Genomic DNA, 101,803 nt, shown 5'->3' with positions numbered 1-101,803 from the left:
AAAATATAGCATATCTCTACAAATAGCATATCCGTTCTTAAGATACAATAAAAGGTCATTGTGTCATTCCTTTCTAGTACACTATAATTACTTTTGTTAAGTATTTACATACTAACACTTAAGAAACATAATAACAATGTTAATCTTACAGAGAGTAATTGTTACATATTCTGAAGAAAACAGCAAATACTGTTTGTTCAAAAATAGCTAAAACAAGGAGTGTAAGACCGGATCATAAAAATCTAAGAAAAGGCTGTTATAATTATTAAATATATAGCTTAAAACACTTATCATCTCATATCAGATATGAGAAGAACTGATTAACATTGTTTTTATGCATTTACCTAAGATATTTTCTAACCTTTAAAAAATATTATATTACATAAAATATACAAGACATTATTTATATATAAATTCATTCCTTCTTCTCAGAATAAAAAAGCAGGTTTTGGCCGTAAAATATGTCATTTCTCTACTGGTAAAAATAAATATGAACTGATCATTTTCTGACATATCCAAAAAATTCTCATTTATATCTTTAGCTTTTCTATACAAATTATCTCGAATGTCACTATATAACTCGCATTTCATAATAACATGTTTTTCATTTTCTATTTGATCCTTACAGAAGGGACATAATCTTTCATTAACTGGTAATCTTTCATACCTTACGGTCTCAATTCGTAATGGTGCCACACCACACCTAAATCTAGCTAAAGCAGATCTATGTAATCGGGACAGTATAGTTTTACAATAATTTTCTGGTTCATATTCTGCTTTAAACAATTTATAGGTCCGTAATTTATTGCCTCCTCGTTTACTAACTCCGGTAGGTGAATTAACAATATTATTCCATTTTCTTATAAATTATTCATACCAGCTTTTGTTATTCTACCAACAAATTCATTTTTTGACATTGGCAGTATAATGTTAAATAAATCTTCACATTCTATTGACCTTAAATTTTGTCTAACTCTATAGCACCAATTCCTACATCTGTTTTCACTTTGACCATAACAATAGAGAAATACAACATGATTTATTCTTTCTCTAGGCATCTTACACAATCTAAACCAGTAATTGGACACTACATCCATTTGTCTCACTGATGAGGGTTTCCATCCCATTTCCTCAGACACTGCAGCAGAAGGGGCAAACTTTGATACTTCAAGAAATAGACACATAGCCCTCTGTTGAATAGAATCTATACATGAAAATGATTGGGTGTCCCAGACTGCCGCCCCATATGCTATAACCGACCACACCAGTGAGTCATATAGATGAGTAAATACATCATATGGCATGAAACAATAATGTATAAATTTGCCAGTTGTATTTGCTGTCACGTAAGCCGAATCTGTTGGCTGTAAAAAGAATGTTCACAGTAATGACAAACCTAGTTCACACTGCACTTCGGGCTTTTTTGACAGTGAATACCTAACTTTACATATTGATATCTTGAAAACCGATTTTTGTGCTCGTCCCCTTCCCCAACTCCATCCACCCCATTGTTTTTGACAGGGTGCATTTTTAGTTGTCCTTGTTCGTCTCTTCTTCAATCCTTCCGTTCGTCCGGCCCAGTTTGTATCGTTTATACCTCAAAACGTTTTTGACCCATTATTATGAAACATTACAGGAATTAGATTGTGCATCTGGGGTTTTGTTAGAGATATCAATCTGTCAGACCAGAATTATGGCCCTTGACTAAGTAAATGAATATGCATGAAACGGCATAAAAGTTTCGTCGCACATATTCAAAAAAGGTATACAGGGCAATGAAAACTTATAGGATCATTGTGCTGCATGTATGTCAAAATGTACTTGACCTATAGTAATAAAACATTAGAGGATGGTTTTATAGCCTTTAAAGTTTTGCAATGAGATTTTACTCAGCTAGGCATGGATTATATTTCTTCAGTAAGTGTAAAATAAACATATAGCTCTTAGAAGTTTCTGTTGCAGACATCCTAAAAGTATTAAACCTTGAGTCATTAAACCATGTACAGTGGCAGGAGTAGGGGCACCTGTGTCCCGTGGAAACACCTCTAGTTTATCATTTTAAGTCATATAACTGCCTTGCCCGACTCGAAGCAATTGTTTTATGCCTTGATACAAGCAACGATGACAATACGTGGAAAACATTTATACATATTATTGTATTTTGAAATGAATATCTGTACTTCTTGCGTTTGCAAAATAACCAAAAACATACAATGTTCAACTTCCATTTAGATTCCAAGAAGACAAGCTTCAGGCTTTTAAAGGTGGCTTTGAGAACTCTAAATACGTTGATAACTGGTATGTAAAAGCCGGTTCGAAGCAAGAGGTTAAGATGTCTTGGCTTGCTCGGAATGATTCAGTTGCGGTAAGTTCAATAACCCCTATAAAAACATCACGAATATCATTTTGATAATACAGTAACACTACAAGTTAGCAGTTGGACAGGGTTTTCCTGCAATAATTTGTTTTTCACAACTTCATACATGCAAATGAACAGAACTGAAACGAGTATAGGAAACAGTATTTTATATGAAAATTGAACAGCAAATAAAACATTTTGATTATGTGTTATTGACACAGTAGGAAGGAATACGTTCAATAATTTATTGTTTAAATACAATACTATTGTATAAGAAGTGTAAAATTTACACATTTGTTTTGTTTTGTGAGTTTTTGTCGTTGTTACCGTCCAGAGGTCATTGAGCGTTCTTCCAGCTTTTAGTGGTGATGGAAGACCTTAGATGCCACTTCGAGCATTATTTCACACACGAGCAGGCACCAGTCTAGAACCATCTACCTTCAAAAAGACACCTAGATAGGTTCTTCAAATGCACGAATTTTACACCTCAAGCGTAGTTTCGAGCCCACATTTATATGCAGCTAGTAAATGATTTGAAAACAGCAACCTTAATCACTTAGCCAGGGAAGCCCCTCAGGTCAGATGTTAATATCCTATAAACATGCTGGAAAGTATTTATAGCATGCACTTTAGTTATATGTAAATCTTAAACAACCTGTAACGGCCAGAAGAGAGACATTATGCTCAACATTGAAAAGTCATTTGAATAAATAAAAAGGAACGTCTTTTGACTTTTACGTTTTCTGTGCAATTACTTCAAATCGGAAGTACACATAATTTCTTAATTTCAGAAAAATTCATATAAATTCTAAAGCGCATCTCTTCAGACACAAATTGAGTAATGACTTGGCACTGTGCATGGCAAAACGTTTAGAACTGCAATGTCAATGATACTTTACATCGCACATGTCAGTAAAACTTGAAATGTATGTATTTTATCTGTGTTTTAGGTATATGCTAACGACGTAGAGTTGCTTACGTACCGTCTCAATGTTCGCTTTGATGTAATGAAGCAGATCTATTTCTTTGGAGATCATGGACTACCTCCAATCAAATTAAGCCGTCTCCAGTTCTCTGCATAGTACACAAGGCATATATATAATCGGACACTTTATACAACGAAATACAGATTTGACGTCGGTCGTGTTTTAGGTTCATTTGATATTCTGCCTCTTTTTATCTCTTTCAGAGTTCACCAGAGTGCTTAGGGATAGCTATTATGATATCTTACAATCCATTGTATGTGCGTCCGTCATCCGTCTGACAACATTTCTGTAAATTCCATCGTCTCCAGCTTCTCAAAGGGTCTCTTTCATAGTTGTTCAACAAAATCAATTCCGTACAGAGCCCTTGTTTACATGACAGCGTAAATTGAAAACATAAAAAATCATTCCCTCAGAAAATGCGGGTCTGAGTTAAGGATGACTTCCCATAGATTCTAGAAATGATTCTTGGTTGACTGACTCACTACCTAGTTTATTAATTTTAAACCGTTTCGTCAAAACTATTTACAAATATACTAGTAAGAAACGGGTGGGCATTTTTAAAATTATTTAAAACAATATCTTTTGTTTCACTTTACTACAATATTCAAATAACTGTCTTGCAAGTTTTTAAAGTCATTATTTCCGAAATGAGCCTTGTAAAAAGTGCTTGAGTTTTAAAAATCTGGTGAGCGATATATGACCATGATAACCCTCGCATTGAAAATTTTGGTTCATTATAGTTTTGTATACCCAAAACTGTTTTGGTTTTTTTTTTCTAGTCGGGAAACTAAGATTTGATTTTGTCCGTACTCCTGTCTGAGCTTACATTTGCATACTTAAGAGGCTATATGAACAATAGTTAACTGTACACTTTCTTTGATATCATTAATTCCATAAGCTTTTAATGACTATTTCTTTTACGTGGCTAATAGAATAATTGAGAGAACAAAAGATTTGCCACATAAATACCCGTATGTAAGAACGTCCGTCCGTCATTTTGTACGTGCGTCCGTCCGAATTTGAGTCGAACATGTCTTAAAAAATATTTGGCCTGAATTCATCAAACGTTATGGAATAATTACTCAGTAAGATCAGAGTTATTACTATTGACTGTATATAAACGGCCTACATTTCTGCATCGCACCCATCCCAAAAGGTATTTAGCCTTGAGTCGCGGAACCAAATAGGAATAGAATTTTGCATGTGAAGTGGCGCTCCTTTGGTTATATTTTGTACGTGTTACCGCCATTAGCTCAGTCAAAAAGGATTTAAAAATTGTATCGCACGTTTCAAAGAAGGATTTGACAAAGAGTTATGGAATTTATAGGAATATTGAACTTTATAGGAATGTTTTTTTTCAGTATGTGAAGTCATGTAGTTGAGATTCTTATGTTATCCTATACTCATCCCAATTCCATACATTTTTCACCTTTTCAGTTACTTTTTTCTTGTGTTGTGACGATTTGTAGGGGTTAGTATGCTTATCCCCTTCCTCACACCCGACAATTCCTCTCCACAACCAGACGGCACCCTCTCACCGGACGGTGCCCTCTCACCCGGACGGCACCCTCTCACCCGGACGGCGCCCTCTCATCCGGACAGTGCCCTCTCACCCGGACGGTGCACTCTCACCCGGACGGTGTCCTCTTACTCCCGGACGGTGCCCTCTCACTCAGACGGCGCCCTCTCACCCGTACAGTGCCCTCACTCAAAGATAATATGAAATGCATTATCAGCAAGCACAATTTCAACTGCATAGCAAACAATACATACTTGATAAAATACCTGGTTTTGGTAAGGGCTTTTGAAGATTGTTACTGATACCAAGCTTTGAACACGATTTAAAAACTTAGTTATTTCTTAAAGTAATGTTACAGGTGCATAACCTAAATTAATCAATCGAAGCAGGCTATAGTCATTTTACATTTGCGCTACTAGATATTGTCATACCTTGTTGCAAAAGAGTTGAAATTATATCTTGGACGTTCGAAACCAATGACAGCCATGTTATATACACTTTATAGGTACACGTAGAGGAATCTATCTTAAAGTTTTAACAAAAAGGAATTTACTTATTTTTACACATTTGATAACATCTGGAGGATATTTCTTTTTTTTCAATACTTGTCTTAACTTTCATCTATGTGCGACTTTTTCAACATAAGAGTGCCTTTTTTGTTCGTAGGGCGTGTAAGCTTCACATCATACCACATTGTTTTTAATAGGTTCTGCACGTGTTTAGATTTAACGAGGCCAAAGAATTCTTTGTTTCCGATAACATGCTAAAAATAGGGTAGATAGGTCGGAAATTTATTTTTGGATATTTTTTTATTAAATGAGACTTTTCGGAAATTATTTTTGTGTGAAAAAAAGAATACAAATAGAGCATCAGTTAGTTGATTTCTAACATAACTGACCGAGTTTAAAGCATAAAATGTGCAGTTTTGCAGTTGAATAAGGTCTCCAAGGCTATAAAAGCATTTAGGTCCGGGCCAAAAATTTAGAATAGGTCAGGATACCGGAAACAAATAATATTTTACGCCTAATGGAAACTTGATCAGATGTAAACTTGCAAGTTCATAGACATATATATATTTTTTATAAACTAGAGGGATTGATAGCTCATAGTGTATGTTACGATATGAACGAATTTGAGATTTTGCTGTGAATGAGTGCACGAGTCGTTTTAAAGTTTTCCCCGTATAGCTGTGCCATACAAAGCAAACGTAGTTTATAAGCAGTTCCCGTTGTCTGAACTTTTTATATACTTAACAGATGCTTTATGTTTGATGCAGGTGATATAGACAGAATAGCAATGCTGTAAAGCAAGAGCAGCCAATTTGGAAGTTATATAAAACACTGTCATATGTTGTGACTGACCTTAGCATTGGCAACTATGTAAATATACTTGTCAATAACTTTCTCCTTTTACAGGAAAGAAATTATTATGATAAATCCATGCATCATTATCGAATATTTTTATAATGAAAAGTAAGAAATTAATATGAGCCGTGCCATGAGAAAGTCAACACAGTGGGTTTGCGACCAGCATGGATCCAGACCAGCCTGCGCATCCGCGCAGTCTGGTCAGGATCCATCCTGTTCGCTAATGGCTTCTCTAATTGCAGTAGGCTTTAAAAACGAACAGCATGGATCCTGACCAGACTGCGCGGATGCGCAGGCTGGTCTGGATCCATGCTGGTCGCACACTCATTATGTTGGTTTTCTCATGGCGCGGCTCATATGTTTGTAATGCAGGTCTTAATGTACTTATGATGTTTCAACTTCTTTTCGAAGTTTAATGTTGTCATATAAGAAACTAGAATATTATTGTTGAACAATATTGCCTTTACCCTAAATTTTATATTCACGACTACGGTTTGACTCCCCAATTGGTATTTTCCCAGATTGAACGTCTGTCTGTCAGTCAGTCCGTCACAGCATATGAAGTTGACGAAAACGCGTAAAGCTCTTGAAATATGGCACCTAGATAAGGGAAACATATGCATGATTTTCTTTTTATTTTGTTGTAAAATTCTACTTTATTCACAAAGTAAAGCTTCTCTGAAAATGTAGATGTGTTACTTTTACATGCATCCAGTTTCCCTGTTTTAAAACCAGTATATGTGTATTATGCTACAGTGCCTTTAGTCGGTTATACTAAAATAAAATACATTCACTTCTCCGACAGACCGTTGTTGAGTCTGTTAGTGGCATTTTGTATAAAATAAGCAAATACGCATATTAATACATGCAAAGTTTTATACTCAACATATTACAAAAATTATAATTTCCTCATTTCAACGCATATTCCCATCTTGAGAAAATACTGGCATGAAAGCAAAGGAAAGTCAATAAATAAATACAGGCAATATGTCCTCCACAGAATATGTTCCACATGCTTTTTAAGCCGAATCGCTCACAGTTTGATAATTTGAAAACAATAAGGTCATAAAATATGTAACAAAAGAGGGCAACCAAGCATGATAATATCAGACTCTAACACTAGGTTTGATTGAGTCTGTTCATGAGAGGTAATGGAAAGTGCAACATCACTCACGCCACCTAGAAGCGGCTTAACTTGACTTTATTTGGACTACATGCTCCCAAAGGACCAGAAAATATAACACTGATATAAACGCTGAATCCAACTACAGGGAGACATCTTCAGTCACCGAATGCTGTTACATGCATGTATATGTAAACCAAGCACACAAACTTTGATTCAGGGTATGTTATCAAAATGTGTGTGACGATTCGAACTTGCAAGAGTATATTCCCTTACCTATGTTACTTGCTTTTTAGAAGGTTGCAATTTAAAACTCATATTACGTAAAAATGTAAAATAATGTAACAAAAGCACTTATCACTTTATCACTATGAAGATAGACGTAAACATTTAAAACTGATTATAAATCAAATACTTCAAAGTAATATGAAGTACATGCCTCGCATATTATATGCTTTTGGCGAATATTGGTGCTTGGATATAATGTTGGGCTTTTTGTCTGGAGGTTACTGGCTCGCATCTCAGCAAGAGCGGATTTTGACCGTTGTCCCCCCAATCCCTTCCCATGGTCAGGGTATTAATAAGAAACTAGTAATGAAAATAAAAACGTTTCAAAGTAGCATGCATCTCGCAATCTTAGTTAACATAATTCGACAAAAGAAGTTGTAATGATCAATTTTACCTGCAGATAATATATCATTTTATTTTTATTTTCTATTTTTATGTCCTTATATTCCCCAAGTCGTTTCAAGGATTTTAATTTTTTCAAATGAATTTCTAATTTCAATTTGCTGAATATTCTTACGGCGTAAAATTGATGATTAACGCTGTAAGTTATACAACAGGCAAGACTCGTTTTCACTCCCGTGTTTAATATAACTCAACTGTTATAGGGGAAAGTGACTTTAACATTAACAAATGAAAAAAAAAACAATTACAAACATTCAACAAGAAAAGCAATGTTCTAAGAATGAAGCGCCATCAAAACACAGTCCACAGTAATGCGTGCATGCGTGCGCAAGAGAATGAGTACGAACAAACAAAGGAATACACCTGGACACAGCCTTGAAACGGCCAGTGGCAAACGCCACCAGGAAGTTGATGACAAAGCCTTACATTTAAAAAAAATCAAACTACATTAAATCGTAGAAAGAAATGTTTGTTTTACATGTAAATTGAATAGCATATAAAACATGTACATCACTCTTCACAGCATGTCAGTTTATTGATGTAGTCTATGCATTGAATTCTGAAAAAAGTCTGTATAAAGGGCCCACACTTCCGGACGTTTCAGCGCCTTCAAAAACTCACCATTTGGGAAAAACTTACATACCTTCGTTCCGATGCATTTACAATAATGTACCCGTTTTGAAATTTCACATAACTAGGTTGAATGAAGTTTTCAACAGCTGTTGGAGGGGTGTGGTGGGCTAGTGGATAAGGAGTCGGCTGCCCAATCTAGGGGTCGTGGGTTCGAGCCTTACTGGGGCCACGAACCTAACTTCTCATATGACACCAGTACTGTTTTTTTCTAGGAAGCGGACTCAAGAGTGGTTACAATAAGCTTGAAGCTTTCATCACAATCGAGCTAAAACAAATTTATATAAACTAAAATAACAGCTGTTTGTTTTTATTTCTTTACAAATGATATTCATTTTTAAAGGGGAACATTTTACGTATCAATCGGACGGGGCAGTATGGCACAGTGCCGTAGCCAGACAAAAATTTTAACCGAGGCAATCTACGGGGGTGCGGGGGCACCCCCACCCCGCAAGAATTGTTTTCCCTATGACGTCTGGTGCGTTCTGGGCACTCTCTAACTGTGTTACATCACAGTAAAACTCGTTCTTTTAACCCTATCTGTCTCAGTTACTTTCATATTTTAAGAAAAAAATAGATATAACTTGTAAGGATAACTGGGGCTTTATCAAAATAAAATCAGAAAGCCATCAGTAAAGACATACAACAGCATGCTATTTAACAGTTTATTAGTAGTTTATTAGTTTATGGCCCGAGAGGGGATTGGTATGGGAGTGGGGGCGGGGACAGAGGCTCTGTCCGTGTTGGGGTATGGGGGTGAGGTCAGGGGGACTCCCCCTAGAAATTTTTGAATTATAAGTATGATATGGTGGCCTCTGGTGTTTTACTATTTTTTTTAATTTTGAGATACTGAATGGGGCACAATCCTTCATTTTAGTGGGTTCTGGGGTCACTATTCCTAGGAAATTTTGAAATATAGATCAAATAATGGCATATATTGCATTTTTTGTGGTCTAAATGATGAGGTACTGTAAGGGGAACAATCTCATTTTAGGGGTTCAGGGTGCTCTCTCCCCGGAAAAGTTTGAAAAACAGGTATGAAATGTGGCCTCTGGTGCATTTTTGGTCTAAATTTTAAGGTATAGAAGGGGGTATACCCCTCAGTTTAGTGTAGTTAGTGGCTCTCTTCTTGGACAATTTTAGAATATAGATACGAAATGGTGGTCTATGGTGCAATGTTTGTCTAAGTTTTGAGATACTTTAGAGGGAACCCCCTCATTTTATCTTGAAATACAGGTATGAAATGGTGGCCTCTGGTCCATTTCTTGGTCTAGATTTTAAAGTATGGGAGGGGTTTCCCCCTCATTTTAATGGGGACAAGAGGATATCTTCCTAAAATTTTGAAATGTAGATACGAAATTGTGGCCTATGGTGCACTGTTTGGTCTAAATTTTGAGGTACCTTAGGAGAACCTTCTCATTTTAGGGGAGTCAGGAGGCTCTCGCCCTGGAAAAATTTGAAATACAGATACGAAATGGTAGACCTATGGTGTACTGTTTGGTCTAAATCATGAGGTACTGTGGGAGTTTCCCCCTCGTTTTAGTAGGGTCAGGGGCTCTCTTCCTGAAAAATTCTGAAATTCAGGTACGAAATGCTGGCCTATGGTGAACTGTTTGTTCTAAATTGTTCTACTTTAAGGGGAACTCTCTCAATTTAGGTGGGTCAGGGGGCTCTCGCCCTGGAAAAATTTGAAATACAGGTATGAAATGGTGGCCTCTGGTGCATTCTTTGAGTCAAAATTTTTGGGAGGGAGTTTTCCCCTCATTTTAGTGGGGACACGGTACTCTTTTCCTGGAAAATTGAAATAGTGGTCTCTGGTGCTTTTTTTTGGCTTAAATTTGATGATAATGATAATAAATAATTGGGTGCAATTGGTCACTTCTCAGACAACTTGTGGGGTGGGGGGGGGGGGAGCACGGGCCTCCTCGGCCCGGACCTGGCAAGGCTATCAATATGACTGCTAGGATTTCTGCCTCACCTTGCCTCAGTAATGTCATGAGGCAAATGATATTCTGATATATTCTAATGCTATTAATATACTTTTTTGAACTTTTATAACTGATTTTTTCATCAGTGTGATAGGCCTACTTTTTACTCTTTTTTGCTCCGCAAATTTTAACCGAGGCAACTGCCTCGGATTGCCTCAGTGTGGCTACGGCGCTGTGGCAGAACATGTAATGGTCAGGTAGATTGTTGGTAATTATGTTTTTCGTTATGAAATATTTCTATCTTTTGAAGATATGCTCCTAAACCTTCATCCGGTTCCTTTCAAATGAAATATACCATCTACACAAGGCTTGAACCAAGAGATTCGAGCCTTCGAGTCAATGTTTTCGTACTGTTTCGTTGTACCGCATTTTTATCTACCTGGAGCTTACAGTAGATAAGCACTCGTTTCCTGATCAAATATTTCATGAACGGGAAGGGCTAGAGACGAGACTTGTGGTTGGTCTCATTTTGTAACTGAATACATACGTGAAATAGTGATAGACAGTTTGTGTATTTTTCTACGGAAATGATTTCAAAACGGCATGGGAAGTGAAGCCATTGCTCGCAGGCTTGAATCTTTTGGTTCTCGCCTTGTATAGATGGTATATATCACTTGAAAGGGGCTTATATTTCATAGCATATTTTCATTTTTGATTGATTTAAGATAAAAACAGGGGTTTGTATCTGTTTGGTCATCTTTTTTCATCCCGGGTCCGGTACTCGGCCTGTTTGTCAAATACTTAACGTGAGTAGATATCATATTGTTAAGTGTTTAATTAACAATCTGATGTAGAACAGATGATGTAGAATACCTTTAAACTTCAGATTAATGATAAATACCCGTAGTTACGTTCGTAAGATGTGCCAGCATATCTAACAGCACAATTTGGTGAGGACAGCATATGTATTTGTCACAATCGTGTAACAAATAGCATGCTTGAAGAAGGAAATGTTTCAAACAACTGTCATTATATTCCTTTGAAGTACTACTTACTATCAATTGATCGTCACTTAAAACATTTATTGTCAATCAAATGTTTAGTAGGCCTACGATTGCCAGATGCATGTTATTTTAAACCTTATTAACTTTGCTCAGTTGTACAAATACTTCGTTATCTTGCCGCTTCCTTCCCGTATCATTGGAAGACATTGTGGAGACACCGGTCAAATCCGCTCTGACTGAGATGTGAGCTAGCAACCTCTGGATAAAGAACCCGACGTTATATTCACAGCATATATTAACATACAAGGCATGCTATGCATATTATTTTAACAAAACTTCAAATTACAAAAGTATCAATGTTTAATTTGTAATCAGTTTTAAATGTTTACGTCTTTCTTCATAGTGACAAAGTGATAAGCGCTTTTGTAAATATATTTTTTATTATCTACATAATATGAGTTCTAAATTGCAGCCTTCTAGTTAAACAAGTAACATAGCTAGGGGAATATACTCTTGGAAGTTCAAATCGTTACAAATATTTTGATAACATCCCCTGATTCAACTCGTAATATATTGTTATACACTTATATAGGAAAAACATCAGTACAAAATGTATTTTAGAAATAATTTATAACAAAAGAGTGTTTTAACACTATTTATGCACGATGGGCGGTTATACGTCGGGCGTAATAATTTGACGAGGGCGCAGCCCGAGTAAAATTATTTGTACGACATAGTATCGCCCGAGTTGCCGCATTAAATAATAATAAATTTTTATTCGAATACAAGTTTCACAAGTGGTAGACATGCTTTAGTCAGTTGGCAATGAAAAAGAAGTATTTCTAAGCAATTACAGTGAAACGCCGCTGGCTCGAGGTCGCATGGGGATGAGCAAAATGCTCGAGTTATCCATGGTTTCGAGCGACCAGAACATTGACTAACAAACGAAGAAAATATGATGTATGATAATTATACAGATAAATAAAATCTTTTTCATGATTAGAACAGACCCATATCAGACATGTTCTCTCAACTGTATTGGGGCTGTTACTGTTGGTAATAAAGAGTCCTTAAACTATGTGCCTTCTAATGAAACATTGGAAACAGGAAGGAACCTTTACTTTGAAAAGTATGTAGGGAAACATGGTCCAGAATCTGTTTTACAGTTTATTTACAAGGATGGACCAGAAGAAAGAAAAATTACGTTTATCTTGTTCCAGCTTGTAAAATTATTTTAGATGATAATAACATTGACTGTGAAATTGTCAGCTGAACATTTTTTAAGGGTTCATAGAATTATATCATTTACTGAAACTGAGGTATATTTTATGAAAAATGTTTTATCACAGAAACATGTTAAAGTATATCGGATATTAAAGTTTCTTATTAATTGACATGGTGACGGTGAAACACTGCAAATATATCTAAATACCTTAAAGTACTCTCATAAAACAGTTGAAACAGGCTTCTCATCTTACCAGATAAAAACCATGATGATTTATCACCATGATGCGTGCACAACCCCTGACACAAAAGACATAGGATCTTGTGTATTACATGTACTGGGGGCAATGAGCACATACGAAAACACTGAAAGGTTCCCCAAATTGTATGAATTTGACTTAATTGGTGTTCGGCCTAATAAAAGGTTCAGTCTATTGCCGTATATTCTATCTCTAACTGAGATATTAAGAGCAATACAAACTTCAGAAGACGGTTATGGATACGAGAAAGTCAGAGCGAAGTCTGTATCAAGTCAGTATGTAGATGTTTTAGACAGATATGACCCAGAAAATGCTTTGTGGTTTAAGGTTTCGATGGAGGCCTTGGGAAACAAAAATCAAACAACACCAAATCATAGAAAGAAAGAGTTGTTTGACATGAAAATTGAACAGCATGTAAAACATATATATTACTTTACGAAACAAGTGTCAGTATACTGATATAAACATTGAATTCCGGAAAAGGGCTGCCTAAAGGGGCTCCACTTCCGGACAGTTAAACGCCTTTAAAAACTCACCATTTTCAAAGAACAGTTACACATGTTCGTTTTGATGCATTTGCAATAGCGTGCGAGTGATGAAATTTCGCATAACAAGGTGGAACACAGTTTTCAGCAATTGTTTATCATTATTTCTTTACATATGGCATTTATTTTCAAAGGGAGACAACTGTTCCCGATTATTTTATGTACAAATGGCATTCATTTTCAAAGGGAAACAACTTTTTCCGATTATTTTAAGTAATATTTGAGAAAAAGTTGTCTCCCTTTGAAAATGAATGCCATTTGTAAAGAAAAAAGATAAACAATTGCTGAAAACTATGTTCCACATTGTTACGTGAAATTTCACCACTCGCACGCTATTGCAAATGCATCAAAACAAACATGTGTAACAGTTCTTTGAAAATGGTGAGTTTTTAAAGGCGTTTAACTGTCCGGAAGTGGAGCCCCTTTAGGCAGCCCTTTTCCGGAATTCAATGTTTATATCAGTATACTGACACTTGTTTCGTAAAGTAATATACATGTTTTACATGCTGTTCAATTTTCATGTCAAATAACTCTTTCTTTCTATGATTTGGTGTTGTTTGATTTTTGTTTCTCAAGGCCTCCATCGAAACCTTAAATATAAAGATAGCTTAGGTGATGATAATCCAAGTTATGAAACCTGGGACAAATTCGAATACTGAAATGAATAAAAGCCACACGTGCATAAAATTGGAGTAGTTAAAAAGTCACCGCAAATATATATTGTACAAAAGACCTTTGATTTAAACTTTTCATATGTGAATATCAAATCATCAACACAAATTTTAGGCAAAATGCTAAAGGAGTACAAAATCTAAGCGATACACATACAGTAGCATGCATTAAATAAGTTTTTATTATTGGACACACATCTAGAAGCTTGTACCAAATATGGCTTCGATTATTGAACGCACATATACAGTTATGTATCAAATATGTCTTCGATTTTTGGACATATAAACATAGTTCCTTTTTATAATCAAACAAACATAACATGAAAATAATTATTTGTATGCGATAATCGAAAAAATATGAACAATCAAACGGTTTGTAAAATTTTTGTTTAGGTCATTTTCACTAAAATCAAGCGAAACCAACACTGATTAATTTGATCAAACTATTATTTCTATACACTGACATATTCAATGGCGTTTTACATTTAATGGGCGATATCGGTCAGTTAATTCCCCTGATTAAACAGGTGCGTGTATAGATGGCGCTACATGCGAATAGGTCCTAGAAATGTTTGTTTACATTATTTACATTATTATTCAGTCGCTGTCACTTCAAACTATATTAGTAGATTTGGAAAGTATCCGATAATGTCATCAAAATTCAGCTGTTTATCCCTTGAGCAATTGAGGAAAGAGCTTTATTCTATGCCTTGAAAACTATGAGACCAGCTGTAAGGACTGTTCTAAACATTTTCTGTGTGTCAGTTTTTTTATGGACTGTATGATTCTTATGTTGTTTTTTTTTTTTTTAATTGTGATTTTCAATATTGAAATGCCCTCCTTGGAAAATCCTTTCATCATTGTGCAAGTATTCAGACTATATTCTTAAAATAAGAATCAATATAGAGAGTATATATTCCTAAAGTTACAATTTAATCGGGAAGATCTGTATACACAGCTTAATGCAATGAGGTCTTGAATAATATAGAAATTATAATAATAATTACTGTAAAATGTCAGAATGTATGCCCTTGTGATAAGATGTCCCTTCAATTTTCCATCAGCCCAATTAATTATTATAGCTGTTTCTCATATATTTCATGAAAATATCATCCAAGAGGCGTAAATGATCCCTATTGACAAGTTGACATAATTCTATGGTGCTCCCTCTTTAATTTTCAGTCAATTAAAATTCAAAGCAACTTGCCCACATAAATGAAAATAAAGATCTTTACATTTAATAAAAACGCCCTTACGATTTTAAAAACACAGACCACAGATTTGTAAAGCTTTGAAAATAAAAATAATTAAGAAACCTATTAGACATTATTTCAAATTGTTAAAAGTATTAAGAAAACTTATTATACACATTACATTAACATCAGACTGACTGGTATTTAACACCTAAGTGGGAGCAGAAGTGTTAAGTCTGCTTCAATGACGTATTCTTGAACCCCCTAGTGTTAACAGGACACATGACATGCACATTTTTATGATAACAATCAGTATGCAGCCAGTGGATAGGAAATATTATGCAAGCTTAATGTATCCAGTTGTAACCATGTGTCTATTTGAAACAAAGCTTCCACTGAGGGTTAAAATTTAGCAATATTTTCAACTAGCTACATTAGCTAGCCCCTTTTTGCTTATAAACTAAACGGAAATGTGACTCGCTTAAATTAATGCTACAACAAAAATTTTAGTTATATGTTACTAGCCAACATTTTGAAATGACGAAAATTTTACAAAGCCGTAAATTTGATGCTAAAAGCATTAGAAACAGCTATCCTAATAGATGATATTGATAAATTTCATGATTGGAATTATTTTTTTTTAAATACTTTAATTACTTTTTTAAGGAAAGAGTTTAACACTATGATAAAAGCCGAGAGTACACCGCATGATAGGACCTATTCGCTCGTAGCGACACCTGTAAAATCATTTGGGAAGATAACTCAGCGAATGCTGCTATTTAACAAACCTTAAAAGTAAAATTAATGAAATTAAAAAAAAAGCCAACAAAATTTTTAAAACTATCACTTGCTATCATCGCATATAAAACAATTCTAAAACAATTAAAACAATGCCATAAAGTCTCTGAAATACAGTGACGACATTATTTAGTATACTGATAAAAACTGAACATTTTTCTTTGAAAACGTATATATGTTCAACAATTTTACAACTTCGTAATACAAAGTAGTTGTAAGAATGTAAATCACATGCTAAATAAGATATTTATTGTAGTATTATGTAGACAAGACTTTGTAGGTTAATATTTTTAATACACAACCACATTCACTGATGACTGATATACAACAAACATCAGCATTAAGCCTGCATACCTATTACTACAAAAGAGTCCCGCCAGTAAATAACCACGTGTATACCGTATATACTCTACATATATTATGCTATTAAAGTAATGCGTTTGCGACCATCCGCGCAGTCTGGTTAGGATCCATGCTGTTCGCTTTCAAACCCTATTGCAATTAGAGAAACTGTTAGGATCAGCAGACTTGTCTAGATCCATGCTGGTCTCAAACGCACTATGTTGGTTTTCTCATGGCGCGGCTCAAATCCATTAAGGTAAAAAACCAATCTGACTAAAGTACTTGATCTTCTAAACGAAGATGTGAGAATGACCCATTCGCATTCGTCTTATGTACATTTTGAAAAACCCAGGCTAAATGTAGATTTGCAAAATGTTGTAAAGTAAACTCTGATTGGCTAGCGGAAGGGTTGTCAGAACGCATAGCGTAATAGGAGATGTACTTTAGTCAGATTGGGTAAAAAGCAAAGGAGATAGTGTGCTCTACTATTTCGATACCCGGTAGGGACATTGGGTACACCTGAGAAAGCTGGAGCTGTCTGTGGAGTTTTTAATGACTCAAATGTGGATGAAGATATTGGGCAAAAGCTTAAGTCTAAAAAAAATAAATATAAAAGTAACATAATTCGTGGAAAACTTCTGCAAAAGAAATGCACCACGTGACATATCATATAGCTTATAATTCGGAACAGTTATTTCAGTTTTAATCAAATCCAGGAAATTTTGGCGCCAGAGTTATGTCTCTTGTGCCATAATTATGATGTGGGTGATGATGAGGAACAACTATTTTAAGTTTGAAGCAAATCTATCAAGTAATAACAAAGATAAAGAGAAAGTGCATCAAAAGTTTAACCTAAGTGCGGACGCGGAAGGACGCCGGCGTCGAGTAGGATAGCTGTTCATACTTCGTATAGCCAAGCTAAAAATGAGTAACGTATCTATTTTAAACAAAATATTTATTAAAGACGTCTTGCTTTCAACCTAAATACCAACATTATCTACTAAGGCTAAGAAAATCTAGGATTTAGTCAGTATAAAACAAGTATTAAACCTCAAAATAATTCAGTTATTTTATGCAAAGTCCACTTTTAAGCTTTCAAATATTTTTAAACATTTGTATGTTTAGAAGAGAATAAATGCTAAATGATCCATGGCAAAGTTTTTTTCTGAGAATGGTGTCCAGACTGGCACCCTGGACCGGTATTATTCACACAGGAAAAGTTTTGACCAAAGATAATATTCAAACAGTCAGAACCTTAATTGGATGAAACTAACAGGTGAGAAAGATGACTGTTCAATACCTACTACATTGCTCAAATTAGATAATCAAAACATCAGGAGACCAATTACATAATGCGGACATGCGATTGGGAGACTCTCCTACAGTGTAGAAATACATTTCATGACGATATATGTTTGAAAACCGGACATGCGCAGTGTAACATTCTACATGTGCAGTGTATCAGTATTTCTGGTAAGTTGTTTCTGTGCAAAGTTTTCAAACTGACCGATACGTTTTTAAATGGTACGGAATATCAAAAGAATAACTACAGTGGCAGACAAATGACACTGAAATGGGTTGCAACATGTTTTTGAACATATTCTTCACAAGTAAAGGAAATATTGCAAATATCACATCTGTACTCCCCTTTCTCCGTGTGAGCAGCATAATGATTACGTAACAACCGCTTGATTTCAAATCTTCTTTCGCAAAGCGGACAGACATACCTTCGTCCACGGTAATGCGGTTTTCTATGTTCCTTTAAAAGTATTTTAGTTGTAAAATTTATGTTACATGTCTTGCAAATATTACTCTCCGCAGACATATGGCCTTTTCTGTGGTATTGTAAACTAGGCCAATTGACGAAAGAAATTCCGCAAATTTTGCATACAAACTGCATGTTTTTGTCCTGTCTTTTATGCTCAAGAATATGTTGGTCTAGACGAAGGCGTGATTTTAATCCTTTGTTACACATTCCACATCGGAACTCGTCCGTGTGTGTTTTCATGTGTTGTTCCATGTGCTTCCGGAAATGAAATGCCACGTGACATATGGAGCAGACATTGTCCTTGGCACAATGAAAAGTTATGTGACGTTTCATATTTTTCAATACCCCAAATACTTTTCCACATAAAGGACATGGGTAATTAGCATTCTCGTGTATAGATTTATGAATATTCAAATTTCCTTTAGTTCCAAACAGGACATGGTTTTAAGGCATCACCTGTATGGACGCGCATGTGATGTTTAAATACAATTCATGCATGAACGATTTGTCGCATACATCACATTTATATTTCTTTTTACCATTTACCATATGTTTTTCTATGTGTATTTTTAAGTAGTCTTGTTTGAATGTCTTCTTGCATATATTGCATGTGCCTTTCTTTTCCCCTGTATGCGTTTTTATATGTTCCGTTAAATTCGAACGCCTAGCCCACGCTTTACCACAAACATCACATTTGTGTTCCTTTTCTTTATGAATTAACATATTTTTTTTAAGACGCATTACAATTCTTTTACAATTAGGACATACTCCTCCAATGTTTTCATGCGTCTCCATGTGTTTATTTAGCCCAAATTTATGCTTAAAAGCATTCTCACATTCGCCACATTTATATGGTTTTGTATCTGTATGTACGTCCATATGTCGATTAAGGTGCTCTTTTCTTTTAAATGCTAAATTGCAAACCTGACATTTAAATTTCCGCTTTCCAGAATGATACCGTCGGTGCATTTCAAGGAGTTGATCGGATGGAAAACTAGCTTTACATACACTGCAACTGTATTTCATTATTTCAGAATCCTCTCTTCGAACTGCTTCAAGATCTGATTGGGTTTTACATGACATCATTGCCCGAAAGTATCTTAAACTGAAAAATAAAAGATCACATACCATTACTTACTTATCTGTCGAGTTTTCGTTATTTAACCGCAGTAGATTTGCCTTTCAAAAGCTCAGCTTAAAAAAAAACATCCATTACTTTATATTTTAAAACATTTAAATGAGTAAAGAAAGATAATTACTAAACAGAGAACTCTAGCAGCGACACCAAGTTTGTGGGGGCTAAATTTTGAAAAAAGAAAAGATAAATATCTATCAAGGAAAGCCACGTTCCAAAAATGCAGCCTCCCTATGAGTTAATCTAGCACCCGGACGTGCACACGACCAACACACACAGTCTCACACAAAGAAAACTCCCCGAATTATTACCCCCACTATTCGTGTTCCACTATTCGGCGATTTGACAGTAAAATGAATTTATGTCTACCAAAGTTATGTCCATAAAACGAAGTTTATCAAAGAAAAAGGATGAAAGGGGCATAATTCCGTCAAAAATACAATCAGAGTTATGGAGATTGTAACCACACATGCAGATGATGATTATAAAGAAATAGTTTCAACTTCAAGTCATTATCTTTTAAAGTACCAAAGATATATCTATAAACGAAGCTTTCGAAATAATTCAAAATAAAAATGTTTATGTGAAGTTACAGTAAAATATAAGCAATAGTGACAAAGATTGACAGAAAAACAAAGGTTATCAAAATTTTTTAACTTTACAATTAACCAACGTATATCACCTTGGTAACCTTGACCTTATGTATAATGGGCCTAGTCCCTGCACATATTTGGTTTGTATGCTGGACAATGTTTATGTGAAGTTACAGTAAGATATAAGCAATAGTAACAAAGATATGACAGAAAAACAAAGGTTGTCAAAAAACTTTAACTTTAAAAATAACCTACGTATAACACCTTGGTGACCTTGACCTTGGATATAATGGATCAAGTCCCTTAACATACTTTGTTTGAATGCTGAACAATGTTAATGTTAAGTTACAGTAAGATATAAGCAATAGTAACAAAGAAAAACAAAGGTTACTGAAAAACTTTAACCAAGAAAGCTCACACACACGCCGACACCGATGCGAATAGAATAGCACCCCTATTGTCAGAATATGGGAGCTAAAAAAAGAATTTGTCGATCCACAATCTGTGCAACTGACCAATCTTTAGTTCAATGGGCTAATGTCAAAATTCAATGAAAATATTAACCTGTCATTAACAATGTCAAAATAACAGGCCCCTTTGATCTCGGACAATAGTTCTGACTACTGACCGGCAATAAGTTCGAACCACAGGTGGCAGTAACGTACCTAGGATACAGTATGGATCCATGAACCATATGCAATTAAATTTACTACAATTATAATGTTTTCTTAGGGAAAAAATGACAAAAAGCCATTTTAAAAAAAAATTACTCCTGTGACAATGAGCCATGAGAAAGGTAGATATGAACAGTTTGACATGTGCATTGCTTCCAGATCCGTATTTTTTTTCAAAACAATATTTTCTTATCAATGGTTGGCCGCCTTTTCGGCAAAAGATTAATCTTTCAGAAAAATCTTACTTCAAAACCCAGTTCCAAACCGTTTACGCATCACGAGCGAGCAACGGCATACGAAACGATGAGTTTGGCATGTTTCAGTTTAAAACTGTATTATCTTCTATTGACAATAATTGTATTTTATGTCCTACCAGCTGTATTGAGGTCAATTTCCTCCTGCAAAAATTAAAAAAAACCTTTAATCTGTTAAATTGTAACGCTAATTAATTTTCCAGTGCAAATCGATATGGAATATCAATGTCTGAAAAGGCAGCTATCGAGTGACCACGTGGTCAAACTTGTATCAATACATCCAATAACATGGACTACTAAATTACGAATGTGACATTTACGTTAGATCCTTGAAGTAAGTACGTTGTCTCAATCCATTGGATGCTAAATCATGAATAGGGTGACAGTGATGTTAGCATTCTTCAAGTTAGTATATCGCTTCAACCCAAGATAGGTCATTGGCTGCTAAATTATGAAAATGTGACAGTGGTGTTAGCATCCTTCTTGTAAGTACGATCGTCTCAACCCAGGATAGATCAATTACAAGACCAATTCTGTTAGAGATAATTTACTTTCAAATGGTGTTTTAACTTCCCTAACTGAAACATGGATTTGTTTAAATACGCTCCACCTGTACCGACAGATGCTTATTGAAATAAATAATACACTCCCCTTCTTACCTGTACATAAACGGATTCCTCCCCAAATAATTTGTTTCATATCTTAAATCTTACATTTACAGACACACGCACGATATTTCGAAGTGCTTTCTCAGTAAAACAGATCATAGGAGACAGTACCGGCGGCTGAAAGTTTTCCTGCATGAATATCTTCTTCGCATAGTCATATCCACTTTCCATTATTTCGTCTTTTCCCCCAGGAATATGGTAAGCTCTCGCACTGACCTGTCAACTTAGATCTACGCACAGCAACACATTCATTCTGCGTAAAATAAAAGATGTACATGTTTTTAAAAAATTTACGAAATATTGGGACATCAGACAAAGAAAGATTGTTCATAAGATTTACGCTCATTATTTTTTCAGAAAAACATACATTCCTGCACTCGCACCATAGAAACAAAATTTGGCCACAACTTATTGGTGCGCTACATGTTACAGACATAACAGTGTACAAAAGATTGTAATTCCAGTCCCAGAGTTTTAAAATGGACACCAGTATCGAAAGTTAGTACGTGCACACATAAGCTTTAATGTACCACAATGCTTATATTTAGTTGCATGAAAATTATTTCAATTTATGCAACTACACCATTCCCTCATATTTTTACCAAAAATAAATTGTAAGAATAATTTATTAATAAGACTTATTATTCGGCGTTAGCTGTATAAGATGGATTTTGACCTAGATTCTGTAGTAATCGGGACACGGAACAGGTGCGCGTTGAGAAGATAAACCATTTATTAAGTCTTAAATGACATTGAATACAGGTTCAAGTAAATGGGCAACATAGCTGACTTTGCCCTAAGGGCAAGAACCGGATAATGCAAGATAAAAGATGTTACACTCATCGTCGTATGAAACAAACTGTATATTAGTAAGCCACGAGGATAAGTCATGACTGTAAGTTTCTAAGACAACTTAAATTAGGCTTGTTGTAGTAGTCATTAGAATGTTGGGGGAATAAATTTTTCAAATTTATTGTGGCGGACAATTCTATTGACTGGGCGAGCAGGCAGGCGCATGTGCTTGTAGGATATAAGTCAGATTTAATGTTACAATCTTTCTATGGTTGTATGTTGTTGTTATAGTGATGTATTCCGCTAGGTCGGTTGACAGTATATCGAACCATTGGTTGCTTGTCTGTTGTTAAAGTGATGTTAACCGCTAGGTCAGTTAAACTGTGTTAACCGCTAGTTCGGTTAAAGGATGTTAACCGCTAGGTCGATTTAAAGTGTGTTAACAGCTAGGTCGGTTAAAGTGTGTTAACTGCTATGTCGATTTAAAGTCTGGTAACCTCTAGGTCGTCTGTTAACAGCTAGGTCAGTTTTCAGTGTGTTACCGCTAGGTCGGTTAAAGGATAGGTCCGTTTACAGTGTGAACTAGGTAGCGTAATTCCTCAGTCTGCAGTTGCTATTTTAGTCAATTTATTGACGAAAACATGCGCTTGCTTGCTCGTCAGTCAGTGGGCCTGATATCATGCGGCCTTTTCTGCCACTTCTTTTTGTTCGATACCCTTTGGCGGAACTTGTTTGTATGTTGAAGTGTTGAGCTGGAATAAAGTGCTATTGCTTATATGCTGTTTTGTGTTATTGCCTTGAGAAGTCTTAAAATAAATCATTCAAATACGAATAAATAAACATTCTTAATAATTTGATATCACCAATCAACGATATTTTGATAAGGGATAATACATTTGAACGCGTCTCTTTTCTCTGTTTATGTTTTTTATGTGAATAATATCAGAGTTTTAATACGGAAGAGAGTGGTACGGAGGTCAGACTATTTTTGCAAGTATTTTGATACATAAGTGGCATATTTGGAGCTCTGGAAAGAAGGAATAAAATGCAAATTTCATCAAATTCTGACCATGCATGAAAATATCGTGGCCTTTTAATCTTTTCAGAATTATGACCCTTACAGTACCGCTGTGAGCTAAAATATCTACATTTGAAAAGTATTGACTTGAATAAGCTTTCGGTGCAAACTCTTATTTTGATCTTACAGTCTGTACACATTAACTGGATTTTCTTAGATAATATATATTTTAGCAACGTAACTGGCATTTGAAAATGTCTATAATTTACATGGAGTTAGGTTGTAAATAATAAAAAAAGGATTCATACGTTGACCTCGCTTTCACCGTATAGTTCAACAAAATTAATCCATAAAAAGGTTCAAAGTTGGAAAAAAATGCTAAATTTTACAGCCGTTTATTGTTTTATGGTTTAAAGTATATTATGTACAGTTGAATGCCAATACCTCGAACTCGCCTATTTCAAACTTCCGGCTATCTCGGATACTTTTTCCCATCCCGAAAATACGTGCATACAATATTATTTAAAGTTGAATTGGTTATCTCGAAGTAAAACGTTCAGTTCGTGATACCAAATTTCAACTGAATTTTTAATAACATTTTCAAACACAAACATTATCTTATATAACTATTGGCCAATGTTATTACATCCTTTCCATTCACTCTGTCTTACTCAAACCAATATATTGTATCCCCGGTTCTCTCAATCCCTTGTGAAATATTGTCAAATAAATATTAAAGGTTATACTTTCTATTCAAGGTCATAGCAAAAGGAAAAAAAATGTATTTCTTTGCTCTCTCCTGGCTTTTATTTTCCTTAAAAATAAACTTTCTCTTTGCTCCCGACTCGGTTAGTTTAAGAAAAATATCCAATGAGCAACATATCAATGAAGGATGGCCTTAACAAGCACAATAAAATGTTTTAGTATTTAAGCATTTTTTACCTTATCCTGGCAATAAAATCTTTTAAAGGAGTATTCGACTGGTTTCTGGAGCTAAATAAAATTCTCACAAAACTTGTCATCACCTCTTGTATTTAAATTGCCCTGTATTTTGTGTACTTTTATCGACACATTTAATGTTAAAGAAGACTAAAATCAGTTTACGAATTAAAGGTGCATTTTGTAGTAGCTTGTAAAATTATAAACGTAACAAGTATGCTTGAAGAGGTTTTACAAATAGAATTTTGCTATTCTCAGTGCCAGATATGTATTATATATCTCCAATATTATAACAGCATGCACTCAAGCAATAAAGAAACATTCAAGTTGCTGTTTCCTCGAATTAATATACGTGTAAACACAGCCTTGTTACCGACAGATTGAATAAGGCCCAGAAGAGGCTCTGTTTGAAATGTATGCTTCATCATTGCATGGTTTTTATGAATAAAAAATTGAAAAGCTTTATGTTACATGTGTATGTTATGATGCAAGGTTGTCGTAGATCCGAAAGAAAATTATTCCTAAGGCTTATAATACGAAAAAGACATTCAGTACGGCTCTTCAACCTGTCGGTACGAATTTATTCGAAAAGCACTTGCCATAATATTGAATTTAAAACCAATGTAAAGTTATAGATCGAACAGGAGTATACACATTCAAGCACAAAAAGCGACCTATCCAAAACAGTATGGACTTCTCAGCTGAACTAACTTTAATTCTGAAATCAATTAGTATTGGAATAAGGAAAGATGTGTATGAAATATTTTCCTTTTGTCATATTTTACCTCCTGCAACATGCCATCTGCACACTCCTTTAGCTCCGGATGTTTCTGAACCATATGAAAACGCCCGATAACGGTGTCAACGCCAGATACTTCAGACAAAAATGTGCTTAAAACAAATATTATTCCAAGTATCCCATACACAAATGTAGCGACCGCGATGAGGACTTTCAAGGAATACTGCGACTTTCCGAATACAGTTGAAGAATATCAAGTTCCATTTATTGACGTATGAAAACCACTTAAAACTTTTGTCTCTGATATTTTGTCTTAGAAAAAAGGACTAATACTGTATTATTCATTATGTCTAGTACGCTTAAGTGCCGTTGAAAACATTTTAAGAAGTTTACAATATAGGCTCTTAATGAGACTATTTCCAACATGTAAGTGCCTTAGTGTGGTATCTGTTGTTGCCTGGTAGAGTAGCGATTATATAGTTCCAGTTCAAAAAATTCATTTAACATGTTAATTCATTTACATTCAGCAGTTACAGCTTCAACGCAATTAGCTTTTTTTTTATAGAAGAACTGGCTAACTTTTTCTGTTTTCCTTTTCTTCATTGGCACTCTATCCTTGCTTTTGCGCTATAATTTCTTTGATCATTGATTCTTTGGGTTAGATATTCTATACGTAAGCTTTGCATTATCTTAAAGTAGTTTAGGTATAGGTTTTCATTGGAAGAATAATGTTTCTTTTCAAAAAAAAGTCATACAGATGATCCATAAACTTAATTCCATTGTTAAACCAGACTTTAACAAATATGGTTTTACCTTCAGCCTTTACATAAGAATTGTTCCAAATGATATGCTTACTAGTAGGCATCATATGTTTTTCCTATATCCGTCTGATGTTGAACCATGAAGTTTAAATATCATTTCAGAACTGGTTATTTTTTTTTTATAAATTATCAATATCAGTCTGACTTAGATTTAATACATTAAAACATGAATTCAACTCCGAAACTGCCGAGGTATTTGTCATAAAAGCATTTGCATGATCCGTGGTTATTTGTATCTAATATTCTTGTAATCCAACTACATGTAGCTTTTATTATGCCTCCACATTTATGTTGGGCATAATGCGTTGCTGCTGTCCGTACATTCATGCGTCTGTACGTCCGTGCGTCCCGAAATCTTGTGTGTCCAACTCCTCCCACACTATTAGATTGATTTGATTCAGATGACCATAAAGGAAGGATTTTTTTCTGTGATTGTTTTTACCGCAGTTATGTCATTTTGATAGTTTTGCTACATAGAATATATGAAAATATTTGTGTGTCCAACTCCTCCCACAATATTAGCCTGATTTGTTTCAAACTTTCACAGATGAACAAGTTTGATGTACAGATGACCATAAAGGAAACAATTTTGCTGTGACTATTTTTACCACATTTATGGCCCTTTGATAATTTTGCTACAAAAAATATAGAGAAAAAATCTTGTGTGTCAAACTCCTCAAACACTACTGAAAGGATATGCTTGAAAGTTTCACGATGAAGGACCTTCGTGTGAAGATGACCAGAAATTATGCACTTTTTTCTGTGGCTATTATTTCTAGAATTATGGCCCTTTCTTAATTTCCCAAAATAGGCCATAGTGAAGAAATTTGGTGTGTTGTCAAGTGGAACTACCGTATTTACTTAACAAAACAGGTAAGTTAGTTTATCAAATATCAATTGTATTAGAAAATTTGGTTACACATAAGAAAAAGCTCACGTGGCGTAGTTGCAACCGTTACTTAAATTCACCTTTTTATGCTCCCACACATTTATGTGGGGGCATATAGCGTTGCTGCTGTTCGTACGTCCGTCCGTACGTCCCGAAATCTTGTGTGTTCCCACACTATTAGCCTAATTTACCTCAAACTTTCACAGTTGAACAAACTTGATGTACAAATGACCACAGTGGAATGAATTTTTTGTGACTATTTTACCGCAGTTATGGACCTTTGATAGTTTTTGCTATATGGAATATAGAGAAAATTCTTGTGTGTCAAACTCCTCCCACATTATTTGCTTGATTTGCTTCAAACTTTCACAGATGAACAAGCTAGATGTGCAGAAGACCATAAAGAAAGGATTTCTTTCTGTGAATATTTTTCCTGCAGTTATGGCCCTTTGATAGTTTTTGCTATATAGAGGATGACACAGTCTGTGGGGGGCATCCGTGTCCTATGTAGACAATTTTAGTTGATAGAAGGTTCCAGCTATTTAATAAATGTTTGTGAGTACTGTCTCCGGGTAATATAAGGTTCCAGCTATTTGATAAATGTTTCTTACAACTATCTCAGGGTAATGGTAAGTTCCAGCTATTTAATAAATGTTTATGAACACTGTCTGAGGGTTATAGTAGGTTCCAGCTATATTATAAATGTTTATGAGTACTGTCTTAGGGCAAAAGCAGGTTCAAACTAAAACCTATATATATAAAGAGCTTTTATATCTCATTCTATTTTTGTTCTGGTATGCTTCGCCCTCTATGAATAAAGTATTTATTAGCGAAAGGAAGCATAACGTAACTAAATTTTACACATATTTGTTTTTCTAACCTGACATTTATAACATAATTCTTTGTTATTGTATTTATATACATGTATTTGCACCAGAGACATTTTATCGAGGATTTTAATAATTTATGTTTAATATTACAAGAAAGTTGTTGCAGCAAGATAACCGCTTTCATAAATTACGGCAGATTTCCCTTGAAATTCACACATGCCGTCAGAACGCTCTGGGAAACACATCGCAAAGCTTGAATTATCGCGGTCCGCAAATAAAATACGGGGGATTTAATATTTGAGCAATAGTCTTTTGATAAAATCTTCCATAAAGTTTTTTTTTAAATGTATTTCCGTTAAACGAATTTGATTGAAAACTGTATCTGTTATTTTCTACATTAAGAACAGCCAAACAAATTAAATATTAATAATCAATTGTCTTGAAGAAGGCAATCACTGTGCCAGTTAAAATATTTTGATATTCAATACCATGTTTAAAATCCATGAAATACAAACAATGATTTATCTTGATTTTATTACCACATTATATATAGTTCGTTTTCGTAAACATTATGTTTGTAAACATTAAAGTCCACTTTTGTAACCTTAACTAAGGGTTCCGTATTTTATAGTGTCTTGTATAAGAAAAACGTGAGCTCAATCTAAAACAAAACATAATCAAAAAGTAGAAAGGTAATTTTGTAAGTAGAGAAATTTTGATTTGAAAACGAACGTGTAAACACGTATGACCTATTAATCGAACTGTACAGTCTTCGCGTTGCTTTTATCAATATTCGTTACGTTCAAATTAAATAATTAGTTTGCATAGGTAGTGCCAAAGCAAACTGATATATGATATTGTCTCTTATCATGTTAAAAGGTAAAATTGACTCTCTTGTTTGAAATTTATCTTACAAGGTTCGTTTTATGAAAAAATATTATGAACTATTACAAACGGTATATGAAGTTAAACGCTTAAATGTAATGTTTGATACGCGTTGTCTTGTCAAATGCAAATGATACCATCTGTATTGTCCAATTTATTTGACCTGTAAAAAAATGGACCCGGCTTTCATTATATTCTGTTCGAGCCTATATGAAGATTAACATGAAAGCCGGGAACATATTTTGACAGGTCAATTAAATTGGACAATATCAACAAGACCGTGTCTAATATACATGTAGCCCGAATATTCCCTGATTTTGTTTCAAGAAGTGATCTATTTTTTTGTGATACGAGTTGACATTCTAGATAATAGCATAATAAACACGAATGTACACTGAATTGTACACTCATTCCATGCAAAATTCACATTAAGGCTATAATTAAAACAATGTTGTTTTTTTTCCTCCGCTGGTTTTGAACATGGAACAAGGACGAGTTTCTATATATATAAAAAAGGATTTGATTAAATTAATAAATGGAAAAATTCTGACAAACATTTTTATGATATTTGTATTGCAACTTCTTTGACAAATTTGTTAGAAGACCGATTATACCTAGTTTAAAGGTATTCTAGAACTATCATCTTTTTAAAACTGCTGTCTATATTGGAAATATTTTCTACCTTACTGTAAGTTTTAAAAGAATGTTTAGCTGTTTGTCCTGAGACAAAACACTCAGTCAGTCACGCACATGTATTTATTCAAGCTCTTGTTCTACTAGTTATCAAAGGCGCGATCTTTATTGATTTGGAGTTATGTGAGGTTCTACAAGGAAGTCAAATGTTTTGTTGTTTTGCTTAATTTATATGAAATTTCAGGAAAGCATATTTTACGTAGCTGATTGTACATGGCAGTAACTGTTTACCTGTAGTTCTAGTATTATACTATGGAACAATATTGAAGCAAAAATTGCATTTTGCTTTGATGCGTACGCATGTCTCTGTCTGACAAGTTGACATTATGATTTTGCCATGCCCATGCCTCTATTTGGTATTCAGTTTTGTTTGATCGTGCTTGCTTCATTTTACTGAGATATATTCGTCTAGCTTTTAGAAATGCTGTAATCCGATATACTACTTTAATCATATTGACTAGCGGTTACGAACGGGACTTTTGCAGACTTCAAAACACTTGCCCCTCACCGATGTGTGTTCGAGACTCACTCGGTGCGTTGAATTGTTCATGTAAGGAAGCCATCCACCTGGCTTACGGAAGGTCGATGGTTCTACCCTGGTGCCCGCTCGTGATAAAATAATGCAAAGAGGTGCAACAGGGGTCTTCCTCCACCATCAAAGCTGGAAAGTTGTCATATGACCTAAAGCTGTGTCATTAAACCCAACAAAGTAAAAGCGGTTACTTAAATCGCACCTTCTTGGCGCGTCAATTGTGTATACTTATTGATGAAAATAACATAGGTATTTCCTTAAATGTGTGACTTCAAGGAGCTTTGATGCTTACTTATAGATTACATAAATCAATTTCGTTTTCAAATACATTCAAATGGAGATAACCCCTTTGTACTGAAACACGGAAACACACGAACTGTACCGAGAGTGTTAAGGTTACACGTCCGGTAACCGGACAAACAACATATATTCCTATCTGAATCCAACCTTTTCGGAACCGTGTTTTCAGAGGATATTTATAGCGCCCTGTAAAAAGTCTACACAACAGAATTATGTCAACATGAACTCAAGAATTTAATTAATTATAATGTGAGATCTGTTAGGCAAAAAGGTACAGTTTTTACATGCGGATGACTTTCCAACACGTTATTGGTTATTTAGATAAATGTGAGTACACTCTTTAGCTGTTATAATTTAGTCAATTTCAAATGTGAACAAACGTTATTTACCCCACCTAACCTATCAACTGGAACTCGACCCTAAGGCATTAAACTTCCTGCTGAGTACGCGCAAATATTTATTTCAATTAAAAGGGGGTGGATTCAAGGATTGGGAGTGTTGGGGATAGGGGTACGGGTTCCATGCACAATCCAGGTCTAGGCCCGAGTGTCCCGTGCTCTAATCCCATCCCAGTCGGCTGAAAAGTGACCTACACTCATCAAAGTTTCCAGGGGAAATAGGTTTTGGCAAAATATTGATACTAATTAAGATTTAGGGAGAAGCTGCGTGATTTTAAAGAAACGTGGTGAGGGAAAGGGTCCTGGAAACAGCTAAGGTTGCAAAAGTGTCTCCGAGAAATTTGTCAACATTTTCAGTTCTTTATTTAATGTAAAAAAAAACCAGATGCACAAAGTTAAGTTAGCCTTACAAGGACTATTTCACTACATGTTTAGTATATATGAAATTATTTAATCAGCACGAATAAATTGCACATGTAGAATGTCTGTGTGCACATTTTGATTAACATTTCGCTTGGGCATTCTAATCTGAAACGTATAAGGAATATTCTGTGAAATTTTGTCCGTGTCTTTGAAATTACGTGTTTGTTTTAACAGTTTTTCCGAACTTGACATGTTTTTACAGAATATTTTCCTCAGAGCACTGTGGTCAGCATTTGTCCCACGTGCACTGCGGAGTCATTTAGATAATGAACCTGAAAGTTCATCATAAGTTACTAATATTTTGATATCAACAAGGTGTGTAATTTTATATTTGAGTTTAAGCCATTAGAAAATTCTAAAAAGAGTGAACATTTTTGCGTTTGTTACGCATGCGTTTGTTAAGTATGGCTTTAATGTCTGGTGTCAGAATATTTTTCAACAGCATTTATTTTTGTGGTAGTGAAAAAAGTAAGCACGTCTATGCTGAAGGATGAATGATATCAAAATTTTATTTGTTACCGCCGTTTCGAAACGGGACGTATTATATGATTACCTACGGCGGACGGCGTCCACCATCTAACTTGAGCAGTCACTGAAGTATGTCACAGTGATTCTTGGTGTCATATCTCGGCAAAGTTTGGTAGTTAGCTGAATTGTTCCAGTGGTTCTGGAGTTACGCCACATTGATAACTAAAACCTGCAAAAACTGGGAGTGTCAGCTATTACTTAGCTACTTTTTATCCCTATGTTCACTAACCTGGTCATAATGTTTATGAGCATAATATATCTCAGACAAGTTCGATAACCACGTAGATACTTCCAGTCACTCTTGAGGTATAGTCCTTTTATAATAAAAGCAGAAAATTGGCAGTGTGCCACGTAAATAACTTATAACAAACAGATCATATCCAATCTTCTTCAAACTTAGTCATAATGTAAATTGGCATGTTATATTGAAAAATAAATGATATAAAGCTCGAAGCAAGAAACTTTTACCAGTGTTTCTGGGATCTGTACCGGTACTGCCCGCTCCTTAACTTGAACTGAATTTTCTAGGAAGAGACTGAATGCATTTTCTGAGTTTCAAAATTATTTTAAATCATGCAGGAGGCATGCAACTTTCACCAGTGTTTCTGGGATCTGTACCGGTACTTACAGTTGCCCGCTCCTTAACTTGAACTGAAGTATCTAGGATGAGGCTGAATGGCTTCATGTCAAATCATCGCTCATTAAAGAATGAAACTTTGAACGTGTTTCTTCACAGTTTTGTGATACGAATACATTTCTATGAGGTATAGAGGAATCACTTAGACTAAACATGTATTTTATCTTAAGACAATTTCACATAGTAATATTACCAGGTCTCATTTACTCTAATTATTCTTCCAATAGTTTCTATCCAGTTGAAATGAAACTTGCTATGTCATTTAAATGACAAAGCACGTCTTTAACAATCTGCAGATCCAAATATATTTTGAGAATTTTTTCATTTGATATTATTATATGATACTGTATATTCAAATATTCGATCATTTATAAAGAGAACTTAAATTTGTTTTCTTTAATTTGTTTACTATCTGTTTGTGAAGACAGAAGTAGAAGTTATGAAAATAAAGATATTGCAACTTACTGGTATTTCTTTTACTTGTTGTTACATGCTTAATCTAGAATCAGGTAGAACTAAGTAACCGAAAAGTTATTTTTAAGTATGTCTAGAGACAATTATCAATATTTTATTGTAGATGAAATCATTTCTTAATTTTGTGCATATTTCTAAAAAGAAAAAACCATTTACAGGTTTTAGTGTTAGGTAAATTTCAGGCATAACTTCACTCTGAAAATTGTTATTACTCCTGAATAATGATTGTCTCTAAACTTCTAGTTTTGTACATTTTGTCAAGATGTGATGTAAGACTTGTTATTTTACATTGTAAACAATCTCTTATAATTCAAAATATGAATGGCAGATATACTTTTAGCAGGAATTGTATAATATGTATATGCAATGTTGTACAATGACAAGACTTAAATAAACAAATAAACTAAAAATACACATGCTAAAAAGTAGGGTAAGTAGGTCGGTAATTTTTTTTATTTATTTTTTATTAAGTTATTCGAAAAATATGTTTGTGTAAAAAATGAATATAATTAAGGGGGTGATGCTTTTAGAGCTTCAGTAAGTTGATTTCTAACATCACTGGTCATTTTTAACGCATACAGTTTGCAGTTTTGTAACTTTTTGCTAAAAAGTTGAAAGAAAACCTCATCCAAGACCATAAAAACATCAAGAGCCAGGTCAAAATTTAGGGTAGGCCGGGATACTTGAAACAATTTTTTCTACGTCTAAGTCGTTTTTCTAGTTATTTAGACCATCGTATTTGAAACAGCCTAGCCCGCCGTACACAACAAAAGTGCATCACTGGGTTTATCTGGATTTCCTAAATTGATTATTTTATTTCCGCCCATATCAAATGCCTTGAACACTTTATTGTCAAATTCTTTGTATCTGAGAAGCTGTTTAAATTGTTTTATAGTGACATAATCACTTTAATCGATATCAAACTTAACTTTGCTTATACTGTCTGGTTCACTTATTTGTTTCACATCATTAAAATCTCGCATTTTATTTAATTCTTGTAAAGCTTCTTTCTTAAAAACTTCCTTGGCTTGTCAACAAATAAGAAACCATATTTTCGTTTTGTTGCATCATTAAGAGAATCACGATCTTTATTTTGCTCATTACAAATCATATCAATTTCCCTTTTACCTAGACTTTCAAATAAAATATAGTGTGAACAGTTGATATCGATGTCTTTTGGTGTTTTATAGTAAGACTGACTTAAATTAATAACAGAACAGTGTAACGTCCTTGAATAAAGTATTTTGTTATTTCATTTTGAAACTTTTTTCTTCACATATAAAATCATCAAATATTACTACTTTTGAATATCTGGTTCAAGATCATTAACATCAATTATCTCAATATTTAAATATTCAAGTATTAGTTTTGGATCTACTTTAATTCGTTTTGAAATTTCATTTAAGTGGTTTATTAAATCCTGGTAGTTAGATTGTTCTAAGTATTTGGCATGTAAGTATAATTTATCTTAATATATAAGAGGTTTTCGTAGCATATGCATAAGTGTTGTTTTTTTTGCCTGACCCGGAACATCCACATATTAACATTCTAAAACATAAATCTGGCATAAAAATATAAAACTGCTTGAAGCTATTTGATTTATCACTTTCTGTATCATAATTGGGAACAGTATCTTACAATATCTTACATTATAATATAAATGCAATCAAAACTTAATGAAATAAGAAAAAGAAACCACTTAGTTGGACAAAAGGTTAGAGCTCTTAGAGATGAAAGAATGGGAGAGAAAAAAGCTGCCAACCGAAAAATGGTTAGTGAAATTTATAAACCAATTACAGAATGAATTAAAAGTAAAAAAGAAAAAATAACCAAGTCAGTAAAAGCATTCCTCGGAATCGAAGAACAATTAAAAGTACTGCCTGAAACCGAAGAACAATTAGCGCTACTTCCGAAAAGTATATCAAAAGATTTGACACAAGGTATTACTGAATTAAGCAAAGGATGGCAAGACGCAGAAAAATCCAAAAGACAACAAGCCACAGAACCGACTGAATATATAACAGTGGATTGGGGAGAAGAATGTGTTAAATGGATACCTGATAAATAAAGAATCAGAAGAATTGGGAGCAATGTCGTTCGATACAGCGGTTTTGAATAAAGAAATTAATTTAGAACTTTTATATACAGAAAAATATAACAAACCAGAAGAAGTGTTTAACTTATTTCACAGAAAATCTAAAAATCTAGATGAAAAAATGACTAGGAAAAAAGAAGAGGATATCAAAGAAAATGCATCAGAGTGTATAAAGAAAATAACAGGAAATATACAGGGTGTGAAAAAGAGAGTAAAACATTAACAGAAGAAAAGAAAGTTCTGCACATCTTCTAGAAAGCAGATACTGAGCTCAGATTATTTTTTAGTTTTATTTTTCGTTCTTGTCTTCTAATTAGTTTTTTCCTTCATTCATTGTAAATAATCATTTTGTGTAAATAAACTTGTAAAAATTGTAATGATTGTTAAGTTTAGTGGTAGTGGTAGTTGCTGTCCCCTGTTCGTTCGTTCTGTCACAAAGCTTATTATGATAAAACCCCATATAATTTTAGATTAAAATACGAACAAATGCGTTGAAACTTTCCTTAGCTTTTAATGTCTTTCAAGTGACCAAATTTCATTTAAATATTACCATCCAGTTACAAGATATGAAATATGGCTATTACACCATGTTAATCAATCACAGATTAATCAAATTGAAAAGTCTATCAAAAATAAGAAGGGATTAGAAATTACAATTTCTTAAAAAGCAAATGGCTAGTCAAGGTCAAAGTGGGTTTTTTCATTGGCGCTTTGGCTGGTTTGTTAGGCCAAACATTACTTCCGTTAGCTGCAAAAATAGCTCCAAAAATATAAGCACCATTAGGGGTTGGGGGTTTTATTTGGTTGGTCAGTAAAGGGGGTCAGCAAACTGCTAGAAAACGGAATTGTACCCATAGCTAATGACAAAAACAACTTGTAGCACCATATCTAACACCTAGTCAGCGAAAACAATTAATAACGTCTGGTAAAAAAACAGCAAATGTAAAACTGAAACAAAAACAAAAGAAAAATGGGGTTTTATATGTCTTTCCGCTAGTCTTGGAATACCTTTGATTACATCCCTGTTAAGTGGTAAGGGTCAGGGTCGGGGTATACAGATTGATTCTCAACGAAGACCTTATAGACGAATTCCTTTGGTACCAGCAAAAAAAAAAAGTAAAATTTCAAAGTACTAAGTCAAAACCAATAGCTTTTTTTTCAAAATTAAGAAATTTCTAACTTTGAAATTGATGGGTAAAACAAATGAAAATTAAAAACTTTAGGAGAGTATTAAGTAGAAATAATTTACCAAAAGCACCAAGGGTACTGGGTCAAAAAATGAGTACGGAATAATCAATTTAGATGATTCTATCGGACCCGGAAACACTGGGTTTGTTACTTAAACAATATATATTTCGACCCATTCGGACCTCCTCCACCAAAATAATCAAATATTTACCAGGAGTCAATTATAACAACAGCCAATATCAAGACAAAACAAGTGTATTATGTGGTTATTATTGTATATTTTTCATACAAATGTTACGAGATGGTATAACAATACATGATTTATTGTTCAAAATACTGAAATTAACAATGTAAAACAAAATGAAAAAAAGAAAAAACAACAACAACAAAAACAATCATTTCCTATTTCATATATTTATAAAGCTGTTCTGATTGATCGTTTTCACTACTTGCAATAAGCAATAAAACGATACCGATGTCGCAAAACTTGAAATTGATAACTTGTTCAAGAAAACGACACCGATGTCCAATAATCATAAGTTCGTCTGGTAAACGTACTATACTAATCAATTTAACTTGTAGTGTTTACATATTTACTACGAGATATAATTATGGGTTAAGTCGGTACGTGAACGGGTAAATATCTTTTTTTCTTGTGTTTGTTTTTCGCTGTAACATATTGAGTATTTAAATTATCAGTAAATTTTCTTTCTTTCAAACAATTATATATTAAATAATGTAAACTCATTTATATGTATTCTAAAATTAGTAAAAAATGCAAAAGCCTCGTCTGTTACACATTACTTTTAACCCCGGTACCGGGCATGTATCATTATACGTGCAACCGACACCGGGGTGAACTTTCAGCCTTTCTTAAGCCACCTCACCTGATGGCTCATCCGGAATGAAGCATTGATCCTCTTAGGCCGTCCCACCTGTTAGCTCACAGCAGGATCACCTTAAACTCCTTAGTTCGTTGCCTCTCAAACATTCGAAGCAGAGACAAGAACGTGATAAGGCAAGCCGAGTGGCTTTTATATATTGTAGGAATATATATATTTTGCGTGCAACCTTCAATTTGTAATAGTCACAGCTGTTACCATAAAGCGAGTTGACAATCAATAAGGACAAAACTATTGTAAATTGGTTTTCAGTATGAGATTAAAGTTTCATTCCGGGTTTTTAATGAAATTATTTTAAAAGAAAAATATATTTTTTATTTTTGAAGCTGCAGAGTACTTTGTTAAAACCTGTGGGTTTTTTTAATTTGTCGGCATAGAATGCAACCAAGCAGAATGATAGCAGACTCGGTTTGATTGAGTCTGTTCATGAGAGGTAATAAAATACGCAACACCTCTCACGCCCTCTATCACCGGCTTAAGCGGAACTCTATTACACGGACTCCATGATCTCAAAGGACCAGAAAATATAACAACACTGAATCCAAGTAGGGGGAGACTTTTTACAGACGCAACACGGCACATAGAGATTACATATTTCCAGAAATAGAGAAAACATATTTTTCTGAAAATTGGAAAAAGGTGGAATGGAAAGATGATAAAATTTCTTGCAATGACAAATGCAGTCTTTCCATAGAGATTAACACAAACTAGAACTGATATAAAATGAATTCATACTAACTTTGAAACAGGTTAGTAAACACAACAATCTAAAAAAGTAGCGCGTATAAATATAGGCTGAATTTGTAAAATACAGGCGTGGCACCAAAGGTGGAGGTTAATTTATAATATATTTGGAAAAAAAAGTTTGGTAAGATGAACTGTACTGTAAGGATCATAAAGGGAGATAATGTAAACAATAAATTTATTTAGACGTTCTATTATGGTAATCAAATGTTCAAACCTATGACAAAAAATGAGACAACAATAACAGTTTTCAGTTTCAGTTTATTGGCAAATCAGCATTTATACAATGCCTTTGACCATGTACAAGCACATTAAATAAATATGGCCAAGAGGTTGAAAATATATACATACAATACAACAAACAAATACAGTACACATTATAACTATTACACATTTTCTAAGAAGCAGCAATAACTGCAAGTTTTTCTTTCCTAATTTTCATTGCACTATACACATATTTTGTAAGATTTCTAATGGTTCTAACATTTGAACTAGACATAACATTTGTAAATTTGGTAACAGATGCCAATAATATGAAGTGAAAAGATGTTCAGCTAGTTAATGTTTATTAAAATATGGCAGTCACATTATAACCAAAGGCATTACGACCCTTGAGAGGTTAATGTTCTTCCTTCTCAAAGAATGTCGCATGAAATTGATTTTAAATTAATATTTCATTTCAGTTGTGATGATTAGACTGACTAACAGATACTAAAGCTGGCTACCTCGTGGATTTCATTGTTTTTGAAGTGGAAGAAGTGAAAATAGATAAAACTTTTTTTTCTTATTTTCGCAATGAATCAACTCGACCTGCAGGCAAAAAGGTATTTTTCAGTTTAGTTTCCCATCCTAGGGTAAGCATTACACTTCATCTGTCATGGGATTAACACGTCACACACTGTCGCAGACCTGGGGTCAATCGCTTTAAAATGTATTTAATTATTACATTGCAAATTGTAATTAACTGCATTCAGTTACAACACCAAATGTGGTGCTTCTTTCTAGAACACTGTTGCATAGTTCTTTACTTTGTACTACATATACATGATAATTCACCGGTATAGTGATTTTTTTTGGATTTAACGTCGCACCGACACATGATAGGTCATATTGCGACTTTCCACCTTTAATGGTGGAGGAAGACCCCAGGTGCCCCTCCGTGCATTATTTCATCACGAGCGGGTACCTGGGTAGAACCACCGACCTTCCGTAAGCCAGCTGGATGGCTTCCTCACATGAAGAATTCAACGCCCCGAGTGAGGCTCGAACCCACATCGATGAGGGGCAAGTTCAGCGACCTTCATTTACTTCAAAATAGTAGAAGTAAAATGTGTGTTTGCCGAAAAACAGTAAAAAAAAGTAGCTAAAAAGTCAGCCCTAATTAAAAGTTAATGCATTGTCAAGCAGAATTCGGTTAGGGAAGATGCATGTAAAGTCGGGTATTTCTCTGAGGTCTAAATTTCTCAGAAGTTTATATGATCATGGTTCTGCAGTATGTTTCAAATTTAACTAGTATAGTTCAGTATTTACTTACTTACATTTTAAACTTATATCTAAAATTTTCATCCTTGACACTTCATGTTATCTAAAGGACCACATTGAAAATAAGTTGCAAAACATTCATCAGCCATCCTAGAATAACTATGTCACTAAAACTATAGAATACTCGTAATGTCTACAACAATAATTATATTTTCTATCTGGTTAGAATTGTGGTGTCAAATGCTATGTTGTTTGTATCATTTAATACAAAGAATTTCATCACAGATAAAAATGATTAAACTAAATGCTAAGCATTTAAATTTTTGCTCCGATAAAAAATCTTAATAATAATGATGAAAATAACAATTTCAAGTCATAATTTGATCATTTTCTCCAAAACCATAGTGGCAAACATCATCATAAATTACCAGTTGGTTGTAATAAAACAATTATAACAGAACAAAGGAGCTATGTCCAAGGGATTAACACCTACCATAATATTCTATTGCTATTTTTCACAGCTACAAAATGCAAATTAGCATGTTAATGTGAAGTTTCACTGGAAATAAACATATATATATACTATTTGTTCAACATAGTGGATAAGCATGTGCCATGTAATTGGAAAGTAATTGAAATGTAATTGTCAATTACACCCCAAACCTGCTCTGTAATTAATTAAATTACAATAACATGTAATTGATAAATGACCCAATTACAAATTACATTCAATTACTTAGGAAATGTAATTTGATTGCAATTAATTACAATTACATTTTTAATTACCACAGGTCTGCTCTCTTGTCGAATGTCACATAGTCGATCGTAGGGTTAACAATCGTAGAACTTGCATGTCACTTGGTCTATCTATGGTTACCATGTCACGTAGTATGTTGTTGGTTAGCAAGTCACATAGCATATCGCAGAGTAAGCATGTCACGTAGTATGTTGTATGGTTAGCAAGTCAAATAGCATATCGCAGAGTAAGCATGTCACGTAGTATGTTGTATGGTTAGCAAGTCACATAGCATATCGCAGAGTAAGCATGTCATGTAGTCAATTGTATGGTTAGTATTTTACATAGCGTATCGTAGAGTTTGCATGTCATTCCGTCTATTGTAGAGTGGGCATGTCACATAACCTACCGTAGGATAAGCTTGTAACGTAGACAGAAGGAGCATGAAGGATCCTTTATATTTGTTTTCTGCACAAAAGTATTGTTTTGACGTTCAGCGGAGATTTTTCTTTACATTATTAGTATAATTTTCAAATTATTACACTAAATCTGGAAACAAAATTAATCAAATATGGCTTTAAATAATAACATACATATGACACAACAAAAGCAATAACAGATTTAGTAAACTGTGTCTGTACATACCCTTTCACTTAGTTCAGAGAATCTTTTTATTGGAATTATTTTCAAGACTTACAGTTACTTGTTTCAGGTGTTAGGTGATCGTGCGTTAGCAACAATTAGTGGAATTTTTATAACAGATGGCGGCTTTATGACTTCAGTGAAGTCATAATATTTAGCTGTACCACGGGGATAAGTTGTCTCGCTATCAGACAATATACCAATCAAACCTTCGAAACTTTTGTTCTTTCTATATATGTTATGGATATTGTTTTCGTTTTATTTTATAGTTTAAGTATTTATCTACACACAGCAAAATTAATTTAAATCTAGCTTAATGCAAAACTTTTTTGAAGTTTTATTTTTAAATCTCTCTTCCAGTTCAGAATTAACTTAATCCTGGATCCATATACAAACACCATTATATTTAAGTAGTCCACCCTGTAGATAAAATAACTGAGCCTGCAATAAATTTAGGACACAAAAGGTTTTTTTCTCGAAAAAGGACATGCCTTGTGTTTATTGGCAAGAAGTTGGCTTTGCAATGGGTCATAGCATACTTTTCATCCTTTCGAACTGATAACAGCAGTAAGTTAAAGGAAATTAAATGTAATATGATACAGTTCCGCTATATTTCGATGTGAACACCGCCTCTGACAGTGTATCAGTTGTCTACAAATGACAGTATGTCGCACAAATGTTAATGCATTCATTACCTTTAACCACCATCTGAGAGTAAATTTGAATAGGGGACGAATTCATCAGATGTATTGAAATAGAAAGACTTTAAATCAACTTTAAATAAAATTGTTTCTCTCGTTCAACAGGTCGAAGAAAAGGTTAATCTGCATTCCTCCCGGATTACTTTTGGTTCTTACAATTTGCCTGATTCTACATATGGGATATATCCGTGCACCTGCACCCCCTTTAAGGCTGCCTGTAATATATGCGTAAGTATAGCTTTAGTTGTGACAAGCATCCTTTTCGACAAATTAAAGGCAATTAAATGTTGATATCTCTCAGAATTTGAAGATCTGCCCTTTTCTGACTCCAAATAGACCTTTACAACGGACACGGACAATGTAGATGTACTATGTACTATGGTCAAAAGCTGGGGGGATTTCTCAAAACATAAAAATTGAAAAACATAACCGCAGAGATGCGTTTTATTTTTTTTAAAAAATTCAAATGTTTTTAGGGTTTTTGCCTAATTATCAAGACACAGCATATTTTTATAATTCTTGGCAGTGCAGTGTTATCCTCTGCTGGGAATAAAATTTGTCTGTGCAAGGAGAACACAGACGAACATATATATCTACATATTACGAACAATTACCAGGTTCAGTTAATAAAACGTCGCATTCCTTTAATTTTACTTGTTGTCTGCCATTTGATAAAATATTCTTTTAGTTTTGTAAATTTACGACATTTAATTTTTTCAGTCTGATAACAATCAACCGAATCAGTAAAACAAATTTTGAACAGTTGATCTTTTTTCATCTTAGAAAATACACTCTTAAGGTGGGTCCTGATAAACATTATCAATACACCAAGTTTGGTGACAATGTGTCTCAATTAGAACTAAATTCATTTGCCGGTAGCTGTTTCTTTATTTAGGTACAATAAAATTGACCTGAATTCAAACAGCCCACAGCTATGTCTCTACATAATAAATAAGTTTGGTCAAACTAGGTCACTCAAATAAGTATAGTAATTCGGAGAACAATATTTATCGTTTTATCGTTTGACCCAAGCAACCTGAAATGAATCTTAAGCTGGAGTTTTTGTAAGCATGTTATATCCCAAGTTTAACCGCAAACTTTTATCTCTATTCTAAGTAACAAATAAGTTTTAATTAGCTGCAGCTTCCAATATATCCAATCCTTTCTATCTTATATACTTCCTATAAACAAAGTTTTATCGTAATATCTCATTCTTATTTACAGTTATTTGGCTCAATCAATTTAAGCGAATAAGGAGGGTTATATTGTTATCACACCGACGTCTGTGCCGATGTGGGTAAAAGTTGGTCACCTTCTAAACTCCACTATCAACTGCCCTTATGATCATCAAACCTCATATTTTGCAACAATGTTGGTTAGATATCTACATCATGCTTCTCGATACCTTCTAAATCAAAAAGCATTACTTAAGGATTGACTTTGGTTAGGGGGTAAATAGTTCATATGCTCCAATTCTTAACGCCTACACGAGTGGCAATGGCTTCCTCTCGCCTCTCAAAAATGTATATAGACAAGTCAAAACAATACAATCAGTAAACTATATGATTCATTTTGTAATGAAGTATCCTTCCTCCTTCCCAGCCTATTTCGGTACTATTTCAACTTTCGTTTTGAACAGGCTCTATTTCACTTCTCAGAAGTGCTGACTTAAGACAGTAACTGTAAATCGCTCTACATATAATGTAAGTGACAATCATTTATGACTGGAACAAATTGTCCGTCTAACTGAAATATTGCTCCAAATTGTTACAAAAAGTAGTCTTTCTTTACAACTTAGCGCCACCTCGGAAGTATCATTAGCTCTTTCTTCGACTCATCTCATTTGCCACCAAAAGCAGGTGGAGCCAGTGTATAAGGTCGTGTTACAGCTCGTTTTGTTTCTAAGTATTAATTTTCCTCCAACCCACTGACAATTACACCCTGATCACCAAAACATGAGACAACAAAATAATAAAATTTTATTTTTCAAAACACCTAGACCCTTTATCTCAGTATGCGCTTTTATTTATAATCATATATATTCTTAGTACAAGTTCCTAAAACATGTTTGAGAAAACCCCGCAAATTTGAATGAAGTACAGAGTACGTTTACATTTACATTTCCATGTCCGTGTGTTACAGATTTGGCTTTCGTGATTTGTATATATAGCGTATATATCTGTTAATGTTGTTGAAAGTTCTATCTGGGGTTTGGGTTCTTAGCTGGGCTAACGGCGAGTAATGACAACTGTAAATATATATGAAATAATATATATTTAATGTAAATAATGATGGCATGTACGTCAATGATATGTACAATATCAATCGATGGTGGCTCTGATTGATTTTTTATAATAATTGTAAACAATAACAAATATGGCGGATGGATGCTAATAATAGATTTAACAAAGACATGTAGATAGGACATATAAAGGTATTCAAATGCATTAATTACACAACATAATTACATCAAAGTATACACAATTATAGAAAAATGTAAAATAAAGACGATGCAATATATATTACCTGTAAATATATATGAAATAATATATATTTAATGTAAATAATGATGGCATGTACGTCAATGATATGTACAATATCAATCGATGGTGGCTCTGATTGATTTTACGCATATCGATTGGCCGATACAGTCCGGTAATTTACATAACAAAAGGATAAATATAAAGTGCACAGGTTAGATAAGTAAACAGAGGTATTACCTGATACGGCATCCTAGCTACAATGCTACGGCTTACAACTATAAGTACATGATGTTACTACAGCTAGCTACTCGACGTTTGGAGTTGGAACAAGTGCATTTGGTGAGAAATAAAACGAAGTCATACGATATTTTCAAGAGTTTATTTATGAATGCTATCAAGTAAAATATTAACCTGTAACACGTGTCCGTGATAAAGGTCTATTAGAAGCACTAAAGCAACAACATCAAACAAAATACAGGTTGTTGTTTTAATTTTCTTACGGCACCTTCGCCTAAGCCAGCTATGCTTCCACATCCCCAGATAACGGAAGTTTCAACATCGCATATATAGGAGACATGAACATTGCTGATATTTCAATGGGTTCGAAATTTGCATACACTACACTACTAAGTGGCTATCAATGATGAAAACCTTTGTCTCAATTACTTGTTTCATTTTCTTCCTGTAATCGCCACAGAAGACCGCCTAACAGAAGGTATTTTGCAACCTTTTTTAAATTATCCCTTAAAGGGAGGTAATTCATATGAAATACAGAAGACGGCCGTAACAATTTCATGAGAAACAACTTTGATTAAATCGTCGTGCGGATTGTTAATTGCATATCATTTAAGATGTTCATTTAGAAATACGAAGGTTAACGCGCTTTACTTATTCTGTTGTTTGAAAGGAGTTGGGGTGGTAAGCTTGGAGTGGACGAGGGGCTTGCTAAAACCAATCCCTCATGATTCTGTAGATATTGTTACACGAAGCAAAGTTGTGTTATCCCTATTCTTACAACACAACAAATGGACTTGTGGTAACATGTCAATATCTGACTATTCAACATATTTCAGCCTGGCGAGGTCGGCCGCTGCACATTGTTATGTACACATTCTTATTAATTTATTTCCACTCATTATAGGGAACATTTTTGCCAAGCAATTTTTAAATTCCCAGATAAATGGCAAAGTTATTGACCTGGCACATCGTCTCATTATGCAAAACATTTATGCCAAGTTATTTTAAAATCTCTTCATGGATGGGAGAGTTATTGGTCCTGACATGAAACAGACCCTGTTAACCTTTGACCTCTCAGTATAAACTTGACCTTGATCAAGGGGTCTTGATCTTGCACATGACACTTTGTCTCATTATGTTGAATATTTGTCACTTTGCTAGTTTTACTAAAAAGTCCTTTTTTTCCAAATAAGGAAGTAGAAATGTCAGTGGAGCTGAAGGGGTAGGTCCGTCTGTATGTCATGTGTATGAAACAAGCCGTAATACATTTATCAATTTAATATGTTGGTAAAAGAGAAACATCCTGAAAGTATATAACATTAACAAAACTTACTATCAGGTTATACACATAATAGGTACATCAGAATATCATACATACTATAATAAACACAACAGTCTCTTATTCAAATAATAATAAGGCCAAAACATATAGTTGTGTGTAGTGGCACATTGCTAATTATAAAACATATACTTAAGACATGTACTTGAAATGCATGTAAACGTTCACATGCATTAAAGATATGCAATTACTTATTACACATGTACATAACTTACACATATGCTTACCATGTTGTGGACTTAAATGCACCAACACTACTAGCTAACATCACCAGTTGCACCAAAACATACTCAGCACAACAATCTCTCTGTAATTCAGGTTAATCAGGTCTGCAAATGATTAAATTGTTAAAGATGTAATTAAAGAATGATAGTGATGTGTGAGAAGACTATCATTTATTAAACATGAACTTTACTGAAAATATACTAATCTGTCTAAATCAGAATAGTCCAAACATCATTATTTATCAATTTATAAGACCAGCAAGAACTGATAGGTACCTTACAAATGAAATCAACTATCCTCTGACTAATAAATCCCTCCATTAAAATCTTATGTTACAGATTTAAGATGACTTCCACTAAATATATTGTACACTATCAAGGCTTTCCAGGTAATTGTCACTAGATGCCTTAACCAGTCAGATTATAGACTTTTAGTGGGAACAAATTGACCTAAGGTCAATACACCTGAATGATCATAAACTACAATTATGGTCAAAGGGTAATAGATTCTAACTCAGCTTAAAAAAAATATTTAATCTATTGCATTCAAGACTGCCACACATTTATGCTAAGCTATTTCAAAATCCCTTTATGGATGACAGAGTTACAGTCTGGACAAGAATTTATACGGACGCACGCATGTACAGTAGGACGTTAATATGTCCACCTTCGAGGACATATAATGCGAAACAATGTTCAGACATATCATTATTGGTACTTTTAATATCTTGCAAAACAATATACCAATATCAATTTTAAAATGGTTGTCTACAGGCGTAATCAAATTATTTAGAAGACAATTAAGTTCGCCATATAGGTCACGTGCATTATACAGCATGTTACCAAAGTGTGTGTTCAGACGCGACGTCATAACGTTTGCTATTCCAACAGCCGCTTTTAGTTGATTCTGTTTCATTTCAGATATCTTAATATATGTGTAATATTTGATTGTCAAACCACTCGAATGAAGACAGAAAAACTTACAAATATAACAAATGAATCACAGCTAAGTAATTTACTTGTGGGTATGAAATATATGATTTCGTTTAAGATCGCTTGGATGTATTCGGACTCTGCAACATGTCGATGTCGTAAAAATGTTTAATGTACACTAAGTAATGTATGTGTATAGATAGAATTTTTGTTGAAATTCAAGTAATGTTGTAGCTCACCTGAGCACAATCTGCTTTGAGAAACCTGCTGTGATTACTCACCGTACGTACTACGTCCATTCGTTCGTCCGTTAACATTTTGCTTCAAACGATACCTTCTTAGAAATGGATGTTGATGAACTTAGCCCAAACATTCATTTACTGGTCCTCTACCAAACTTATTCTTATTCCAAATAGAGCTCTAGGTACCTTGTCAACGGAAACGAAATATTTTTCTCCGAAACCGCGAGCAGGATTTCAAACTATTTGACATATATATAAATCCCTGCATTATTCCTTCTACAAAAAATGATCACACATTTCGATGAACAAAAAAAAGAACGACAAGAAAACAAAAGACAACAAAAAAAACCAGGGCATTTTCACTATCATCTTTGTGTATATACAATGTAGTGGAAAGGTGGAAAATCTTCCTTTTTTCAGAAACATATCGCCAGATTGCATTATAATTTAACAGAAATATTCCTTGTTTGAAAGCTTACCATGATCTTTTTAGTTTTACCGTTTCGTTAATATTATAACTTCTAGGGAGCGTGGCCTCTTTTCCCTATATGAATATGGTGGGAACGTTAACAATTTTTTCATGTCAGAAACTGCAGATTCGATTTTCAAATAATTCGCGCAGTTCCTTTAGTAGTCCTATGCTTATATCGTTCAAGTTTTTATGATACGTCAAAAAGAAGTGAAGAAAGCGTGGTTACTTTGTTTAATATGTATACAATAGAAACCTCTTGTCAGGCACTGCTTACTAATATTGTTCTGCAGTATCCATGTAACGTCCTCTGCATTTTTTTCTTGGTTAAGCTTGACTGATTTTAGGGGCTGCAGAGGAAAAATAATTATCTATTTAAAAAAAATCCCAATCACTTCTCCTCTTGAACCATTAGATGGGTCATCCTTAAACTTGATCTGTAGCTTTCTTGTCAGGTTGTCATTAATATTTGTTCAATTGATTCAGCAGATACTTGGCAGATTTTAAGGGTCACCTAGGCTGAAAGTAAAATGAAAGGTTTTTTAAGACCTCATCACATTGAATGTTTGATAGGTTATGGCCAAGTTTAGTCTGTTTTATCGTAGTAAGAAATTATTTGAAGTTCTTGTCGAATGATTCCGCCTGCATGATTTAACGGGCTTTCAGGGCTTAAAATGGAAAACAATTACAGTCCCTGGCTCGCGGATTTTTCAAAGTCCGCGCTTCCCCGCGACTGGACCCTAGCGCGGACAATTTCCTGAGCCGCGGGGATGCGTGTTTTTTCATGCATCTCCGCAATACATTTAACAGCGTCCGCCGCGACCAAATGCAATAAAATCGATTGCGGTGTCCCGCGATGACGGTCGCGGCGCATCGCGATGAAGTGCCGGTGGTTTGCGGTGAATTGCGATGATTCGCCGCGATTTACAGGTAAATGCAGTAGCTTGTTGTTATGTATACAATTAATTTAAAATTTCAACACTATGATGGGATAAGAAATGGAGAAATTAAACAATGTTTTATATTTTTGAATCATTTCTTTCTTTCTACTTCTCTATTTCAGGTGTTATTTCCATTAACTTATATAATTTAATAAATGCAAGGATTATATTTTTAAAACATCAGGGTTATGAAATTTAATGTCATTATGTCTTTGAACTTGTATAATATATGTATATATACATGTACTACTGTATTATTTGTTAATTTATTTAGACAAGATGAAAATAAATAGTATTTTGTATTTTGCAAGCATTTATATATTCTAACTATTCTATTTCAAGTATAATTTCCATTAAATTCTATAATTTCATAAATGCACAAAAGACTGTCACTGCTTTTAAAATTCCGGTGTTATGTTATTTCATTGGACTCGTATACTATAATTAGCTAATTCGTTTTAACCAGATGATTTTGGTTTTGAATAATATTGCAACAATATTTAATAAAACACTATTTACGTTGAAGTAATTGAATATGTTGATGGCTGAGTTGCGAAAATACATCACACATCCAAAATTCGATTTCATTCATCAACGTATTGTGGTCGATAATTGCCCCAAGTGCAATGATGCCCATTTGTTTTAATTCCGAGATATGAATTTAATTATAATTGATACTTATTTGAGTGTTTCATGCTATGTTCTAAATTTTCCACTGATCAGTTCGTTAACCAATAAAAATGTTACTAGTCAAGCATTAAGTACACGTGAAAATTAAAGACATGAAAACAGTCATTGTTCATGATAGTTGTGATATTGTGTTTAACTTAAAAGTTACAGAATTACGCTGGAATTAAAAAGTAACCTATAATGACACTTCGACAACGGTAGAATCAAATTTCGCATTTTCTTGTAAAATTCATGTGTGACGACAAGAAACAGATCAGGAATTAAAGGACTTATTAGAACTAACGATGAGGTAATTGAAGATTTCACTTCGTTATCTTATATCTTATTATTTCCCAGGAGTTTTGCATAATATGACCGCGCCTTGAGAAACCAACGAAGTAGCTTTGCGACCTGCATGGATCCTGACCAGCCTGCGCATCCGCGCGGTCTGATCAGGATCTGTGTTGTTCGCTAACTGGTTCTCTTACTGCAGTAGGTTATGAAAGCGAACAGCTTGGATCCTGTCTAGACTGCGCGGTAACAAAGCCACTATGTTGATTTTCTCATGGCGCGGCTCAATTATATAGTGAATTAATTTTTATCAGATATTATCAGATTACGAGTTTAAAAATCATATATTTACAGCTTTCTGTAATATTTTAGTGATCAAGTCTGCTACATGTAAATAAGGCGTTGAAGGTGTTACATAGTGAAATTAATAATATCGAAAATGATTTTATAATGTATATAAAATATCTGCATTTAAAACGGAATTGAATTTCACCCGATAATGTTCATGAAACTTTTGCAATAAAAATGATTGATTTAATAAAATCTAGAAATATATATCATGATAACAGATAAATTTTCCATGGATGCAAAATAAATATCATAAAAATATTTTTAAGTCAGTGCTTTAAACTCCAACAGAAATACGTATGTTTTCATTATATAAACTAACTTTTACACATTTATAACAACAATGTATTTACGTCCGTTACCTTCCATTCAGCTTACACGCCACGTCTATATGTCATCTCGATAAATATGTTACTCTATGTACTTTACTATTCGCATTATGGTTAACAATTTCGCTTTACTGTATGTTTTTAAATTGATGACATTTTGTTATTATTAAAGATTTTTTAATTCTGTTTTTTGCCTTTCCTAGCCGAAAGTCCAAATTAAATATCCGCATTAATTTCAATTTATTTACTTTTTAGACATAATAGCTATTTACGACCGCGCTGTATGAAATTTTACCGGTAATTTTACTGAAAATAGGCCGTTTTTAAGTAATTTTGTTTAGTTTAATGCTGATATCTTAATGAAAATGCCCTGTCAATCTAGCTTTATCTATCTTTTATCGATGTGGAAAGTTGGAAGCAAATCTATTGGATAATAAAAGATCTACACGCATTTCCTGAGTACGGGACACCTCAATTTCGGTATAATTCTTAGCCAAAAATTACCTGTTTACCTGTTGCCTGCTTTCGGTTGCCTGTCGTCGTCTGCTTGTTTACTGTACTTCCTCACTTCTGGATTTTCCTATGTCATTCTTACTGGATTTCTTAAAGTTATTTGAGCCGTGCCATGAGAAAACCAACATAGTGGGTTTGCGACCAGCATCCGCGCAGTCTGGTCAGGATCCATGCTGTTCGCTTTAAAGCCTATTGGCATTGGAGAAACTGTAACGGAACAGCATGAATCCTGACCAGACAGATTGGATGCGCAGGCTGGTCTGGATCCATGCTGGTCGCAAACCCGTTATGTTGGTTTTCTCATGGCACGGCTCATTTCTTATTAAAGTTTTATTACCTTTGTTTCTTTTCTATGTAAAACATGTAAAAATTGTGTAAATTTGGTTCAAAACTGTTAAAACTAGCTACAATTGGATAAAATAAGAGTCGGCCTTTGCCGAAAACGAAAACACAAAGACTCTTAATTCTGATTTTTTTGTGCCTAAAGATTTAATAAAATTTTATTATAAAATTATATTTAAAACTAAGCTGGTAAAAACAGGTGACCATCCTTGCCGAAATGTAAAGTGGTTTACTTAGAAAGTACTTAAACAACGATTTCTTTATATATTTTATATAATATTCTATAACAAAAAGGCCTGATATAATTAATGTATGTTCATAATACATATCACATTGTGCAACTGTTTCTTTACAAAAATAGAAAAGTGTCAAGTGTCAAGTGTCAAGTACGTGTATCATACAGTATTTGACTATGCTTAAAATATAGATGACAATAAACAGTATGAAAAGTGACACTTCCTGCAAGTGTTAAACGGGTCATTTTTTGTTTTTCCAACCTCGGTACTCCACAGTGACATGAGACAGTTTATGCTATATATAGCTTATATTTCTGGGTTTTTTTTTGCGAATGAATATAAACATTAATCCTCAACAGGAAATCATTAAATTTCAAATTAAAACTACAAAATTCCAACGCCAAGCCCTACGTGTAAATTTTGAAATTTATCCAAAAGGTAAGACAGGAATAAATTTTAATTTGTTAAATACTATAGATATTTACTAAACTAATGGAATGACATATCAACATAAATTTTATTTATTTGTTCTTAAACCCTATCATTTGTCCATTTTAACAGAAAAAACTAATGAAATTATACATGTAACAACAGTAGAGAGTTTATATGTATTTAACCTACAACATTTACCTGGATTTCGCGGTGATTGCCGGTGGTTCACCGCGATCCATCGCAATTCACCGCGACCCGCTGAGATTATTCCTCGTGACTCGCCGCGGGCATTTATTGATACTTCTATTGCGGTGTATTATATAATCACCGCGATTTTTCGCTCTTGTCAACAGCCGTTCAAAGGAAAAAAATCATCGCAATTTTCCACTCAAGGCAAATATTTGTGCCGGTGGTAACGCGGAAAAAGCAAAATCCGTGAGCCAGGGACTGTATTAGCCATTTTAAGGATCATAGCAAAACTTGTTATTTAGCCTTCTGGTACAGTCCTCTCTCATCGTTTTTTGTTTTCAAACGGGTCAACCAAGCCTTCTTTGAGGCTGCCAGAACTAAAATTGTAAAACAAAACTGTTCTCCCCATGAAACACATGATCATCAACAAACTTATTGTTGTAAAATATAACATTATCAGATGGATAACGACCGAAATTCATAGTTCAATCGAGAAACCTAGTTTATCGAACGTAAACCATTATTTACGGTTGATATACTAGGATTATGAAATCAACTATCAATGAACCATAGTTCACGCTCGTTAATGTAGGTTCACGATTGTAAACCCCAGTTCACGGTCGTAAACATAGGTTCACGTTCGTAAACTATGGTTTACGAGCATGAACCGGGGTTTACGAGCGTAAACATAGGATAACGATCGTAAACATAGGATAACGACCGAAACTTATAGTTCAATCGAGAAACCTAGTTTATCAAACGTAAACCATGGTTTACGGTCGATATATTAGGATTATAGAATCAACAATGAATTTCGGGCGTGAACATGGGTTTACGGCCATGAACCTATGTTTACGGACGTGAACCTATGTTTACGACCGTGAACCATAGTTTACGGACCTGAACCTATATTTTCGAGCATTAACCTATGTTTACGAAAATATAGGTTAGTATTTAAAAAACCTAGTTTTACGTTCGTAAAACCTAGTTTATCGATCGTTAATCCTAGTTTTTCGATCGTGAACCGGGGTTCACGTAATTATTGGACAATTGGCTTGCCATATACGCGCGTCTGTATCCGTCGTTGATATTAAAATGTGGTCGGTCATATTCTAACGAAGTTCAGCATAACTAGATACTTTTTCATCAACCTGGAATAAATCTCATCTCGAATCGAAACTAGTGTCTCTTTTTCATTAACGCAACGCGCTCATGAAAATACAAGAACCGCCCTACGTCCCATTGAGATACATATTACGAGAGTCAGTCAATAAGATATGATAATGGTTTTATAACAAAGAATCAATAATGAATAGGGACATACCGTTTTTAAAATCCTTCAAAGTATTGTCCCCGCTGTTTAATGACTGCATTCCATCTCTCCGGGAGGTCCGTGATTCCTGTTGCTAGGCAACCAAGTGTGATACGGTGAAACTCCGCGGCCACGCAACTTTAAGCTCATGTAGATCTTCGAATCTAACACTCTGAAGCGGCAGTTTTAGTTCCGGAAACAAGTCGTAGTCGCAGGGACTTAGAAGATCCGGAGAATAAGACGGGTGCGGTAGCCTGGGAACCCAGTCTGACAATTTCTAACTTTTATAATACCTGCAAATTGACAATATCAGAAACTCGATGAATGCCAATTAACACTAATTAGCGCAAATTAAGTGATCTGTAATGTCAATTACTGTCTTATCGGGGTTAGATTTATGTGGCGTTGCGTTATCATGAATTAGCACAACGCTTACATTTAGGAGCACAGGTCGCTTATTTCGTATAGTTGGTCTCAATTTCGTTCTCAGTAACTCTGCATAATACGTTCCGTTAACAGTCTCTCCAACGGGAACAAAATCCGTCGATAGTACACCTCTATTATTATAGGCTATAATCACAAGCCGACCCTCGTCAAAACTAACAAATATGTACTCTGCATACTAATTTTAGATACTTCTTTTATGCAGAAATGCCAATATAGATGATGTACAAAGACAGCTGAATGAACTGTTACGAGAATACAAGCCCTTTCAAAGATGCAAAGACAGTTTGTTAGCAGCTGATCCAAGGCGTTCTAAAATTGAACTGAAGGGTTAGTACTTACCTCTTTGTCCGCCTTCACGAAACATGTTCATAACACCTATATGTTTTGATACTCGTAGACATGTAACTATATTGCAGTGGAATGCAATCTTCATAAATTCATTCTGCTATACGCAGTATAGCTGAAATATGTATAGCTATAGATAGATTCAACACGGAATCCGATGTAAATACTAGGCAAATACTGTACAAAAGCCATATTTGCTGAGATAAGTCGCTTAATGGATTAGTTTTACTATAGCGAAACAGTGTCAGCTGTGCCTCCGTTCGTTTATGCAGTTAACCTAAAAAAAATAGAACAAAACGTAAATGTTTTTGCTTTTACCTGTTAAGGAAGGTTACTAAAGTCTGTTCCACCCGTCTGGTAATCATTATTTTTAAAATATGATACTAGTATGCGTAACGCTGTCCTAGAATATATTTTATATAGTAAGTGTCAAAATCTCTAGGCACACTTTTTATCTTTTCAAACAATATGTTTTCAAACTGTAATGTCAGTTATTGTAATTTTCCCATATACCGTAATGCTAAATAATGTCACCTCGCCAAAAACAATAGTGGCACCCTGTAATGTTTTTATGAGAGACCAACTCAAAAATAACGACGTAAATGTATTAAAGTTACCTGAAAGACAATCTGTATTGTTAGGAAAAGTTTTATTGTTGTTTTACTTTATCTGGGGATCAAACGCCGCTCTTCATGGAATTACACGCCTCTACACGTGTATCATTGAAGGTTCCGCCGTTTGAATACATCTGCGGATGTCTCTAAATATTTTTTGTACTTTTAGCATGTGTAAATGTTGAGTTCTGCTCAACCCGGGGCTAGAGGGCATGGACGGTAGCATGCATTACCACTACCGTCCATGAACAGGCTCAATCAAACCGAGCCTGCCACATTTTCATTTTTGTCGTGTTGAGCGACCTGTGAAGTTTTTCTCTATTTTATCACTTAAGAAATAGTTATAAATAATCTCGAAAGCATTTACCATGTATTACTTCCTGTATTATGGAGTAAGTAATAAAACTTTGTTTATATTACTTTGTTTTCTTCAAATAGTAATAAAAAGTTAATGGTTTCACTAGATCTAACTTTTCTAAATTTGGTTTGATTTGAAGATCTCTCCGTCAGGCGGAAAAGGTATTATAATCTCTTATCCTTTTCTTACCAAGCTTAACTTTCTCTAGTGCGTATCCGGACAGCGTGTTTTTGTACTATGATTTGATTGTTTTATAATAAGAAAGACGAAAATACAGAATGTATCCCTGAGTGTATCTAAATAGGTAATTTTTTTGGTTATGCATCTGTTCTTCGCAAGAAAACAACATTCTCATTGGACAAAATACGGACAAAAAAGATAAAGGTGACAAAACTACCCTTATCTTTTAAACAATTTCAGATGATTGAATTAAAAAGCGGATAATTGTTGCCTGAAACTATTATTATCGAATCTATCTTTACAATCAAATTGCCTATTGGATACACAAGTCGTCTGTCGCATTCGAAAACGGTCTTTTGTAAATTTTCATAACTTTTATAAAAATAAAAACTTTTACACAAAAAAAGGACTGAACACATATTAAAATAGTATTATCGGTTATGCTTCGTTACACAGCACTGGTTTCTAAGTTAGAATGACATAATTGTGTGTGTGTTGGGGGGGGGGGGGGGGGGGGTTGTGTGTGTTTGGGGGGGGGGGGGGGGGTGATACGTGATATACGACTGTTTTCACTACATTTAATCGAAATTAAAAACAATTATTGACCAGAACCTATTTAGCTACAATATATTTCTCAAATACAGATACATATGCAATCCCTCCAATTATAAGAGATTTTCTACTATACTTGATGTCTTTTCTTTTTCCGACCGGAACGTATGGACATGACAGCATATTACTTTGAGAAACTTTGATCGGATGGTCGTTAATAAAGTAGTACGCCACACTGGCATGATAGTATACAATCTAGACACGATAGCATGTTCCTTTGAGAAAATAAGATAGCCGTTTGTCAAAATTGTACGTAACCGTGACAAGATTGTATACATACTGGGCACGATAGCATGCTACTTTGAGAAAATAGTACGCCACTTTGAGAAGATAGTATGTTCACTGGCCATGGTAGCATATTGCTTTAAGTAAGTAGGATGAAATAATATATATTAAAAATAAATAGTACATACATTAGACATGATAGCATTGCAAGTCAATGATAAAACAGTAATTAACAAGACATAACAGGATCTTGAGAAGATACTAATCTAAATAAAGAATATACCTTCTTTAGAAGCACTTTTACCAATATTTCCATTTACTTTATTCACTGATGAGAAAAAGCAGTTTTCATCTCTATATCTACTTACCCTGCGCAGCTCGTGTTATTTGTTTCGCCCTGTTTGCTGCAGTTGTAGCAATATTTATCCTCTATCGTCTATAATTCAGTAATGTTGTTTTCTCTTTCAGTTTCTCGGCGAAATCAATATGACTTGTTCTCCTTACTTTGGCATGTTTTATTCATCAGTTGTTTTCTATCCCATTTTTCGATTAAGAAAATTTTGTTTGTCTTCCCCTGATTCTCAAACGTGGCATTGTAATCTCTTGAACAGGTGTTGTTTTCGCAAGATACATAATCTTTATTCACGGCATTGAATTCGATTGAATTCGTCGTTTTCAGATTAACTACCAGTTTGGATAAATTTCCTTTCCGCAGATAGTTTGATTTTTGCCAAGAACAGCTAGCGGGATATCTTCTGAATCTGTAATGTCATCATCTTTTTCTCTATTCCTGACCTCATGTAGCAATTTATTTTAGAACTCTTTATGTGACCACATATTATCTTCAGTCTGAAACAACAGATACTGGCATGTTTCGGTAAACGGTGATCACTGAATCAGTTTATTACAATTTAATTTTATTACAACTTTTAAGTTAAAATTGGATAAAATGTTCTACACAATACATTAATATGCACTAAATATACTATTAAATTAAATACATACACTCATGCATTTTAAAGAGTACAGGACACAACAGTAGAGAGTTTGAGATTTCAACCTTCGCCTTCCCCTTCAACGTCTCTCATATATATGTGGGGTAACACGTCACCGATATGCGTGTATTTTATTTTTATTACATACTCGTTTCTATTCCCCGTTAAGTTACACTGGTACAGGAAACGTCAATATTTTTCCATACACTGACGCCTGAATTTCATATCGGGTGCGTGACGTAATTGTTGCACTATTTTTTCTATTTTGTTCATAATTGTCAATCTTTTTTAGGCTATTGAACAAATTTATGATATTTACATTTTATTTATTCGTGTAGTCGCGCAATATTTCCGCTGAAGAACTCGTGCATATTTCCCGATACAAAGCTAATAACCTATAAATATCAGACGTTGCTACTCAAGTTTTCCATGTAATATCAAGTAAGCCAAAGACTTCTATTTGTTACTATGTGAAATAGAAATTTTGTTTCAGGATTTCTGCTTATTAAGTTATTCGATTATCCGTATGTATAATTAGACTAAATTTGATGCGAAAGTTTTGTATGGCTAATAATTTAATTAGATACATTGAATTGAACCTGGAAGTATGAAGGTATCAACTGATTTTGAGAAGCATTGAGATTTGGTTCAAGCTTTAACTTCTACAGCATAATTGTGTCCCCATGCAGGCGGTATCGATTTTACTAGATTGGCCTTTTTGTCGTATGAAGTGAAGTTTTGAACGTCCGAAGATGTGATATCACGAAGGTCAAAACTTCAGTAATTTGTCATCTAATATGTCTACATACTAGGCATCAAAGACTGAAATCTGGATGGAGGCACATGGCAGGACAGTCATTTTACATGGAAAAATGAATGATTACGCGCGATTATCATTTGGTTGAACATTCTATTTTCACTTCCAGATAAAAACAATCCGTTTCTGTATGACACTTTATACGACAGTTGCGTTTTAAATATAAATATAAAATGGTACTAGTGAGACAGAAGCCCCATGTGGTTCTGGGACGATCCGTGTATGAAAAGAATTGGAACCACTGCCTTACCCTTGCATGATCGTAAGAGGCGACTAATAGGGTCTTTACACTTGCTTTTGCTGTATTTGTAATCCTGTTTGGCGCCATATAACCTATACTGTGTTGGTGCGCCGTAAACACCTCCATCCACTCCCCCCCCCCCCCCCCCCCCCAAAAAAAAAAAGTAAGACGGAAAATTCTTCTGAAGTATCAGACAATTTCAGATCTATGATATCATGATGCGAGAAGTTTCTTCTTAGCCGTATTGGATAACTCCATTCTTTACATGCACGGACCCAGAGCCTGGCAGAGGGGCATTATGGGTCAATCCCCACTTTGATTCTTAAATTTTACAAAGAAAATCGGTCTTGAAGCTCGATGTGACAACCCCCGCCCCCTTCATGAAATGGGTGACCACCCTCTTTAAAGTTGGTGTCATCCTAACCGAAATTCCTGGATCTGCACATTCTTTACTTATAAAATATATATAAATATTCAAACAAATACATGTTAATTTTGTACGACGATTTCCGTCTCCACCTAACATTTCTTGACTGTTTCACTAGGCACATGATGACTTGGCACGATTATATTGTTCTGTCTGAGAGTTTGTCATTAAACAGAGTCATGCAGAGTGTCATGATGCCAAAACGTATGATATCACGAGAGTATCTTACATTTGTTTCAATTCGCTTGCTAAATGTATTTATACCTTGTGTATATTGGCACATGTTATTAACATATTTTTTTAAAAAACGTTAAATTTTCGTCAGGTACATTGTTTATGAGTGTCTACAAGTAAAACGCATCTTTAAGGAATTCTATGTACAAAGTATCAATTCAAAGTGAAAAGAGCTTTAAGAAAAACTATGAAATACTAGTCCACAGCATTACGGATGAATCTGTCCTTTATATTGTATGGTCATGCCTTTTGTGTTTGCTTTATCGCATATATTTAACTTAATTTCAAAGTTTCGACAAATGCATTTGTTATAGATGGTGTTTCATGTTTTTGTTTGAAAAATATTAACTGCATCATCTTTCTAGAACACCATCAACAAGAAAATACGTTGATATGGTTATCATTTTTATAATGCACGAAAAAAGGTCATAATTACGGATCAATTGAAAGAGCGGATTAAATGAAGTAAGGTTCATTCTAAAGTTTGAATGTCAAGGATTTTTAATCGAACTTCAACTTCATACGCTAACTTCGCAAGAGACGTTGAAGGGGAAGGCGAAGGTTGAAATCTCAAACAACTCTCTAATGACAACAGACTAACTTTGAACAATTACGTATGCTGAAAGTGAATGAATACATCCATAACTGCTCTGCTGGGAAGTTTAATATATTCCCTCTATGCAAGGATACGACCAACAATGATAGCTTAAGAGAAGAGATACAACTACATTTAGAATAAATATTGACCCCGCAACCTAATAGCGTTTCGCAATATTACAATCACCCTGTATCATTTTTCATTTTTCTTTCTTATATTTTATGTGAACACACTCAGCGGGCTTTTAGAACTAAGAAGTTGTTTTGTCAAAATGGACATCTATATATGTTTACTGACATACCTTAATATTGTGAATATAAATTGTAATAAATGAAGCATTTTGTCATTTCTACTTTTGTTCAATTGTTTCCTTGAAGGACAGGGTTTATTTATTTACTTTTTTGGTGGTGGTGGGTGGGGGTGGGGGGTAGGGGTGGAGGGGTGAAATTTTTATTATTAGCCTTTAACATTTGAAATATATAAATATTATTTATATCACAGTTTTCATAACTGGAGAATAGACTGATTAAATTCTTCTTTTTTCAGTTTCTAGCGTTGAATATTAAAATTTTAAAATGTTATTACAAGATTTTTAAATATTCAAATTTTAATCCTTATTTTATGCGTCGTTTACAAAATAGTTTATCTCCCCTTTTTATGGTACTGTTTCTGCCAACTTAAGAATTTTTCTGCATGTACATATGGATACTTTTGAGATTTATTTCTAGTAATTGTCATGAAAGTCCATGTAATTCTTATATATATTTTAGTCTTGCGGATGATCATATCTGATATCTTAACAGGTGATCACGTTGTTAACCTCACAGAAACTGTTCGTCTTAGCGTTATTCTTTACGATGGGTATGGCAGACCAAAAACGACTGGTGGAGATCACCTGCGTGCCAGGTTGTATAATAACTCTGTTGACGCTTCTGTACCTGGACAAGTTTTAGATCACAGAAATGGTACCTATACTGTAACTATTGAAGCATTGTGGACTGGTTGGGCGGCAGTGGAGGTAGAGGTGTTGTTTCCTAGAGAAATAATAGCAGCTGGATTGCGAATAAGGACAGCATGGGTATGGGGAATTTTAAATAATTTATATCATTATGTAAATTAAGTTATTAGCGTTTTGCTAACGCAATTTACCACAGAGGAATATGTGCCAGACATGCAAACTAACATGAAAAACATTTCTTTTACAGCATCACCGAAGATAATAAATATGAACGTGTACTGGTAGTCCAACTCGTGACGTAATAATCACTTTCATTTTATTACAGTTAGATATTACCTCCAGCCACGTCTGAAAAACTTCGTAATCATTTAAATGATTCACATTGGAACATAAATTGTAAGCTCCGGAGGAGTATAAAAAACGAAATATTTTTTTTTTTTTTTTTATAGGTAATATCTTAACCGATGAACAGAAAAATTCTTTAGCATTATCTGCAGCTATTAAATATATGGATTAACATACGGCATTTAGCACAGTGTAACATACGGCATTTATCATAGTGTAAAGTCGTGCATGATTTGTCTTTCAAACTTTATTCCGGGTGTTCATGGAAGAATAAGCACACGAGAACAGGTATAAACAGATCTTTCCCCAACATGTTTTACTTCTAAATGTTACGCTGCAACTGGAAGTAGTTTAAACCGGTTATTTTTGCACCGCATTTTATTTTACACGTGATGCGAACACTGTGTCAAAGTTACTGGCTAGTGTAAGTAAATATTATATCTTTGCCAGGTGAATAAAATACTTACAAAATTGTAAAAAATGACACGATATGTTAACCGAAAAACTGTAAAGTACCTTGACAGAAGTCGAAGGGAAAACAGAACACAAAAAACAAAGACAAATATCAAACAGGGAATGCCACGTACCAAAAACGCAGCCTCCCCAAAACGAAACCCACAGCACTCAGACGTGCACACCACACAAACACACACACACGTACACACACACACACACATACACACACACACGTACACACACACACATACACACACGCACGCGCGCGCGCGCTCGCACACACACACACACACACACACACACACACACACGCAAACTTGCACACAGGACAAAACGAATAAAGGAACACAGTGGGGCACCGCCTTGGAACGGTCAGTGGCAAAACACCACTGGGGAGCTTAAACCGGTTTATGGTGCGCACCCAACCTCACTCTTACCCCACCATGTTCCAAAGATACGGGACAGTGTAAATAAAAGTAATCCCCAAGAAAGGGCTGGACGAAACACTACAGCTCTTTTAACCTTTAGCTTATTTTGCCTTAGCGACCAATGCAGACTAAGAACAGCCTGCACAGGCTTATCATGGTTTGCACTGTTTGCTATTCAGTCAGTAAATTTTCAGTAAACACCCCTTTAGAAATAAATGGTACTGCTCAAATTGAATGATGGATCAGTCCATTTTAGAAATTTAGCAGGGTAAAGGTTAAGTTAAAAAGACCTGGACATGAAATATGCGTTGCGTCACAAAACCGTTTGAAGTCTTTAACCTATATTTTACAAATATTGAACTGAAGGAGGTAATGAGGGGTAAATGTTTAAATTCCATTAAATAATTATTTCTGTTTTTCAGGGTTTGGAAAGTAATATGCTACCCCGAAGTCGAATTCAAATTACGCTCCAATTAACAAATGATGATGCATTAACTTTCAGAGCTGCTTTGTGTTATTGTTACAAACATAAAATTATGGGTTCAAAATATAATTTTTTTCAATGCCGACGGTCATTTTCAATGCTTACTTATATTTGATTTTCTTACCTGGTCTTTTACACATGCCAACGTAGCTCAAACTACTTAGGTGAGCGATCCATGGTCATCATGACTGTCATGTTTTAGACTGGGGATTAAGGGTCAAAGACCAGGGGTCACGGGTCAAAAGTATATCTGTAACGCTATAATTGTCACTACTTTCTGGAATTCCTGATAACATATGCTTCAGTTTGTGGTGACTTATTCCAAATTTGTCTCTGTGTACTTTCATACTTTTGATAAGGAATTAAAGTTTTTGCTAATGTCGCCACGTCAACTTTCTCATGTTGATAATATGGCGCTATAGGCAACGGATCTTGACGTTCAAATATTTATTTTCAAAATAATAACGTTTTTCATAATAAGGTGCGTGCAAAAGTTCGTATTCCGACTAGAAGGAAATGAGAAAGTGTTATTTATTTATTTATTTATTTGGGTTTTACGGCGCACCAACACAGTATAGGTTATATCGTGCCAAACAGGACTACAAATTTTGGTTTCACATCTCATTCACATCGAAATAAAAACATGAGGTATGGAATCAAAATTTGCATACTTGCTGGACTCACAGAGTTACAGCAAAACCAAGTGTTAAGACCCTATTAGTCGCCTCTTACGATCATGCAAGGGTAAGGCAGTGGTTCCAATGCTTTTCATACACAGATCGTCCCAGAACCACATGGGGCTGAGAAAGTGTTAGATATGTGTAGGCTGTAGAACCACATGGGGCCGAGAAAGTGTTAGATATGTGTAGGCTGTATAACACATAAACGGTGATTAAAGGCGGTGCCTCACTGTGGCCCGTTAATTCTTTCCATCGTATTTTCGTTACGTTGTATTTGTAGTAATAGGGAATCGATCTTACCGATTTTCGTCGCGAAGCGACGAAAATCGGGATCGAATCCCACTACGGTAACATACGAGGGTATCCAAACAACACATACTATCCAAATAAAAAAATATGGAGTTCCGGTTTAGACCATGGGCGTGCGACGACCCCGATGAAATTCGGGATATCACGGTCTTCGTTAATGTTAATAAGCGTCCGTCAGATCAGTAGGCGAAACGCAATATCCGCACAATAAGATGTCTGCGACTCGAAAGATAAGCTGTTAATTTTGTTGCGTCAGAAGCTAATCAGCCGGTAACGTGACTACACTGATATAATTTGTGATACAAACATGCTTTATTCAATACTGAGTAGCATTTTTAAACGGCGACATTTTGAACATTTTTAGAGTGAGAGTGGATACACGTTACACTGGCGCCGACATTTTCAAAATGATTTTGAAAATTTGAGGAAACAAAAACATTCTCCAACGAGTTCTTCAGCTCGGGGAATGAGAGAATAGATTCACCTTTGTGTAGCTTTTCAGATCGTATTTAATTCCTTTCCGGTACTTTAGTTTCTTTGAACTTCTTTTTTTACTAAGCCTATATTGAATTTTTAAAATTAAAAATCCGTGATTTACTTGCAGGCATGACTGATAATGGAATTATTTTATTTTTATATAGAATAGGACGGCACTCCATTACAGCATGTGCATGGTTGGACCTGTTGACATTTTTAGAAACGTGAGTAACAACTTTCCATTGTATAATAATAATGTAAACAAACACCCCACCCATAAAAGCATAGAAATTCCTTATTTTATACATTTTTATTTATTCATCAATTTGAAATGAGCCTTTTAGTTTATTTTTTCTTAATGCGAATTTTTTTTTCCCCCCAGCATAGGCGTAGGAGCAGGGGGGCCACATGGCCAGGCCCCTCCAAACTGGGAGAGGGGGGCCCAAAATATAGTTTGGCCCCCCGAATATTTTGGAAAAGAGATATAAATTGCAGTCTAATATAACATTTACTTAGCATCATATAATTCTTTTCAACCTGATTCTGATTTGCTTTGGCCTTTCCCTTTTATTCTGACTTGTCTCTTTCCGTATACTGAAATCTGTACGCGCCACGCCAAGAATTGTTTACATTTTATAAAAATAATATATCCATTGAGCGCAATCACTACATTCCGGTTTGAGTGTCTGCAAAATCAATGTAGGACTAACTATTAACCCCTGTTTACGCATGTAAACATTATGTATTTTTTTGTTTTTCATTGCCCCATTCAAGGGAAATGATATTTCCACAACGTTATACCACAATTAACAAATGCAGTGCTAACAAATTGTATGTCCAGGGCTTAAACAGAAAATTAAAAAAAGGCACACTTAATTAGAACAATACATAATATACTGATAAGACATTTTCAGTGCCTAATCGTATGTGTATCATCAGAATAACTCAATGATTGCTAAAACATAAAGATTTGAGGGGCCTATGGCCCAATTAATCCCTGTACAAGGCTTTGTCAAGAATAATGCACCGAGGATACCTTGCCGCTAACTGCCCCCCCCCCCAAACCGCCGGTCAAAAAGGTTTGGCCCCCCCAAAGTTAAACTCGCTCCTACGCCCATGCCCAGGACTATCAGACTATGGAACAGTTTACCAATATATATCCAGTCCAGTCCCAATTTGCAGACATTTGTCAGCGGGCTGGACTCGCAGTCTCTCTAAATACTATAATCCGCTGATTTTAAACTGTATACTTTGGGTCTCTTATCTTTTTAATTTTGCACATAACATTTTTACTAAACACTGTTTCCTGACAGCGCCTGCCAGTCATAATCGCTAGACGAGTGTTCGGCAGTAGATAGTTGAAGTAGTTGAAGGCTCACTGCATGTATACACAGTAATTAAGTTGAGCTTATGATTTTGCCGATAAGCTGTGCTCTGCCTAAATATAGCATTATAGGGAATGGGATGGCTTATAGAAAAAAATATAATTTTAAAACAGGCTGGAAACATTGCCCGATCGGGCTTTTGACATAAAAACTAACATTTTTTGAAAAATATAAAGAATTTCTTTCAAACTTGGTTCATCTGTTCATATGACACCAAATTAAAATAAAAATAATTTGGGTTTTGCCTTCATTTTTTGGGTAGAATTATTTCCCCTTTTCAGTTTTTTTATGACGCATAATTTTTGAAGCCCAAAAAAATTAAATGTGTTAATGCATTACATTATGCTTTTGGGTGTTTGTTTCGTATATTCCCACTCTTTTTGACACCGTGAAAAATTGTCAACATCGAGATAGCGTTGATAAGCGCAACTTGGCGCAGACATGCAATTCGGCTCGATCTTTTTTTGGGAAATATGTAAACTGTTTACATGTCGTACTGATACAACCACTTTTTAAAATAAATCGTATTGATACACCGCATTTTAAAATAAAGTCATATCTGATCCCCTAACAAGTTCGTAATTACAAAAATACACCCCTTATCTGGAGTTCTGAAGCATGCTCGATAGTTGGTCAGAATTATGAAGGAATTGAATTCAAACTGTTCCATAAATGCAGGTTTAAGATTAGTCAGAACCATAATCATGCAAAGATGTAATTACTTTCAAAAATCACGGGGCTAAAATTTTTGGACTCGCAAAATGCAAGTCAATTTCAGGGAATGCAAGTTAAGATAAAAATTTCACACAATTTATTTTGTAAATACAATAAAGTCAAAATTGTTCGGTTTTTTGTTAATGTTTGAAATTTTCGCTTTCATTTGAGATAACAGAAACACAACATCTTTTGGTTACCATTTTTGTCGAATGGATTACTGATTATAAAGAAATGTAGAGGTCTATCTTAAATTAAATCTAGAACGCAGGCTATCTTACTAATCGTACATTACACAGTTGAATCACTATTTATGATATTAGGGACGAAAATTTGCCTTGCCTAGTTTCAGCCAGTAGTTAAGTTACGCCATCAAAGGGTGTGTTCCGAAATTTCTTTGAAGTCATTTTTAGTTATAACGCACAAAATTGTACACCAAGGAAACCGTGCAAACAATATTGATGTTCTAGCATGATTTTTTAGGAAAATTTTAACATTCTTTAATTTAAAGTCTAAATTTGCAAGTAATTTCAGATTTAAACAAAAAGAAAAAAAAGCTACATGCTAAAATTTTTCATACTTGGTCAAAAAGTTAAATTTGAGCTCTGCAAATGCAAACTGAAGCTGCTCACATTACTTTTTTTGGTCCGAAGCATTCAGTTCCTGTTTCTCCTAGATCCGCGTCGAGCATGTCCCAACAATATGAAGTATTTTGAGGGGATGAGCTAGACCAGTTTTTTTATTGTTCAAAATTCAGCTTTAGGTTCGGGGATGGAAATTGGTGTCAGGGTGGAAATTTTTTTATCTGGGGTTTCCAGCATGGTTAGTTGAAATCTGAATTTTGTACCTGCACACATACTCAAATACGTTTTTAAAATTTTACGTTTATGAATCTTGACCGTCAGATACCAATAAACAATTGTAGCATTTTGTCGGCTCCTGTTTTCATACTAAACTGAGAAGGCAGAACAGATTCTTCTAGCTGCTTTACCAGTCGTTTTTGCCTTTTCATGATACCGAGCAAAGTGAAGGTCATAGACCACCCATCAAAAAGGTACCTGGAATTCACTGGTTAAAGTAATGTTCATACCTGTCAAGACACACGCATTTCGCCTGTGCCCCACGCATTCGGCCTTAGATCACGCTCACACGCCCACTATTCAAGGTCACACACATGTTAAAGAAATAAGCAATCAATTTTTTTTTCGTAGAAAATTTTTGAATCAAACATGCAAGGTGACGTTTGACACAGTGTTTTTATAACGGTATAATACAGCTTTTACATTCACCGGTGCAACATGTTATTCTACCGCATGAATAAACATCACAAAAAGTAAACATGGAGGGGGACTATTCAAAACCAGATCTATTGTGTGTTAAAAGTCTAAATTTTCTATGTGAGGCGTTCCGGGTTTTAAGGATCATCGCCCTCAATACCCTCCAAGGGAAACCTTCCCTCCTCGAACTCCGATCAAAACCGTGGCCTTTTGGAGCCTTGACAGCTATAATGTTTGGGTGTTCTGGCTGTCAGTTGTGTAAACAAACCTACTCATACAGTGACTTTTCTTTTTCAAAACGAAATTTTTAAAACCCCATTTACTTCGTTTCATTATACATTTTTACAAAATTTGCTACTCTTTATTTCATTAAAAAAGTTTTATTTAACAAATTTTCCCCCCGCCATGCCAATGATATAATTGGGGTCATCTTATTGGCATAAAATTGATAAAATGCAAAAGGATTTAGCTCTTAGACCTTTGAAATTTTAAAACAGCTGGTTGTCCATTTTTTTTTTAATTTGCTCACCTTTCACTATTTTCAGGCATCTTGGTCTATTATACAGAGTATTGTTGTACTGCTCCAAATGCTTGTTGACAACTGAAACCACTTGCTTGCGGCTCATAAGGTATTTCTATCTTTCTGTTTTCTTTATTATATAGTTGCAGCTGTGTACCATGGGAAGCATTTCAATCATTCAAAAGGGATGATACACTGTATACAAATTACCGGGAGTATTTTGTGAACAATTTTTGCGATTGAGTCATGCATAAAAATCAAATACCAAGGAACATTAGGGGTAAAAAAAAATGTCTGTTTCCTGTATCCTGACCCTACCATAAATTTTTGGCCCGACCCTAAAAGGACGGTCCGTCCGCCTTTTTCTTTGAGAACATTTTTTTTAACTTTTTGACAAAATTTGCAAAAAACTGCACTTTTTATAAATTTAAACATGGACGGTGAGTTTATAAATCAACTTACTGATGCTCTAGAGGCATAACCCCCCTATTTGTATTCATTTTTTTGACACAAAAATAATTTCCAAAAAGTCTCCCTAAAAATAATTTTAAAAAATCCAAAGAAAGCATGTTACCAGAAACAAATTTTTTTTCGGCGACGCCGTCTAAATTCGTTTTCGTTACCTAAACCACGTGACTTCAGTTTGCAAATCAAACTACTTGATAACGCATTATAGATAATTTATCAAAATGGAAGATTTATGCAACACTCTGCCTGATTGGACGAGACTGTCAATTTCTTTCACTCTGTTGATTGTGCTACGCTGAGTGAAATGTAGACAAAGCGTTTATCCTAAACGACGCTGTTCACAGTTTTAAAGGTACTTTCCATAGAATCGCAAGCAATCTTATCATTCGTCTATATTTTCTTTATAGTTTCAGACTTTGCAAATAGCAATTATTTTATCTTAATTCCATTTTGTTACTTTGTAATCGCTTATTTTCCTCGGGGTACCGAAACCTATTTTTAGAATGTGAAAGTAGACTATGTTAATCAAAAGAGCGCACACTTAGCTGGCGAACAGTAACAAAATGGCTGCCCTAACGCACAGTAAGGCTTCTGGGTAAAGAAATTCGGTACTTAACGGCGAATATTCTAATATACGGTCTTATATGCAATGTAAATGTTCGTTGGCGTATATTCAACGGCTTAAAGACAAACTGTCAGGGAATGTGACACAATTTATTATACGTGAATTTAAACGTGATGTTGATTTCTTTTAAATGCATGTAGGGCAACGCGCATACTTTGAGAATGAATAGGGTGTATTAATCAATTTTGTATGTATAGCTGTCAAGGGAGAAACACCGTTAGTGAACATGATAAAGAGCAAACAATTACTATGCCAGGGAATATGACACCACTTACTGTACACCATTTTAAAGGTATTTATATTGTCTTTCAAATGCTTGAACATGCAATGTTCTATCTTTGGGAAAGTACTTCTAATGGCATTCTCATAGAAAACATAAGGTGGAAGATTGAATGAAATACCTAAATCATACTAGAGATAAAAACCTGGACCAAAATGAATTTGAAAGACAGTAAATATCTTTAAATATCTGTAAAATGATGTATGATGAATTGTATTATATATTCCCTGAAAAAAAGGAATTTGTGCCGTACATTTTTAAGCTCCGTCGACCAATAAACGTTATAGTGTTTGCAGACGGTGTTACTGCTGTTTCTGTTACTGTTGGCCAAAAAGTGTAACTGTTAAGTGTCGTTGACGACACTTAGTAGTTTACCATTGAAATCTTTAATAGTACGCCGAATTTAATATTTATCAATGTTTCACTATTGAAACCAGAATTATTAGACCACGTACAAGTAGAATTATTTTTTTCTATAACGAAATTTAATTAGAGTGTGAAAAGCAGCTTTAAAGCTTGGTCTGGAGCATCATTATAAGGTCCTCTTCCAAATTTATTTATATAGGAACTTGGGCCCTATTAGGGACCATTATAGCTAAAAGTAGATTATGCCTTTCTTCGCATTAACCACTAAAATGTAATGGATTTTTATCAAACTCGATGTGTAACAATATCGTAAGTTTGTTACAAATGGGGATAGGGACCAATTTAGCTAAAAATATGAACACGTTTAATGACCTCTTCTCATGAACCGCTTCATGAATCTTCATCAAACTACTGCTGTAATTATTCGTCTAAGGATAAACGAAACAAAATTGCAACCCTACGAAACCTTTGCGAAAAATTAAAAGAGAACCATTTAAATTGTTAAAGTGCGGTGTTTAGTTTTGCAATTTGAAAAATGTTAGATGAAAGATGAATGTTAGATGAAAAATTTTCCTTATTACAATTCGCCGACCATCATTTTTAAAGATATTTCTTGTTTAGACCTTAGTAAAGACTCCATTTCATTTTCTTGATGATAAAGCATTTCTGGACAAAACCATAAAATTTGATATATGTATGCAAATTTAAACAATTATTAGCTCGATCACCTGTCACAGGGTGACAACACGAGTTGATGTCCGTCATGTGCCAACAATTTGTAAAAAACTTCTTCAGAACCACTGGGCAGATTTACACCAAACTTCACAAAATGATCATGGGGTGGTCCTCTATCAAAATTACCCAAAGAATTTAATTCCATATAGAACTCACCGAAAAGAAAAACTTTGAAAATGATTTCTTGTCAGAAATTGTTAGCCGGCAGGGCTTTTCATCCTTATATGACAGAGGCCTATATTCGGCCACTTCCCAGTCCAAAAATATTGCATTTTTTCCCCAACATCCCAAAATGCAAGGTAACATTTCCCAAAAATCACATCAACAAATGGTTTAATTTTATTTACATTTTAGTGTTACTGCAGGAAGCGGTTCTCAGATATTGATTTTTTAGCTCACCTGTCACAAAGTGACAAGGTGAGCTTTTCTGATAGCGCGGCATCCGTCGTCCGTCCGTGCGTCGTTAAACTTTTGCTTGTGACCACTCTATAGGTCACATTTTTCATGGGATCTTTATGAAAGTTGGTTGGGGTCTCTTTTTATCAATTTTCAATATTTGATTTCTGTTTTACAGGTTCACTTCTTGAGAGCAGGCAGCTACAAAATGGAAGGTCAACAAATCCAGTATACTTGAAAAGCAAGAAAGAAACACCAGAAAATATAAAAAGACAGAAGAACAAGGGAACTTTAATAAAAAAAAAACTTTTAAGGATAGGAATTCAGGATTTATTTAGAAACTAAATATATTTTGAGAACAGCAGTGTTTGACTAAGCTCTGTTACTTTAAGAGATAATGTGATTATCACATTGGTTTTGTTATTGTCGAGCCCGCTTGCGGAAGCGAAGACATAGTTGTCCAAATGTCTATTCGGTGTATGTGCGTGCGTCCGGATTTGTTTGTCCGGACCATAATTTGGACATGCATGGAGCAATCTTGTTTATATATGGTATGAATGTTAATTAACCTCAGTGAGACGGAGTGTCATGCGCAAGCCCCAGGTTCCTATCTCAAAGGTCAAGATCACACTTACAGGTCAAAGGTCAAATTCAAAAATGACTTTGTCCGGAGGATTTCTTCTTCATGCATGGAGGGATTTTGATGTAACTTGGCACAATTGTTCACCATCATGAGATGGAGTGTCATGTGTAAGAACCAGGTCCCTAGGTCTAAGGTCAAGGTCACACTTAGAGGTCAAAGGATACAAAAATGACAACTTTGTCTGGAGCATTTCTTCTTCACACATGGAGGGACTTTGATGTAACTTGGCACAAATGTTCACCACCATGAGACGGAGTGTCATGCGGAAGAACCAGGTCTAAGGTCAAGGTCACACTTAGAGGTCAAAAGTCAGATACAAGAATGACTTTGTCTGGAGCATTTCTTTTTGATGCATAGAGGGATTTTGATGTAACTCGGCACAATTGTTCATCATCATGCGACGGAGTGTTATGCATAAGATCCTAGAATTACTTCCCTTTGTTGTTACTATAAATAGCTTACATTTGTAACTTGTTACTGGTCGTAGGGAAAAATCAAGACCACTTTTCTGTAGTACAACATGCATGTTACATCCAATTTTCAGGACTGGTGTATTTTGACCTATCTCTGCTGGTGCGGATTTTTGTGTGAATTTTTTTTAAATTTTTTTTTTAATTTTACGTTCCTTTGTTGTTACTGTAAATAACTTATATTGTAACTTTTTGCAATCTCTTTAATTTGGCATAAATGTTTTCCTCAATGAGACAAGGAGTGTCATGCACAACTCCCAGTCCTTTTGACAGCTGGCAGGCTTGACATATTGCCCGTGGGCATCTAGTTCTCATATTTTTCATGAGATTTTAAAGAGAATGTTCTGTTATACCCCCATGTAGTAAGCTTGTCTGTCTTTCAGTCAGTAGTTTTTCATGGCTTCCAGATGATAACTCATGAAAAGCTTGACCGATTTAAATATTTTTTGGTACATAGTTACAGGTCAAGTTGGACTTTGGGGTCAGTAGGTCTAAGGTCAAGATAACTTGCAAACGCTTTGGCCTGGGATCATAGCTCTTGTAACACAGGTGTAACATGATAAAATACAGGTTGTTTGAATTTGAGGTCAATAGATCAAAGGTCAAGGTCACAGTGATTTTGAACAGTTGAATCGTTTCCGAATGATAACTTGAGACCTTGAGCCTAGGATGATAAAGTTTGGTACACAGGTGTCACATCATGAAATACAGGTCAAGTTTTACTTTGAGGTCAGTAGGTCAAGGTCACAATAAGGCAAAACTGTGAAATGTTTTTCAGATTATAACTTGATAATGCTTGAGCCTAGGATCATGAAAATTGTTAGGGAGGTTGATTATGACCAGCAGGTGACCCCTAATGATGTTGAAGTCACAGGTCAAGGTCACACTGACCCGGTTCTTTAAAATGATGCACAGAGGGGCACCTGGGGTCTTCCTCCACCATTAAAACTGGAAAGTCGCCATATGACCTATCCTGTGTCGGTGTGATGTTAAATTCAACAAAATAAGTAACGGTTCTTTAAAATGGTTTTTGGACAATAACTTCAGGATGCTTGGGATGAGAAACACAAAACTTAGTAAAAGGTTGGTCTTGACCAGCAGATTACCTGTATTGATTTAGAATTCCAAAGGTCAGGATGACCCGGAACATTTAAACCTTTTCCATACAACAACTTGAGAACACTTGGGCGGAGGATCATGAAACTATGGAGATTGAATTTGAGGTCATTAGGTAATAGCTCAAGAAAATGCTGCTTTGTTATTGGCTTAGTTCTTTGATAAGGCCATATTGTGGGGGTATAATTCGTCACTTCTGTGGCAACTCGAGCATTTAGCTCACCTGAGCACAAAGTGCTCAAGGTGAGCTTTTGTGATCGCCCTGTGTCCGTCCGTCGTCAACAATTTGACTGTTAACACTCTAGAGGTCACAATTTTGACTTAATCTTTATGAAACTTGGTCAGAATGTTACCCTCAATAAAATCTTGGACACGTTTGATGTTGGGTCATCTTGAATCAAAAACTAGGCCACCAAGTCAAATCAAAGGAAAAGCTTGTTAACACTGTAGAGGTCACATTTAAGACTATATCTTCATGAAACTTGGTCAGAATGTTAATATTAATGATCCATAGATCAGATTCAAATCTGGGTCAAGTGGGGTCAAAAACTAGGTCACCAGGTCAAATCAAGGGAAAAGCTTGTTAACACTCTACAATTTTGGCCCAATCTTAATGAAACTTGGTCAAAATGTTACCCTCAATAAAATATTAGACAAGTTTGATATTGGGTCGTCTAGGGTCAAGAACTAGGTACATGTAACTAGGTCAAATCAAAGGAAAAGCTTGTTAACACTGTAGTGGCCACATTTATGACCATATCTTAATGAAACTTTGTCAGAATTTTAATCTTGATGAACTATAGGCCAAGTTAAATCTAGGTCAGCTGGGATTAAAGACTAGGTCGCTAGGTCAAATCAAAGGAACAGCTTGTTAACACTCCAGAGGCCACATTTATGACTGCATCTTCATGAAACTTAATCAGAATGTCAATTTTGATGATCTTTCAGTCAAGTTTGAATCTGGGTCATGTGGGGTCAAAAAACTAGGTCACCAAGTCAAATCAAAGGAAAAGCTAGTTAACTCTTTAGAGGCTACATTTATGATCATATCTTAATGTAACTTGGTCAGAATGTTGATCTTGATGATCTTTATGTCAATATGCCAGGTGAGCGATACAGGGCCATCATGGCCCTCTTGTTTATTTGTTCTTGTTGTAAGAGAAATTGTACATTTTAGAATACAGATTACAGCAAGTCACATTTTCTTTATTTTGACAATACTTATTTCAAAGCCTGACAAAAGCATCCAGTACTGTTATTAAAAGTTGTTATTCACAGTTCAGCTATATTTCATGTATGGTTAAAACAAATTATGTGATCTGTGATCATTATAAATGTGTATACAGATAAAACGTAAACATGTGAACAGTTTATTCAATAAATAAAGTGTAATGCAAGTCTTTGTGATGTGTATATAAAAGCAAAATTAGGATTTGTTTTACCAGTAATTTCAGAATTACAATTAACACAAATAGAAAAAACCAAGCCTGCACAAGAAGGCTAATATGTCTCCCTAGACTGAGCTCTTAACCTGCCGTGGTGCAAATAGATTGTTAATGTGTGTCTGTTAAGTCTTGTTAACAGTGAGTTGCAATCTAGTAACTTTTAAGTTTGTATGATTTTTAGCTCACCTGAGCACAGTGTGAGCTGTTGTGATCACCTTAAGTCTGTCATTGTGCTTCTCAACAATTTGCCTGTTATTAAACACCCTAGTAGACAGTTTTTTTTAAATGTTAAAGGGATGAGTTGAAGTCTGATCGATTCCCGATTGAGGCAGTGCCTTATTTCATATTACTCGTACGTAACCAATTGCAATCTTCGTTTATAAGTTTTCGCCTATTTTTGCAACATAGCAATATTGTCGTGTATGATTAGTATCGGTATACCAAATTATGATATTAGTTACGGGACAAATTTTCCTGCTATATTTTCAGAATTTCTCTGACCTAAGGGCAAATTTTCGTAATAAAAACTCTTCTGGAGCGTCGCTGTGTAATCCAGATTTTCAAGTTTTGGAAAGACTATATGGAAAATCTGCCGTTTGCAACTTCTCATATTGGAATAAAACACTACCATGGTTTTGTGGAAAACCACATGTTCGACATTTATCATGTAAACATTGGGTTTCAATTTCACGTTCCTGGCACAACTTCACGGAAGGCATCAGCAAATGCGAAAAGGAGTTGAGCGAAAGGTATATAGATCATTCACATACATAATGTTCCTATATATATATATATATATATATATATATATATATATATATATATATATATATATATATATATATATATATATATATATATATATATATATATATATATATATATATATATATGTTTGACGTCGAGGGAGTGAAATAAAGCTATGACATAAATTTGATAATACACTAGTGTGGTTGACTTGTTTGTATAATAGTTAAAGAAAGTAGATTTTTCATGTTTGTGCAGGAAAATCTAACATGTGATAAAAAGAATATTACATTTGTGACTTTCCACATTGAATTTATTAAACTCGTTGAATAGAATTGATACAATGCTCGGCAAAGCCTCGCATTTTATTATTTTATTCAACCCGTTTAACAAATGGGATATGAAAAGACATGTATGTGTATATAAAATAATATTTATAATAATATTTATGATAATAACATAAATGATTCGAAAACTTGATTAATTCTATAAATTTCTGAAACTATTTCATTATTTGAATACAGGTATTACTAGTATGTGGTTTTCTCAACGAATAAAAGAAATAACACATTGTAATTATATATACGTATTGCTAAAGTATTTGGAATGAATTATGTAGATAATCAACTCGATTTTCTGCTTCTTCGAGAAAAGCAAATTTGAACATCACTATTAAAAATAAATCTCATTTTGATTAATAATATGTCTAACATAACGAGTCATTGTATATTTGACGTATAAGCATATTCGCCCAGCAATGGCAAATATACATGTATGTAAATTCGGCGTTATCAGTATGTCCTTATCTTAGATTTTGTTTGAAATGACAGTATTCGATTAGAACGTAGAAAATCATTAGCTACATTAGGGAAATATAACTCTTCAATGTTCAGTCAGTATAACTAAACAACACAAAGGTTATGGTCTTCATTTATATAGGTTTATTTCTGTTCAATAAGTTAAGTAAGGAATGTTTTACTGTAAAAGCAAAACTTTTCGCATGAGTTTAATTTTCGCAATATTCTCAAGGCCCTATATTTCGCGAAAAATAATCCTCGTGTAAATACATTAGTATTGTTCTTATTCAATTAGGTTACTATTTTTACAATTTCGCGAATATTAGACGTCGCGAACATACTCAAAATTTCAATTTCGCGAAATTTTGACCCAGCAAAAATATATGATTTTACAGTATTTCGTCCTTATTTTAACATATCTACCTTTCTTAGGAAACAATGTTACTAATGCGTTCTTGCCATTATTTGGTTCATCATTCCAGTCAAGGCCTGTTATTATGATTGATGTTTGCTGTCTGTAGTGAGCAAGATTCTTAACCAAGAGAAATATTTCATTTGTTTTTAATTTAATTATTTTTCGACGTCTGTTCAATTTGACATATTTTATTTTTGTTCTTTTAACCCTTAGCCTGCTGGTGGCAAGTAATTCTGCTTTTGCGACCAGTGCAGACCAGGATAAGCATGCACATCCATGCAGTCTGATCATGGAGTGCACTGTTCGCTATTCAGTCAGTATATTTTCAGTGAACACCCGTTTGAATAATCAGTGGCACTGCCAAAATTGAATGATGAACCAGTCCATTTTAGAAATTTAGCATGGTAAGGGTTAAAAAGTAAACAGTTGTATCATTTCTTTAAACAATGCCTTTTTTCTTTTTACTTTATTTTGCGATTCGTAGTATCGTTTGTTAGTCTATTTTGATACAATTTATATAGAAATATGCAAGTATCAGTGATAACGGATACTAGCATAACTGTTAGTTTTTGTTAATTATTTGTTGCAAACTGCAAAGTCGAGTTCGTAAAGTTTTTTTTATCTTTAAAAGAGCATATAACACAATACCAAAGAAAGTATTAATAAAAATACTGCCAACACGCTCAGCAAAAAGTCAAGTCACAGTGGAACAGCCACATATTACTTGTATGGATTACAACACAACACAACTGTGGTACAAATCGAAGCCTACGGGTTATTTTTACAAAGGGAATTGGATACTTCGGCATTGCAAAGGTATATTTAATGATACTTTCCCTGATTAGAATTATTTTTTATTTGTGAAATTGTAACTTAATAAACTTAATCATTCTATCATTCTTCTTGTTTATTAGTATGCTGTGAAATGCAAGTCAGCTGAAGTCAGGTACCCCAAAGAACTTTTTATAGCTCTTTGTGTACCCTCATATTACTGCATTTCAGAAAGCGGTCCGCAGGATAAAGACCCTCATTTCGTTTTCAAGTAAACAATTCAAAAACATCCGAATATTAGAATGAAAAGTGTCCTATTTTATGTAAAAATCACTCGACAAATGAAATAATACCCATTTGCACGCTCCCTCCCCGGTTTACGCGCAAACGCGCGCGCAAAAAAATGAAACATTATGATCTATTTATTAGGAACTTCTTTCGACTACACTACGGAAGGACATTTTTGACCGAAGTACTGCTATATAACCTATGAAACATGACAAAACTGCACATGCTCTACGGAAACGCGCCAGAACGATATTTTCACATTTGGCGTTGTTTCGTTCCGTCGTTCCAAGACGACGTTTATTTGGGCGCCGTTTATAAGTCTCGTTACTTCGTTCTGTTGCGTTGCATTCTTCGTTATGTCGTTTTGACGGGGGTGCCAGAACGAGAGAACGAAACAACCCCAAAGAGGAAAGATAAACTTGAGAAAAGGAAAATACCCAAACGTCCAATGTAAAACAACGTAACGTAAATCATATCATCGGGATCCAGACAAAATCCTCTGCGGACAAAACCCCTTTACTCATTTTTGCATAGGTGGACAAAACCCCCTTCATCTTTTTTACAAATAGGACAAAACCCCCTTCACTGAATGTTACAATGCGAACAAACCCCCCTTCGTATTTTCTTTGCCCCCCTTGTGAAAAAAAGCAAAGAGGGTTTTGTCCTCCTTGTAAAAAAACGTGAAGGGGTTTTTGTCCTCCTTGTAAAATTCGGCAAAGGGGATTTTGTCCTCCTTGTAAAAACGATGAAGGGGGTTTTGTCCGCCTATGCAAAAATGAGAGAAGGGGGTTTTGTCCGTAGGGGATTTTGTCCTACAATCCATATCATCCGATCGATGACTACATAAAAGACATAGGAATATATAGGTAATTTTTAGCTCGACTATTCAAAGAATAGTAGAGCTATTGGACTCGCCCGTACGTCGGCGTCCGCGTCTGCGTCGGCGTCCCGATTTGGTTAAGTTTTTTATATGTAAGCTGGTATCTCAGTAACCACTTGTGGGAATGGATTGAAACTTCACAAACATATTCACTGTGATCAACTGACTTACACTGCACATGTTTCATAACTCTATTTTGCTTTTTTACAAAATTATGCCTTGTTTCGACTTAGAAATTTTTGGTTAAGGTTTTGTGTGTAAGCTGGTATCTCAGTACCCACTAATAGGAATGGATTAAAACTTCATACACTTGTTCTCTGTCATTATCTGACATGCACTAAGAAGGTCCCTTAACTCTACTTTACATTGTTTCAAAATTATGCCCCTTTTGTCACTTAGAAGTTTTTGGTTAAGTTTTTGTATGTAAGCTGGTATCTTAGTATTCACTAATGAGAATGAACTGAAACATCACACACTTGTTCACTGTCATGAGCTGACCTGCATTGTGCATGTCCCATAACTCTGCTTTGCTTTTTTTCAAAATTATGCCCCTTTTTCGACTTAGCAGGTTTTGTTTAAATTTTTTGGATGTAAGCTGGTATCTCAGTATGCACTAATGGAAATGGATTGAAACTTCACACACTTGTCCACTGCTATGAGCTGATATAAAACACTATGCAGGTTCCATAACCCTGTTTCTCATTTGTACGAAATTAAGCCCCTTTTTCGACTTTTATATTCATTCAATTGACAAGGCTGTTGAATAGTCGAGCGTTGCTGTCCTCCGACAGCTCTTGTTCTTCTTGTTATGTATACTGTCTGAAAGGTCTTTATTTCTTACTCTTTTTCTCATTGTTCAACAATGCATACGTTTCATACTTTATATTAAACGTTTGAAAACAACTGGGTCATCATGAAATCTTAATACTTACATGATAATACGTTCGTCGTCTTAATGAGAAGAAAAACAAACAACAAAACACATAACTTTGCTATACTTCATAAACATTCTTTGACAATAAAAGCGTTGAAAACTAAACGTGATTTAGATTTTGTTCAACTACTGTAAAATCATTAAATTTCGTGGGCATGAAATTTCGTGGTTTTGGTCAAAACAGCAAGTTCGTGGGGATATTAATTCGTGGATTTCAACTTTTGAACATGAAATGAATGGAATTTTACTTGTTCATTGGGATAGAATTTCGTGGACTGACTCAGCCACGAAATCCACGAAAATTATGCCCCCACGAATATTAATGATTTCATAGTATTACTCATCCAACCTCCCTGTAAGAAATAAAACTCTTGATCCAGATGATGGCAGATTACAAATGTGATTATTTACTTCATTATATTACAGAAGTTGAACAAGTGACGAAAACGGTTTGTCAGTCACATGATTAGATCGTCAATATATGCGAGTCGCTTTTAAATGACAAAAATAGATTCCTAGTTGTTTTCTTGATCGTTTGATTATCGAATATTCGAGTATTCGTTCAGAAGGTTTCTTGAATCAGTTCCACCGATATTTCCTTTAAAACCTCATGTGTACCAGTGTCACAGAAAGACAAACCATACAAATCACTATCGCATGACTCCTTATATAAATCGAAAGTCAACGAAAGTTTCCTGGGCTGAAAAAAAAGGTAATGGTAGATTTCCCGGACGCACAGAGCACGACAGACATGACCGGAGCTATTATTCGCAAAGTAAGCCCGTAACAGACAGAAACTGTATCGGACAGATATAGCACACGGGTTGCTTCGAAAATCCAATAACAAGTACTTTTATTGTGCCCCCCATGAGTGGTGGGGGCATATAGATTTGGTCTTGTCCGTGCGTCCGTCCGTCTGTGCGTCCGTCCGTCCGTCCGTCCGAAGTTCGTGATGCGCCTAGCTCGAAAAGTATTTGATATAAATTGATGAAACCTTGCATGAGTCTTTATCATGATATGAACTTGCGCACCTCCTATTTTTCGTCTGGCTCCGCCCCCTATTTTCAGAGTTATGGCCCCTGAAATAGTCAAAAATGCACATTTTTACCTTGTGACACGCCTAGCTCAAAAAGTATTTAATATAGATTAATGAAACCTTGCATGAGTCTTAATCATGATATGAACTTGCGCACCTCCTATTTTTCATTTGGGTCCGCCCCCTATTTTCAGAGTTATGGCCCCTGAAATAGTCAAAAATGCACATTTTTACCTTGTGACACGCCTAGCTCAAAAAGTATTTGATATAGATTCATGAAACCTTGCATGAGTCTTAATCATGATATGAACATGTGCACCTCCTATTTTTCATCTGGCTCCGCCCCCTATTTTCAGAGTTATGGCCCCTGAAATAGTCAAAAATGCACATTTTCACCTTGTGACATGCCTAGCTCAAAAGTATTTGATATAGATTCATGAAATCTTGCATGAGTCTTAATCATGATATGAACTTGGGCACCTCCTATTTTTCGTCTGGCTCCGCCCCCTATTTTCAGAGTTATGGCCCCTGAAATAGTCAAAATGCACATTTTCACCTTGTGACGCACCTAGCTCAAAAAGTATTTGATATAAATTCATGAAACCTTGCATGAGTCTTAATCATGATATGAATTTGTGCACCTCCTATTTTTCATTTGGGTCCGCCCCCTATTTTTAGAGTTATTGCCCCTGAAATAGTCAAAAATGTACATTTTCACTTTGTGACGCACCTAGCTCAAAAAGTATTTAATATAAATGGTTGAAACCTTGCATGAGTCTTAATCATGATATAAACTTGCACACCTCTAATTTTTTGGCTGGCTCCACCCCCTATTTTTAAAGTTATGGCCCCTGAAATAGCAAAAATATGCACTTTTTTACCTAATTATGTGCCTAGCTCAAAAAGTATTTGATGTAAATTCAGAAAACCTTGCTGGAGTCTTTATCATAATGTGACCTTGCACACTTGGCATTCTTCTTAAGAATCTTAGCTCTTATTACAGAGTTATGGCCCTTGAAATAGCCAAAATAGTGGATTCTTTGTTTGTGATGCACATAGCTCAAAAAGTATATGGCCTAGAATAATGAATCCTTTTCATAAAATGTTTGTTGAGGCTATACCCTCAAACTGAGACTACAAACATTTGAATTATTGCCCCTTATTTGTGACAAATTAACCAGTGGGGGGCACACCCTGTGTCCTACAGACACATTCTAGTATTATATCTAAGATGTACTAATGTCTATGGATTAGAAAATAGTGGGGTTGTAGGGGGTAAGCGTAGACTGGCATCAGTCGTTAGAGTCATTGAATGAATAGCACCTGGCCATAAAATCAATCATCTCTGATACCGCTTTCTAAAAAACAATATCTCTTGCCTCTGTCTCTAAGATGAGCCTAGAGAGAAAATGTTTTTCTGAGAAAATAATTTAGTGTCAGTGTGAAGAAATTAATATTATTACAGACTATTTGATCTCAACAGACTTTGTAAGTCTAGGGGTAAGCGATGAATATTCAACAGCGAACGTCACGTTCCAAATCTCTCCATAAGCCGTTATCAAAAGACGCGTACAGGGAAAAGAGCTTTAACATTTATTTCTGATGCAATGCAATTATTGCTTGCCCGTCGTTAGTAAAATATTAGTCCTCGATCCTTCAGACCTTGGACAAAATATTTGGCAGTTTACCTGCAATTCATTCAGTAATTGCGCATTTTAGAAAAATGTTCTTATTTTTATATTACAGGTCTTTCTGGTATCGATGGAAAATGCCTAGGTGATAAAACTATCTACTTTTGGGGAGACTCAACACTACTTCAATGGCATAATTATTTGCTGTCTAAGTTGACATTCAGCTGTAAGATTGTACAAAACGATAAACATACATGGAGAAGAACAACGACATGCTTTTGCAGTAAATACAATATAACATTGAACTGGATGCCACATAATATTCCCGTCTCACCTTTTCAGGTTAAAAATCCTATTCCCTTTTTTTCAAACACGTTTGGTGACACAGTCAGCAATGTTAAAAAAGGTAGTGATGTTATCTTAATAGTCAATTTATATGCACATATACAAATGTACCCACTTAAATATTTTGCAGTTCATATCGTAGAAATTAGAAAAATGATAGAAACTATTTTTGAAAAAGTTTATAACGTACGGGTGTTTATAAAGTTACCTCACACCTTTCGTGAAATACGTCATAAGAAATGGAAGATAGTACAGCCCAGTTATATTGGCATTATTTACACAGATATTATGCGAAATGTGTTTAAAGGACTATATCAAAAAGTAATTGTATTAGACAATAAGGATGCAACAATTGCTATAGGAGTGTCACGCTTACATCCTGCCCCAAAGGTTGTGAAAGCAATGATAAACCAGCTCCTAAGTTATATTTGTAACGAGCAAAAATAGGAGTTTCAAGGAGAACACTTTTATCATTGTCTTGTTTAGACATGTTTACCAAATATCGACCCTATATCGTTATCTTCTGTGCATTTCATCGGCATACCTAATACTTGACAATTTTGGTGAAGAAGGTGTGTGAATGTGTGGGTCTGCAGCATGTCAATATGAATATAACACCACAATTCTGAACAAATTATTTCCAAACAGGTAATTTTATACAGTTTCCATAAGGTTGATTTAAAACTTATGACATTTATCTATTTTACATAGTCATTAAGAAGTTTAGTTAGTCTTATGGCACATTTCAACATCTGTTAGCGATTTTTTTTTATACTTGGAGCTGAAAGGTGAAGGCATGTAAGAAATCAAAAGGGGAGGTAATTAAAAAAAATAAAGTAGTTCATTACATCTCATGAATTGATTTAATCAAACCGAGTCTGCTCTTACTTTTCTCAGTTGCATTCTATGCTTCGAAAGGATCTTTTTATAGATCTTATCATTTGTCATTTCTTTGTACAAATTTGTGAAAGTTTTAAAGATTCATAGATGTCATTTCAATCAATATCATTTGAATTGTCTTAAAATTCAATTATCTTTTTCAAAAATGTAAAACATAAGATTCTACAACAGCAATAGAAAATAAAGGGTTAGGGGGTATAGGGGTGTAATATAAACATTATCCAACAAAAATAGTCAAAAGACCTGCAGATATCTCCAATTATTTATTACTATCAAATAACCTCAGTTTTCGGAATGGATACTCTCTTTCACATAGCCTTACTCGTAAGGATTATCAGTATGGCTTATTTTATGATCTGATATTCTATAGTTGCCAACCCTTTCAGCATTTGCCGAATCTGCATTTTACTATTAGGAAAGTTTGTTTTTTTTATAAAATACCGCTTTAATAGATGAAACCTTAATATAAATAAACAACTAAGCTGAATTTAAATAAGGGACATTAAATGCTTGATGTTTAAAACTTATTTTATCCACGTTATGACCATTACTCAATGAATGATCCTGTTTACAGTTCTTCTTCTTTTTTATAAAAAAAAAAATTCTGAAGCTAAAATATGGATAGACAGAGAGTAAAACTGGAAGACTGGTTTTCAATACTTTATTTGTAATAAGATATATCGTTACATATGGTACTCTGTTTCTCGCACAAGGAGTTCCATTCAAATACTCACAAGGGTAATATATTTTGCAGATCTGTCTATGAAATAAGCTTAGGTCTTTCACAAAAGTCGACATTTTAAGTGCCGTGTGGCGGTCGTCAAATGTCTCCGGATACTTTGATTCAGTGTGCCCCATGTTGTTCTGGGACAATCTGTGTATGAAAAGAATTAGAACCACTGCCTTACTCTTGCATGATCGTAAGAGGCGACTAATAGGGTCTTGACACTTGGTTTTGCTGTAACTCTGTGATTCCAGCAGGTATGCAAATTTTGATTCCATACCTCATGTTTTTATTTCGATGTAAATGAGATGTGAAACCAAAATTTATAGTCCTGTTTGGCGCCATATAATCTATATTGTGTTGGTGCACCGTAATGCTCAAATAAATAAATAAATAAATTGATTCAGTGTTGCTATATTTATATATTTTCTGGTCCTTTTTGACCACGGAATCCATCTTATATCTGTAACAGAATTTTGCTAGAGCCGGTGCTAGGGGGAATGATGGGTGTTACATATTGCATTACCTCTCATGTGCATACTCAGTAAAACTGAAACTGCTATTATTTTACTTGCCATAATTATGGTTGCATTCTATGCTTCCAACGGATCTTCTTACAGTTTTCATTAATCAATACAGGATGAAAACAAGCAGAGGTTGGGCACACCAGTCAAATGTCTCCAATAATGTCCAGATGAAGAATGCTTTTGGGGGCAAGGGATGGAACCTTCGGTCATTTAAAGCTTATATTTTCAAGATTCATACCTTTCAAAATTTGATTAAAAAAGTCTGTACAATTTTTAGAATTTCCACTCGTTCTAACATACAAAACAACGTTGACATATGAAATATCTGACTTCAGTCCTGTCTGAAATGCTAACATTCAAAAATTCTAAACATTTATGACACTATAAACACATGTCAACTGCTTTTATCTTCTTTGTTCTTCTGTGTCTGTCTTTTAAGGTTGCGCATTTTTTATACAAGTTGTTAAGCACTCCTGGGCGGGTTGAGAAACTTGGGATATTATTTTACTTTCTAACCCTCATGCATGGCCATCATAGTTCAGGATTGACTGTCTGTCGTTATTCTGAAAGAGAGAAGAAATAGTAGTTTAGTATAAAATGCAGTCATTGATTATTGCTGTAGCTGGGAACGAGAAAATTTTTGGTAAATGATTGAAAACAAGCAAATTCAATGAATTGGTATCCTTCGGAAGAAAGGGAACAAGCGAGCGAATTTTTTTTTTAATGTTGACTTTTTCAGAGACGGGTAGATTTTGAATGGAGCCAGCGAATTTTTTCTCAGCTTGGACCCTTGAAGAGGCGGATGCAATTATACCTGAAGTGAACATGTCTTTAGAAATAACACAGAAATCAAAATCTTTCAGTGTGACTAACACAGTACACAAAACTGCGTGGAACCACGTACCTTTTGAAACGCAGTTAGATGGCTTTGACACATGATCAACTTTGTGCCCTTAGTGAAACTCGAACCCACGGAGGTGAGGGTAAGTGATCAACCACTTGACCACTAAGACCAAACACAGTGGGATATACAAATGTTTTGACACTGCCTGAATCCCAGCAGAGGAAATAATTTCTTAACAAATCAGGCTGACTTAAATTTTGGTGGTAGAGGTTCATTTCAAGCAAAATGATAACAGACTGACAAAAAATGATCCCAGTATATAACGAATGACTAGCAAAATAGTTCTCTTTCACGGTATTTTAGGTTGTTGAAAGCCATCTTGGAGTTTGCAGTACCTGCGTTGTAACACGCGATGTGATTGGAAGAATGGGCCAGTTTAGATATTAGTTTGATATTTTTCACATCAAACAGCATTTTCTTTTGAACTTGGAGTCATTACTGCAGTATTTCCCATTATTTTCCAGTATTTCCATTTTTTTGCTTTTTAGGAATATTTCCCAGAACGGAAATTCCCGGTAAATACAGGTAGAAATTCCCGTCCCTGGGGAATACCCGTCAACCCTGTTTTGCATGCAAGAGCATAATTATGGCTTTGAAACTTATTTTTTCGTTTTCTATGTCAATAACCAACCTCATAGGATCAAGTCCTATAACTGTGACATGTGTTTTGGGCAACTAATGCCACCTTTTGGACTTAGGAAATTCTGGTTAGTGTTTTGCAAATGTCAGGATATGAGTTATATCATATATGACCTAGGTGTTTGCCTATGCCTTTAGTATCTTGAACAATGAAATGGGTCCAATCGCTAAGGACTAGTTGACAAACGATATAGAATGTCCTTATTTAAAACGTATAGCTGGTGAGACCAAATATCTCACATATAATTTTTTTCTCTTGCTATTGTGTACCAATAATACGTAAATGATTTTAATTATGAGCTAGATAATTTCAGGGATCAGGCAAATCACTCAATGTTTCAAACTAAGAACCTTCAATCGATGATAAGTTCAGTTCAAACTCATATAGGCTGGAGATACTATACTTGACTGGTCCTTTTGTTGAAGTTGCCGTCAGGCAATGTCTTTGAATCAACAACATACGAGTAATATTGCATAGATGTTCAGCCTAAGTCTTCTTTAAGTCAATATGTTTGCCCTGACTCCCGGATGCTCAGTGCCTATATGCAGTCAACTATCATATCTAGGCATAACTCATGGCTGTACTTCGCCTATTACGTTGAACCTCGTCTATAAGCCGGGACTCTAATACTGTTTTAGTACATTACCAAACACTGTGTCTCTGCCTCAGCTTTCCGATGCTCAGTCTATATATGTTATCGTCTATATAGCATTCAACAACCGTTAAAGTCTCATAAAGGTATAGACTGTGTAAAAGTCATTATTAGGATAAATAAAGTAAACTTGATATGACTTCACATTTTTAGGACAGTCAAATTAGAACGACAAACATTGCAATACCTCATTCGAAGATGGTCTTTTTCACATGTACAAATGCAGTGAAAATGTTTAAATCTGTCTGAAATGAATCAGATCTCATTATAGCCAGATGGGTTCTGTTCACAGGTCGTCTGCAGCACGTGGTCGAGTGTATTTCAAAATAATAATGCTTAAGTGGAATTGATAGGATTCTCTGCCCAGTTAAACAATATAAACATACACTTACCTTCTCTCATTTCTAAACAATCAAATAAAGTTCAGCTATAGAACAACTATAGGAGTATATTTGTTCAATTTAACATTTAAAAAAAAACGATAGAAATTATCGGAAACAAATTAAGTAAATATTTAGTATTTTTGGGGTGACATTGAGAGGTAACGTCAAATCATGTATAATATTCAAAACATGAAAATCCGAACAGGGTTTTTATTGTTTAGATTATCAGCAAAAGCAAAGTGTTTAAAATTCGAAATGAAATAATCATTTTGGCATCTTTTCTAATTGAAAATTACTGCTATCGTACAAAGCGAATTATATGGCTGTTGCATACGAAACCGGCACAAAACCTTGTAAGATTTTAATCAGTCTTAACGCAGCGATGGGTCAGAGATCATGATGTATAAAAACTAATAAAAAAAAGAAATTACTTACAGAATGCAGAGGGAAAATGAAAACGGTAATATAGCGATAATGATAGAGGAAGACCCAGACATGGGAATTATGTTGCACAAGCGAACATTTGAATGGAACCTTTACCCTTTTGTAAGCCATCTGAGTGACCTTCTCGCATGGAAAAGAATTTTACATCCCTTTTGAGTTTCATATCCGTAGAGACGAGAGAAGAGGTTCCACGTAGACGAAAACCCCTGATTCGTATCAACGAGTTACGCCAGATCCGCACATCGCAAAGTTAGCCAGTCACAAAAAAAATGTAGTGGAAAAATATAATAGACGGTTTGCTTCAAATATTTAGCAACGAATACATTTTAAGTTTTTGAAAGATATTTAAACAATCGGGATGGGATAAACAGAGGTGAAAAGTAGCGTGGTTAAGTAAAACCTGGGAATGGGTGGACGGGGACACAAAAGGGGGAAGAAAGTAACACAACCAACACACAAAGCAATGTCCATAATATGTAAAAAAAAAAAACATACACAATTTTAGAGGAATCAGACCACTTGTTATAAAATGCCCGGGATTGATGGGGGGCTCGACTCATTGATTTTGTTCAGCTTGTCCAGTCTGTCGTCGGCGTCGGTATTTGGTATAACATCACAATCGCCATCGTCGTGGATACATAGTTGCATGTACATTAAAAACATAAATAACACATTGTTGTGAAAATGGAAAGAGCTGTGAATTCAATAAACTTGAAAAAACAGACATTGAATGTACGTTTAAAAAACATGAACGCACGAGTTAGGGATATACGAAAGACCCGTGGTGACATTTCAACTTCATTATTTCACGATTTCTGCTTCCTGATTTCACGATTTCAACTTCATGAATTCACGATTTCATGATTTCCACTTCATGAACTCACGAATCCACGATTTCACGAAAAAACTTCACGATTTCTTGATTTCACTATTTCTTGATTTCACGATTTCCACTTCATGAATTCACGATTTCACGATTTCTGCTTCCTGAATTCACGATTTCCACTTCTTGAATTCACGATTTCACGATTTCCACTTCATGAATTCACGAATTCACGATTTCACGAAAAAAACTTCACGATTTCTTGATTTCACGATTTCCACTTCATGAATTCACGATTTCACGATTTCTGCTTCCTGAATTCACGATTTCCACTTCACGAATTCACGATTTCCACTTCACGAATTCACGATTTCACGATTTCAACTTCATAAATTCACGATTTCACTATTTCCACTTCACGAATTCACGATTTCACGATTTCCACTTCACGAATTCACGATTTCCACTTCACGAATTCACGATTTCACAATTTCAACTTCATGAATTCACTATTTCCACTTCACGAATTCACGATTTCACAATTTCAACTTCATGAATTCACGATTTCACCATTGTGAAATCGTGAATTCGTGAAGTGGAAATAGTGAATTCATGAAGTGGAAATCGTGAAATCGTGAATTCATGAAGTGGAAATCGTGAATTCAGGAAGCAGAAATAGTGAAATCGTGAATTCATGAAGTGGAAATCGTGAAATCAAGAAATCATGAAATCGTGAAGTTTTTTCGTGAAATCGTGAATTCATGAAGTGGAAATTGTGAAATCGTGAATTCATGAAGTGGAAATCGTGAAATCGTGAATTCATGAAGTGGAAATCGTGAATTCAGGAAGCAGAAATAGTGAATTCGTGAATTCATGAAGTGGAAATCGTGAAATCAGGAAGCAGAAATCGTGAAATAATGAAGTTGAAATGTCACCACGGGTCTTTCGTAGGGATACCAACAATTTCTGCTCTTTCTTTTAATGAGAAAAAGAGGAGGCAAAAAGCTAACCCAAATATACAAAAAAGGCCAGTACCTAGAGAAACAGTTTAAAATTCTACAACACCAAAAACAAAAAACAGAAGACCAGATTACTTCTCTCGAAATAAAGAGCTGCAAAATAAATTGCAGTCCTACATTATCCCAGAGGCCGAAAAGTCAAAAAAAACTGTCAAGAACTGGTAAAATCGAAAACATACTTGAAACCATATTTAAGATACAGAAACAGTCACCTATGAAAAGGATGGCAAGCGTAATGGTACTAAGAGACGTCAAATACCTGTCATATTCCGGTTTATGTAACAGCGGGACCGGGATCGTGCCGTATCAATCGACCTGGCTAATGACCGAAATGGAGATGAGCGGGTTGTAGGAGCACAACTGCCGCGGTCTGTACAAGAGGCAACGATACTACGATATTAGGTCATCGAAAAATAAAAAAAAATACGTCAAAGCCGTGCAAGTGAAAACTCTAAATTGATATTGTAGAATATAAACCAGGTAAAACTGATATGGAACACAAGGGGGCCACCTATCCACCCAACCCCCTCCGCCCCCAGCCCCGATCCCCACCGCCTGAAAGTACTGTCGCGGAACGTTCACTTGTTTAAACGAAATATTGTAGACTGGCGGAATTTTTCGATTATATATATCAAATTCCATTTAATAGTAGATATCAAGGACTGCATATTTTGACATTTAGTGTAATACATCCAACTTCTAGATGACAACAACCGCCATGGGTAGTCCTCATGGACCGTTTGACAATTACCGCTCGGCATTCACGATTGACAATCACCAAATAAATAACATTTTGCATCTAGCGTTTGGCAACTGCAAACAAGATATGTTAAAATTCTGCGGGAACATTTTCTTATTAACAGTATAGCATACAAGTAAAAAATCAAATTATATAATATTGGTATGTATTGATAACTTTTTACCTCGCCTGTAAAAATATATGTTTCAACAAAATATGAAATGAAAGGTATTAAAGAACTATCCTACTCACCCAATCATCGGTCCTTGCGTCGTGTCCGCGTACACAGCTTTGTTAAAGTTTTGATACACTTTCAGTTTATCTCAGTTATTACTTTATTTATTTGATTCAAACATCACGTTGTTCCTCACCATCGCAAACCTTATATGATACAAGGGTAAAAACTCTCCCATCAATATTTCGTGAATTATTTTTACTTTGAATTTAAAGTAAAGTTTCGATGAACTTTCACTTTATTTTTGTAATTACGAAATTGATTATATTAAACTTAAAACGGTTGTCCAACATCAATACTCAAATAACTTCCGATATTTTTTGGAACAAATGCACGATCTCTCTATGTCTGTTATTACCACATGGACTTAATTCAGACATAACATAGGTCTACCACCCCATCTCCCCACAACCACCACCGCTCTTCATATATTTTCATATATTTTAAATTGTAATTTTTGTAAAGCGTTGATATAATTTATGTTCACTATATCTCTGTTATTATTAAGTTTAGTCACGTGATTAACACAGGTAGACGTTTATTTTGAATCGAGAAAAAGAAAAAACAATATTAGTGGATATTATAGGATAATTTGACATAAAAATAAATACTAGGAATAGAAAAAGGATATGAAGTTATTGTGTTATTGTGTTTTCAATTTTGATGGGGAAAAAACAGCGAATTAGGAGTGAAAAAAGGAAAAAAAGCAGTGAAGGTGGGGACAATGGAAAAGCTAAAAAAGCGGGAAAGTTTACAAGTTCGACAGAATCAGTAGTTGTAAGTGAGCTTTTGAGTCAAACTAACACTATTTTATTTGACAATGAATTACATGACACAGATATTTCAGTATTGAACTTAACAGATGTCTTTAGTGATGAAACTGCAAACCAGGTAGAAACTAAGAAACCTATTGAGTGTCATAATTCGGACAGTACGGACAGAATGGCGTCAAATAATGGTAATATAGAGCCTGTTTCAGGCGACGTTAGAAATGATGATCCTACAAATGCGGATATCATTAATTACTTGAAGCGTATTGAAGCTCGAATTTCAAACATGGACCAGAGGCTGGAAGCTGTGGAGAAACTAGAGAAAAAGGTTGGTGAATTTGACTGTGAATTGAAAAAAATCTGGAATTACTTGCATGATATAGACAAGAAAAACAGTGGCAGGTTAAATGCAGTTGAAGAAAAGTCTGAAAATGTCGATTTTATATTAGCCCAGACAAACAGTAAAGTAACATCCTTGAAAGACAGAAAGATAATCTTCAAAATGAGGTCACATATTTGCAGTCGCAGTCAATGAGAAATAATCTCGTATTTACAAATATTCCTGAGGCCCCTACGGGAACTACGGAGGACTGCGAAAAAGTTTTGAAAGGATTTCTGGTTGAAAAAATGAAAATCGCCCAAGATCTTGTGACTCAAATTCAGTTTGATAGAGTACATCGAATTGGTCCAAAGCGTGGAGACCTGCGTTGTCGTAACATAGTTGCAAAGTTTACATTATACAAGGAAAGGAATATGTTAGAAAACAGTGGAAATCGCTATCTGGTACCGACATCAGGTATACGAGCAGTTCCCAAAGGAAATTGTCGAGAAACGTAGGCAGCTGGTGCCAAAAATGAAGGCGGCGAGAAGGGATGGCAAACAAGCGTGGATAGTGTATGACAAACTGTTTATTGACGGAAAGCAAGTTGAGGACTAGGATTACGCAGGGGGTGAGCTCAGTATTTTATCATGGAACGTAAATGGTTTGAGTAGTGACAAAAGAGAAAATTCTGATTTTGTTGACATTCTCTCACAGCATGACATTATTTTTCTTTATGAAACCTGGTCATCCAGAAATAGTAACCTTGAACTGGCTGGATATATAGGACACAATTTCTTTAGGAAATTTCAACACCGTAGAGCAAGACGACCTAGTGGAGGTGTAGCACTTTATTACAGAGATACTATTTCTGATGGCATTGAGGTGGTTAAGAACCGCCATGATACGCTGATTTGGATTAAACTGAAGAAAACATTTTTCAATTTTGAGAGAGATGTCTTTGTTTGTGGTGTTTATCTCTGGGGAGAGGATTCCCCTGTTTATAACACGGTTAATGTTGACTTATTTGAATGTATTGAAAATGATGTTAGTTTTTTTTAAAATTTAGGTTCAGTATATCTGGTAGGGGACTTCAATAGCAGAGTCGGTCAAAAGAGAGATTTTGTTAATTTTGATAGCGTAAATAATGTCACAGACGATCCAGACTATGTTCCCGATAACCCATTGACCGGGCCTCACTAGATACGTCATATAATGGATTTGGTCTGAGGTTAATGACCTTTGTAAATCATTTAACCTACGCATAGTTAACGGTAGATTGAGTAATGATTTTAATACCGGATCATATACTTTTGTGTCACAGCAAGGAGCGTCTGTGATAGATTATCTATTAACAGAAGAGTGTAATTTTTCTAGTATAGAGAAATTTACTGTAAATTCTATTAACGAGTGGAGTGATCACTCGTCTATTACTTTTACATTGAAGTGTAAAAATACCACACCTTTTTTGAATGAAAAGACGAAAATTAATTTTACATGGAAAAATGAGCTCAGACATCGTTTTCGTTCTGGCTTGATTGCCAAATTATCTGACCTTAATAGGCTTACGAACGATATAGATAGGTCAAGTCGCTCGGCCGTGAACACAGTATTGAATGAATTTACAGTATTAATAAGAGATGTTGCTGACCCATTGTTTTCAAAGAGTTCAAACATAAAAAACATGTTGCATTTGCAGATAGTACTGGTTCTAGTAAAGCAGACTGGTTTGATTTAGAATGTAAAATATCTAGAAATAAATATTTGGATGCTTACGCGCTTTTAATATTTGTAAAAATGATATCAGCAGACGATATTTTTGTACATGTAAACAAGAGTACAAGCAACTTGTGCGTAAAAAGAAACATAGGTTTTTACAAAAGAAAATGTCTGAAATAGAAAAACTAAGATTTTGTAGGCCTAGACAGTTTTGGAGTTATTTTAAGAATAATAAGAAGAACAACAAAAATAGTGATAGTATATCAGTTGATGATTTTTATAAATACTTCTCGGACTTAAGCAATAATGTGTTTACATGTAATAACGATGAATCAGAGAGGTTCTGTAATAATCACGATTTTAATAATTGTGAATCTCCTTTTGAAGAATTAAACGTACCTATTACAGTCGATGAGATTATACTTGCAACCAAAACATTAAAACATGGTAAAGCAACAGGATCTGATTTTTTATTGAACGAATATTTTTCTGAAAGTATTGATATTATAGGTTGTCATTTATGTGATATATTCAATGCAATTTTAGACTCGGGTTATTTCCCAGACAAATGGACCGAAGGGGTAATTGTGCCTGTGCATAAAAAAGGGAGACCCTCGGGTGGTTCAGAATTACAGAGGTATTACTCTTGTAAGCTGTCTTTCTAAACTATTTACAACAATATTAAATAAGCGTATTGTAGAATTCTGTGAAACAAATAATATAATTTCTGATGCTCAGTTTGGATTTAGAAAAAATAGGTCAACTGTAGATGCCATTTTTATTCTTCACTCTATCATACAGAATTATTTAAGTAATAACAGACGTCTATATGTGGCTTTTTATCGACCTAAAGTCTTGTTTTGACAGCATAAGTAGAAATTCGTTGTGGCTAAAAATGTACAAAAGTGGAATACAAGGAAAAATTTTAAGAATCGTAAAAGACATGTATGAAAAGGTAAAATCTTGCGTCAAATGTTGTAATACATATTCTGATTTTTTCAATTATGCTGTTGGTTTACGACAAGGGGAGGTAATTTCGCCGATACTTTTTTCACTGTTTGTTGAAGATTTAGAAATATATTTACAAAGTAATGTAGAATCAGGATTGCTTATAGATGATATTGTATTAATATTATTATTATTTGCTGATGACATGGCCATTCTTGGCAAATCTATCGAAGATCTACAAAATAGTTTGAATTTATTATGTACTTACTGTAAATGTTGGGGTCTGGAGGTAAATACACAAAAACAAAAGTAATGGTTTTTAGAAAAAGAGGTAGAACAATGGCTGATGAAAAGTGGACTTATGATAATAATCAATTAGAAATAGTAGATAACTTTAATTATTTAGGTACTGTGTTTAATTATACTGGTAATTTTGCAATGAACCAGGAACACCTAAGCGGAAAAGCACTTAAAGCAATGAATGTATTAATGTGTAACTGCAAAAAGTTTAATTTAAAGCCAAAACTACAATGTCAACTATTTGATTCCTTTGTTGGTTCCATACTAGGATATGCTTGCGAAGTCTGGGGTTATTCAAAGTCGAAGGAAATTGAACGTATTCATTTGAAGTTTTGTAAAAGGATATTAAATGTTAGAACAAGTACCAGTAGCACAGGTGTTTATGGTGAATTGCAGCGTTATCCTTTATATAATGTAAGATATGTTAGGATTATAAAATACTGGTGTAAATTATTGTACACAGATAATATTATTTTGAAAAAGGTTTATGAACAAAGTTTAAATGATTGTAACAAAGGTTATAATAATTGGACTGCTAATGTTAAAAGGTTACTTAGTATATATGGTTTTGCAGACGTTTTTTCAAATCCTGAATCTGTGGACTGTAATGTATTTCCTAAAATATTTAAACAGAGGGTTTTTGACAATTATTTGCAAGACTGGCATAATTCAATACAAAATAATACCGTTTTAGAACTATATGCACGATGTAAAAATGATTTCTCTTATGAAAGTTACCTTGACATACTACCAAAAAATTTAAGAAGTTTTGTATCACGAATTAGACTGTCTGCCCATTCTCTTAAAATACATACAGGTAGATATGGTAGAAACAGAACACCAAGAAATGAACGTTACTGTGACTGTTGTAATTTACGTGATATCGAGGACGAATACCATTTCATATTGATTTGCCCTTGTTACTCACAAATAAGAAAACAATATATTAAAAAGTACTTCTTCAACCGGCCGTCAATGTTTAAATTTATAGAATTGCTTAAATCAGAAAATAAGACCATTCTTATCAGAATAGCCAGATATATTAAGGAAGCATTAACAATAAGAAAAGAAAAATTGTATAATAGTTCATCCTCATAATAGTCGGATATGAAATTATGCAGGTTTGAGCTTTTGTGATAAGTTATCCCTGAATTAGCTGTTACCATATTTATCTAAAATGATTTATCTAGAACGATACCTATGTCAAAAATTTCGTTATTGTTTATTAGAAATTCGTGACTATATATGTGTATTATATTTTCTTTATCTAATGACAATGTATGTACATACAAGTCATAAATAAAATATATGTTCTGTTCTGTTATTATTAAATTAATTTTATTCAAACTTATGATTATCTACGGTGGTATGTTTAGGACATATGTTATTTTTTTTTAAGATTAAATTATCTCGTGCGCACGACATCTTATCTTGAGCGATCAACATCTTATCTCGTGCGCACGACATCTTATCTCGAGCGATCAACATATTATCTCGTGCGCACAACATCTTATCTTGAACGATCAACATCTTATCTCGAGCGATCAACATATTATCTTGAGCGATCAACATCTTATCTCGAGCGATCAACATCTTATCTTGAGCGATCAACATATTATCTTGAGCGATCAACATCTTATCTCGTGCGCACGACATCTTATCTCGAGGGATCAACATATCATCTTGAGCGATCAACATATTATCTTGAGCGATCAACATCTTATCTTGAGCGATCAACATTTTATCTTGAGCGATCAACATCTTATCTTGAGCGATCAACATATTATCTTGAGCGATCAATATCTTATTTTGAGCGATCAACATATTATCTTGAGCGATCAACATATTATCTTGAGCGACCAACATCTTATCTCGAGCGATCAACATCTTATTTCGTGCGCACGACATCTTATCTCGTGCGCACGACATCTTATCTTGAGCGATCAACATCTTATCTCGAGCGATCAACATCTTATCTTGAGCGATCAACATATTATCTCGAGCGATCAACATATTATCTTGAGCGGTCAACATATTATCTTGAGCGATCAACATCTTATCTTGAGCGATCAGCATCTTATCTCGAGCGATCAACATATTATCTTGAGCGATCAACATATTATCTCGAGCGATCAACATCTTATCTCGAGCGATCAACATCTTATTTCGTGCGCACGACATCTTATCTTGAGCGATCAACATCTTATCTCGAGCGATCAACATATTATCTTGAGCGATCAACATCTTATCTCGAGCGATCAACATATTATCTTGAGCGATCAACATCTTATCTTGAGCGATCAACATATTATCTTGAGCGATCAACATCTTATCTCGAGCGATCAACATATTATCTTGAGCTATCAACATCTTTTCTTGTGCGATCAACATCTTATCTCGAGCGCACGACATCTTATTTATATATATTAAGGCCCTTTGTGTGTGCATTTAGGTCATCAGTAAAACATACGGACAAGTTGTTAATTAGGGTCCCGCCTATTCCGCTGTTGTTTAAACTTCCCACAAGTACATGTACATGTTTATCACATCAATTGGGAAAGCAATGCATATAATTGGTCATCCTATCTTCAAAATCAAATGAACATAACCAATGATGCATACTGTATGTTAGAACAGCAACAAATTTCAGTTCGACTGATAAATTCGCGCAGAAAAGTTGCATTTATGAATTAAGGGAAAACAAGGAAAATCGTTTAATATATGGGCGAAGTATGGAAGCCCTGGAGGGACAATTGATTTCCGTACTTCCCACTTCTGACTTCTAACTTTTGCACTTCTCACTTCCAACTTCTTGACTTCCTACTTCCTACTTCTAACTTCCGCACTTCTCACTTCTAACTTCCACACTTCTGACTTCCAACTTCCTGACTTTCGACTTCTGATTTCAAACTTCCATACTTCTTACTTCCGACTTCTTGACTTCTTACTTCCTTCTTCTAACTTCCGCACTTCTGACTTCTAACTTCCGCACTTCTAACTTCCAGACTTTCGACTTCTGATTTCCAACTTCCACACTTCTTACTTCCGACTTTTTGACTTCTTACTTCCCTCTTCTAACCCGAATTTCTGACTTCTAACTTCCGCACTTTTGACTTCTAACTTCCTGCCTTTCGACTTCTGATTTCCAACTTCCACAATTCTTACTTCCGACTTCTTGACTTCTTACTTCCCTCTTCTAACTAACGCACTTCTGACTTCTAACTTCCACACTTCTGACTTCTAACTTCCTGACTTCAGCACTTCTGACTGCCAACTTTCCTTTTTTGGAAGTCGGAAGTAAGAAGTGTGGAAGTTGGAAGTATGAAGTCAGGAAGCTGGAAGTCAGAAGTGCTGAAGTTAGAAGTCAAAAGTGCGAATGTTAGAAGAAAGAAGTAAGAAGTCAAAAGTCAGAAGTAAGAAGTGTGGAAGTTGGAAATCAGAAGTCGAAAGTCGGGAAGTTGGAAGTCAGAAGTGCGGAAGTTAGAAGTCAGAAGTGTGGAAGTTAGAAGTAGGAAGACAAGAAGTGAGAAGTGCAAATGTTAGAAGTCAGAAGTGGGAAGTACGGAAATCAATTGTCCCTCCAGGGCTTCCATAGCGAAACCTACATACTATTTTTTTTTGTCAAGGACTTAAATTTATTTCTTTGCATCATCACTGATTTTTTGCTGCCTTTTTTATCAGTTTCCGTATTTAAATATCTAACCCTGCAAACATGTGAACAGCCGTATGTTTTTACTAATGATCTGAATTCACACAAAGGTCCTTAACAGATATTGATAAGATGACCGAGAAAAGATGTTGATCGCTCGAGATAATATGTTGATCGCTCAAGATAATATGTTGATCGCTCAAGATAATATGTTGATCGCTCGAAATAAGATGTTGATCGCTCAAGATAATATGTTGATAGCTCAAGATAAGATGTGGATCGCTCAAGATAAGATGTCGTGCGCACGAGATAAGATGTTGATCGCTCAAGATAATATGTTGATCGCTCGAGATAAGATGTTGATCGCTCAAGATAATATGTTGATCGCTCAAGATAATATGTTGAACGCTCGAGAAAAGATGTTGATCGCTCAAGATAAGATGTCGTGCTCACGAAATAAGATGTTGATCGCTCAAAATAATATGTTGATCGCTCAAGATAAGATGTCGTGCGCACGAGATAAGATGTTGATCGCTCAAGATAAGATGTTGATCGCTCAAGATAATATGTTGATCGCTCGAGATAAGATGTTGATCGCTCAAGATAAGATGTCGTGTGCACGAAATAAGATGTTGATCGCTCGAGATAATATGTTGATCGCTCAAGATATGATGTCGTGCGCACGAGATAAGATGTTGATCGCTCAAGATAAGATGTTGATCGCTCAAGATAATATGTTGATCGCTCAAGATAATATGTTGATCGCTTGAGATAAGATGTTGATCGCTCAAGATAAGATGTCGTGCGCACGAAATAATATATTGATCGCTCAAGATAATATGTTGATCGCTCGAGATAAGATGTTGATCGCTCAAGATAAGATGTCGTGCGCACGAGATAAGATGTTGATCGCTCAAGATAATTTAATCCTAAAAAAAATAATTGCATGTCCTAAACATACCACCGTAATTATCTGACAGCAATCATTTTACAAATTTATACATACCAGGTCTGGATCGTTTTTCCCTGTAGAAAACAGGTTTTACTATTTATACTCACGAGGAATGAATGTGTTCACGTGTTTTACCCAAAGTTATTATAAAACAGACATGTTCAACTTCTCGATAATATTTCAACAATAGAAACATCTAGTCCAAAAATTCCTGTTATTTCCAACGCTCAGTAATCACCAGACAAAAGCTGACTGTCACTGAGGAAGCGATTTGCTGGCACTGGCGTCGGCAATAAGTTTGAAACGGATATGATGAAATTGTCAGAGTCCAATTCTGACTGACCGATCTATTATCTCCATAGTGTGTAAAGACAATGACCAAAGATTTTGGCTTAAAATATCTTTCTTTAGTTTAAACAGTATTTATTCAAATAAGCATAACACGATAGAACATTTCTACAAATGAAATAGGGATTAGGAAAAAAACTTATCGTGTCCTTCTCCATCTTTCTTTAAACTGACGTTTGATTATAATATTAACATTAGAACACGAGTTTTTGTTTCTAATCTATTTTTAAAATGCCCAATCAGTTATGCCCGTGCCGGGAATCGAATCCGGGCCACCGCGGCAAAAACTTAGCAAAACCGCCACAGAAGATTACGTTTTTGATGCGTTGTGAGACACAGTTCTTACTATCCTTGTTTACTTTAAGCTACAAAATGCTTTGGAATAGTCATAAATGGTCAGGTCTAACAAGGTATGTAATACGGGCCATTTTGTCGTTTTATTTTCGTATGTATACACGACATAAAGACCATGCAATGAAGTGTTATGTATAGCCTATGTTTTCCTTTCGCTAATTTTCTCGTGATTTTCTGTAATTTTAACTTCCTTACTCTCACAGTAGTAAGCGTAATTTGTGTTTAATTTAAAATTAGGATTTTAAATGAATTGTATGGGCGCACAGCTGAATACCTAACCTAGGTAGGCCACTGCGACTTTATGTGCATTTTGGTATTTGTTGTGAATTGTGGTAATTACAGAACCCTTAAGTGTTAAAGTGAAAGTAGCTGACCTATGTTATGCGATTTAAACTTATCTGTCCTTTTTATACACTGGATACGTGGGATAATTAATTTTAAAAGTGAAAAAAGACAAAGTAATTTAAAGGTAAGTTACTAGACTCTACTCGGGAGTGTGTACAGTGTAACACTTTAATACCGATCGCTGGAAACATGTATACAATACTGAGAGTAGGTCAGGTAAATCTACTATAATTTACATATAAGACACCGAAAGTTTGTACGTAAATTACCTTAAAGTTTGTTAAAGTAATTAGTTTGGTATCATCTATTGTATACTTTCAGACAAGACAAAAAAAGTAAATAATGGTTTTAAACTTTTCTTAACCAGGTCAAAAAACTTTTCGAGTTAAAGACAAGAGAGTTAACCCTGATAAGAAAATATTGTTATTATCTTGCAGTTGCTTCCCTTAAATAGAGACTGGTACTACGAACAAATCCCATTTAGATATTTTTCAAATGTTATTTCCTGTAGAGTGTACAAGTAGGTCAGCCTCTAGGCCGAGAAGAGGCTGTCGTGCTCATGGCTACAGAGAATAAGTAGAAAATCTAGTCAAAGCATGACCGACGCTACGTTCAATACCTTTCTGTTGCTTGTTGCTGAAGATTTCATTACAGTGTAACATCTTATGTGTTGCCAGATAGGCCCTACTCAAGTTCTTTCTTTCTTATTTTTCAGTGAAAATGTCACGAATACGTCTCGTCACCTTTGACGTCACAAATACGATTATTCGTGTGACAAAAAGTGTTGGACAAAATTACGCCAACGTTGCACGTATGTATGGTAAAGACGTAGACGTTACTAAACTAAACACTTCGTTCAGAGCGGTATTTTCAAACTACAATAAGCTGTATCCAAACTTTGGCGTGCATAATGGATTGACTCCATTTAAATGGTGGTCAAAGGTTGTCGTAGATTCATTTAGGGAAGCTGGTAGTGACGAACAGCATTTAGAACAAATTGCTCAGCATTTGTATGTAATGTTCGCTACATCAAAGGGATGGGAGGTACTACCTGGTGCTGAAAAGACACTAACAGAACTGAAGCAAAAAGGAGTGAAGCTTGGAGTCATTTCAAATTTTGACGATAGACTGGACAAAATATTGACCGAGTTGGCGTTGAGACATTATTTTGACTTTGTTTTAGCTTCGGCAGTTGTGAAAATTGCGAAACCAGACCCGGATTTATTTGAAATGGCTTTCAAAATGGCGGATGTGAAACCGGAAGAAGCTCTTCACATTGGAGATAATATACTGACAGACTACGTAGGTGCTAGGAATTCCGGGTGTAAAGGCGTTTTGTTGGTTCCGCCGGACAAACAAATTCCGAAGGACGTTGATTCATCATGTGTTATACGCAATCTATACCAGCTTACTGATTATTTTAAAACCTAATTCATTTAAATGATCCGTTACCTAAATGCACGGACATATCAGCATGATTATAGTGCGCCCATTCTTCCCAGGATTTAAGAACGAATTGTGCTAGTATGCCTACCTACAGTATGTTTGGTTTCGGTGTCTAAATTCGATTTGAAGTATTCAGATTCTTGAAAATTAAATGAATGAATGTTTGTAAGTTCCTTATTTGTTAGTCTGGCTTGCGGATTGTCGGCTGTTCCCGAACGACTACTAAATTCGCATCAAAAGTGATGTGCGAAGCGTCACCTTCATACGGGCTTTTAAGAGCAATTAAATTTCGAAAATCGCCACTGGAACTTATTTTTACCGTTCTGCCTGAAATCACAACAATCAAATAAACAGTATTTGTAAAATATTTTTCCACCAACAAGTTTGGATTCAGTTTCGTGCCTCTTTATTTTCGACACATGCGACTTTGGTGCACTGAAACTGTGATAAAAACTGCCTATTTCTAACGACTATAAGATATCTGAAATGACTGACAGCTATGATGATAGATTACTCTATAGAAAAAGGACTGTCAGGTAAATGAAAGACAATTGATGCTTTTAGATATCGGTACGTCTCTGTCGCTGATGATCAAATTAACTAGAAACGAAACACAGGCACGTGAAACCCCGGCCATATACACGTGCCAAATGCGCCATGTTGCGTGTAACGAAAAGTACATTCCTCAGTTTTCAGTGATAGTAATTTGATTCAAAAATATAATTTGATTGTTATTAGATATACTTAAATTTTGCACGCCACCAGTGCCGCCGGAAGGCACTATTTTGTACTGCGCGTGCACCTGATATTAATTCGATATCGTTTTCATTTTTCTAAGTCAATTTCCAAAGAAGTAGTCGCTAAGACATATCTTTCGTTGAAAACTGTACATAATATATTTGTTATTTAAGCAGTAGTCAACACATATATGCATATATACTTGTAATGAGTGCAGGATTTCTGTTTACGTCAACCGACTGACAAAGTAACTAGAAAACGAAAATACATATGCTATTAAAAATGTCTGAGTCCTTTTATGGCTGTGTGGGTTAGAGCTCTAAGTTCCCGTACTCAAGCTCCGCTAAGATATTGCCACTGAGTTCAAATCGTTTTCCCCTCACCACCCTATGCCCTCTGTCAAAGCTTTTTTGAGAATACATCATAAAACTAGCTTACCGAAAATCGGTGAATGGCCGACAGTGACTGAAAAAAAATGGACCCCTCTGTCTTATCCACTATCTTGAGATAAAAACTCCAAACTGCAGCTTTTGGCAAACAAAAATACTCAAAACAAATGCTGGCGGCGACCGGTGATCCTATCGGCAAAAAATATTTCCATTTTCGGCAACATAAAGAGGCTTTAAAAAATATGATGGCAGACTTATTTAGGGTCAGTAATTATGCCCTCATGATCGGGCAGTCAATGGGTAACATGAAATAAACGTCGTCACATCGAACAATAGGTACAAATACACGGGTTAAATTAGGGCTTAGAAATAGG

General features: G+C 34.9%; 2 protein-coding genes and 1 long non-coding RNA gene across 3 annotated transcripts; all 3 read left to right on the top strand.

The window, feature by feature from the left end:
* Nucleotides 1-36,426: 36,426 nt before the first annotated feature.
* On the top strand, nucleotides 36,427-83,190 carry LOC123557386 (NXPE family member 3-like). The gene is made up of 8 exons (XM_053525529.1): nucleotides 36,427-36,548; nucleotides 38,242-38,382; nucleotides 41,225-41,347; nucleotides 53,298-53,422; nucleotides 59,545-59,819; nucleotides 73,808-74,067; nucleotides 75,909-76,093; nucleotides 80,933-83,190. Exons 2-8 carry the CDS (start codon nucleotides 38,354-38,356, stop codon nucleotides 81,607-81,609), a joined length of 1,674 nt encoding a protein of 557 aa, XP_053381504.1. The 5' UTR covers nucleotides 36,427-36,548; nucleotides 38,242-38,353; the 3' UTR covers nucleotides 81,610-83,190.
* Nucleotides 66,854-73,270, top strand: LOC128549151 (uncharacterized). The gene is made up of 2 exons (XR_008367486.1): nucleotides 66,854-66,883; nucleotides 69,823-73,270. It is a non-coding gene; the product is annotated as an uncharacterized LOC128549151 (long non-coding RNA).
* A 15,655-nt stretch (nucleotides 83,191-98,845) lies between the features above and the next one.
* LOC123562755 (haloacid dehalogenase-like hydrolase domain-containing protein 3) lies at nucleotides 98,846-100,466 on the top strand. Its single transcript, XM_045355366.2, has 2 exons — nucleotides 98,846-98,980; nucleotides 99,572-100,466. Exon 2 carries the CDS (start codon nucleotides 99,577-99,579, stop codon nucleotides 100,285-100,287), a length of 711 nt encoding a protein of 236 aa, XP_045211301.2. The 5' UTR covers nucleotides 98,846-98,980; nucleotides 99,572-99,576; the 3' UTR covers nucleotides 100,288-100,466.
* Nucleotides 100,467-101,803: the final 1,337 nt, after the last annotated feature.

Source organism: Mercenaria mercenaria, chromosome 15, assembly GCF_021730395.1.
Source record: "Mercenaria mercenaria strain notata chromosome 15, MADL_Memer_1, whole genome shotgun sequence".
Classification (NCBI taxonomy): domain Eukaryota; kingdom Metazoa; phylum Mollusca; class Bivalvia; order Venerida; family Veneridae; genus Mercenaria; species Mercenaria mercenaria.
This window is presented reverse-complemented; position numbering and strand designations above follow the sequence as displayed.

Coding starts and splice junctions, on each gene's coding strand:
- LOC123557386 (XM_053525529.1), top strand. CDS start 38,354: ATGAATCAACTCGACCTGCAGGCAAAAAG. Junction 38,383..41,224: donor CTCGACCTGCAGGCAAAAAG/GTATTTTTCAGT, acceptor CTCGTTCAACAG/GTCGAAGAAAAGGTTAATCT. Junction 53,423..59,544: donor TTCTAAAATTGAACTGAAGG/GTTAGTACTTAC, acceptor ATATCTTAACAG/GTGATCACGTTGTTAACCTC.
- LOC123562755 (XM_045355366.2), top strand. CDS start 99,577: ATGTCACGAATACGTCTCGTCACCTTTGACGTCACAAATACGATTATT.